The sequence below is a fragment of the Durio zibethinus genome, chromosome 26 (genome assembly GCF_047325235.1).
Source record: "Durio zibethinus cultivar Kanyao isolate XHJ-2024 chromosome 26, ASM4732523v1, whole genome shotgun sequence".
Classification (NCBI taxonomy): Eukaryota; Viridiplantae; Streptophyta; class Magnoliopsida; order Malvales; family Malvaceae; genus Durio; species Durio zibethinus.
Window position 1 is genome coordinate 6,368,915 of NC_143187.1, and position 137,359 is coordinate 6,506,273.

A 137,359-nucleotide genomic window follows, 5' to 3' on the forward strand; every position below is an offset into this window, starting at 1 on the left:
GAATCAATTTTCTTTCAAAAAGAAATTATCCTAAAAGGCTAAAACTAAAGAGGACAATGGAAAGTGCTTCAGGAAAAAAGAAAATAAAAGAAAAGGATTCTGTAACATGGATGGAAGGACAAAGAGAGACAAAAGTTCTAACTAGTGCTTACCTGCAATGCAATAGCTTGTAAGCCCATGAACCACGAAATACTCAATCTGAACTAGAGATAAAATCCAATAAGAAGCTTCCCAGAAAGAATACAAAGACATATATAAACCAATAAAAAATTTCCTTCATCTTGTCATTTCTTTGCTTTAAAGGCAGGAATGCAGCTCAGAACTGATGACTCAGGAGTAAAGAACTCAAGGGTTCTCTTTTTTTTTTTTTGGGCCTAACCATTGTTGTAGTATTAAATTATGTTCACCTCCCAAAGTCCCTCTTCTTTTGATGAAGTACTATTTCGTCTCCTAGCTTCTCTGTCTAATTCTGTGAGACTAGGACAATGTGTCACTGTTGTTTCATTTTGAAATGGAGATGCATTCAGACAGAGATAAAAGCTTTGTTAAAGTGTTTATCCCATGTGGGTCTCATGAACAGTCTATTGGTCCATAGTTTCTAGTAGTCAAAGCTTTTTTCTTGTTTAGCGAAGAGCTAACTTTGTTGGAGACTCTCTCCAATCGCTTTCTCATGAAACGGTTGAAGTAGTATTAGCATATCAAAACAGATGTGGCTGGGCAAATCCACTTGACCAAAGTCACCGAAAAGAAAAGAAAACTGCTGTACATCCAAGAAAATTCTTCTAGCTAAGCACAAAATCAGTTATCTTCAACAAAACATGGATCTTGCGGGTCCCAAATACTTTCAAGCTCCACCTTCATTTCCATCTAATGGGGTAATGAACTTAAAGATCCCGCATTTGTTTTACTCGTCTTTCTTATTTATCTGTCATAACATTTGTTTTCATCTAATTCAGGACCGACCGCTGGAGAGTAATGCAAGTCTTTATGGACAACCGCTGGAGACTAATGCAAGCATTTATGGACAAAGCAAGGACAACCCATTTGCTGACACTTTTCCTGACCCACTTTGCAAGCTTAATCTCAAGGAGACATCTGAGTTTGTCAAGTCATTTCCAATGGCGACTTCTAATAACAACACAGATAGCAGAGGGGGAGGGTTTTTGGATATTTCAATTCAGAGAAGAAGAGAAGGAGTGAACTCAGTCACAACACAAAGGAGAGTTTTGGAAGCTCCTTCTACACCAGGTAGGCCAGTTTTCAGCTTCAGTGGTGGCAATCATGCTAGGAAGAGCTTTCCTTCAAAGTGGGATGATGCAGAGAAATGGTTAATCAGCAGCTCTTGCTATGAGTCTCCTGCCCATACGCTAAAGCCACCACCTGAATCATCAAAGATGATTAAACAATGTGATAACTTTAAGCATCAAACTGAGGTATTTTCTGAGAAATCAAGGGTCACTGAGGAAAGGGTTACAAAGTTTGTCACAAGCTTTAAAGGGTCAGTTTCTTTGGAACACCATCATCCAACCCCAGGTTCTAGTGGAAACCCAGGCTCTGCAGATGTCCTTCTAAAAGGTAGGATCTAACTACATTTCAACTTTAACCAAAATTTTGGTCATTATGATAGTCTTTTTCTTTCCCTTTTTGCCTTTTTATAAGCTTAATAGTACTTTGAACTGTTCCACTGTTTGATTACTTTCCTTTTCAGATAAAAACAAAATCCAGAATGGTTTGTCAGTGCTTTGATTAGAATCAACAATTTAGGCTTCTTTTTTATCTTCTTTTTCCCTCTCCATAAAGAATAAAGAAAATGGGGTCTTGAATCTTGTGGTTTACCTTTTTCGATTTCGAGCTGAAAAACACAATTAGTCCCCATGTGCAGAACTGTTATTTAGTTTAACTCTACAACCAGACACTGCAATATTTTCTTCATCAATAAAATTCTCCCTTGTGATTACGGCAATCCATCCAATGCCGAGTGTGAAATAGTTTCTTGAAAGCTTATATTTAGTATATCACTGTTTTATACATAAATTATACTAATTGGAGAGGACTTGGTATAAATTTTGGTTAACATTGAACAACACTTTATTTTATTAATCATTAATGTAGATAAGTTCACGGATGAGGTAGAACCAATTTTACCAAATTTCGGATACTCGGAGCCCTCAAGAGAACGGTTTCTTTTCAGAAACTCATACTGTGAAACCATGAAAGATGCAGGCACTGAAGTATCCCATGAGATTAAACATAAAAATGTTGGGACTGAGATGACTCCACTAGGAAGTTCCACAACTTCTAGATGCCACACACCATTCAAGAGCTCATCACCTGCACGGCATAACACACCAGCTAACAGGTCAGGTCCATTGGCATCCGCTAATTCCAATAGTTCTAATATCACGATTGACATTTCCCAGCTGCAAGAATATCATCTAGCTAAACTGCAACTGGGGACGCATTATGACTCTATCACATCCAATTGGAGCTCAAGGGAAGAGGAGGAGGAAGAAGTATCAAAGAGCCTTAGACATTTCGAAACAGGCAGTGCATACAGGAAAAGTGTTTCCGATTCAAGAGCTGCATGGGAAGAAGAGGAAAGGACAAAATTCTGCCTGAGGTAATGAGGTAAAATATTTATTATCATTATCTCTGTTACGTAGCATATCAGTAATGACTATTATTTGTGTCACAGGTATCAGAGAGAGGAAGCAAAAATCCAAGCTTGGCTGAACCTTCAAAGTGCCAAAGCAGAAGCTCAATCAAGAAAGCTTGAGGTACTTTCTCGATCTCATGACTAGTTCCTATTCTAGCACTTGTTGTACTATAACTCATGATATTGATACTTTTAAAGTTAAATGGTTGCCTTTGAACCCAAATTTCTTTTGCTGCAATTTTGAATTTTCTCATCCACTGCAACTGGCACAGCAACTAATGATGCAATTATCTTTAACTGCTAACGAAGTCTTGTACATCAAAAGGAATAAGTGAGATGCCTTTACGGGTTAATAGTTATGATTGTAGTCATTTGGTGAGGCCTTGTTTTTACATTGGAAATTAAATATGAGTAAAGCTTATCTGTGCATTCTATGCATATTCGTCAATTGAATGTGCTATGTGGATTATCTTTGGAAGTGTTATCCAAACTTATTAATGGATTTTTTCTTCCTCGAGCCACTCGCAACTCTAAGACACTTTCATCTCTTGCTTTCTTGACTAGTCCACCTCTGTTGGAGTGTCTACCCTCAATTCAATATGCTTTTATCTGCATCCTTCTCTCTTAAATATATACGAAGAAAGCTAAAAGTACCCAAGTCCCTATTTTTATATTGCTACTGTGGTGGTTGTAACTTGTAAGCCCATGTGAAGATCAAGCATTTAGAAATCCGTGGGGAATTGGAATATTTACTTAAGCTGGGTTGTCTCCTGCTTGGAAACTTGGATTTTAGGTATTATTGAATAAAATAAGCTTCCGCCTATTTAATTAAGGTTGCACTCCTTGTTTGTCCACTTGTTGCCTCCTGCACTCCGCCAACAATCTGTAGTGCAAAAGATAATGACGGCTAAGAAGCTGATTAGTTTAAACCCTATCCAAACAGGGTGTATACAGCCAATGAAGATTATTCAGAAAAAAGAACAGGAATTACTAACATGGCCCAGTAGCCTAACACCTCATTAGTTTCAGGGTCATGCAAGCATTTGACTTGGATTTATTCTATTATGTGCGGATAATCCCTTCGTGGACTGACATTGTATTTGGTATATGATGTTCTGAACTGAACTTTTCAGGTGAAAATACAAAAGATGAGATCAAACTTAGAAGAGAAATTAATGAAAAGAATGGCAGTTGTTCATAGAAAAGCTGAGGAATGGAGAGCAGCGGCCCAGCAACAACATGCTGAGCAAATGCAAAGGGCAACTCAGCAGGCGCAGAAGAGAATGAACAATAATAACTCAAATATTTCTGGCCACAGCTCATGTGGTTGCTTCCCTTGCAATAACAGCCACGCATGAAGATTTTCGAAAGATAGATCATCTCCGATCTCCATTGTGTATCTCTCTGGACTCTAAGGAAATTCCCAAAACCTCATTCTTGCAAAGCGTTTATGCAGAAAAATCACATCAATAACAGTAGCAATATTGACAGAACTATCAAAAATGGGATCTTTCATCAAAATTTCACCATTTCTGATACAAGTGGTACATAAATTGCCTTGTTCATTGTCAATTTGTGATGCTGTGCCAATAACATGACGATTGTTGTGCCACTCATTTGCCTCTATCTTCTAATTATTTTGGTTGTGACCCATCACAAGGACCTTGTCTTTTTAATGTTTTTGTTTTTTTTATTTGACAAGCATAAGAAACTTGTCTGATAATGCGTGTGGACCAATTCTTTATCAATTGATTGTGTCAGGGATCATAACACTTTTGATGACACTTATGAGATGAAAATTTTTTTTATCAATTAAATAAATGAAAACAAAATCAAATAATCACACGAGAGAATAATTTAACGTAATTCGATCCAATCGATTTATGATTATAAAAGAAAAAAAAGATATACTAATTATAAAAAATTATAAATATACAATCAAATTAAGCATTCACAATTAATACTTATAAACTTTTTTAATTTTTTCTAATTTTATAAAATATTCTCAACTCAAACATACGTATACATTTATACACTATATTTATGTGAACTTTTTTAGTCACTTTTAACTCACTCACAAATATTTAAACATATACATCTATAAAACGTAAATCTTTAGTAGTCTTATGAAATATTTATCTTATAAAACTTATAACTCTTTTATATTTTTTTTCATACCTAATTCTATAAAAATTTTACGTATTTGTTAAAACACAAACTTGTCTATTAAAAAAAATTTTCCTCTTAAAATTTTTTTTCAAACATTTTTTTTCATCAAATAATATTTAATTAATTTCAAATAAATTTTTTATAAAATTTGAGTCATTATTATCGATAGTTTGTAAATCAATTATCCCATCAGCTCTTTTTAAGTTGTAACCCACTGATTATTGCATTCCTTGTTGACCTGAAACTCTGGAGATAGACTAGATTTTGGTTCTACTAATCTATGACAATGCCAATCTTTAAATCTAGGATTGGAGGTGACATGAATTGTTTTCATTAACACCAACCGAGTACAATTGTGAAGAATATGAACAATACCAGACAGTGAGGGCAATGGAAGAGGAATGTCCACAAAGTTTTGTCAAGTTTTTGGTTGGGGAACAACAAAAGAAATAAAGAATCCGTGTAACCAATCACCATTTCAGAAGGGAAATATCTAGATATGGTTTTGTTCATGCCGCATTTGCAACAAAAATTTTGATGAATTAATGAGAAACTGTTGATTAAAATTGCTTCCCTAAAATCAAAGAGCTCTTCCCTGTTTCATAATCTAGAGCCAATCATTAGACAGTATTCACCATATATTGACAAGTGGTCATACCCTACACCTCAAAACCTGGCTTTCGACATCCCGGGAGACAAAAGCTGCTCTTGTCACAAGACATATTTCCCCACAAATTAAATGAAAGAGAAAAATATCCCCAGATAGCAACAAGGCAACAACATCCACGTATTTTCGTTTTTCCGCATGCAAGAAGACTAGAGCTTTGATGATAAAAGTTTTGCTGTAGTAGCTTTGGTCTTGTTGCTTTCTCATTCACCAGCCCATTGTTTTTCACTCTGTTGTTGCAGCAAAATTACATTAAGCCTTTTTCTCCGGATAACCCCAACATTGTGGAGTATGCACTGCCACAGCATCTTAGGAAATGATACGGTAAATGTCTGAGTCCATTTTTGCGGATAAAAAATGTTACTTCCTTTATCCCATTTTTTTTATTAAATTTTTTTAATGTTCCAAAATTATGTTATATTCTTTTTTTAATCATTTAAAACTCTTACCTTTTTATATTTTAAAGTTTTTTTTATGATTTTTTTAACTTTTTAACATTAATAATCATGAAATTTTAATTTTATAAAAAAAGTAATTTTAATATTAAATATATTAAAATCAATTTAAAAAAAAAACTCCGTAAAAATTAATATAAATTAAACAAATTGGAATGGAGAGAATATTATTATGACAAATGAAGAAGGAAAAACATCGCAAACAACAAAAAAACACATAAAACCAAGAGCATAAAAAATTAATTTAATTTTATATATTGACCTTCAATATTTCCAATTCAGTGGGATTGATTTATTTTTTTTTCCTCAAAAAAATTTAATTTACTTCTTTTTTCTAAACACATTCCTAAGAGGTTTCAAAGCCTCAAATTCTTGGGTCTGGGCAGATCTTTGTCAACTCAACTTACGTGGACCAAACTGGACATCAGATTGAGGTAACAACATGCAGCCTAGCCCAATAAAGAGTGGGTGTTCATTATGAACGACCTGGTCCAACATCGTTTAATGGCATGGCTTGTTTTGCAAGAAGACTTTACAAGAAGCACCAACATTTTACTCCGTCTCGTTACTCGTCTTCTCTCTCTCTCTCTCATACTCTTTCACAAGTGAATCACCGTAAATCATCACTCTCAAAATCTCTTTTTCGAGTTAAATTTCTTTCCAGAAATAAACTAAATTTTGTGGGTTTTTTCTGCAGGTTTTGTTAGATCTAACATCTAATCAATCCAAACATGTTTCTCACCAGGTACCAAATCAAACCATATTTATTACTGCTAAAGTTTGATAATTTTTTTTTAATGTTTGCTGATTGGTCTGTGAAGGACTGAGTATGACCGTGGGGTGAACACATTTTCTCCGGAGGGAAGGTTGTTCCAGGTCGAATATGCTATTGAGGCCATCAAGGTAAAACATTTTTCTGTTTGTTTCCTTCTAAAATCACCCAACTCTTAGAGTTTTCTCAAGGGAAATTTTTGTTGCCATTAACATTTACATCATGTACTTTAATTCACAGCTAGCTAGGTGTTGGCCTTTTTTCTTTCAATTTTTTGGGTGTGTTTTAATGTAAAACTGGTTTTTTTTTTTTAATTGAACTGCAGCTGGGTTCAACTGCAATTGGGTTGAAGACAAAAGAAGGTGTCGTGCTGGCTGTCGAGAAGCGTATTACTTCACCACTGTTGGTCTGCACTGCACTCTTACCAGATTTAATGTTATCATATCTGCAAAATATTTCTGCTAGTTACTTGTATAATTGGCCTTTACTCTTTGTAATTGAAGAAAAAGGCTTTCTTTTTTGCTTGGCTTTATTGTGTTTTCTTTGCAAAATTGTAATATGAGAGGGTGGCTTTTTTAAGATGTGGAGTTCCTTGAAGAATAAAGGAACTGATAGCTAGCTGCTAGGGTCTTAAGGAGTCTCTTTTGACAAATAACCAAGTCTTCAGTTACATACATGTGAATGTTGGCTGATTTTCAACTCTAGAAATGAAGATCAGGGTGCGAGCAACAGAGTTTGCAGTTGCTTAGTCATCCTATACTCCCACTTTATTGTTGCTCCCATAATATGGTACGCAATATGTCAGCTCAATGTGATGTAATCCCTAAGACATGCAGATTATTCTATTCAACTAGTAGCTACCTTTTTTTTTCTTCTCAATATGCTATTCCATACTCCCTAAGATTCCTTTCCCTGCCACTTGTTTACTGTGATTAAATGCTTTTGCACTTGAAGCTACACCCTTCTTGTTAAAAGCTACCACAAATCCAGCACGTAGCATGTGTCACATATATTAGATTTTGTGGAATGGAGATTGTTGCAACGTCTTTCAGTCTTCATAGGTACTGGATTCTCTTTCAGGAACCTAGCAGTGTTGAGAAGATTATGGAAATTGATGAGCATATAGGATGTGCTATGAGTGGGTTGATTGCTGATGCTCGTACACTTGTTGAACATGCACGAGTTGAGACTCAGGTACCATAGTTGTTAGTGCCTTTACTCTTTGATAAATTGATATGTAATTTTTATGTTGATATCTTTTACATTCACACAGAACCACAGATTCTCATATGGTGAGCCAATGACAGTAGAGTCCACAACACAAGCTCTTTGTGATCTGGCCCTTCGATTTGGTGAAGGAGATGAAGAATCCATGGTACACTTGCATATCTTTTCTGACTCGTGTAATCGTGCATTAAGTTTCTTTTGCTATTTGATATAGAATTCTGCCTGTGACATTACTTTTGAAGTGATTATTAACATATGGTAATGTTTTTGTGTGCAGTCCCGACCATTTGGGGTATCTCTTCTCATTGCTGGTCATGATGAGAATGGACCTAGCTTGTAAGTATCAGATGGTTTTACATTGTGTTGGCTTTCCTATGGAAAAATCTCTTTCAACATATGAGAAAGACGAATGAATTTTTGTTGCATTACTAGCACTTTTAGGACCATCATTTCTTTTAAATCACGTCACTGTATTATCACAATTTTGATTGGTTAAAACTTAAACATGGAACTGCCATGAAGAATACCACCTATTAACAATTACTGCTACCAGAATTAAAACAGTTCCCATGATCTGGTCGGCTGGTTTCCAAATATATTCATTTGTGACATTTTATTAGAGATATAATTATAAGGTACATGCTTATGACTGCTTGCTAGTTTTAGATTGTAAAACTTTAAGAAGTTAACACCTTAACAAGCTTAGATGGGTAATTTATCTTGCACATGATATGGCTTCCATGCCCCAACCTATTAATCCAAGATTTCATTGTCACACATCAAACACTGCATTCACTTAATCAACTTTGACTTAGGTCTATCATTCTCAGTTGCTTCCAACTTCTCTTTTGCAGATACTATACTGATCCTTCTGGCACATTTTGGCAATGCAATGCAAAAGCTATAGGTTCAGGTTCTGAAGGTGCAGACAGCTCTTTGCAAGAGCAATACAACAAGGTATCTTCACTTCTGTTGTATGTTGTTTTTCTTTCTTGGGAGTGCTTAATTTGGTAACTTGATTGATTTAGGAGTCTACTTGTTATTAAGTTTTAGGATATCCATTTCTGCAATGTCTAAATAACTAAAATTAGTATGCCATGTCACAATATAAGCTTCATTGCTTTGACTCTGTTGTATGGTCATGAGTCATTTGGTGCTGATTAACATTTAACAATGAATTTTTTTCCCCCTGCAGGACCTAACTCTTCAAGAAGCTGAAACGATTGCTCTGTCCATTTTGAAACAAGTAATGGAAGAAAAGGTAAAGTTTTACATCAAATATATGCAATTTTGAGATTGAACTGTATGTATTTGTTTATTTTTACTGACAAATTCTCGGTTATTGAACAATACATTGTTACAGGTGACTCCCAACAATGTTGATATTGCCAAGGTAGCACCAACATACCATCTATACACCCCTTCAGAGGTGGAAGCTGTCATTTCTCGCCTATGAGTATGCTTTGTCATAAACAATCTTCCCATGCGACTGGCATTCCTGTCATAATGATACATGAGTTGGGGGAGAGGCTTGTATTTGTTTCTAGGGATTCAAGCTGTGAAACCTTATTTTTGGTGTGGTGCTTAACTCATCAACTCTTTAGTTGGATAATTTAATTACAACTGATCAGAAAAGAACCTTTGAATTGGATTTAATTTGCGTTCTCAAATTCTAGCGTGTGGTTGACCCATTGTTTTTTAAAGTCAGTTTACCCTCTCATTTTTGTGGAATAACAAGAATTACTTCGATCTCATTTGAAAAATCGTCACTAATATACCTTCTGATAATCTAAAATATTGTTTGGTGGTTTCATCGGTGGGTTCCGGGTGAGTTATTTCTCCTAATTAGTTATTGACAATAATCACATTTCTGTCTGTCATAACCCCCAACTCCAAAGAGGAAATCTATCGTTCACCATACTCTTGAATTTAGAACAGCAAAAACATCACCGTTATGCCTTAATACTCGTATATTAGTTACAAGAGTGAACATTGTTATAAATAAATGATCACATGGTTTTTTTATTAAGATATTAAAATTGTAAAGACTCGGTGAACAAGTCAACAAAGTTGGTGTGTTGTTCCATTGAATGGGAAAAAAAGGAAAAAAAAGAACGCATTAACATGGTGTCCATGCATCTGTATGAAAAAGAAAAGGGCACGTCTTATTCAGAATTCTTACCATGTCTACCTTTAGACTTAGTCACAGAATTCATCCATAAAACTTTTATGGAAATCTGTTAGACGGGTGACAACAGCTGGAATCTTGTCTTCTTGAGGGAGAATTGTGCACCTAAAATGCCAAGTGCCAGGGACCTATGACAAAATACCACATGTCAATTATTGGTAAATATGAGAAAGTTTGAATTAATTGGCATCCTAAACCACCCGACGGAAATGCTAATAATTATCAAATAATAGTGTAATACAGTCACCAAGGGGCCTTCAAAATATTTAAGTTGATCCAATTAAATTATCATTTCCCATAACCAGATTCCTTTTCATCTTTAAATTTATACTTCACTAAATTAAAACAGCAAATTAAGTATTAGCTTAGATGGCATGCATGTTGATCAAACTTGAGGACTTAGGCCCTATTAAAAATTCAGAAAAAAAAAAATCTACTTCCTAACTTCTGAAAGCAGAACTGCAATTAAAAATACCCCAAAGTTCCTAACCAAATAAAGCCAACATAATGGCAGCAATCAACTCACCTGCCTAAAGCCAGAACCAGGAACAAAAACAATTCCAGTAGCAGTGAGGAGACGGTGACAGTAAAATGCATCTGGTGCTGTTTTTGCTGCTTCAGCAGCTTTGATTGCCTTTTCAGGCAGGCAAATTCGGGGGAAGAGATACATTGCACCTTCTGCCTTATTGCATGTTACACCTTCCAACTTATTAAATGCATCTTCCAGTGTCTACATTAAGAATAAAAAAAGTATTATAAAAAAAATTATCACACTAAAATGAACGGGTGTAATCTTAAAACCAGTGTCTACATTAGAAATAAAAAGAGTATTATAAAAAAAAGTATCATGCTAAAATGAACGGGTGTAATCATAGAACCAGTAGAAAGGGACGTTGAATAAAAATTTCCAACAACTATTTCATTTGAGTGTCATGTAATTGATAGAATTTTTTTTGGTCATATAATTTAGATAGGCGAATTTTTGTTGGTCATATAATTTAGATAGGCGAATTTTTGTTGGTCATATAATTTAACTCTCTTACACTGGCAATCAACTGCAAGTTCCCAAAAAACCTGGTTAAGTATCATATTAGAATGTGGAATTTAGCATTCACTTTTGCTACAACTAAACATTAATGCCCCTTATTCAGATTATTAAACTAATCCAACCTAACAGAGGACTAACCTTTCCACACCTTGCTAAAGATGAGAGGAAATAAAAATAGTATAAAAAAAAGTATCATACTAAAATGAACGGGTATAATCATAGAACCAGTAGAAAGGGACGTTGAATAAAAATTTCCAACAACTATTTCATTTGAGTCTCACTTATTTGATAGAATTTTTTTTTGGTCATATAATTTAGATAGGCTCAAACTCTCTTAGACTGGCAATCAACTACAAGTTCCCAAAAAACCTGGTTAAGTATCATATTAGAACGTGGAATTTAGCATTCACTTTTGCTACAACTAAACATTAATGCCCCTTATTCAGATTACTAAACTAATCCAACCTAACAGAGGACTAACCTTTGCACGCCTTGCTAAAGATGAGAGGATTCCATCTCTTTCAGCACGGTATGATTCATAGGATTCATCTCCAACCTGCAAATTTCATATGCTTTATCATTTGCAACAAATATCACATGCCTATTTAAGGCAAGCATGACATAATTTAACCAATGTTGAGCTTGGACATGTATGTAAACATAAAATTTTACTCCATTATCCCAGAAAAGTACTGCCCTAGAGACACCAAATTGTGTACCAGATAGCTTACAAATTGTCAACCATCAAAAAACATAATAGTTGGGAGATTTAAAATCTTTCTCCAAATATGAGTTTCTTCTATAAGAACCAATGCTTACAAGCAGCTAGTCAAACCTCAAAATCCATCTGGTCCTATGCCATCTTATTTTATGTCATGCATCCAATGTTATTGAATAAATACAGAAAACTGATTTTAAATGAAAAAAGATTTAACCTTAGGTGGACTCATGACAAGGCTAGCAAGAATTTGACCAGAGATGTTAGAACACAGATTCACAGATGCCACTTTGTATATTTGCTCCCTGACATCAGCACTGAACCCAGTAACCTCCATATAACCTCCCCTTTTTCCACACTCTCCATAATACCCTGGAGACGGTAAAAGAGCGCATGGTCAAAATTCCAAAGTTTACATAAGCTCTTTCACCTGCTATAAACGCAATAATAGAACTAAGATAAAAACCAAATTTACCTTTTGAGACTGACTGAAAAGATACTAAGGATATATCCTTCTCACCATAACCCATAGACCGGGAAACCTTCTTAAAAGAGTGGAATTTCTTTTCAGGTACATAAACATTTTCCTGGTAAACCTGTAAAACCATAGGTGGTTATTAAGGTCAATGCAGGAACGAACTCACCCTTGGGGTTCATACCTGGAAAGCAAAGTCATTGCCAATGAATGGCAAAGCCAAAACATAAAAAAAAACAACCTACCTCATCTGCCAGAAGAACAAGACCTTCTTGCTTGCAGAACTCCACAATTGCCTTCTGGTTTTCCTCAGCAAGAACCTGAAATCACAATGAGAAAATAAAATCATGTAAAAATGAAATTCAAGACATTTCTTCATTTAGAATATTTTTTCGAAAGCATATTATCAATTACCTGTCCTGTTGGGTTGCCTGGATTAATTACAACCAAGGCCCTAACAGTGATGCCCTTGGACTTTGCAGTCTCCAGTTGGTTTTTAAGCTCAGAAACTTCCAAACCCCAACCTGTAGCTTCATCAAGATAGTATGGAACCTGCAAAAGCAAAAGAAAGTTGTAATCATAACAATCTGGCAATCTCAATTTCCAACCATGTTATAAGTCCTGCTATGAAAGGCAGATAAAACCTAATCCTCAATAAGCATAGGCAACTTGATTTTGGTCAATTATTTAGAGCTTGGCCAATAACCAGCAAAACATAAGTACTTCAGTGACAGGTGAAGAACCCAGATAGCTTACAAATATCTAAAATTCTAAATAATACTTTAACATATCATATGCATACCAAAGTTCCACCATGCAGAGCAATTGAAGCAGAGTATAAAGGATACTGAGGGATGGGACAGAGAATTCCATCCTTCTCAGATCTGATCAGTAATTGCATCATCATATGCACCTGAAGATAAGGAGAAATCCATTCTGTTATACATGCGTTCATGAGTAACACATCATTCATGAAATCAATGAGATTTTAGGATAGAAACCTACCGCAGGGCTGGCACCATCTGTCAAGAAAATATCATTTGGATCAGCAGGAAAACCATCACGAGCCTCAATTCCAGCAGCAATAGTATCACGTAATCCCTTGATACCCTGACATCGAAAGAAAATGAAATAACTATTAATAACATGCAAGCATGAATTGTCAAAGTTCCAAGATGTGAGCAATGATCACAACCTGGCTGTGACTGTAGGCACCAGTTGCCCTTCCAGGAATTTGATCGAGAATTTGCCAAGCCCGCTCTATGGAGTCAGCACTGCAAAAGGTCACGAGCCAATTTACATGAGGAAAAGGAATGACTGTCAAAGAAAAACTGGTAATCTGCCAAAGTAAAGATTCTATGGCTAGCAAAAAAGAACATATTATTATGTTTTGTCTTTCACTAGGCTCAATAGAAGTTGATGGAGTTTTCAGCCATCATGAACCATCAAGCATACAGAAGAAATCTAGACAGCAGGAAAATTCCCTTCAATTCTGATAGACTCGACAAAAATGGAAGGGTTTTTTAGGAAAATGCAAGTGCAAGAGTTTAGCTCATCCACCACCAGAGATCAGCTCAAGAGGTAGGATGGTGGGATTGTATGGAGATTCTAGGCTCAAGGAGGAACATAAATATGTTGCTTCTCTGGTATTCAAAGTCCAAATATTTCTAGGTGCCTATTTTATTTAGACGTGGGGGTGGGGAGATAACATGTATAAATGTGCTAATAAACATAATCACGGTTTAAATTGTGCCCAGCAAGACACAAGGGGTAATACGTATATCTTCTACTCATATCCATCATGGGCATGGGTAAGCCCATTGGAGGGCCCAGATTAAACACCCATCTCAAAACTCAAAAACTTTATTAGGTGGAAGAACAGAAATGAAACAATTATAAAATTTAATAGAAACAACCTCAAAGCTGATGGCCAGTATGAATTCTCAGTACCTGAATAAACCCTGTGTTTCGCTTTTGTCCAAAATGGATGGGTGGTCACATAATGCAAGAACCTATTGCAGAGACATCCTATTTAGAATTGCTTCATTCACATTACACAACTTTATGGTAATCAATATCACCTGGTAACAAAATACCAACCTCTCGGAAAAAGGTTATCGGCTGCTGACCCAGAGACTGAGGGTTTCCGATGTTGCAGTACAATATCTGCAAAAGATTATTAACAATTTAACATTTAATGCCAAATATAAATAAATAAATAAAACTGGTAGGGAGTCAAATGAAAGTTCACGTAATACAATTATAGCAAAACAATCAACATTAGAACAGTCATCCGCCCCCTCCCCCGCCTTAATTTCCTCTCCTCTATGGAACCTTTATCGTGCCTTTTTTAGACAAGAGGCACTCCAATAAAATTAATTACTTCATGAGAAATGAACAACATTCAACCTACAGAATTCCATAACCATCAAAGTCAGCCGGACAAAATCCACAAGTCCAACATAAAAGCCTCTTAAGTTAAGGGAGAGTTTTGTTCACGGAATCTTAAATTCCGGGAGAAAGTGTGATACCCGAGAAAGTAGGATACCCGGGGTTTTGTTTGATTTTCAGGGCATCCCGTATTCAGACTCACTCATTTGATTGGGGAGAATCTCCATTTATTAATTCATGTATATTTATCATAATCTCCTTGACAAACTAGAGGCAACCTTTCATTTTGCTTTAATAAAAAATTCCCAGACAACAAATGATACCTTTAGTAGCAAAAGAAAACAAAGTTTTAATTTTTTTAAATTAAATATACCAATTATGACATTTAACTAGGCTTAATGCCGTAATTGACTAGATAAAATCTACAAAATATTTCAATTACGGCGTTTGGAATAGATGAACGCCTTGATTGCTTTTGTTTTAGAATTTGGGAAAACTCCTCACTTACGGCATTTGTTTAACACAAACGCCTTAATTGATTTTTTTTCTCAATTACGATGTTTATTGTTAAAAACGCCTTAATTGATAGGTTTTATAATTGTTTAAAACTCTTAATTAAGGCATTTGTTTAATATGAACACCTTAATTGTTTCTGTTTAAAAATTTAGAAAAACTCCTCACCGGGTTTGTTCAGAAAAAACACCGCAATTGAATTTAAAAAAAAAAAAAAAAGGTAAAACTGAGTTCTAGACTTGCTTTTAAGAAGTGTAACATATATGTGATTTCAGGTCAAATTTGGAAATAAGACAACTTTTTTTCGGAATCCTAAAATACCACATGGAGAAGTAGGTTTTTGATTCCGGATCGTTGAGTACTATTGAAAATCTGACAATTTCCCCATAATAGTATAACCCTGAACCAAACGTGGGAAACAAATACCCACCATCAAAATTTCGGAAGAAAATTTGTGGATTCCCCCGAACCAAACATACTCTAAAGGAAGAAAAGAACATACCTCTTCAAAGGGATGAGCCTCTGGCTTAGCCTGTATCTCTTGTTGCAATTTCTGAGAGAGATATTAAGATAATATCATTAAAGAACTATTCCATAAAACAAGCATGAGAAAATAAATTTAGACAGAAATAAAACTGTTACAAATACATTAGAGATGATGCAGATTGTCATAATACCTGGGCAAGGGTGACAATCTCACCACGGACAGCATACTCGCATTCTAGGACCTGATGATAAGCACAACGTAAAATCATCATTTGACTAATGAAAGGAAGGTATACAAGAGCACCTCTAATTACATAGGCAACTCGATTAATACCCCTAGTAAATTAATAACAAAATGAAAGAAGAAACGGGAATAGGTAGAATGAATTCAAAAACCGGTCTTCACGGTCATAGATGTAGATTTTTTTAAATAACGAGATACACAAAATACACAAAGCATAAATGATAAAACGCAGATTCAAAAACATCAAATCAAACATTAAACAACAAGAAAAAAGAGAAACCCAGATTCAGAAACACTTCAAATGAAAGAAAAAAAAAAAGAAAAAACAGAGTACCTTAGGGTTAATAGTATTCACAGTAATAGGAGGAGCCATTGTTGAATAAGGAGAATAAGAGGAAGAAAGGGAATCAACTACAGGAGTAGAGGACAAGAAACGATATGAGGATTGAGAAGAGGAGAGCAGATACCGTTGAAACTGATAGTTTTGACACGAATTTTCAAGGAGATTTCTGGCTCTGCCAATTACAAATCTCCGCATCTCTGTTCTATATATACACACTACACGCGTAGAATAAAACAGAGGCGAAAAAAAAGTTAGGTTTTGAAAGTAGAGAGAGAATTTAAGCTGTCCCTTCTGAGCAATTAAAAATTTTTGGTTTTCAGGCTTTTTTTTGAAAGAATCGAAACTGACTTGACGTTACCGATGCTAGTTTACTTGCGCCCACGGTTTCAGATTTTTGCTTCTCCTGAGGCACTAAACCCTCAGTTGGCTGTTTGTTTTTCTACCTTTGTCTATAATAAATATATTAATTACTTATGCAGCTAATTTAATTTGAATTATTGTACAATCAAGAATTAATTATTTACTTTTACCATATAATTTTCACATTACCATGTGCTTCATTTCATTTGTTTTTAGATAATTACCATGTGCTTCATGGACTTGGCAGTTGGCACACAGTAAGTCAGTGACATAGCTCAGATCTAACCTGCCATGATAATTTTTTTTAATGGGCAATGGTGAGAAGATTTGTGGATTTGTATGCAAATTTTTACTTCTTGCTTGAGTTTGCAGATTACCGTTGCATCCACTTGACCAAAATAGATGAGAAATGATAGGACATAATGCAAGGTAGAATTGAATATTAACATTAGTTGCTGTATAGTGGAGCGCTGTTAAAATTAAAGAGACTTTCATTTCAAATTCCCTACTCCAAACATTACTTAAAAAAAAATGAAGGCTGGCTTTGGCTTATATCACATCATTCATGATTTTAGATTTTACTGTTTTTGGGTATGTTGGCAGATGATCTATATTTTATTGACTTTACATAAGCACAAAAGGCACGAAACTATTGTATGAACAAAAAAAAAAAAGGCAGGAAATTGTTATTCCATTTTTTTGACCTAATTCTTGCCTTTGTGAATCGGAAGAAACAATCTAAAATTTTTTGATGGAATATTGCAGAAAATCGAGAGAAATTCAGTGAAATCCAACGAAGAAGCTTGTCAACAGCTGAGCAAACATTTTTCTTTGGCGAGAATAGAATGGTCAGACAGAGCCGGCTGAATTGCCTAGCAGCCAAGCTATTATTTTTGTGAGGAAAGAATGGTCAGAGTGAAAAGTAGTGAGGCGACCTTACTGACAAGTCGAATATTACAAATAGGAAAAAGCTTTAAACATGCTTCTGGATTTGGATGGAATCAATTTGTTCCATGATGAAGGGGCTTCAGGGTTGTTTTTTCTCCTTTTAATCATCAAATTTGTGCTATTCAACAAATTCTATGACCTTTCACCCAAGTAATAAAGTTCTAGATTCTTGACAAATGGATTAGGATGTACTGGTTTGCCAGATGTATAAGAAGATAAGTATAAGTCTTATTTTAAAATGCCCTTGAAAATTACGTAAGAACACATGAATAAATAATGGACGCTAAATGATGCATTCTTTAGAATATATGTGTGTGTATATATATATATAGAGGTTTGACGAAGACATTATTTGTCCTTTACCTACGCACATGCCAAGGTGCATCCGAGAGAGGAATTCCAGTCTATCACTTTGCCATGATTAGCGAAGGTGGACTTCAATTTTATGTATCGTCCACCTCTCACCTCAGCCATAAACCGCAACCATTATTTGGGCTTTGGCTTTGCTACAGGTTTTATACAAAAAATGTTGGAGAGTTGGGCATTTAGTTTTAACAAGTTGTATCCTATTTACCAATTAAATAGCTAACAGAACTTTTGATGGATTGTTCACCTGGTATGTTGAATTCGATGGAATTTGCAGTTTTTGGGGTGCACACATTTCGTCATTCATTTTCATGTTTAATCATGAAAGTTGCTAACTCATTCAGCCATGAATCCTTATGCTAAGATGCTTTGTTCAATCTTTTTGGTTCATTTGTCATATTGATATTTAATGGTCCTCCTCAACATGTAACTTTCTTGTTTTATATTTTTTGGGTTACAAAAGATTGTTAAAGAATAGAGAGAGCGTAGCCATGGATTGTAATACATTCGAGTTATATATATATGGTTCTACAAACAAAATTTAATGTAAAAAAAAAAAAGAAGAAAAAACCATCATCTGAAATCTTGATCTTTGACCTTGCCTCAACCCTATCTTTGAGTCCATTATCAGATCATAAAGCTGGTTCATACGAGACAGTTGCATCAGGCAGCCAATCTTGACCTTGTATGAACGTTCCCACTGTGAACTTAACAGCATCAACGTCTGAGAGAGTGGGCCTGTAACCAGCCCATTTTACCCTTTTATCCACACTTGATCCAGGTCCACTGTTTTGATATTCTGCATAGAAAATTGTGCTAGGTGGGTCAACGTTGGCAACCCATTCTTTCCATCCCGCTGGGTCCAAGAATACCCCAATGTTTGACTGCATAATAACAGTAGTGGAGAATTCTTTCCAGGGCCTGCCAAGGAAAGTTGTAGCAGTAAGGTTGCCAAATGCTGTTAGTGAACATTTCTGAATAGAAATGCCGGTGTTTTGGTTAGGGTCTTTTTTTCCTTGAGCTGTGATGGTATTGAACTGGTTAGGCAAAGGTTGCCTTGGCTGGATGTTGCAGTTTTGGAAAACAACCACTGCATTCCCAAATATGAAGTCAATTGTGCCCAAAATGTCACATTCTCGGTAAAACTGACGATTGGAATGAGCATAGAGAGTGTCCTGGTAGGCATCAAATGCGCAGCGGTAGAATACTGAGCGATCCGAACCAGACCGCATAGCCACTGCTTGGTGCTTTGCTGCACCTGCTGAGTTGACGAACCCTATGTCCTTTGCAATGAATCCCTTCCCTGCCACAGCTGGCAATTCACACAAGAATTATAAGTAATTGACAAAATATGAATGCAGGAAATTATGAGGTGATTTTTCAAAATTGAATGCCAATTAAATCAAATAGAAAGTTGAGTCTTCAATTTAGTTCTGTTTTAAGACACTTTCCTACAGAGTAGGCAACATTCAACTATTCCAGCACATGATCCAACATGCAACATTTTCTCCAGAAAGAGCCATTTGACAGAAAATGGGGAGAGTGTTGTGGGCAAACCTAAACACAGTACAAAAAGCCAGCAGACATGTCGCATGCAGCTGCACTGCAGGAAATGAAGGCCTATTTTAACCAACTATACCTTTAAGCTCTTTTCATTTTGATATCTCTCTATTCCAAGTTCAAACTTTTCAAACCGGAAAAAAGAAACGAAAACTTCGTTTTAAATTGGCTTTCCAGGAATGTTTCATCAAAACTACCCTCTCTAAGGTTTTTTATTTATTTATTTTTTTGGGAATCTCCTGGAAAATTGAAATTAAGCTCTTAGAAACCTGTTTTCCATATTGGCATCAATGATATAAAACCCATTTCAAACAACATAAGACTTTTCAACACATTTAGAAATCTCCTTTTTCAAGCTTCAATATCAGTTTTACTACAAATTTTCTAGACGAACTTACAATAATAAAAGCTTTAAAATTGAGCAATCCCCATTAACATCAGACAATTGATCAGTTCAGATCACCATCCAATGGATGAGGCTTGAGGGGAGCATTGAAGGACAACTGTCCTTGGATACACCAAGACCTAATTAATTTTTAATTCTAATTTATGTAGTATGGTAGTATATCAGTTGCAGGCTTTCTAAATTGTTTGGGATGCACATGGTGGGCCAACCAACATCCAGGCTCCAGCCTTACTGATTTGTTGATTGAAAATTTCAAAAGTAAGCAGGGCAAACAACAGTAAGGTGGAAGAGCAGAATTTTATGAGAAAGCAAGTGCAACACAACAAATTCACATGGTAACACGTAATCACAATATGGTTTCTTTACCCTGTTCATATGATATGACACAGACTGCTCTCCGAGTAAGTCTAGCACATGGTTTAAGCTCCATTATGGTTTATGAAGGTTCTCCAATCTAAAGGGCAAAGACAACATAAACGGTTTGAGGGTCTATATTCTTTGTTTGGGACATCACAACTTGAGATTATTTTTTAATAATCATTACACTACAACTAGTAAAAACTAAATAGTAGCAAGATCAATGAAGATTGAAAATTACTTACCGAAAGTAGCTGTAGCAAATGTGGGAGTTCCGTCAATAAAATTCAGGCTACCGGAAATTATAGTCTTAGTTTTGCCATCACCGTAAATCATCACATTCCACTTGTTTTTATCCAGAATCACATTCTCAACATACTCTCCTTCCTTCACATATATCACGAATCTCGATTCATTCTTCTTTCCCACCAATTTCACTGCATCGTTAATCGTAAAGACATCCCCGGAATTATCTTTAGCCACAATAACATTTGGGGTAGGCTTGGAGTCCTGCAACAGCCTTCTTTCAGTGGGACTAACCCAAGCTGGAAACTCTGAACCTGCCTTTTGAAACCCAAGCAACCTCCTATGAATCGGAATATTGAAATCAGTCAACAAACCCAAGATTTTGGCAACAATAGCCAAACTGTTGCTGGCATATTCACTTGCATTTTGCATGGCAGCTTTCACTTCTTCAAGTAGTGTGGCGTTGAATTGCTTTGTAGCATTCAACTCCTCCAGGGCGTCTAAACATGTTTCTTGGTCAGTTATGGTTGTACTTAGCCAAGTCTTCAAGTCATCGATCTTGGAATCTGACAACAGTTTCTCTCCTTCTCCAACTTCCAAGGAAGTTGCTGAATCATTCAGTCGGTCCAACGCGTCCTCAAACATACTTCCACATACTTCTAAAGCAGATCTCACTTGGGTATCATTGGTTTCAGCTTTTAGCTTGTTGGGATATTGAGACAACCTGGAGAGCTCGTCGATGGCTACTCTCAAAGACAGCTTGAAGAGGAGTTCTGGGTCAGTTGTATTTGAGGATGCAATGGAAGATATGCTGGAGAAACAGGAAGTTGGGTACTGAGTCACACTGCAAACCGCTTTGAGAGAAGCGGCCGGAGTCAACTCAGTTGGGGGTACAGTGTTGGGAGACGAGATGCTTCTCTTGTGTATCAAAATCCCAGCAACTGCGCCAATGACAACTGCTAATAGCACGACAATGGAGACGATAAGGATGATGAGACGCCTTCGAGTCTTTCGCTTGAAAGCTTGTTCTTCGATCTCATTAACTTTACCATAGCCCTTGAATGACTTGATTGAATCCATATCTCTTTCTCTCAATTTCCCTTCTGAGCTTAGTTTCTTGAATCCCGCTTTGCCTGCGGGGAATTTTCTATAGGATTATTAATCTGATAGTAGAGAAAAGGTTAGAGAGGAATGGGGAAGCTTTGTGGGAATTCCCTTTTTTATATAAAGAGAGGTAAAGATAGGATCTCTCTTCGATGCTTCGTTGCTACGATATAGTTATAATCAATCGAAGAAAACAGACAGAATCATGTTTTTTCTGTTAAAAGAATTGAGGTACTTTTTTTCTTTATTTACCAATAAATCAACATCATTATTCTCATTCACCAAACATACTTGGTGCTTCTCCCATATTTACATCTTATGTTCACATTTTGATAAGATTAAAAATGCCAATAAACGATAAGGATTATAATTCCTGGCTTACATCTTATTATTAGGTGTAATGTGATTTATATAAATTAATTTAATTAATTTAATTTTAAACACAATAAAATGCACGAGTAGCCATAGCTGTAATTTTGGTTTCCATGGAACTGTCTGTCTATATTAGCAAACCCAAGCTGTAATGTGATGTATAGAATACTGATATGGTATCTCCTTACACGGTCTAGAGAAAAAAGAAAAAAAAAAAATCTTACGCGGTCCAGGATGAAACTAACCACGGTTCATCATTTTTTATTGAGAAATGCTATGACAAATCTAGCTGTCTAAATTAAATACATATACTAGTAGAATTTAAAAATCTTAGTTAAGACAGACTCGAGAACTGCATCCAGCAATGATGAAATTACTGATGGTTTTTAAGATTAGACCATGGTAAGGAGAAACATCACAATTCACCGTCTTCACAAGGGACAACATTTAGGTGGATTTTTTTTTTAATGAAATTTGTGATGCATTTATTAAAAGTGATTAAATAAAATTTTAAATTAATAGATTAAGAAATTTTATTACATAAACTAAATGTACAAAATTTAAGAGTTTTTAGTAAATTTTAATAAAATTTTTACTGTAAAGTAAATATTAATTAAATTTTTATCATAAAATATATATTTTATATATTATTAAGACGGCATTAAATTTGCTTTCTTTATTGGTAACTATCATCCCCTTACTGATTTTTTTATTAAATTCTATCCATTTACAAATTTTTAGTTTCAAAATAAATTTTATAAAATCATTTTTAATAAATAACTCACACTAAAAAACTCCTTCAAGCCACAATAGTTATCAGAGCTGCCCTGGTTATGGAATTTCTTTGGACTATTTAGCAAAAATGGCAGCATTGTTGTGGGCCCTTGGGCCACACATTACTATTAAACTTGTAGTAAAAATTTTGGACCAGTAAAGCAGCTTCTTGTTTTATTGGGTTGCTCAAAAACAAGTAAAACATGTATAGGATTTACCTAGGACCCCACTTCAGTATTTTTTTTTTCAAAGGCACTTTATTTATTAATCATAATAATTAATTGAAAACTTTATATTATTGGCCAATAATAATCATTGCTGGAATTTAAAGCAAGAATTTTTTTTTAAGATTTATGCTGAAGCGCCTAATCTGCCTAACCATAAGGGTTGAGATGCCTTCGAGAATACAAGGATAATTCTTATTTATAAAAATTATTTGTTGACAAGTTGAGTTATACTCATATATGATGTCTATAGTCACAATTTATTTGCGTAACAAAATTTTCAAGTTCAAATTTCATGATACAATTATTATAATCAACAAAAAATCATTACAATTTTTTATTTTATTTTTTGAATTACAATTAAAATTTAAACTAAAAACTTTTAATTTTGAAATTAATTTTAACACTACTAAATTAACAGTTTATTGATAAAAAATTTATTAATTTGAAAATTCATATTCACAACTTATGAGTCAAATTAAATTAAACTAACTGTAATTTAAAGTAGTATAATATAATAATAATTAAGCAAAAGAGTGTCAAACTTGATATGAACCTCATCAAATTCTACCAATGATTGCTATACTAAGTTCATCAAGTAAAGTTTTTCTTTTTTAAAAAAAAAAATCCGTCTTCAAAAGATTTATTATAAGTTTTGACTAACCTAATAAAATGCCACTAAAAAGGGCAAATAATTGATCTGTCAATATTTCTAACAAGTTTTGGCTAGCCAGCCGCATCATCACCACTTGGATCCACACAATTGGAGCATGTGAACTCTCATCATTTTGTTCGATTAATTAAACAATTTTTCTTCATCAAACTAAAATTTATTATTAGACGTTGGAGCGTTGGATGCCACTAACTTATGAAGATTGACAATTTCCTTTTTTTTTTTTTTTTAATATTGAGAAAGGATTAGTCGTCCGAAATTGGTTTTCATTTTTTCATTTTGGTCATTGTCACTTGGACAGATTCGCATTTGCTTCTTAGACTCCCTGCCATGTGCTAGCTGTGAAACATCACTACGCGTACCCGTTGATCGCGCCAACATTTTGTTTTTCGGTCTCTTTATCTATGTTTTGATTTTGTTTTCATTTTCATGATTTAATTTTACAAAAGGTATATGAAATGAGCATGACAGTGGCGAATTATTAAGAAATAGAGATGTGTCTTCGGCATGATTTACGAAATTTTATATATTGGCAGCATTTGAAATTTTCATTTGTCAAAAATATTAATTATTCAAAACCCCAGTTGATACGATTTTAATTAGTCTTAGGCAAGAAGAGAACCCGACCAATGCAAGTGCATTAGAACAAATAGTGAATCGACAAGGGGAATATTGAAAGGTATAGACATCAAGTAGAATAAGGTATATAAGGATTTTTGTCTTTAGATTTGTGGGCATCAATTCCTTTGAGAAAAATGATGGTTTGGTAGTGGAAAAAGAAATGGGATTAACATTGTCCTTCCAACTGTCCCACTCAAACAAGCTTTTGCTTTCCCTAGGTTTTATTTGGAACCCACTAAAGTGTAAAACCAGGTGCTAGCATTTGGCCCCGTTTGCTGTCAACATCCAGCAAGTATAAAGCAATAAAGCATGCATTGCAACTTAGTATCGGAAGTCTCATTTTCTCACCAAGGGCATCAAGAAAATTCTCGCTGCATTATTTGCAAGTTGACCCCAATGGTTATAGTAATCCTAGTATGTAGCAGTTTCTAGATGAAGGAAAACCATGGATTTATTCCAGGCTGACAAAATGAATGATGGCCCTATTGGTATCCAGCCCATCCACTAGCTTACTGTCAAGGCTTTAACTCATAACCCACATACCAATGCCGGATGGTTTTGAATGATTTGGATGTTTCTACTTTTAACATGGAATTTGTCATTAAATTCTGTCATCAGATGAATTTGAAGAAAACCATGGCATACGCTTATTATTACCATTATCTAGTAATAATTTAAAAGAAACATGGTGGCAAAGTAGTCTCAAATCAACAATGGAGTAGGTATCTTCATCAAAATACGTGCATCAACTTAACCCAAGAGCGAAAGGAAAGCCTGTAGCGCTTAACCAACTTCCACCAGCAATGAACCTGCCAGGAGTATACGCCTGAGCCTCACTTACACTAGTGATCACCTTGAACCCTTCCCATTTCACTCTTCCAGAAGTTCCAGCACCTGCTCCGGTGTTCTGGTACTCACCATAAAACAATGTTTTCAGGGCAAAACTCCCACTCCACTCGTGCCACCCTGCAGAGTGAATCACATCAGTGATAGATGTTTGAATTATAACAGTCCTTGAATATTCCTTCCAGGGCCTTCCAAGATATGTTGCGAAGTTGCTCCTAACAGACTGCAAATCAGAAGTGGCACCTATCCTACATTTCTGAATAACAATGCCTGTGTTTTGGTTTGGGTCAGTCCTGCCTTGGGCTGTCACCATGTTTTTCTGCCCCGAGTTGGGTCTTCGAGCATGGATGTCACAGTTTTGGAGCACAGCTGCAGCATTGCCAAAGATAAAATCAACGGTTCCTGCTATGAGGCAGTTCACATAAAATTGTCGATTGGAGTGAACATAGAGACTGTCTTGGTATGCTAGAATATCACATTGGTAGAATGCTGAGAGATCAGAGCCAACACGAAGGGCAACGGCTTGGTGCTTTGAGGGACCTGCTGTGTTTTGGAAGGTTATGTCTCGGGCAAGGAACCGTTCACCAACCACAGCTGCAACCACATGGGAGCATATATTCGGAGGATCAGGCTATACTTTAAACAGCATAAAATTTAAATACTAGAAGATTAAAAAGCAAGGTAAAAAAAAAAAAAAAAAAAACAAAGTTCCATTTGCCATATATTACCAATTAGAACCCATGTGATTCAGTGTATTTAAAATACTAATATAAATTGGCTCAACTGCCTTTGTTGGACCAATTTAATGATGCTAGCGGTTTAGTTAAAAAAAGTCACGCAAATAAATTTTGGGATACCAAATCGTATGATATTGATAATTTTACACGAAGCCTATGCTCTATGGCAAACCTATCCCCAGGCCTAACCAAAGGACGACACCAGGGACCAAATAAAAGCAAAAGAAGTGCTACCGGCTGTCTCGAGACTCTCGACTGCAGAATCATTGTACCGTATCGTCACCTAAGAATGAAACCTATTCCATCGTGCAAGCATGTGTTGGGGCCCTCCAACACAGCTTTGGAGCTGAGGTTCAAACTGCTAAAGTTATTGGATGACTTGAATTGTTTAACGAAAAGACAAAAAGCCTAAAAATTTGTGCGTTGGCTTGAATGCCGTGTGTGAATGTACGAACTTGTCACATGGATATCAAACTGTCAAAAATTAAAGGAATAGCTAAAGTCCACAAAAAGGAAAATTGAAAATTGTTATACGATTTCTGAGACAAGTAGGTGAAGCAAGAGGGAAGCCTCCAAAGTCCCGACGGTCAACTTTCATTCACTAAAATAAAAGAAGAAAAGCTTATCTAGAAAAATCAATGCACGGCTGTAAACCACCTTGGCTTCACCTGCAGAATTTTTCGGCTAGTTGCTGCTACTAACTAGCATATATAGTAGTATTTCACCCTTTTGATTCTCACATGTACTTTAATATAATGCATTTCTTCAAAATTACCAAATCTGATTGCTTACGGTTGATTTTCTGTAAATTCAGAAAGGCACCCGGCCTTTTTTTGTATAAAGATATCATAACTTGAAGATAAAAAATATAAATTAAAAATACTAAGATTTGAACCTTGTATCTGTTAGATGTTTACCAATTTATTTACATTTATCTTTGGCCATAAAAACCTTTTTTTTTTAAGGTAATGATACAAGTTAAATTGACTAGTAGCTTTCACTCGCAAGGTCAACTGTATGGACTGGTGTAGATAGGACAGTGAAACTATCACCAATCACTCACTATCTCAATATCTAGGAATTAAAGAGAAAGGATTCATTCGGAAAGTGTCTTGCTGGGGTTTATTATGATCAAGTGTTTCAGAATCATAATGGGATAGACGACAAGCACAGCTTGTAACAAAGCAATTCGGTGGATTGCCCTTTTTATTATTATATATACTTCATATATAGTATGATATCGTAATTGAACAATATTTGACCTTTAGTGAGCTGGCCATGGCCTAATTCTACTGAGGTAATGTGTGCAAAGCTAATACAAAGGAATTAACAGTATGAATCATTCTGCAGGGCTAAGCTAAGTGGGTCCATCGCGTGTATCATGGTCATGGACCCCAGAACCCATAGAATATGGGGGTAGGGATTGCATTTGGTAAAGAAATCAAATTTTCAAAATCACAGGCAAGACGCGTCTCATCAACTTTCTAAAACTTTACCAAGCTGTTCATTTTTTAACGAAAAGAAGTCTCCTGAATGTCACCAAATGATCATGTATATCTGATCCCAATGAATGATCAGTGTCCCTAGTTCTGCTTTATGTTTCATGGTATAGGTATATGGAAAAACGCAGAACAGAAAAATTTTTCAATATGTAAATTAATTATATCCCACATAGTATCAATTAAATCAGTGGATTTTCAAACTTGAGAAGATGTTTAAGTAGAATTTAACTGGAAAGAAGGAATATTAACGTAAAATAGAGGAAGTGAAATGGAGGGCTTACCAACTGTAGCAGAGTGGAAAGTTGTGCTTCCATCGGCCACATTCCTGTTCCCGGTGATGATCGTTCTAGTTCTTCCTTCTCCCGTGAACATTATGTTAGTCTTCTTCTTGGGGACTTCCACGTTTTCTCTGTAGACACCTGCTTTGATTTTAATGACATACCTTCTGCTGCTTTTCTCGGGTGCTTTGGCCACCGCTTCCGACACTGTTTTGTAGTTCCCACTACCATCTGCCGCCACAACCACGTCGTGGGTCACCGAAGACGACTGAAGCAGACGCCTGTCTCCGGCTGACAACCACTCTGGCCAGGCAACGCCATCAATTTTTTCCTCATTGAGCTTCCTGTTTGATGTCTTGCGCATCTCATTTGCAATATCAGTGTCTGTCATGTTCTTGATCATGGCTAGTGCATTGCTGCACATTTTTTCAACATACTTCTCACCAGCAATCAGGACTTTACGGACTTTCTTGTCGGCTTCATCATGAGAGAAGCCATCCAAGCAAGTTTCTTGGTTGGTCATGGCAGCACTCATCAGGGTCTTGAGGTCATCCGCATGTTGAGTCAATGATTTCTTATTAGGATACTCATGCAGATCCTCAACAGCCTGGTGAAGCTCGTCAAGGGTCTCATCTATGGTCTCCAAACAATCATGAAGAGCTGTCTTTTCACGTTCAGTGAGACCCTTTTTAGCCAACAGCTTCTTAATTTTGAAGTAGTTGTGTTCAACAGCAGTGGTTGTGATGTTAAGGGACAATTCGATAACATCTTTTTGGCTAGTAACCTTCTTGGTGGCAGCAGCAGAAGCTGAAGCAACTTCTGAAAAGCATAAATCAGGATAGAGTGTGCTGCTACAAGCAGATTTTACAATGGCATGATGGGAAGTATCTGTTTCATCAGAGTTGTTTCGTGAATTAACTCCGGCAACAATACCAATTATAGCAGCAACAATCACTAACGATGCAAAAACTGCCAAGAAAATTTTCTTGTGTTTCTTGGCGGAGGAAATGTGTTTGCCAGAATCAGAAAATTTGGTCAGGATGTCTTTAATTCGGGTCATTTTCCTTTCCTACAAGAACAAAGTCTAGAAGAAGAGAGAAAATTTTATGGACTATAAAGCAAGATTGGAAGGGTGCAGTGAAGAGAAGTGGGCTGGTTAGAGGATTTAAAAAGGTTTAAGTGCAGACAGCTAAGACATTTGACATATTCTTTTGGACTTTTCAATTAATTAATTTCATGAAATTATAAGGCCCCACGTAACTTTTGGTAAGTCTATCCTTATCTGCTTTTTACTTTTTCACTTTTTAATTTTCTTCTACTAAAATATTGTTTTTCAAAAAAATTTCACTCCTTAAGTTTGAGACACACATGTTACAACTGCCATTAATTTTGTAATGTCAAGTTCATTAATACTGCAACTTGCAAAAATTTTTTCTACCAAAAACTAGTAGGATGTCTGAAATACATTCTTAGTTCCTGGTTTGCTATTACCACTGATTTCTTTTTTCTTGCATTACATTCACATGTTTGTTTTTCTTGGATGGCCTGCTAAGGTCAAGTTCTCAGTCTACGTCTCTTTTTATTAGCATGCTCTGACAGGCAAATAGTATGCTACATTGTACACTTCATTGTTCATTGATAGAGAAATATGAATAACTCTCTTCCAATTTCCGTTACTCGGGTCAATATTCAAATCTAAAATGCTGTTTTCTTTTTTGAAGATTGAGACACTTACCATTGCATTACATGATTAACATTGTCCAAAACAATTTGACCTTTAATTAGGTTTTCTTTTATGGATATGTATGCTACCAAATTAGGGTTTATGGCAAAGTGTCGGTGCTCATATTTGTTTGAATCTTATACCTTTTAATTACTTTATAGTCTCTTCTTCTACACTCCTCTCCTCTGTTTCTAAAATTAAATCTTTTGGAATCAAGATCAAGATATGCTGTCTTTGAAAAAATCATGCATTTCATGTCATAAATCTATTTGAATAAAAATCAAAATACAAAATCATTTCTTTGGTCAAGACGGATGAATTTATTCAGTGAAATAAACCTTATATTAGTTGTAATAAGCAACCCTAATTTTCCAATGACGAGTCAAACAATAGCAGCGCAGCCATAGATTCCAGCTAGAAGAAAGAGAACTACTGCTCCAACTTGTTAAAAGGAGGTCAGAACAACGGTAACAAAGCGAACGTGGTGGCCAATCAAGTTTTCTTATCCACACCTGAGCTGGAATAGCATCTAGCAAAAAGCAACAAATTAAAAAAAAAAAAAGGGTGTTTAAATATAGAATTAGAGACTTATATTCGTTGGATTTTGTATTAATGTTTAATTTTCAATTAAATAAATCAACCCAACACCTTTAAGTAAATTTTTCTTTTTTTTTCCCCTTTTTGATGAAATTCCTTCCTTTTTTTATCTGTTTAAGATCGTGCCCCAAGTAGTAGGTAGACTAATTAGTTTAATATTTATGAATATAGATTGGGTTTTATTAGCAAAAATTAAGCATCCAATAATTTTAGGTTTTCTAATGTTATATTATTTTTAATGTTTTTTTTTTTACACTAGAAAATACGCAAAAATAATTTTTTACCTAATAAAAATAGAGACAAAGGATATTCATGAATAAATAGGAGTAATAAGTTTTCTTGCTTTAACCTTAACAAGCAATAGATATAAATTATAAAACATGGTTTCAAAAGCCCACATCAAAGCTCCAACTGTTTATTAAAATTAATTGCCATTTGTGACTTACATGTGGAAGTAATCAAAGAGAGTAATTAAAGTATCTATATCTCACCGTAATTTGACTTTGAAGCAGTGTGCTGGCTACATTAAAAAAAAAAAAGTCTATGAATATAATGTTCATCTTTTGGAGCAACATTAATTAATTATTGTGCAAGGTAAAAATTTAGTAGTGATTAATGAATCATCATAACTTGGCTCGTTCTAAAATAAATAAATTTTATCATAAATATTTCACCTGCATAAATTTAATTTCGATTGAAATTTTATGAATGTAACTTAATAATTTAAGATTCCGTGTAAGATAAGAACTCATATATAAAAGCAAACAAACAAAAGCACATTACCCTTATCTTTAATTTTCTTCCTAATGAAGCACATATTTTATCAAAAACTTTATTGTTATTAAAGCATTGGTCGCAAATAAATAAATAAATAAAAATAATGAATTGTTAACTTAATAATACTCGAGTTAATTTTAAAATTAAAAATCTCAAATTCAAAACTCAATCATAACAAAAAAAAAACCTAATATAATTTTATTCAAAAGAACGATACAAAAGATAAAAGACATGGAATCCACTCCATTCATCGGATGCTTCATGCTTGGATGCATGCGTAACCTTTTTCTTTACATGGTACAATCAAAAGAAAAATGGGAAAGTCAGTTGTCTCAACTTTACCAAAAATAAAAAATAAAAATCATCAAGACTTTTGCTTTTTCAGTTTTTGTTTAAGCATACTTTTATATGTTCCTCTCCATTTACAAACAGGAACGATCAATTAGGAGCTGTACATCACATGAATTTGGCCCTTCGCGATAACGAATGATGCCTCACATAATTTTAAAACAGCTTTTTTTTTTGTTGGGTTGATAATATTAAAGTAAATTATTTCATATTTAATAATTTTTTAATATTATGTAATTTTATATTTAAGTTCGATTTTTTTAATTAATATTAATTAATTTTAATATAAATATTTAATATGATAGTAAAATTAAATTTTTATTTTTATTATTTTTTTAATTTATTACGTAAAATTTTTTTATATTTTCATCTATACATGATAAAAAATTATTAAATAAATTATTTCATATTTAATAATTTTTTAATATTTTATAATATTATATTTATATTAAATATTTTTATTTAATATTAATTAATTTTAAATTAGATAGTTAACAAATAATAATTAGCAGCTCATATTCATATACGCCAATTAAACTTTTTCCTTCAAAAAAGTTGAATTTATGGAAATGAGGGCACCACAAAATTAATCAAACTCACGCCGCTTATTTCCTTCATCTAACTCTATTTGATTATAAAAGTCGAACAAATAAATATTGAATATCCTAGCTTCAAAATTAATCAAATGTTAACCGCAAATCACGCTTTTTTGTCGGTTCAAGTTAATCGCTAAACAAAAAATCAAACGGCTACCGGCCAGGCTCAAGCATTTTCCGACAGAAGCAATTCGACGCCGATTCTTCTATTTCTTTATATATATATATATATATATATATATATATATTTCATTTTAAGGAGTCGACTAATCATTAAAAGGTCTCCTCTTTTTCACTTTTTATTTATTCTTATAAATTTTTAGTATTAATATTCTAGTAACAAAATGGGAACAAAGCAAGGACAAAAGTAGTTGATTATTGCTAGTAAGAAATATATGTTCATTTTGAAATATTTTGAATTATTTATTTATTATTTTTATGTTTAAAATTATAAAAAATTAAAATTTGATCATTAAAATAAAATTTTGAATATTTTATTAATAACTTACACATTGATAACTTTATTTATTTATTTATTATTAACACTTTTGCAGCCAATATTTTTTACTATTATCAAAATGTTTTGCTTTCCTGTGAGTTTAGTATTTATAACTTATAAAAAAAAGTTTATATTTAATACATTATTGTATAAATTTTATATATTATCAAAGAATCAAATAATGATAATCTATTAATGAATATATATTAAATTTTAAAATAAATATATACAGATTAAAAAAAATTTATTTATTAATGAGATTTTTTCATCAAATTCATCTTATTAATAAATTATCATTTGATTTATTGTAAATATATAAATTAATTATAGTGTATAAAATTTATATACTAATTAGATATCAAATATAAACTTTATAAAAAAATATTAAGTACTTAATATATAACATATTAAAAAAAGAGTTTATAATTTTATCAAGTGATTTTGGGAATGGACCTTGAGCAGTGCAATACGAAGATGATAACGGGCTTAGAGCTCTGACAGATGTTATCGTATTGGGGCTAACAACAAATTGACAACCTGACCCATTTTTTGTTTTAAAGCTCCACTTCTATTGTAGGAAAGACACCTTCAGCTTCGGGTAACTCATCAAGACCCAAAAAAGAAACTACGTCGTTTTTCTTTTTCACAATTCAAAAGTTTTCGGTGCCCTTTTTCCGATTGCCGATACAAATTACAAAGCCAAAATTGGAAGACGGCCAAACTCTCTCTCTCTTGCTCTGTATACGCGCGGCTTTCTTGCGGTTAGGTGTCAGCACCGGAACATAGCTCCTCCGCCTCACTGTAAGTCGGTCAAAGCTTAACAACTTTTTTCTTAACCTTCTTTTTTAGTTTTTCAACCTTTCATTATTTTTTATATAATGTTATTATTATACTTAAAGCAATGTAGCTTGGAAAGAAATAACTTCAGTTGAACAATGTTTGCTTTTAGATTTTTTTTTTTAATTTTCCCATTTTATATGAAAAGGGAATTAAGAACTGTTGATCCTGTCGAAAACTTCTTAATTCTTTTTTTTTTTTGTTGCATTAGGAAAGCATTGAGTAAAGTGTAGTTTCTATCTATTGGTTTTGAAAAGCTTTACTGTCTAAGAGGACCCAAAAAGGAAGTTAATTTTAGGAGGATAAAAGTATATAAGAGTATTCAAAAGCAAAAGAAAATGGGGAAGAAGGCCAATAAAGGAAATGGTGGTTTTGATGGGGATGGTTATAACAAAAACGTATCGAGGCAGGTGACTGATGGGATTGGGAAATTTAAAAAATCTTTCAAGCATTACAAGAATTCGGATACTTAAAGCAATGTAGCTTGGAAAGAAATAACTTCAGTTGAACAATGTTTGCTTTTAGATTTTTTTTTTTTAATTTTCCCATTTTATATGAAAAGGGAATTAAGAACTGTTGATCCTGTCGAAAACTTCTTAATTCTTTTTTTTTTTTGTTGCATTAGGAAAGCATTGAGTAAAGTGTAGTTTCTATCTATTGGTTTTGAAAAGCTTTACTGTCTAAGAGGACCCAAAAAGGAAGTTAATTTTAAGAGGATAAAAGTATATAAGAGTATTCAAAAGCAAAAGAAAATGGGGAAGAAGGCCAATAAAGGAAATGGTGGTTTTGATGGGGATGGTTATAACAAAAACGTATCGAGGCAGGTGACTGATGGGATTGGGAAATTTAAAAAATCTTTCAAGCATTACAAGAATTCGGATTCACAAACACCGGTTATCAGGTATCATTACTTTGTTGATACAAGTCGGAAGAATGAAACAGTTTTATGTTGAATGCAATAATGGATTTCTTAACCCTTTAGGAAACAGGTGGAACCTGAAACTGCAAAATACTTTTCGGAGATTGCAAACCTTTTCGAAAGCCCGGCGGTTGATGTGGAGGAACGATCGGTTATATGTGGTAATGCTCTTGAAGAAGCTAGGGGGAAGGAATTAGAACTAGCAACAGATTATATCATAAGCCACACTCTTCAAACCCTACTTGAGGGCTGTGATGTGGACAATCTTTGCAGTTTCCTTCGAGGCTGTGCAAATGTCTTTCCTACTATTGCAATGGACAGGTCTGGTTCTCATGTGGCTGAGACAGCTCTTAAGTCATTAGCCAGGCATGTTCAGGGCACAGAAACCTTCACAATAATTGAAGAGACTCTGAGAATGATGTGCAAGGTATCAAATATTTGATTGTTTTTTCTCTTAAATGGAAAATGAAAACAAACTCTATCACATCTTATTGCTATGGGACTGCAGGAGGCTTTGTCTCACTGACATGCCGTTGTTTTTGTGTAATTAGCAAATACTTATAAATTTTATGAGAGATTTTTTTGGAGGAAAACTAAGATCATGTGCTAATTTTTGCTATTTGCCCTGATGTTTCTTTAATCCTTTTCAGGTGATTGCAGTCAATCCTGTTGGTTTAATGTGTAATTGCTATGGATCTCATGTTCTTCGAAATCTTCTTTGTCTTTGTAAAGGAGTACCACTGAACTCCTCAGAGTTTCATGGAGCAAAGGCATCAAAAATTCTAGCAAAGCGGTTAAATTTCAAAGCAACTCAATTGGATGGGAATGATTCCCTGCATCTTCAGCAAGGGTTTCCAAATTTATTAAAATTCCTTGTATCAGGGATCGTAAACTGTACAAGAGGAGACATTAAGACCCTACAAGTTGATCAGTATAGCAGTTTGGTTCTGCAGGCATGTCTTCGTTTGATCCTGTTATTTTATCTTATTCTCATTTCTAAACATTTTAGTGTCAGATAAGCAAAAGCAATCTGTATATATGGATTTTGTTGCCTTATGGCTTTTGGCATTCTCGACTAGCATAGTTAGACAAGTATTAAGATATTCCATCTATCGTAGGACCATGCAACCATATGTTGAGTTGTCAAAGATGATAACTAATCCCCTGAAACCTTCCATGTTCTTGAAATTCACTCATCAGTGTTAATTTCTTTATTTAAACTTCATTATTTGAAGTCTGCATCATACAGAATTCTCATTTTTGAAATAGTTTCTCTATTAGCATGTCTAGTTCTTATCATTGTGTTTGTAGACTCTATCAAACACTCTCTATAACATATGCCTTTAATTTATTTCTTTTATGGGGAGGGGGAGTGTGGTAATTTAGGGGAGGGATGGATGGGTGTTTATGACCTTTTCATGAGTTTTCAAGTTCTTAACCTTGTCCTAGTGGGCTTTTTCTCCTTTTTGAAATGAGGCTTTAACGTTATGAATCAATGTAATATTGAACTATGCTGAACTTTTTAGCACTTGTCACTTGGCATTTGGCAGACAGCTTTGAAGTTATTAGCCGGGGATGATCAAGAATTACTGCAAATAATTCCAGTTCTTCTTGGCAGCAACAAGCAAAATTTGGGGGAAGGAAATTTCATTGACATGACCAGTGCTGGTGAAACCTTAGAATCAATGAAAGAAACCGCATTTAGCCATTTAATGGAAGTAAGCAACTTATTAATAGGATTACACTTATTTATGTATTTTATTGCTTTACATGATGATATGGCTTTCTTTTTCTGCATTCTTTGCCTTGTTCTTTTCTCTATATGCATGAAGTGTTCATCCATTTGGAATTGTATCAATTTCATAAAAAGCTATTTGGAAGACATCTATGTGATTAGCTTCTGAAGGATATGAATCCGAATAACAGTGTCAAGTTAAATACATTGCTTAGTTGGCTTTAAGGAAATAAACTTAAAATTTTGCACCTAATTTCCTTAATAGCCTAGTAATCATATTATTCATGAATATCTTAATGTCATTCTTATTTCTTGTCCTGTTTCTTGTTATCAATTACTACTGAATGGATATGTCTTCTCTTGATAATCATCATGTTACAGGTCAGCTCTACTAGTTGAAACCCATCTGGACACTGTTCTGCAGGAGTGAACTTTTCCTTTTTTTATAGTTGAATCCCTTGAAAAGGGACAAAAGTGGGCTGGGAAATGAAATCTTTTCCTCATTCCCGATGTAATAATTTCACCATAAGATTCAAAACTGCTGTTGTGCATTGTCTATTCTCTAAACATTCTTGTGCATTTGCGTAACTGGATAAAAGACAACCCGTTAAAGTATAGTTGATTTGTCCACATCCTCATTTCGTTTATATGCTGCAGTTAAATCATCTACTATTTGCTTTCTGCTCTTATTTTTTTGTTTATTCTACAGTATTGCTTCATTTTCTGCAAATTGCAGGTAATTCTGGAGGTTGCACCTGAAAGCCTGTATAATGAGATGTTCACAAAGCTTTTCAAGAATTCATTGTTTGTGCTTTCATCCCATCATTGTGGAAACTTTGTTGTTCAAGCGTTAATTTCTCATGCAAGAACAAAAGATCAAGTATGTATTTTCACATTCTACTATGAATAGAAGCTTGTACTTCTTTATATGCTTTACAAAATTCTAAGCTAATGCTTATCTCCTGAAATGAGTGGATTTACTGCAATGGATACCAGTATTCCAATGGTGAAATTCCATTATCAACGTTTATTTACTCCTTATTCTTTTATCATCTTTGGCTGCTGTTGAAATCTTCAGTCTGAAAGCTATTTCTATTGCTGGATGTCCTGCTTAGTTCTACTGATCTCAGATTTGCTAAAACCTTCTCATTTTGTCTATTAGATCGAGTTAATCTGGGAAGAGCTTGGATTGAAATTTGGGGATCTTCTTGGAATGGGGAGGTCAGGAGTTATTGCTTCTCTTATTGCTTCGTGTCAAAGGCTTCAAACTCATGAATATAAGGTTTAGTAGTTCAATATCATTCCTTTATTAGCTATTTAATTAGTCTGAAACAGCTTGGCAATTACATCATACTGAAAATTTCTCTTTGATGTACATACAAACTTTGTTCTAACCATCAATGAATTTTCATTCTTTTTTTTCAGTGTTGTCAGGCACTTGCTGCCACAGTTGGTTCAAAAAATGAGACTTCAAAGTTTCTTGTCCCTAGGATACTGTTTCTTGACAGTTACTTCAGCTGTGAAGACAGGTCTAGTTGGAACTGGGCTGGTGGAGTTAAGATGCAAGTCATGGGTTCTTTGATCCTGCAGGCTATTTTTAAATTCCAAAGTGTATGTTGCCCTTCTTGAATAGCTTATGTCACTCTGATTTTTTCCAACTAGATTATTCGCATAGGATATATCATGCATTATCTGTAAGTTGTCGCCCACTTCTATTTGCGTAAACTAAACCTGAGCAAATGTCTTTGAGTGCATGTGCACTCGCATTGAACTTTTCATCATCAGTAATATTATGAGCTTCACACTTCTGATTAAGATGTGTATATAGTAATAGTTCTCATCATCACATGGAACTAGTGTGATGTCGGCTTGACTATCTAGAACAAAAGTGTTAATTGCTGGCTTTCTAACTTTACTGTGCAATATATTGCCTTTTTGGTTATAGGAGTGGATACAGCCTTATGTTTTGAGTATTACATCCATGGAAGCTGAGCATGTCCTTGAGGCAGCTAAAGATGCTGGAGGAGCGCGTGTCATTGAAGCATTTCTGGCTTCAGATGCTTCCATGAAACAGAAGCGCAGATTAGTTGTGAAGTATGTCAAGCTGCTGCTTTGGCAGTGTTATGTGTTACAGGAAGTTCTTCTCTATGTTTTGTTCATTTAGTCCATTGATAAAATGTGATACCAATGGAACTTGTCTGCACAAAAAGAATGGGCTTTGTTTTCTTATGAGAACTTTTTGGTCTGGCCTTATGCTATATGGAATAATATCCGCTACTCCTTTCCTGAGGATTCCATATCTAGCTATTATTTTGATGCATGGTTAAAACTTTATGATTCCATTGCTGCTATTTGCTTCATATTGTTTGTTTGCTGTTAATTATGAAGGTTACGTGGACATTTTGGGGAGCTTGCTATGCACCCATCTGGTTCATTTACCGTTGAAAGGTGCTTCAATGCTGGTAGCCTGTCACTAAGGGAAGCCATAGCATCTGAATTGTTAGCTGTACATACTGTACTCTCCAAGACAAAACAAGGCCCTCATCTCCTTAGGAAATTAGATATCGATAGGTGAGTAAATTGCTGTATGCTGTTTGGCAGGCTGATATTATTTCTTGTGTTACCTCACAGCTTACAATGCAACACCTTTTACTTTTGATAGGAAAAATAAGCTCAAATTTCAGTTCCTTGTATCTTGTTTTGATATGTTTACTTGGCAAATATGGTGTCTTAGGTTAGATTCATCTGTGTCACATATCAGTTGCTCACATGGTAAAATGTTATCTCATCTAAGCTACATTCTTAAAGAAATGTTGCAGTTTGTTTTATGTTTTTATCATATCTTTCCTCACCTTTGCTTTATCATGACAGATATGCTACCAAACCTGATCAGTGGAGGTTAAGACAAGCATCAAAACAATCAGCTTACAACGAATTCTATGTTGCATTTGGCACTACTGAATCCAAATCACCAACAATGAACAAATTCCTTTCTGATGCTTCTATGGACATATCAGAGCCCGAAGAATTGAACACAAGGAAAGAGATAGATGGTTCTCTCACTTCCAATTCCATGCTTGATGATACCTTGATGGAGAACAAAAAGAAAAGGAAGAAGAGAAAAAGAGATGTGGGATCTGAAGATGGAGTTGGCTCTAAGAAGGTGATTGAAAATGCGGTAAAAAATTTTCTCTCTTCTGGTACACTAGATAAGAAGCGAAGGGGAGCTTCAAAACATAAACTGAAAATTTGAAGTTATGGATACTCTGCGTTTTGCTGATATTTTACGATAGCTGAGTTTAGCTGCATCATGTTACAACCTACGACTGGAGAAAGTTATTTTGTTTGTTTTTACAATCTTCCATTCTCAGATAAATTTTGGGTGTGCCAAGTATTTTGGTTGGACCTTCCTGGAAAAGTCGGAGCACTTTGTATCCAATATTATACCAAAAATTTTGCAGATTAGCAGTGTAAATTGACAGAGTGGTAGCAAAACTGCTAATGCATTATGTGATTCAATACATGTTGCTCCTAAGCTATTGCTCTACGTTAGTAGACACTGTAACAAGAAATTCTCTAAATAGAAAAAAAAAATTTAATGTCTGAGAGATCTTGGTATCCGATTTCTTCTACTTCTTTCTCCTTCTAATGGAGGGCTGGACCTGGTGCAAAAAACATCGTATCTAAATCAACTACAAGAAAGCTGTAATTGGCAGAAAGGCATGAACCGTTGATGTGAATGGGAGAATTTACTTGTTCTGTATAGGATTTGAAGTGCTTGGAGGTATTCTTCGAACGCTTGTGTCGACCTGCTTCTGGGGAATTTTCTTGTTAGCTTGCAAATCTCCAAGAGCTTGCGAAGATGAACCCTTGGTCGGCACTGATGAAGAATGAGCCTGCGGAATGGATCGAGCTTCTGCTTGAGCTTTATCAACCGAAGTCGATAGAAGTACTGAAAGTAGAAGAGTAAGAACTGTAAGCGCTACAGTGTGTGCATTCATGGCTGTGCTGCTAACTGTTTAAGAGTTTTTGTTGCCTAATGAGTGAAAATGATTGAGACAGGATTGTTTGATTTTGGGTTACTCCCCAAACTTGCTACTACTTATAAACTTGTAAAAAATTTAATTTGGGATCTGCGCTTCAAGTGAGATCATGTGCTCTACTTTGACTGTTGCATGATGCAACTCTGACCTGCCGATTCGGTAAACAGTGGTTTATTTTCAGAAGGGTCATGTGATTAGGCACGTGAATTTTACTAATTTTTCTCGGGGAACTAAAAGTGATTGGTTTGATCTTTTTAATGTTGGATCTCTGTAGTTATTCAAGTTCAAAAAATACAGGTAACAGCTGTTCGTAGGAAATGCAAAATCTGATGAACTGATTCTAGCAGCTCTAGTTTCTCTTCTAGTCAAACTGATCAGACCTTGGTACTTGAGAGGGGTTGTAATTTCATTATATCAGATATCATTTTTTTAAGAGTGATTTATCATATGAATAAACTGAATTAAGGTTTAATTTCATAACTCGTTTTATATCCCAAAATCATGAAATTGTTTTTGTCATTGGACCCATAAAACAATTCAATTTAAATGCAAATTGAGTGTATTGTTCACTTGTCTCATAAAACAATTCCAGTTATGTTTTTCTTATTTAGTAAAAACTTGTTAGTGGCTAATGACAACCGACTATAATTTAATTGGTCTTTTGCTTAAGGATATTGTCGAGGTGGAGGATAAGATTTCTTCAAGACTCTTTTTTATAATGCTATGGCTTTGTTGACCATATGCTTTGTTCGGAAATTTCTATAAATATCTCACAGAAACAACCGCTTAAATTATTTTACTCCTATTTTTACACCTATCAGATTTGAGTATGGAAACCAAAAGCGTGCTTATACACCTTTGAAAATGGGTTGCAATTCCTTGGATTCCTTGACGTTGAATTTTGTTTCAAACCCTTCTCAGACCGTTGTTTTTGCCTTGCTCAACAAGCAGGCTGTTGGATTGAACGACCTAAATTTCAAGACTAAGATAGCAAAAACAATGGCCTAGAATTTAGGGAGCCTTTCTTTTATGTTTTTTAATTAAAAAATGTTATAATTTAATATAACAAATATTTATATTAAATTTATTGGATGTCTTATTTTAAAAATAATTTGAAGAGAAATTTTGATGCAATAATAAATTTATTGTTATTTGACATGAAGAATTTAGATTCAAATCATTAAATAATCTCATATAAAATATAAGATAAATTTGTTTATATTAGATCTAATGAGTCGAAAATTTTTTAATTTTGGACATAATGAAAGTTTTACACATCAAATGATATTTTTATATTTTAAAAATTATTATATAAATTCATTAAATTAAAATTTGAATTCACTTACTCTAAAATTAAAAAAAAAAAAAAGACAAAGCAATTTAAAAGCACGTTAATTGCTCTTGGATCTAACAATTTCCTTTTAGAATTAAGTTTCCATTCTTTTAGATTTTCCCACTTGAGTTTTAACTTAATAAGGAAGAATAATAAATATACATCTCTAATAGAGTTAATGGCAAAATAGTGAAAAGCATATATCATGAATTTGAGTTAGCAAATATGAATATTTTCAATGATCTTAAAAAATAATTTTTTTAAGAGGTGATTGAGAATTATTCTTAGACTTCTTTGGTAGTGTTATTTTCATTTTTGTTTATCTCAAAACTTGCTTTTTAAATATTAAAAACATATAAGAAAAATAAAATCATTGGCGATAAAATGAATAAAAAGTAAAAAAAAAAAAATTGGTAAACTTTAAAATATTAGTTGTATTTAAAAATAAGTCATTAATTTTTTTCGTTAAAAAAAAAGTCATAGTTTTAACATCCACGAATGTGAGTACATATTTTATCATCCTTGCTAAAAAAGAAACATATAACTGCATTACCAAATTGCCCATTGATTATTTCAGCACATTAGCGAAAAAATGCATTTAAGAAGGCTGATAATGTCTTTTCACAAAAATGAAATGCAAAATCCTCCCATCAGTCAATCGCGAACTCCGCTCGAGAGGAAAACTGGAAAAGGACGTGGCAGGATTAGGAGGAGGAGTAATAGTAGTACGCTACAGTATTACAGTATAATGCAAAGCCAATCACAAGCGTCAAAATAACCTTCTTCTCTCCAATCTCTCCGTCCCTCTCTTTCGCCTTTTCTTTTCTATTTCTAATAATTCTAATTTCAGCTTCTATTATCGTTTGTATCATAAAACAACCGCCTCGATCCCAGGTAATTATCTCCAGGAAACAACTTTCTCTTTAATTTCTTTTTTTTTTTTCGATTTTGGAATCATTTATTTGAACTTTTTGTTTGTTGATTTTCAGTATTGTAAGATTGATCTTCGATTTGAATTTATTTTCAATTGGTAGATCCTAGTTTGGACTTTGACTGTAAATTTAGTATAATTGAACATCAAAATTAATTATTGAATCAATTTCTTTGTTAATTAATTTGTAATGATTTTGGTAATTCCAATTCCTAGGTCGTACTATTTATAAGAAGAAATTTATAATTGGAACCTAAGTTAAAATTTTACGTTGTTTAAATTCGGTTATAATCTTTATTTTATTATCATGCTGTTAATTAAAGTAATTTTAAAAAATGTGTGTTGCTTTTGTTGAGTTATTCTCATTATTCTTGATTCCGAGCTGTTCGAATTCATTTACGGAGTTTTGAGGTCTTGATTTCTCAATAATTTCATTAGCTCATCATTCTTTTAATCTGCTGATTTGCCTGCTTATATGCATCTTTAGGTAGAGGGTTTTAGGCAAAGGCTTGTGGAGTCCATTGTATAGTCTTCCATCTGACTATTTGTTCTTATTTTATTCTATTTTGTGTCAGTGAATAATTGTAATTTAAAAGTTGAAGGAACAAAACAGCGGGTGGGGGTTTTATTTTGTTGTGGCCGAGACAGCTTTTGGGGTTTGAAGAATGGCAGAGAAATCATGTGTTAAGCGCCTTCAGAAAGAATATAGAGCACTTTGTAAGGTATAGTTTTCTTCTTGTATTTCCTGCAATTTCTTTTTTTGTTACTTGTGCATTTTATATGAATTGCTGAACCCTGGAAATGTTTAGCTGTTGTAGAAATCTCGTTAATGTTATCTAGTTAACCTTTCATTTCAGTTCAATTTCTGGTATTTATGTTGTCTGTGTGATTATAAGCTCTTCTTTTGATACAAGGAAAATCTTATGCCGCTAATACCTTGTGTATGAAGCTTGTTACTACAGAGCTTGCATCAATAGTAGAATGACTGAGAATTTTGTGTCATATGATATGATATAGTAGATTATTGTATGTTTATTGGTTTATTAATCTGTAATTCAGCATTATGTTTAACTTCCATTGACAAATAAAAACAATTGTACTTCTTTTCACTTCCTTCACTAATAAATTGGATATTATTAGAAAATATATTGATGCTAGAATGAAAAGTTGTTGGCATTATTGTACTTTAATTCTATTTTCTTCTCAGATAATTTTAACAGTTATTCTATGAACTTGTAGGAACCAGTTTCTCATGTTGTTGCTCGTCCATCCCCAAATGATATTCTTGATTGGCGTAAGTGTATTAAATCATTTTTGTCTCCTTTTTTTTAAGATAAGGCTCTCTAATACTCATGTAAAAACATCTTCTATAATAACCAAGGATATGCCTGCTATCCTAAGATTTTATCCTTATAAAAGCCGGAAAATGATTGTTTTCATTTGTCCAATGCTGTTGAACAGTGATTCACGAAGGTATTAACAGGATGTTGGTTAATAATGTATAGGGATGTCAGTCGAGATGCAAGTGTATAATCCTTCATGCTTGCAAAGTACTGGACTGTAAATTTGTGATTGAGCATGCAAAAGGCACCTGTTCATTTAGCAGACTTATGGAATAATTGTACAAGGAACAAGAGTTCAATCTCTATTGTGTTACTATTAAAATTTCATGATATTGCCTTGATGGAATTTGAAGTTGATCTTAAATTGGTTAATTAATTTTTTTTCTGTTGCAAGTAATGGTGAGTTTTGATATTATAATGACCAGGACATGGCAAATTATTCTTCTACTCATGCTGTTGCATGATAAAATTGGCTTGTTTCCTGGATATTATTCTTGTTTGGCTTGTAATCCAAAGTCTTCTCTAGTCTTTGCGCATTGAATGCTGCAACACTGGGTTGATTATGACTGAATTAATATGAGTTTCTTGTCTATGTCATATTACTGATGTGGTAGGTTTTATGGACATCTATTTAATTTTTCTGCTTCCTTTTTCAGATTACGTTCTGGAAGGGAGTGAAGGAACACCTTTTGCAGGTTGGTTAGTTTGCCCCATAATAGTCTGTGGTTAATTTTGTCTGGCTCATTTTAAACTCTGGAAGAAGCTATCTGATTTTGCAATCTTATTATTTATGTTTTTTCAATTTGGTTTGCTAAGGTGGGTATTACTATGGAAAGATCAAGTTCCCTCCAGAGTATCCCTACAAACCTCCTGGAATCACGTATGCATCTTTCTTACTGTTTTGACCTTGTCAAAATTTATGATAGAAAACACAAAGCTCTTTCTAACATCAAACTGCATTTTTCTTTCATGTAGCATGATCACCCCCAATGGACGTTTTATGACACAGAAGAAAATATGCTTGTCCATGAGTGATTGTAAGTTTTTTGATGAATACTTTAGAGATTCTTGTTTTATCTATATCTCTAATAACCGATTTCATTTTAACCTTGGTCATGTTCTTTTTCAGTTCATCCAGAAAGTTGGAACCCTATGTGGTCTGTATCAAGGTACAAGGGTTTTAGTTTAATTGCGAGTTTTTTTTTGTTGCACCATAATTTTCAAACACCTGTACCTCTCACAGGGTGCTGTTGACTTGTGAAACAATTGCCAAAGATTTTAGTTGCCTTTAGCCCATTGAGCTAATTTTTTTTGTTTAATCATGCAGCATACTCACAGGTCTTCTTTCTTTCATGGTGAGACTTGATGTCTTTCTTGTATCTTAATTCATTTAGACTGCAGTTTTGTTAGGTTGTGGATACTTCTTCCTTTCATTGGGAATATGCCCTTATGCCAAGCTGCTTTTTTCTTGTGCAGATGGATAATAGTCCTACTACTGGCAGTGTGAACACTACTGCTACTGAGAAGCAACGCCTGGCAAAGACATCCCTTGCTTTTAATTGTAAAAAGTAAGTCTATTGCTTCACCTGCAGTGGATTTTTTTTTTTTTTTTCATTTTTCTGTTTTTGAGAATCTAATGCTCTCCAAATTAGTTTCTCTGATTTTCTGCCACTATGATTATGCTTTCACTCATGTTAATTGTGGTCTTTTTGAAGCTAAATTTATTGGTGTTGGCTGGATTCTACATCATTATTAGCTACCAGATAAACTTTGCACGATTACACAGGATGTTAACAGTGTTAAGTTGCTTGAGTAGTTTGCTTCTAGCTAAAAGCTCAGCACATTTTCCTTTGTACCTCCCCTTTTTTCTTTTCAATATTTTTTAAACAGTGCGTGAGTTACTATCAGGAAAATATTGCCTTAGTCCGATTTATTTTCTAAACTATTCGTGGGCATTCCTTTCCAAATCGAGAATTACATCACAAGTCTTTCTATGACAGCCCAACATTCAGAAAATTGTTTCCGGAGTATGTAGATAAGTACAACAAGCAGCAGCAGCTTGTGTCAGAGAATTTATCACCAGAATCACCTCAAGATTCTAAACCTGAGATGAAAAAACTTGTTGACTCTTCAGGGGAAGATGTTAAAATAGCAGGTACCCTGAGGGATACAAGAAGAAACGGAAAACAGTCATTCCCAACGTGGATGATGCTGTTGCTAGTTTCCATCTTTGGTATTGTAATGGCATTGCCGCTGCTTCAACTTTGATAGCTGGGGCACAACATGAACAAAATTTGTAGTGGTTAGTGAGTATACAGTCTCTAGTTGAGGGAATCGTTTTCAATGCTCCTTAGGTTTGTCGTGTACTAGAAAGAATGTTTGGGGGGTTTGATTCCAAGGAGGGTCAGTTGGATCCTAACTGATGTTTCTCCTATGTTGATGTTGGTAATTTACCATTGACTTTGAAACATTACATGCATATGATGTTGATTGTATTTTAGTTGGAGCCTGTTGGTCGATTTGGTTTTATACTTTTTCTGCCTATCTCTAATGCATTCCTATGGCCAAGGTCGTACACTACTGGAAATCGAGATTCATGCACTGAAAATACATAAGATTTTGGCTTAGCTGTGGAAATTGTTTCATTGTTGGACACGAGGCCAACCAATGAACCAACTTTGCGAGCGAGGACGTATTCAAAGAAGCCATAAGCTTTTCTGAATGCTGATTTGGGCTGTATTCAGGAAATTATATAATGGTAGGGTCAGTCTTTACTCTCTTTTTCTTTTTCTTTATTCGGTCTTCTTTTTGAATCCCAAAACCACCATTTCGTTGTTGCTGTAATACGGATGAATTAACCTTTTATCCTCTCTATAGTCTGATGCTAGCACGCCATGTTGCAACACATTAAAAATTAGTGGTTAATCCAGTTTTTAATCATAGCATGGGCAATTTTTTCTGGTCACAAAGCTTAAGGTGCAATAAATCTAAAATTTAACTCGTTTCATATAATCATTATAAGAAAATTTAATTTCGTTAGTTCATATGATCAAAATTTGTAACTCGTTTTCTTTATATTCAAAGTGCAGCAGTTTTTGTGAAAAAAAAAAAAAAAGTAAAAAGTATAACACCTGCTCCCTAGTTTCGGTGCAACTTGTCTGTGTGGTTGGGCATTTCCCTCCAAAACATGGTAAAGAAGACAACCTTGGAATCCCCCCAAAAAATACGCCGCAAATTATGCATAAATTCCTCTAATCCCATGACAGAACAAAATATCCTTTTTGTTCCTCTTAGTCTTATAATAATTACTAATTGTTGTTTATAGCTCGGTAACAAATAATTGGCTACAACTAAGCTACATTTTTTTTTTTCTGTAAAGAATGGCAGCAGCTATTTTCTCCCGACTTTCAGTTTACATGTTCTCTTTTCTACATACAAAGACTTGCTCCTTGTTGTGGCCTGCTTCTTTTGCATTACAGGATTCTTAATTTTTGGCCAAATTGATGAGTGTAACTTCAAACAAGTGGCCACTCTTGGGGTCTCATGTTTTGGTTCGGTAAATAAATAAGCACTGTAACAGTCAAAGCTGCTTCAGCTGCAATCAAATGTAAATATCTCTGTCAAAACTTACCTCTATTTACGGGAAAACACTTTACCCTAGCCTTGATGAGTACGTTAAGACATAATGATTTTATTCCTTTACATTTTATCTGTTGCTTCTTTGGTTAAAAAGTTGGTTAGCTGGATACATATCTGCTGATTTTGCAGCATCACTTTTGGTATTCCTTAACAGATTAGAAAATTTTAATACAAGGGGTGAATTCACCGGGCTATCTACCCCACTGCTGTACTTTACATAGCAAGCGTATGAAAAAGCTTCTGCCATTTCAACTACCCAAAACTTTTTCAATTTCTATAAATTTCCAGTTTAGGGGTTTGATGTGGTTTTCAGTTTGGTGGTTGGCCCCTTGCTTTTGATGAAATCATTCGAGTGGTTGGAATTTAAAACACCATTGCCTTCTCTCAACTGAAGGTATACAATACAACTCTTTAATTTCATTTCATCTTCTGTCTATTCATATCACCAATTGTATTGTATTTAGTATCTTAGTTACCGTTTTGTAAACCAGCTAGCACCTGCCATAGTTTATCAAATTAAAAAGCAGGTTTGAGATGATCTAAATGAGTTTATAGTGGTTTTTTTTTTTTTCTAATTTAATAGTTTCATTTTGTTATTTCTGCTAATTTGATCTTGGCTTACTAACTGGACTTTGGAACATCTAAGAAAAAATGAGCAAATCTCCAGAACATCCAAAATATGAGACAAGTGATTATGCTTGCTATGAATTTGATCCTCAGGTGAACTTTTCACAGGTAAAATGCAAAGCCTTCTTTGTTTTTGGTTCTCTCCCATTTTCATTTTATGACTTTCTTCCAAGGATTTTATAATGTCAAAACTACCCTGATTTTGACCAAAAAAGAATATCTCATTTCTTAGTAAAGAACAAACAAAAAATTTGTGAAACAAATGTGCTATGACTTTGATGCTTCAGAATCGGAACTCCTATAAGGATTTGGATATGTTTTCTGCCAATAGAAGTTTGCATATGTATTGTGGTATATGTTAATTCATATGGTTTTGCCTTTGACCCCTTTGATCAGTTTCTAGAAGAAGCAAGACAACATGCAAGAGACATAAACTTCCGGCGGTCATCCTCATGTTCAGAGGAAGCCGGAAAGAAAAGACTGGAAGGCGAGAAAAAGAACAAGAAATCATGGAAAAATTCTCTCTTCTCATGGTGGAAAACTGACAGAAAGAGCAAACCTAGTTCGGATCCTGTCGATGTTCCTAATATTTCCAAGCCAACCAAAGGTTATTGTTCTGGTCCACTGTGTGGAACTGCCAGGGGAATCGATACACCGCGCCGGCGTCCATCATCAGGGCCAGTCTCCATCCTCTTCAACCCCAAAAGGAAAGTGGAAAATGAGGTACCTTACATGTGTCTTGACCAGCCTAACGATCCTTATCAAATCAACGCCTATGGACCTGTCTATTTGGTGACATAGTATATCAATGACAGAGGACTTGACATGGGGCTTCTGCATTACTTTAGCCAAGAAAATGTTGTCCCAACTCCCACCAGGCAAAACTGGGGAACTTTGTGACACAAACTATAAAGTAATATATTTAATGAGGTGAGTAACTAGATATATCAATAATCTGAATCTCAGTTCTGACGGATACATGGTGGGGCACTTGACAGAGGGGGCTTGTAATTAGAAGCAGCTCTTCCCAGTTAATTTGAGTGACAAGAGATCCAAGTTGTAAAAGTGATCCATGTAGTCATTGAATTTCAATTCTCATTTCTGGTTTCCCCAGTTTTCTAATCTGCTTCTCGTGTTTGTCTGTCTTAAAGTCTCAATGATGGTTATACGTTTCTGTGTTTGATAATTAAGAACTTGCAGAAAGACTACAGATGCTCCGATTACACCATCCTGCACTGCACTGCGTAAGCCAGGAATTGAAATGAATTTAATTTTACATCTGATGCCTACCAGAAATTAATTTTACTAATTCTTGATGCGGCTAGGTCTGGGATCGCTCCCATAACGCAAAGAAAGCAGTCACGCCAGAAAGTCAAGCTTTCATTTCAAGCTGCCCTTATGTGGTACTATCTATTCATAAAACTATGAAAGTAATAATACTAAAAAAAAAAAAGAAGGTTTCTTAATCCGAATACTGATTCTGTCACCACATGCCACTACATAATACCAAATAAAAAGAAAGAACAAGCTAAAAAACCAAGAAGGGTTCCCTGCTTGAGGATTCCCGAGCTATAACTCACTTTATAAACTTTACTTGTTTTGCCTTGTAGCAATTTCATAAAGCAATTACTAGGGCGAAGTGAGCTTGGTTTCTCACAGAAAGCACTATCAGTATCACTGTCACCGGGGTTCAGCTGCTTGGGAAGAGCATAATAGAGAACGCTACTCTCGAACCAATTTCATTTGTCAAACCCAGCCAGTAGCAACAATTCTCCTCAAACGGTCCCATTTTCTTGGTTAACATAAACCACAGTTACGTGTTAGGCTAACCGACGCAAATAACATCGTTTCAACTATTTTACTTGACGCTAGAGGAACCACAAGATGGAGTGAAGAACCACTTTCGAGACTCAACATGTATATGATTCTTGTTCAAATTAGAAAGGGAAATCTTTTTGTGTTGTCATAAATCAGAACAGCATCAAGAGATGTCTGTAAATGTCTACCAGAATGCGACATTAGACCCCCCCCCCCCCCTTTCTTCATTGAGTTTCTATTCTGGCTCTGAAACATTTTTCATGAAACCAAGCATTCGTTATATGCCCGTTTGTGACCTAAGCCAACAGTAGCAAATCTGAAATTTTCCCAATTACATTTTTGCATTAACTACATAGCCAAACACCCGATATCTAGGCCTGAGTTATTAATCATGTAAACCATATGCTAGTGCTCTAGACCTCTCAATTTCTTTCTTTTACCACAACTTGATTTGCAAAACATTGGGCAATGGATTTGGTCTTGAATAATGGTCAATTTAAAATACCAGAGATTCTTCAATGAGGACATTGGTTTAGACTTATCAGTGCCTAAAGAATTGTATATCCGTTAAAGGCCTAAACCCGTATATGTAGTTAATGCAAAAATGTAATTGGGAGTGAGTCACAATAATCTCAAAGTAAATGAATGCATCAACTCTAATGAAGTTTACAAACTAAACTTACTGAGTGATAGATATTCCTGCATTTTTTGAACTGTTGCAGTTCAATTCTATGCACATTTGAAAAATCTTACAGAACTAGTAACTTAATTTTAAGGCACATTAAGCAACAAAAAAGTTTGAGGGATTGGATTAATAGCTTTACAATGGATGAATCCAGATTGAAACAAATCTTCTGCTAAAGAAGAAATTGTTTTTCGATACATATTTGATATTTCGTAGGAGAAGACAGGTCCTCCAGCCTCTGTGATGCAAAGAAGCCCAAACTCTTCAAAGACATCACCCATTTCAAACATTTGTCAAAACCTTTTTCAGCAAAAGGATTACCAACATCTGCTACAAGAGACTCAATGCTTCAAAATGCCCAACTTATATTATTGAGCAAAATTTGTTGTTTCCCAGGAGAACCCACAATTCTCAAGGATGGTAAGAGTCCAATTTGATCATCTCCACTCCAACCATTACTGCTAGATAATGACAAATAGATATTCAGGAAAATCAGCTCCTAATATTCGACTGTGTACTTAAAAACCTCAAACATCAATAGAACTGCTTCCTGAACTACTAGGAGACATCCTTTTTTCTCTACTTAAAAGCCTTTTCAATGACCTCAATCTTGTAGGCATTGGAGACTTTGATTCTTCCTCCGGAAAATTCTCATTCACATTCACGGGAACATCAATCACCAACATCCCTTCTTGCCTACCACTACCAGATGCCAAGGAAGATGAAGCAGAAGCAGAAGCAGAAGCGGAAGCAGATACACCCTCGTCCAAACAGGCACCACCGCTACTAACCTGCGTGTGATTACCCCAAAACAACACATTTGTAGGAAAACTAGGAGAATCTGTCGAATACCCGGAAATCAAACCATCATTTGGAGACTGAACATGACCACCATTAACTTCATCTCCTGACATAACAGGATTTGAATTCCCAGACTCAACACCAACAACAGGATTTCTACAAAGAGGACAAGTAGAGTGTGATTGAAACCACATATCAATACAATCAACATGGAAACCATGATTGCATTTAGGAAGCATCCTAGCTTTTTCTCCTTCTACAAGCTCACACAAGCAAACCGCACATTCAAGTCCTTCTTTGAACTCTTCTTGACGAAACATTAACACAGGAAGGGAAGCAAGAATTGAAGAATCAAGACCTTTAGTTGCACGATGAGGATGAGCAGTGTCTTGTCCTGGAGCAAAGACAAATCGGCGTCGGTTGCGACGATAAGGAGGAGGAGTTGGTTCTTCAATGCGCCACCAAAACCATTTCGCATACAGATGGAGAAAAAGCACAAAAACCACCACTAAAAAGAGAACTATTATGGCTATGACCATGATCTTCCCTGTTATTGCCACTGCCGTTGAGTCATCAAACCCAGGCCTATCCATGGCTTGAAAAAGGACAACACTTTAAACTTTTCAGGAAATGAGAGTAGCTAGATGAGAATTTGAGTGAAATCCTGCAAAAAGATTTGATTTTTATATTTTAAATGAGCAAAGAAATAAGAGCTAACTACACAGAAACAGTCAAGAATTGCAGAACCAAAGTGTGATTTTGTTTCCTGGGGAAATGAGAGATACCCAGATGAGAATTGGAGTAAAATTTTGCAAAAACACTTGATCTCTATATTGTTATGTGCAAAGAAATGGGAGCTATCTCAATGAGAAAGAGTATAAAATTGCACAAATCAATTAGGATTTTGTTACCTGAGCAAATGAGGATACCCAGATGAGAAAATGTCAAAATTTCCTAAGCCAACTGGGATTTAACACATAAAGAAAGTAATCAAACAAATATAGAGAAAAGGAAGTAAATGAGGAAACCCCAGATGAGAAATGAGCTTATGTTCTGAAACCAAGATTTTTTTTTTCTTAACAATGGCAATGGAGAGAAATAAGGACGTTGGGTTATAAAGGGGGAAGGAAAATGTAGATACAAGTTAGAAGAGAATTCAAAGAAAGGATCCGAAAAAGAAAATGTCCACGTTGATGACTTTGATATTGAATGAATTAAAGGCAGAGATATTTTTTTAGACTTTGCTTTGAGATAGGTCAGGAGAGGGGGTTAAGCTGCGAGAAGTGAAGAAGATGACGCTTCTTGGGTCCAACTACACGACTCTTGTTATGGCCTTTAACATTATAGGCTGCGTATGGGACACTTGTATTCTACCATTTTTTTATTCGTTTTTTTTTTTCTATTTCTGTATCCTGTCCTTATCAAGCTTTAATCCCATTTTAAAGAAATTTCTTGCCACTAAATGACAACCCTTGTTTCAAAGTTTCCAAATCCATGTTCTTTTTGTGGTGCTGCTGAACTGAAACGGTATATTTTTCTTTCAAAATTTTGACGTTTTAAAGGTGATCAACTACTCAACTAGTTTTTGGAATAATCAAAGACGAGGCGAAATTTAACCTCAATTACTGGATTTTGACACCTCTCACTTGAAAATTTTCCATTCTCTTTTTACTTGTCAATTTACTATCATTCCTTTCAACTTTGGTACTATAGTGTCAATTCCACACGCTAAAAGGTTCCGTCCTCAAGCCAGTTTCTGGGAAACAGCCTCTAGACCATGACTTGTTCTTTTTCTTTCCTTATTTCTTTTTTAGGTAATGAAATAACTAACCTTGCTTGCTTTCATCATCTCTTCACCATCTTACCTCACATTTCTCATTATTCAAATCTAATTAATGCTTACTTAAACTACAACTATAAGCATCCCAAAATTTGCTTAAAATTTTTTTTGAGCGATTTTCAAAAAGCATCATGTATTTTTTTTATTTAAATATGATACATTCAAAATTATTTTTTGCAAATCGAACTTTGATTGATTAAAAAATAAAATTTTATTCTTATTAATTGAATTAATCTTTATAGATAGAGTATAAATATATATTTTAGATTTAAAAAATAAAGCTTTACAATTATTTTTAAAAAAATTTCATCATTTTTAGACTTTGTTTAATCATATGTTGGGATATGTTATGTCCAAAAAGAATATATATTCAATATGAAAAATTGATTGTGAAGATCCTAATTTGTTAATAACACTTTCTTTTAATGAATAAAATGTAGGAAGTATGTAGAATCATATTCAATTTTATTAGAGCAATGGAGGATATAAAAAGTGAGGAAGACCCAATCTTCGTACACCAACCATTGAATTTTACAATGGGAAGCAAAAAAAAAAAGGGGGGGGGGGGGGGGGGAATAGCTTCTGTGGTTTTAAGCAAAGAAGGTCCACAAATTTTATAGGTAAAGCTATGGTAAGCATTTTTGTCTATGAACAAAGAAATTTTGACGGCATTGATCAGTAAAAGACTATGCAAATAGTTTTTTTATTAAATTTCACACACTTAATGTAATTACTTCGTAAATATAAATTTAAATAATATTTATATATATTTTAAATTACTATTTATTTTGTAAAAAAAAATTCGCCCCAAAAAAAATAAAGAATCCTTCCCCTTTGAGATCACATTGCAACTTTCTTTTTTTTTTTTTTGTCTTAAAAAAAGGATAATGGAACATTGGTGCTCCATCACTAACAAACTTAAAACCCCAACTTGAAGTTCAAGTCTTGACTCATTACTATGACCAGGATGATCCCCGCGGGTGGCGCATAGGTACTGCACAATGCATTGCGCGGAGACGCTCTTAATGCTCAACTGATCGTGTGGCTTAAGCATTTGAATCAGTCAAATACGGCAATACTAGCTTCGTCAGCGGTTAAAGCTAAATTAGCACCAAAATTATTGCACTTTGAACCCTGAATTTTGGGAGGATTTTGGGCGATAATACAGTTTAAAATTCAAAATCGTATTTGGTTCATGAATTTTAATTTTTTTTTAGTTAATTTTTTATGAAAGGGTTACAACCGTAATTTTTTTTTAAAATCCGATTAAATGAAAATAACAAATATTGAGTTGAAGTAAATTTAAAAGTGACTGATACACGTAAATGTAAATAATAATTTTAACTAAATTATGAAAAAAAAAAAATTTTAAACTAATTGATCAGCTTCGTTGAAACTTGCTTTTGCAAGGTCATGGTATATAGGCTCATAGCCGACAAATTTTCACATGGGTTATGTAAATTAAGCAAAATCTTTTTAGTATTTTTTTTTAACACAAAGCTCAAGAGAACTAATCCTTTGATTCTTGATTATGTTGGTGCGAAAAAACCGCTGATTTGCACCCTCTTTTAAACATTGGAGTAAATGGAATCTGACTTCATTTTCTCGCGATGAAAGTGATCAAACTAAAATAGATTGAGTATTAAATAATTTATATTGCTATCAAATAAAACATTTACTTGAAAAAAATTATGACGTTTCTTATGAGGGGAAAAACATATATGGTTAATTTTTTTTTTTCCAATCATTATTGTTATTAAATTTGAGAATAGATATTGGCTTGCAGTTTCGATTCTTGATTCATCTTGTGTTGCATAATTGCATTCCCATTTTCCACCGTTTACTAATATATTATGCTATCAATGGAGTATGTTTATGTCAATTGTTTGCAACTATTTTTTGTCCCCATCACTAGAATTGTGCAATAATAACCAAAGCAATGATGTTGTCTTGGGTGATAAAATGTAAAACGAAATAAACAATTTTGACAAAATGGGACCTCAAAACGATCAAGCTCCAAAATCATTCGGTTTTTGAATTTTCATTCATTACTTACAAATCTTTTACATCACCAAACCCCAAACTACTATAATGTAAGCTTTTTGCATGCCATTTAACCGCTGTTCACATGATTTTGCCACAATTTTGGGCTTTAATCCTACATTTTACAATACTGAAAAAAAAAATTAAAGAAATAAGGATAGACAAAATGATGAACAGGGAATGATTTTTCGTCCTCATAATGGCCAATCGATGGCATCAAGTGGTAAACGTATACGTGGACGACTTGTCACCATTGATAACGATCTTTTTGGACTTTTGAGAAAGTTCATGGAAGAGCACCGGCCTAATTCTAATATTCCATAGGGATTCATTTTCCCTGAAATACTGTTTGGTATGGGTCACCCGAACATTACGGTTAAATGGTGCAGATGATTAGATCCTTGTATTCACTGCATTCGGTGATTCTGAATGATTGAAGATTATTTAAAGTTATTAGATCACTATTGTTTTGAAAAGTGAATTAATTTTTATTAAAAAAATAAAAAATTATTATAAAGAGAAAATGATAAATAAAATTAATTGAGTTTATATTATTAATTTATTATCAACATATAAATTTTATATAAATTAAATTATATCAATATATTAATGAGATGAATCATATTATATTACATTATTAATGATTGAGTGTTTTAAAATATTAAATTTTTATATAACTATTTTAAGGATTTATATGTATTAATTAATAAGATAATATCATTTAATTTGTTGATAATATATAAAAAATATATATATTGACAGTATATCAAATATAAATATAAATTAATTATATTCAATATTATTTATTTAATATATGAATTAAAAATTTATTTTTATTATATATTTTTATGTTTTCAAATTAATATTTATGTACCAAATTTAAAAATAAATTATATGCTTTCTTTTTATTTTTAATACTATGTATAATATACATTTTTTATTATGATTTTAATAGATTTAGTTTTATTTCCTAATTCAATTTTTTACATAATTTGTAATATAAAAATCAGTTTTCCATCAATAAATATGTTTATTATTTTAATAATTTAATTATAATTTATTGCGACGTGAATAAAATATTACTAATATTTTATAAATTATTATCTTTAAATAATATTAAAATTATTAATTTGTATAAGTATTATCATATGAATGATTATTTTGATATTTTTAAAGTAAATTTATATTTGATTTTTAATAGTATTAAACATAATAATTTTTAATTATTAAAAATTAATGATTAGTAATCAAATAAAATAATTTCAAATCATATGTGATAAAATTGTCCTAATAATAAAATCATCTTAATGATAGAATTATCATTATAATCTTAAAAATAATAAAAAAGATACTACCTGAAGAGAAATCAACCGCTCCACTTTACTTTACATCATATTTTAAAGGTTTGAAACCCAATATTTTAAAATCATGAACAAATTAAAGATCTTATGTTATGTGAACGTGTAATCGTTAGCTTATTAGTTTTGTTCAATTAAAAAGGTATAATAATAAAAGAGAATAAAAAAATTACTTAAATTCATTTGATAAAGATTGAAGTTCACTTTTCTTATCAAATTATATTCGAATTTCATAGGGAATACTTAAGGAATCAGATCCAACCTATTTGATCTAATCTTATTTAATCGAATATTTGACAAAATCTTGTTCAGTTTGATTTTTTTTTTTTTTTATGTGTTAGATCAGGTTTGATCTTTTCAACGCTATCATCAACAGCATGAGTATGTTTTATTTTTTAAATATACATTAATTATTAAATTAAATGCTTAATCTTATCGCAAAGAGTTCCAATAACAGGCCTCATATAATGTAAATAAAAATTATAGTAAGAATATTGTAATCTCGAAAATTACCGGATACAAAGCACAGAATCGCAGCCGATTTTTACTTATTTTTAATTGAAAAAAAAAAAGATTAAAGTTGAAAAGTCGAGTCTCTTGTCTTCTGTATATTCTGGAACCTTACAAAATAAAGGTGTGTTTCATATGAACCGTGTGCCCAACATCCCACTGACAAAGAAAAGACATGTTATAGCCCATTGAATTGGACTGGACTTGGGACGGTAGTTCATTTTAAAGTTGGGTTTTTCTTCCTACCAAATGGAGATTTTGCTGTTCTCTCACGCGTCATGTCATAAACCTTCGGCTTAGTTACAAGTGGATAAGCGTGTCCCAGACACGTCTGTTCACATAATTTAATTAAATCCACCTATCATTTCGTTAGGGCAAGCCCAGGGGCTCCCCACCCACCACGCAAGAAATCTACTCAATCCTTCTTCTTGGCCTTTTGGAGTTCGGGGCTTTAGGCAATTTTCAAGACAAAAAAAAGTATTATTAGTAATCTTAATACTTACTACTAGAACTTAATTTTACTTTAATTGTTTAACACTCCATTGAGCAATGCTGCAACTAGAAGCTCAGTAACATTTCCAGGTTTAAATATCATTTTTTTATAATTAAAATTATCAAAAATTAAATTTTAATAATTAAAATTAAAATTTTGATGTTTTATTAACAAATCACATGATATTTATTTTTATATCATTGAGACAAAAGAATTGGTGATTCAACTAGCCCGTAACTTTTTTTTTTTTTTTCAGATAAATTACCAATTGATAAACTACCCTATCTCAGCCTTGTTGTAAACAAAAGCAAATGATGAATAAAAGAATATACACAGTGGTATTGCCCTCCTGTCTAAGAAGAACCCAGCAAATTAGAATGAATCATGGTTTGCAGGTTAGGCTGGGTAACTTCGATTAAATATAGCCAAAACTCTCACAAACTGCAGATGTAAGCTCCAGAGAAAGTGGGTTTTCAATCCATTTTCCGAGTCTTTCAGCAAAAGAAAGCAAGGAAGAAATGAGAAAGTTTCGGTGAGGGGCTACATTAAGCCTGCAAAGTGGGCAAGTTGGACGAATTTTGAGCCAGGCATCAATGCAATGGACATGAAAACTATGGTGACATATCGGTAATGACCGGAGTTTTTCCCCCTTGGAGACCTTGCTAAGGCAGACCACGCAATGAACTTCACATCTCCTTCCAACGTTTCCAAACCATTGCTTCAACCATTTGTTATAAACATGGAGGCAGCTGAAGACGAGGAAAGCCATGAAAACCAAGATTATCGGGAACATCTTCGCTGATCAATAGGTTGATGTAATTTGGAAAAATCTCTTATCTCTGCACAGCTTCAAATTCAAGCAACTTCGTTTTAATGGGTTTTTTTGGAGAAGAAAAAGAGAGTTTGGAGGAATTTATTTGGTCTGTTTTGAGTCAAATTTTATGATTCTATTGCTTGGACCGGTAAGCAAGGGCTGCTGTGCCATACGTGTCTAGTGGCAAGTGGCCAAAAAGTTTAGGAAACAGGCTGGAAAGGGTGGCTGAGTAGGAAAATTGTGACCGTACTCGTTCGTGGGGTTGACAAATTAAAACTTGTATGTTATCAGCCGTAGTTTGGATGTTAATTCAAAGATCAATTCTAACTATATGACCAAAGTATAATAAATGCTAAAACTTTATACTGAAAACGTGTATAATCTGATACCTAGCTGCCCATGATTTCCTCAAGCATGAAGGCATGAAATAATTATAATGGACCACTTCTGTTTATCATGAATATATATATATATATATATATATATATGATGAGGGATTCATTTACATTAGTGTAATTTTTTTTTTTAATTTTTGGATCAAAATTTTTAAATTAAAAATATTATTTTAATTCAAATGAATAGTAAATTTAATTTTAATTTAAAAATATAAAATATAAAAATTATACTAATATAAATTGATTCTTATTATATTTATGTATCAATGTATGTGAATGGGAATGAAGGATTACAAAGATGAATAATTCATTTTAGAAACATGGAAATCAATGAAAACGTGCATAGAGTTTTGAATTTTATATTTGAAAGACATGTTAGGAAATTAAAAATACTCCTAAACTTATGTATGCCATCAAATTGTGACAATTTTGAATTTGTCCAATGGCTGAGTTTAATATGAAATAAAAATAGATTATCTAAATGTTAAGTCCAAATAAATAAGTCGATTAAAGAATACCCCTCACCTGTTAGGAGTGAAATTCTATTAGGATAAAGTCATTTTAGTTTTGTTCACGTATTAGTTAACGTGGATCGAGTTTTTTTTTTTTTTTTTTTTAAGTTAGACGAAGTGAAATTTTCTTTCATTCTTTATCAGAACTTGAAGTATATGCCAAAAAACAAATTTAAGCACATGATTTTATTCTACTGAAAAATTTCAGGATAAGTTAATGATTAACCTTATCTAATTTTTGTTCAAAAAGTAAAACTAACATTCAATCAGGATTTTTTATAGTACAAAAGAACAAGGTCATGAGGACATGATCTGGTGATTAACACGAACGTTTAGCTCAAGTTATTGATGCATGATGTTTTGCTTTAGCAGATTCGAATCTTCCATTTTTCCAAATAAAGAAAAAAAATGTCATAATGGCTGAAAACGTTGACTGTTTTTAATCTATCCATGGGCCATTCTGCCGTTTGACCCTAAACCAGGCCCTTTAACATGATTAATACGGGCTATCATAGCTGAAATAAGGGCTGAATCTGAACTCGTTATCCAAAACCCACGCCTGCAAATATCAGAATTCAAACAAGTAATCGCAGTATCTCTTCTCAACTCTGTGGCTCTCTCTGCTTCCCGTTTTTTTCTTTTCTGCATCTCAAATTTCTATAGCTCTATGAGCGACACTCACTTTCTCTTGCTCTTTACAATTATGTTATTTTGATATTATCAGCATTCTAAAAGAAGGAAAAGAACCCATCTTTTTTTTTTTGGTTATTGAAATGCTCTCGTCTCAATCGTGTTATTATGTTTTTGAGATAAGATTCTAAGTCCAGTGTTTGATTCTTTGGGCTGAATGAGCTCCCATGCCTTTACTAGGTAGACTTTTCTTTTTTGGGTTTCTCTTTGTTTCTATTGTTTTGCTTTGGTTCCAGAATTTTATTGTTTCTGAAAGCTTAAAGGAAGAAAAAATGTCAGATTTTTTTTTTTTGCCTTTGCAGTTGTCATATTTGGCTTCAATTTTTATTTGTTCAATTTGTCTTTTGGAATGCAAAAGTGGGTTATTTTATGGATTTTGTGTGGTTAGGGTGTTAAGAATTCTTCTTGTCATTATTTGTCCCTGCGTGGTTCTTTTCATCAGAACTCATTTCTGCTAATATACGAGTCCGTGTTTCATATTTGGTTTGTGATTTTTTCACTAGCTTCTACTGAAAATTAACTGTAAGCATCTTTATTGTGCTTGGCTGCCTGAACAGATATTGCCACTGCTCAACCTTCCTTACAAAGTCATCAGGTTCCAGTGAGGGTTCAAACCCTTGTTCATGGTCAAGTTTTATCAAATCCATGGAAATCCTCCCAACTCCCTAGAAGGGTAAATTTTCGTGTGGGGCACTTGGAGAGTCAAGGTGGAAAACTACAGATTAGAGCTGTTGCTACCCTTGAACCCAAGTGTTCAGTTCCAAAACAAGATGGACATAATAAGTCAGTGCCTGGTGGCGATTCAAGTCCTTCATCTGCTCAGATTGAATCTTTGAAGTCCGGAGATTCAGACGAGGAGCCGGATGAGAGAGAAAAGTTAAGACGGATGAGGATTTCTAAAGCAAACAAAGGAAACACACCATGGAACAAAGGCAGGAAGCACAGTGCGGGTAATTTTCATTAATTGACCTTGGTTCTACTAATCAGTATGTTTCTATTCTATTTGGTGCATTGTTGTTACCATGTTACCAGAACTGCATGTTTATTTTTCTCTGCAGAGACTCTTCAGCGGATAAGTGAAAGAACAAGGCTTGCAATGCAGAATCCTAAGGTGATGTCATGTAAGAATTTTTTATGTTTTCATGGGGATTGAACTTTGTATGTGTTTATGTTGGCATAGAATGAAATCAATCACATCAATAAATCTGTTTTCCAGCGCATAGGTTGATATCTAATGCATATTTGAATTGATTAGTTCATTCCTTAAATGGTCCACCCAATTCCTTTTGCCATAATAATCCCATTAGGGATGGATGATGGACTAATGGCCATTTGATTTGTTAGAAATCTTAGAAGGCCCCCTTCCGTCCTTTTGTTTTGTACATTCTATAATTGCAATCTTTCATTACAATTCATACTATGAATCTACACTTAAAAGAATTGGTATTGATATTGCATGAATCTAGAGATCCTTCTGTCCTTAAAAATATGAGATCTCCTCCACCTCCGTGGCATAAATTGGCTAGTTGCTTTAGTTTCTCATCTTTCTATAGCAGCTAATGTTTGAGTTGTCCGAAGAATTCTGATCTGTTGTTTGTTTAACCATGAGGATGTTTCTTTGTAATCACTTCATTTATTTATGTCTTATTTCTTGTAATATTTATTGATAAACCAAGTTGACATTTCATATATTTGGCAGTGACTTCTTTCCTTCATGGTTTCCTACCACAGTAATGAACCTTTTTCCATCTCTTTTGAGAATGAAGCATTTTAAATAACTTTTTATTAAAAAAAAAAGCGAGATAAATTAGTTGAAAGGGAAATTGATGACATTATTTTTCTAATACTGAGATTACCTTACAAGTTGAAAGAAAATTATTTTCTTCTTATTTAGTCACATTCAAATGGCATCCGAGGTGGGTACTTTATTTTCTTCATATTTACTCTAATGAAGATTTGGAAATGCAGGTCAAAATGAAGTTGGTTAACCATAAACATGCTCAGAGGTGGGTACTTTATTGTTAGTGTTTTAGTTTTATAATTTCTATCTTCCTTTATTAATTATAGCCACTTATAGTTATTCAGAGTTATTAGCTTCTTATTCATGTCCTAAATTAGCTTGTATTTGGGTTTTCAACTAATATATATCAAACTTTCTGAAAGGTATATATGTTTTTGTTTCTACCTCGTTGATGTATAAATTGACTCTCTTCATAATGATCCTACAGCATAGAGACAAGAGAAAAAATTGGAATTGGAGTGCGGATGGGATGGAAAAGGCGCCTTGAGAAGCTAATGGTGCAGGAAACTTGCCACTTTGAGTGGATGAACTTAATTGCTGAAGCTTCTAGAAAAGGCCATGTTGGTGAGGAAGAGCTGCAGTGGGATTCTTACAAGATACTAGATGAGCAGCTGACAAAGGAGTGGTTGGAAAGTGTCAAACAAAGGAACATGATGCCTAGACCAAAAAGTTGCAAGAGAGCACCAAAATCCCTTGAACAGAGAAGGAAAATTGCAGCATCCATTGCAGCCAAATGGGCTGATCCTGTAAGTGCTTGCATGATTTTTTTTTTTAGCTATGAAAATTATGACACTAATCATATAAAAATGATCTAACTTAGGCTACTGGTTGAGCATGAAGATGATCCAACTGAGGTTGAATTGAAGTGAGACTTCACAAATAAATAAATAAAAGGACAGAACAAGTGGAAAAATACTGATGCCATGAGAAAGAGGAAGGGGTATTAGCATATTAAGAAACCCGAATATGTTATTGGGCACCTCACTCTTGTCAGACCCAATTAAACTCTAGGTTTGAGTCCAGATCTAACTCATTTCTAGGTTTGAATTGCTCAACAGCCGAAGTACTTTTATTTATTTATTTTTCAAACTAGACACCCAAGTCTCAACCTTTTCAATATTGCTTGTCTGATTCAATATGAACCCCATTGTTTAGCTACCTTAATTCCCCTTACCACCATATAGGCATCCAAAGTTGACTGAACTGTTGTGGATTATGAGAATACCTAACAGGGGATATATTCCAACAGATGTCACTTTGTACTGATTTATTGCCAACAAGATATCCTTATAGCTTTGAACCTGAATGTGGGCTTTTCATTTCTTGTTATTTCCTGAATAGGAATACCGTAAGAGAGTTTACTTTGGCTTGGCAAAATACCATGGCATGCCAGATAGGGCTGAAAGAAAACCGAAGAGGAAACCAACAGCTGGTACACGGTCCAAGCAGAGCCCTTCAAAGAAGAAAGCTAGTGATTCGAACTATTCTTCTACTGGTGAGACTATAAGCCCAATTGAGCGGTTAGGGTTACGAAGAAGAAATAAACCACTCTATAAGGATCCTATGGCAAATTCCAAGCTCGAGATGATAAAGAACATCAGAGCACAACGAGTGGCAGAAGAATCAAAGAAAACGGAAGCTGTTGAGCGAGCAAGGTTAGCTAATTGTTCTTTGTCTTTACTTATCTTCTTGAACCATGTAAGATGAATGGTAGCCATGCAGAAAGCAAGGGGGAGTTTGAATCCTGTCCAAACCTTCATAGATATCTTCCTTAATCACTTTTATGGATCATTCTCCTGCATTTTAGGTACCAATGAGAAAAAATAGGTTGATAATTCCCTCGATAACTCTATGCTTACTTGTATAACACTGCAGACTTTTAATTGCTGAAGCTGAGAAGGCTGCGAAAGCCCTTGAGGTTGCTGCAGTAAAGAGCCCTGTTGCTCGAGCTTCCCTCATTGAAACCAGAAGGCTTATAGCAGAAGCAATTCAATCAATTGAGTCAATAGGGAGAGGGCAGGTTACATCCGATGAGAATGGTGGATATAATTCTGTTGATTCAGCTGAACCAATTACGGTTAACCAGGTTGAGAAGAAAATGCAATCTGAAAACGGTAGTTTGAGCCAAGCAGACAAGAAGGAAGTAAATGGGAACCAAATCCTTTCATTAAGTAAGAATGAGGAGTTTAATTTCCCAAACTTTATGCTTCCAAGGATAGTGAACGGTGACAGCAATGAACTTACTTCTTCGAGCTTGAATAATTATAGTTTATCAACTCTCAACTTTGAAAGTTTGATTAAGAGGTCTGATTCATCTAAGCAACTCAACCAGTTGGAAACAAATGGGATTATCAAACATGAGGAGAATCCTATACCAAACGGAACCAAAGTTCAGCTGAAAGATGATTACATGCCTTCTAAAGCAGTTGCTATAACTAAGAAATGGATCCGTGGTAGGCTTGTTGAAGTCATTGAAGAAGCTTCATAAATATCATATACAAGACACAGATCTTCATCTGTGCTTCCTGAACATACTGAGCATATTCTGCGATGTTCTATGTGCAGGAGTCCAACCTTCATTAATCGGCTTGGGCACTGCCACTGACTCCCTATTATCAGCTATTTTTAACATTTGCAATTGGCAAAATCTTTTGTTATTTTTTTGGCACTTGAATCACAGATATATGTCAGTACTTTTCTCCAAAATCTACTATTAGATTGGTTCTTCTGTTAAAAGTGTATATTACTTTCTTCACTTTTTAGCTTTTTTGAACTGCCTTCATCTAGCCACGAGTGTTGTGAACTTGATTGGGTAGCCTGTAGGCAATAGCTTTTGGCAGAGGCGCTACATTAGTCTTGGTTTGGAGTTTTCATGGCAAATTATAAAGCTTTATATATATATATATATATAATTTGAAAGACTGTTTGTTATGCAGGCTTGATTACAGTGTTGCATTCACCAGGAAGAAAAGTCATTACAACTTGTAAGAAGAGGGTGATAAGAACTTTTTCCCAATTTCACTGTGGTAGTGTTTTTACCAAAACACAAAAAATTTATTTGGTAGCCCATGGTCCTGATTCTGGTTCCAGACCATCCTAGCACTGCCCGCAGCTCGCCTATTAAGTCACTAACCCCAAGCCTTCCCTCCATTAGGCATAAACAATAAAAATTTTCTTTAAGCTCAAGCTCAAGTTTTTCCTCCTACCATTTCTGCTTCTTAATTCTCCGCATTTCAGTTGCCCTTTGTCCACGTGTGTATAGCAATTAAGCCACGTGCCATTGTAGCTACGTGGCAATCTCTCATTCTATTTCTCACGTGGGTATATTACGACGTCGTCTCTTCGTTGGAAAAATATTAAATCGGGTTGGTAGATCCAATCCACCCGAGACAATGGTGGGCTGGTGCTGAGTCATTTTCTTCCACCGACCGTTTCTGCTTCTTTCACATTGACCTTCTTCCGTCCTCACGTCTTCACTCAAAATAAAAATTCTCTCTTTTCTGTTTTTTATATCAAACCCCCCAAAAACAAACCAATCCCCATTTCCATTTTAATCAAAAAAAAAAAAAAAAAACAGATTTTCAAAATTCTGAGTTATCATCACCGACTCAACCATTCACTCACTGACTTCACTTCATCACTTGCTGACTCGCTCCTAAACCAACAATGGACCGAGATTCATCGGACGAAGACGACGATCACCAAACCTTAATCCACCAAAACGACACCAAAAACCTCCCACACCGAATCCCCATCAGCCCACGCGCTTCCACCAGCCCAAGATCCAGTTTCCACATGGAAGAGCTCGAATCTCAAATACGACAACGTGTCAAGCTCACCTTCAACAAGCGATACCTCTTCGTCATTATCCTCCCTCTCCTCATCATCACGATCTACTTCTCCACCGACATTCGCTCACTCTTCTCTTCCAACATCTCCTCCCTTAAATTCAATACGGTGGCGGATCGAATCGAGGAATCCCAACTCCAAGCTCTTTACTTGTTAAATCAACAGCAAAGTTCCCTTCTTTCTCTTTGGAATCACACTTTCGTTTACTCTAATAACAACATCACTGCCGTCCAATTTGACGACATCAAAGCCTCATTACTCAATCAGATCACCTTAAACAAACACATCCAGCAAATCCTCTTATCCCCTCACAAAACCGGAAACACCCTTCAAAACGCCACCGTTTTGGACCCCAACTTTGCCGGTTACAGTTTCGACCGTTGCAGGAAAGTTGACCAGAAATTCTCTGAAAGAAGAACAATCGAATGGAAACCCAAACCCAACAAATTCTTGTTCGCGATTTGCTTGTCCGGTCAAATGAGTAATCATTTGATTTGTTTGGAAAAACACATGTTTTTCGCGGCGATTTTGAATCGGGCATTGGTGATCCCGAGTTTGAGATTCGATTTTCAGTACAATCGAGTTCTGGATATCGAGCACATTAACGATTGTATTGGGAAAAAAGCTGTTATCCCATTCGAAGACTTTATGGAAATCAAGAAGAATCACGCTCACGTTGATAGATTCATTTGCTATTTTTCGAGCCCGCAGCCGTGTTACATGGACGAAGAGCATTTGAAGAAGTTAAAATCATTGGGAATTTCCATGGGGAAATTGGGGAATGCTTGGAAGAATGAGGATATTAAGAAGCCGAGTCAAAAAACGGTTAAAGATGTGGAAGAGAACTTTAGTTCGGATGACGATGTGATTGCAATTGGTGACATTTTTTTTGCGGATGTGGAGAGAGATTGGGTGTTACAACCGGGTGGTCCGATTTCGCATAAGTGTAAGACCTTGATCGAGCCGAGTAAGCTTATCTTGTTGACTGCTGAACGGTTTATTCAAACGTTTTTGGGGAGTAATTTTGTCGCTCTTCATTTTCGGCGACATGGATTCTTGAAGTTCTGGTATGTTATCGATTTTGTTGTGATTTCTTGCTTTCATCATTGGAACTTGTCACTTTTATTCCATAATGCTATGCTAGAGAATAAAAAGTAAAACTTTAAAATGATGACATTAGCCTTATTTTGCTTTGATTAAGTGTTGTTTGTTGTTTGTTTGAGTATCAGAATGTTAAAGTTATCTGCTTTAGTTGAGTATATGGCATGATTCAGACATTAGGATCCATAGGCTTTGATTTCAAAGTGTTGGGAATTTGCTAGAGCATGAAAGAGTGTGTCCGCAATTATTAAGAATTTCAAGTATTTGAGTCAAAGTGTTCTGCAATAATGTGGAATTGCATACATTTTAGATTCCCATCCTACAAGAAAGGGTTTATCTTAACAAATGGGTTGTGGCCATTGGCATTTTAGTTAAATGTTCTTTTGTGACATATTTGTGTCTCCTGCTTTGAGCGTGGGGTTTGTGTAAAATGCTACTTACACTACTGGCTTATTTCCCAGCAATGCTAAAAAGCCAAGCTGCTATTACCCTATTCCTCAAGCTGCGGATTGCATCACTCGAATGGTTGAAAGGTCCAACTCTCCGGTTATATACCTTTCAACAGATGCAGCAGAAAGTGAAACTGGTTTGCTGCAATCGATGGTTGTGCTGAATGGGAAGACTATACCACTGGTTAAACGGCCTCCTCGTAATTCAGCTGAAAAATGGGATGCCTTGTTATACAGACATGGCCTTCAGGATGACCCTCAGGTGAGATTTTGATACCACTTTAGTATTAGTAGGAAGAACTGTATGAGTTGATTTTGTTTTTTGAACAATCCTATATTCCATTCAGATGTTAGGATGGTCTTCATGACCAGGGTTAGTCGTCTCACTGTCTAAGTCCTCAACCCTGATGAGTGTAGGATTTTCTGGATTTCAAGTCCAACCTGTTGAGAAATAAATTGCAGGTTGACTTACCCATTTGGCTCGTCAAGTAACGAGGTTTGTTTTCCCATTGGGGTATACCCTGTTTTCTTGATCACATTTTTCTAAAAAGAACATATGTGCTAGGTCTATGTGTTAGGTATTATGAATGACTTAGTCCTTATATGTATTAGATCAATGGCTTGAATTAACTTGTTGAGTTTTTATTATTGCAAATGTCCACCTGGATTTCCCTTGTCCTCTTTCTAGCTCTAGCGGCTGATAATCAAAGCTGTGGTTGGTTATGAAAAGCACAAATTTGTCCCTATTTTTTTTTGCCCCTGATGATCAAACTAAGCTTTTGAATTTTGTAAAGTATTTGGTTTACATTATTGTTCAGTACAGGTCAAAGGGTTGTGTGATCAGGCCGCACAACTGCATTTAACCTTCCATATCATTACTATTTTGCTTAGATCAATCTAAATTTGCTCTTAACTGTTGTATTGAAGGTGGAAGCTATGCTGGATAAGACCATCTGTGCTATGGCGAGTGTGTTCATCGGAGCCCCAGGTTCAACCTTCACGGAGGACATTTTACGGCTGCGAAAGGACTGGAGAACTGCATCTTTATGTGATGAGTACTTATGCCAGGGTGAAGAGCCAAATTTTATAGCAGGTGAGGAGTGACGGAAATGGCAGGCCGTAAAATCGTTATAACTTGAATTCTCGGTTGCTCCTTGCTCCTGAGACAGTCCATTGCAGAGGATGGTTGATTTACTGTTATTGTATTATAGTGTATTATAAGAGCATTTAATTGATTACTTATTGCTTTTGCAACATTCTTATACTGAGGTCGAGTGTGTTTTATGTGATTCATTTGTAAAAATTACTATCAGTAGTTAAGTAAACAATTTGTTGGACATTCTTTGAGACTAATGATCAAGGGCATTCTCGCCCTATTCTTCTTCATAAGGAAGAGACTTGAGTCTATCGTTAACCAAACTGTAATTTAACAGCACAACCATTTTCCTTATATGAACGAAACTTCACGGAGTTAAAACAAGTGAATTTTGAATCATAGAGTCAGGCTAAATTTATTTATTTATTTTTTTTGGAATTCAGAATTTAGCTCAAATGGTTCGTTCATTTCTTTACCTGGTTCATTCAGCATTTGCAAACTCTTGTTTCCTAATTTCCCAAGCCTCTTTGTTAACAATTTTTTTTTCTTTGCCATATTTAACTTTTTGAGAAGCCAAAGCTATTCATGCTAACTACCTGGTAAAGAAAGTTCAAACAAACAAAATGACTCTGCTTGATTTATTTTTAAATGTTTAGTACTTCACTTTTTAGATATAGTTTCACCTGCGAAGCGAACCGGTCGCATAGTCCCTTACGCTATCAGTTTGAAGCGCGCCGCTTCACCTCTGTTTTCCTCTTTTTGGTTTCCGATTTTCCTATTCTAAATAATCCCTGAAACTCAAAGTCTCTTTTTTGTTTTATAAAAGTTTCATCGAATCAAACTTGTTGACTGGGTCTTTAATTCTTTTTACAAACAATACCAAGTTTTTTTTTTTTTTTCATTATAAGTCTTGAATTTTTTTGTAAAATGAGATCTTTTGTTTCTTGTTCTTAACTTTGGAATATACAGATCCCTTTGATTCCATTATTTTCCAATACCCATCTGAACAAAATACGAATCGATACCCAAAACAACACTCCCCACCATCACCATAAATTCTTCTCCTTTTTTGTTATTTTCGTTTCTTTTATATCGAAGCATATATTCTTGATAATAATACAAAGAAAAAAATTCATCATAATGAGGGCAAGATTGGTGGTGTTCCCAATTAAAGAGAAAAACTGGTGCTTTAGCAGATCCGTTGACCTGTCTGCATCAGAATCCACCGCTGCAACACTCCTTCCGCTGTTAAAGAGCTTTGGAAGAAGATTTCGTCCAATTCTAAGCCCCTCAATGCCAATGCTGAGCTTCTTGTTGATTTCATTTCCAACAAGGTATACCTCTTTGTTTTATTCTCCTTTCTTTCTTTGTTATAAATGTTAAATAAATACCCCACATTTTAATCTTTGCATTTCATGTTTACATTAACTCCAATCTGTATTTGAAATGCTGTTTTTTTTTTTTTGGTTTAATGGTTTTTATTATAGATGAATAAGTCTTGGATGGGTTTGGAAAAGGCGCCTGAGGGCAGTTTCAAAAACAAGCTACATGGGTATTACTTGAAATTCAAATATGGTTAGTATAAATTATTGCATTGTTTGGCGTTTGTTTATGCTGATCTTTTCTTTTCGGTTAATGCATGTAGGTTAGGATTGCGGCTCTTAGCTCGAGTTAAACCATCAGAGATTTTGTTGAAATCTATAACCAAGGATGTTACTAATGTTCAGATTACATACCCCTCCAGGTTCTTTTTCTTCTCCTTTTCAATTGCCAAATATTCCGTTTTATATTTCAAATATAGTTATATTTCTTAATCTTGCTAGTATTTATATTTAAATGTTCTCTATGATCTATATTTAAGTACAATTTTTTTTTCTATCCTATTTGTTATCTAGCTTTGATAACCAGTTCTGTGGTGAAGGGACAGCATTATGATGATATATAGTAAATTAGAATAGCTACCTATCATATTATTGTCATAACAGCTCATATATAGCAACATTGTGAATGGCATTTTTGTAAAACAGTCATTTACCCGTAATTTAGATGTTCGTGCATATTTTTTCTTTTACTTGTTTTCTAACATTTTTCTTTAAATAAATCTTTCTCAATATTTAATACTAGTCTTTGTAATGTTTGGGGAGTGATAAGTTTATGTTTGACTAAGTACGTTTGATTATTTGCAGTTGATTGCCTGTAATTGAGGAGACACTTGTACTTTTAGCAGTTTATCTGCTTTTTGGATAATAAAACCAATTAATTAATAGAAAAAAGAATGAACAATAGTAGGCATCCTTGTGTGATTCGTTCCTATGTTGAAATCCTGATGTATATGTCGCTTCTTCCAAGGGAAAATTAACATGGCAGGCACTTGAGAATAACAGATTTTAGTCCACTATTGTTTGAGATTTTGAATAATTGCGGGCAATTTAGCTTGATGAGCTAAAAGGACTTGTTGAATTATGTTGGTTCTGTGCATTTTGATATGCTTTTAGATTGCTGGTTTATTCCTGAAACTTCTAATATTTTTGCAGTTTAAATGCATGGCTTGTGCGGCGAAGATTACGACAGATAGCCTTTAGGTAATTGTTCTACCTCCTTTCTATTTGCTTCTTCGATATGCTAGAGAATAGAAGAAATTTGTCATGTTCAAACTGATTTACCATGATAAAAGAGTAGGGCACAATGCTTGATTGTTTTCTAGGTTTCTATATTTTTCAGAATGAACATGACAAAAGCAGAAAAGGTCCTTTAACTTGGTTTATGACATTTCTGATGCATCTCTCCTTTGTCATTAAGAATACCCTTCTGCCTGATGTGTAAGGACATAGAGAGTCTCTATACAGTTTTTAACCCCAACAATCCAATGAAAAAATGGTTTCGGAGCTTTTTTGTTGTGTTTAATTATGTTTTTATGTTTCTGTATATTTTAAGGAGTTCCCTGCTGGTAATAAATATTATTACTTAAAACAAGTGTTCTCTGATTTTCAGGGGTACTGTTATACACAGGAAATACTTTTATGGTTCGGTTTCGTTGCTTCCACTGACTACTGCATTTACTGTATGTACTTTTTTTAGTTGTCACATCATTTACCATGTAACCTGTTTTGCCTGTTGAACTTTTTTCTTCTTTTTTTTTTCTCATTCTTACTTAATCTTTTTTCTCACACAGGTTCTACCTCTGCCTAACATCCCATTCTTTTGGGTCTTGTTTCGCACTTATTCACATTGGCGGGCTCTCCAGGTGGATTCAATGTTCCCAGAGTTGGATAGTTGGGGGTGGTTAATAGGAGACAGTAGTAGAGGGATCTGTTTACGTGGCTAATATTTGAACTGAACAATTTAGCATAACCTATTGTAAAAGCTGGTTCTTTATAGTAAAATTTAATTCTGTCTACTGGATGGGTCACTTGACATATCAGCTTTAGCTGCCCAGCTGTGATAAGAATACAAAGTCCCGAGCAGACATTCAGCTTGAGTCATATGCAACCATAACCTGTTTTAAACATGATAAGATATTCACAAGGTTACTTCCTTTCTCATATGGTCCCTTGTTACTGCTTTCTCTCATCACCTATGGATATGTCTATAAAGTGCATTGATTATCTTTTGCTTTCCCCTATTCTTATGTGCATTGGCATCCATGTTGTTTCTTGCTTGAGGAGCTGGAGAAGACCTGATTCTGTATCTAGCTGAACGAGGCAAAAGGAGTTAGATGGCCAGTAAAAGTAGTTAGTTTTTAAGCAATACTAAATTTGGAGTTTTATAATTTGCCTCCCTTGATTTTTGGTGTCATTCTTGACTGTAGTCACTATTTTTGAACCCTCTACTTTATATATGTATACCAACATCGACTCACGATGCTTATGTATGTTGATGTTGCAGGGAAGTGAGAAGCTCCTTCAGCTAATCTCAGATTACTCCCAAGCTCAAAATTCAGTTGTTTTAAATGGGAAGGGCAATAAATCTGAACACAATGATTCCAAGTGTCGAGCTAAGGATTTGCCAGGTGTTAAATGGGTAAGCTCATATATGCTATTCTGAAAATGGACACACAACTCGAGTATATGATGTTAGACAAGTATTCCATGTCAACCTTTGCTTTGTTTTAACCTTAAATTGAGTGTCATAGAATTTCATTAGGCTACATTTCAATCTTGATCGGAGTGAAGAAGATTTTGTAATTGGTCATCAGTCATGTCCTCTTTTTGGATTTGGTTTTCCTCTTTCATGTTCTTATCTTCTTGTTCTGTGTTTTTTTTTGTTTTTTTCAATTTCAAATCTCAACCAGTTTTACAAAGCCACAAGAATAATAAAAATGAACAAATGTTTTTCGTTTGCAAGACCTCTTAATTAAATTTCAAACATCGAAGGTCCTACACCTAGTAATATACACTAAAATCCCAAAAAATATTAGGAGATTAAGTTCAACTTGCTACCTTGTCCTTGCACTTATGTTTACTCAATTACCTACTGAGTATGTTCCATTGAGGTTTTTCATTTACTTATGATCAGTTTTTTAGTGGTAATGATATTTATAATTAATGAATGTTTAGCAAAGTTTGATACACGTTTTGGTGATAACTTGGCTACCATGTTCTTCATCTTTATGAAGATTAAGATTGCTAAGAACTCATTGTTTTATTGGCTTGTCAATCCCATGTGACATCTAAATACAACGAACACTAACTGATGACAATCGTTTGTGGTTAGCTTGTAACTTTTCTCAATGATGCATAGCTTTACGAACAATTTCAATGATGTAGCTTTTGTGGTTGGGGGGTATCAGGTCATTTTCCGCTGTTTCATGTTGTATTTTCCATTCTCAATTAAATGAACAGGTATTGGAGCCGTCGAAGGAATCGGAGGACCTTCTTCACCGGGGATATGAAAATGGTAGTCTTAGTGAACATGCTATCTCAGATACATGCATTACTTTTAGTTTGAACAAGAATGATGTTTTAAAGTGCAGAGATTTGGTGTAATTGACATTTCCATTTTTTTTTATTGGTGTTAATATGGAATATAATAATATGATGAAAATAAATGCAATTACATTTTCTTTTTAGGAAAGTGACAAAGGGAGATTCGGCTTAACTCTTTGATTAAAGAAATACATGCACTATCATTGAACGAGCAATGCCATGCTCTCTCTCTCTTTTATTCTTTTTTTTTTTGTTGGGAGAGAAAAAATATTCAATTCGGTCTTTTTCATAAAGAAACATGTTTATCCCTGAGTATCATTTTATTTTTTGATTTACTTTACTCGAAGTAAGATATATTTGTTATATGAAATTATATTAAAATAAAATTAAATGATATTATGAATAAAATTAGATTAAATAATATAATTTTATCTTATATTTGATATGTGTCGAGATTAAGATAAATAATTTATTTATTAATTAAAATTATTTTTCTTCAAAATTTATGTAATTTAAATTATTAATGTAATTATTAAAAATATGATAAAACATGTGAGTTTAATATCATAGATTAAAAATAATTTTATCTACTTTGAAAAGATTGAATCTTCTTATATTAAAAGAATAATAATCTTCTTTATAATTTTATTTTTTTTAATTAGATATAAATCAAATATAATATAAAATGATTATCATATTATTTTATTCATCATCTTATACACTTAACATGATATAAAATTTTTTAAAATTATTGGAAAAAATACTTCCATAGAGGCACTTATAATTGTTTAACCATGGAAATAAGGGGAGGAAACCTATCCAATATCAAACTGTTTTACCATGGAAAGCACTTGTGCTAAAAGAAAGAGTCCAATTATACAATCGCTTTTGCTAACAAAAGAGTCAAACACTAAACCTGGAATTTGATTGAGTGACAAATACTAACAAAAGAGGTGTATATATGTAACCCATTGTGACAAGATATATGCTGTTTTTGCTTTCTTGAAAGCTGCCTACTATCAAAATGAAGAACTGCTTTTAACGTGAAGAGCCCATTCAATTGGAATGTAAAGAACATGAACTTAGAATGACAATTTTTACCCCCATAATAAATATATAATAATAATTCATATTAAATGAACCACTTTTTATTTTTTAATTTACAAAACGTTAACTCTTTTCTTCATTTTTTTCTACAATATAAATTTATGAGTGAAATTATAACGTTTAGTGTTATAAACCTCTTTTTTTTAGCTTGTAAGATGTTGAAAAAAATTAAATAGCATAGCTTGTAGGAAGATATAAACCTCTTTTTCCATGCAAAAACAATTTGACAACCACACTATGAAATCTTGTATCAGACCAACAAACAAATGAGGCAAGAGGATCAACCCTTCATGCTAAACAACTTGTTTCTTTTTTTTTCTTTGCATGTTAGATGCAAGAATACAACAAATAGTGCATACATATTTCCTTGAATGTATTCAACTAAAACCTGATTTGAATGGAAATCAAAACGTCAATAAATAACACAGTGAAAGACCTTACCTTTCAAATCTAATTGTATACCATATACTTTGGAGTTGCGCTAGTAACCCTTGATTACTTTGTTCACGGCATCAAGAAAATCTTTTTCAGTTGCTGTCTTCCTTCTTGATCAGATGGCATACATTCCAGCTTCTGTGCATACACTCCTTATGTCAGCACCTACAAAAGAAATCAATTAAGTCACAAAAATAATCCTACACACAAACAAATTAGTTTAACAGAATAAGAATAGAAAAGAAAATGAGTACATCACATCACAGCAAGATTCAAGAACAAAGGAATCCTAGGAAGATAAAACTCTACCTGTAGAATTAGGACAAAGTTGAGCAAGAAGCTCAAATCTAATGTCTCTATCACAATTCATAGTCCTTGTATGGATTTTGAAGATTTGAGTCCGGCTCTCCAAATCAGGAAGGCCAAACTCAACCTTACAGTCCAATCGTCCCGGGCGTAAAGTGCAGGATCCGGTGTCTCTGGCCTGGATAATGGTAGCAAAAACACATTTAAAAAACAAGCCACAATTTATGCATCATGGTTGCAGACGCATAGACCAAAAGGATCAATAAGAAAATAACAGAAAACTTCACAACTTCAAGTTCTACTACACAACAAATTCAGAAGGACCTTTTATAATGGGTTTCACAAGGTTTTATGAGCTAGAGAATATAACAAACATGCTGCAATTTATTGCAAAATGAAAAAGTAGATGCAGAGAGATAAGAGAGTGGATTAGAGGCAGCCAACTTAACCTGTTAGTTGCCATCAGAACTTTGATATTTCCATAGGCATCAAACCCGTCAAGCTGATTGACAATCTCAAGCAGTGTACGCTGCACCTCATTATCCCCACCAACACCATCATCAAAACGTGCACCCCCAATAGCATCAACTTCATCAAAGAATACAATACATGCTTTTTTTGAAGGTGCCATCTGCAAGAGGTAGCATCTTTGTTAGATAATAGGAGAGAACAAAAAAACAGTAAAAGTATAATTGCAGGAGAAAAACAATTTATATAACCTGGAATAGTTCTCGAACCATCCTAGCTCCCTCACCAACATATTTCTGAACAAGCTCACTTCCAATAACACAGATGAAGCGAGCATCCGTCCTATTTGCCACAGCCATTGCAAGAAGGGTCCTACCAGTTCCAGGAGGACCATAACATAGAACACCTTTAGGTGGATCAATCCCGAGCTTAAAAAAATTCTCAGGATGTAGCATCGGCAGCTCAACAACCTAGAAAAACAAAATCGAATGTTAGATGAATAACTAATTTGTTATTTTAACATTGCTGATCCAGCAACACAAGGGCTTGAGATTTTATATATAAACATAATCTATAACTAACAACACACTTCTCTCATCTTTTCAATCTGCTCCTTGCATCCACCGACATCATTATAGGTGACATCAGGCTTCTCCTCCACAGTCATCCTGGTTACAATAGGATCAATTTTTGGAGGCAAAGAATTTGTATCTGATATTTATTGCGATCCACCCTGCAATGGAAGAACAACATTAAACTAAAATTATGTTTGCACATGATAAATACATAAAAGCAAACATGGTGATTAAGATAGATTTCACTCTCAAAATGGAAAGAAAAGAAAACCTAAATCATAAAAAGATATTAACACATGGACTCCCAATAGTGTCTCGGCAGCAGACCAATATCCTTTAAAAGAACTTCAAGAGAAAACAAAAATATTTTTAGTGGGAAAAAAAATCGATCAAATGTATGAAACAAACAAGAATTAACTGCGAAATATTTTAATAAATAGGAAACTTACCCAACGCGCATGCCTTCTTCTATGTCAGTGGGGGAAACTTTGTCACCCAGCCCAACAACAAACTGCAGTTCGTAATGCACATGTGCATTAGATATTAGAAAGTCAGATTCCATTTATTGCGACAAAGGACCAAGTTTAGGCCATCAACAACACTCATTAAAATTAATCACTCAAGTGCATACCTTGACAATTTGCTTAACATTAATAACATATTTAGCATCATCCGTGTTCGAATTGATTATTTTTGTGCATCTTGCAATGTAGGTGATGAAAACAGTCAAAGCCCAAGAGACTTGCATCGCAAATACAAAATTTTTGTCCAAACTCCCTTTGGATGAAAGAAAGAACTAATACCTGGAGAGGTTGTTCCTCCTGCATCATTTGCTTATCTGATACAAGATCCCACTGACTTGGTGCAGCTAGCCTGGTATCTGATTCCTTGATACCTATATTAGACATTGACAGAATTAATATATACTATATGTTAATACCAATTAGAACTTACACTAGAAACAAAAAGAGGCCAACTATCACAAAATTAAACAAGAGAACTAATAAAGAAACAAATAAACGGTATTACAAAATTTAGAGGAATTGTTTTAAAAGCATATAAAAAAATCTGCAGTAGGAGGATATCAGCAGCTAAGCATCATTTCACATAACATCCCTAAAAACAAATTACAAAATTAGGGTGGTAATGTTGCTGTTATCAATTGATTTTAAAAAGCAAGCAACAAATAAAACTGCCTCCAATCCAAATTTACCATCAGATTGTGGTTTGTCCATCATAACTGTAATTATCAGTATCCACTAAACCTGGCAGTTCAATTAAGAATTTTAGGTATGATAATACCGCAAACTTTAGGGAACATAAACACGATCATGCATCCTGCTCACATTGAGTTTTACTTCAGGCATGTTAGATCACATAAAAGCATCTCATAGACATCAAATTACTTTTCCTTCTTTTTTTTTCTTCTTTTTGAGAAAAATCCATAATAAAAACATGTACCACTATCATATTTGGAATATGTGCCCAAAAAAAATCATATTTGACATATGACATATGCTATATGATATCCCAAAAAGAAAGATCAAATATGAGCAAGTATCCTATTCCTCAAAATTACATGCATAATATTTTATCCTCTCAAGGTTGATGTTTCATGTTTGAACAGCAACAGATAGATGAAAAAAAAAAAAAAAAGAATGAAAGTTGAAACATACCACAAAGGTCATTGACCTTTTTGGCCATCTCTTTGATTTATTTTTCTGCTTTCTTGATACCATTGGAATATGGACCCAAATCCTGCAAAAAAATAAATAAATGAAAGTTTAGATATGCCAACAAAAGAAAAGGAATTGTCCACATACCAAACCATCCCAGGAGCAATCCTATGATTTAAATAGTAAGTAGAAAACACAAATGCCATCGAAAACTATTTCTTTAGCTTTTTTTCAATATAGTTGGTTTCAATAAGCAGTGAAGCTCGCACCTATGAGTTGAAATTTATTTAACCCCCAAATTTGTTTTGATCTCTGTGAGTACAACAAGGTAACAACGCATTGTACAGAAACCAGAAAGTTACAGACTTTACTGAGGGAACTATAATCCAATGTTAAACCTTAGCTAAAACATGAGCAATTTCAATTATAGATCCAAAGAGTCATAAAATTATCTAAAAATGGCGACAAAATCATAAAAGCATTTAACTCAAGGCAAAAACCCATATAAATATCAACGAAACTAGACAGAGCTTGGCTTTTCTTTTTTTTTTTTTGGGGGGGGGGGGGTAGGGAAGGAGTTGTCTGGGAACATACATAAGTCTTCAATAATGCGATATCATCCTCATCTAAGGGCAGAGGATTTTTCTCAACTATCAGATCATCCTCTGCTTGAGCCACCATGTTTGGATTCTGGCCTTTGGAATTCGTTTGGTTTTTCTTGTTGGCCAAGACAAGAACAAGAGACCTTTGCAAATTTTAGTTTTTGGTTCTGATGAGAAAATTTTCTCTGCTTTGCCTTTATAGTAGGTTAGTGGGACCTACCATTTTTGGCCTTTCCTTTTTAAGGCAATATTAATTATTATGTGCTCTTTTTTAAAAAAATTCGGGAATAAATATATCCTCATTCCACGATCAGTCAAGCCATTTAATTTTTATACTTTGAATCAATAATTTTCAATATTAAATAAGAAATCAGGGTCAGGTTACATATTTTCCACTTCGTTTTTTCCCTTCCAAGGGCAATTCTAACAGCATATTTCACAGTTAGCTTTTCATCTATAGAATCGACAGCATGGTGAAGGACAAAGAAACGCTGAAAAGGGTCACATTTCTTCTTCTTGTTGTGGCTTCAACTCCAGCTTCTGATCCAAATTCTTCTATTTTATTCTTCTTAGTTTATTACCCAAGTTTTCACTGTGAAAGGTGTTCCTTTTATTTTTAGTCATCTTCCTCTTTCACCAACAAAATTGCTTATAAGAAACCAATCTGGAAAAGTGAAAAAAGGTGCTTTGAGTTCGATAATATTGATGATGCTTTAACTATGTTTCATCAAATGGTTCATTCGTTTCCCAGGCTTTCGATTGTGGAATTTGATAAGCTGTTAGGGAGTATTGTCAGAATGAAAAGCTATGCCATCGTTGTTTCCATGCGTAACCAAATGGAATTGTTGGGAATAGAACCTTCTGTTTATACTATGAACATCTTGATTAATTGTTTTTACCGTTTGCATAAAGTTGAGTTTGGGTTTTCAGTTTTGGAAAAAAATGTTTAAGTTGGGTCTTCAGCCTCATGCTGCAACATTCAACACCCGCATCAATGGCTTCTGTATTGAAAGTCAAGTGGCTCGAGCCGTGAGTTTGCTTGATAAGATAGTTCATTTCAAGACGCAACATGATCATATTATTTTTAAGTAAAATTTAAAGTAATACGAAAATTTTTTCTTAATCATTCTAAAATTTTTCAATAAATTGATATAATCTGTTTAATAAAATCTATATATTTAATTTAATTAATGATACATATTTATATATCTAAATACAAATCATATAAAAATATAAAATTATTTCATAAGATTTTATTGGTCAATATTGTTTCCGACGACTAAGTAATCTTTTTCATTTGATCTTCTAATTTTTTATAAAACTAAGCAAATTTATCACTTACTCATCTGTAAAAAAAAAGTAAAAAGAGAAGGAGTAAACCACAGTTCGGCAAGTATAAACTCACACACCTTACTAGATCAAGTATCGTTTTCATACATATCACATAAATCATTCAAAATATTCATCAAATCATAATGTCAGAACATTTTAAATATCATCTTTCTATCAAACATTTCGTAAATTCATAAATCAATATAAAAACATGTCAATTCATAAATCATTGTAAAATATACTACCATTCAAATATTGTAATCAAATCAAATCATGGATCAATAATTAAAAATCATCATATATCATCTTTATATACAAATCATTGATCAATATTTAAAATCATCATAAATTATCATTATCATTAGTTTATCATTAGCTACAGTCACTGTTATAACTCATAACATTGGCTGTATCGATAATTTTATCCTCATGATCATAATCATTGCTAACTATTATAACCTACTAGCCAGGGCCTTACGCTAACTACTATTACTCGTTAACAAGTTCGTATGATCATGTTTTTACTAACTAATATTATTCGTTAGCCAGGATCATAGAACTTGTTTTGATATCGATGATTCCATTTTTCAAGGATGTAAAAACGTAGTTATCATAAAATCGTTCTTTAAATAAAAAAAATCACTTTCTCATTTCATTCATAAGCATGATCCATCGTTTATATAAAAAAGCGCAAAATAATTGTATACTTTATCTTATTTTCATACATTGAAAATAATGAAATAAAACATTTATTCATTTAGAAACATACATATATACATGAATTCAAAAACAAATAAAGTGTGTGAGATTCTATTTACCTTCTTTTGATTCTACCACCTAGTTTTTTTCTCAAAATAATTAATGGTCTATTCAAGATCATTTCAACATAACAGTAATTAATGAACCTATTTGAACCCACTTATACCAAAACAATAAAGTTAAACAAGAATTAACTCAAGTAACTAATTTTGACAACCTACGCTACTTTCACTAAAATAAACATATCTCAAGATATACAATTCGAAATTAAAATCTTTTTAATGTGTTAGAAACTAGACTTGATAAGTTTTCTAACCATATATGGCCCATCTCATGATTCCTTGTGGATTAATTATAACAATTTTTGCAATACACGTCATATGCTGCTGTCAGACAGTCTGTATACCTTTTAATAAAAATTAAGTATTTATTCAGAAGAAACTCCAAATTCAATTCTGCTTGTTTCATTGGAAAGTCGACTTAATAAAATTTCCAAAAATATATGGTTTAATCTGTAATTCTTTGAATAAAATTTAAGACAATTTTCAAAATTCAACCCCGATGCTGCTGCCTTATAGCCTGTATATCCTTAAATAAAAATTAGACAACTCTTCATAAAAAACTCGAATTCGACTTCCGTTTGTTTCATTAGAAAGTATATTCAACATGCTTTCCAACAATATATAATAATCATAGCAATAATCTATCCATTAATATAGATTCTATTTTAATTCACTATTATAATTTATAGCATCTCATCCAAAAATAAAATTTCTCCTTTAATCTTTAAAAATTCAAATCTCCACTTTTAGCCTTTAAACTCCATTCAATAATCATCAATAAATCTTAAGAACATGAAATTAACAAAGCCCAATAATTTACCTAAATAGATCATGAAGATTAATGAAAGATTTCATAATTTTTCTTGATTTTTTTCTCAAATCTTCAACTCCAAATAATAGCAATCAATATGATTTTTTTAAAATAAAAAGAGGATATATACTCACCTTTAGGGGATTAACTTGATTGTAACCTCTGATTTTGAATCGACAACTTGATTTTTCATATTTTCTAACTTTAAGGAAGATGAGAAAGAAGAACTCTCATTTTTTTTTTCAATAGCTAAGTTTTCTTTCATATAATACTCCAGCCCCTTTTTCTTTTATCAATTAATCTCTTAATTAACTTAATGCGCTTTAGTAATAGTCTAGCCCAATTATCATTTGGGCTAGGGTATCACATTCTCCCCTCCTTATAAAAAGTTTCATCCTCAAAACTTGATTTACATCTATATCTTATTCCTTCATTTCTAAAATTACTTTTCTTGCCGTATGATTGTTTTATTAAACTTTTATAAAGATAACAATTTCATCCCAAAACTTGTTCTTTCCAATTAACCATTTGAAAAAGATATTTTCAATATGTTAAAACTCATATCATCTTAAATTTTTAAATACTCATATCCAATCACATAGTTTCTACCAAAATATTCGCTTAACATAGATTCATCATGTACACTAGATATCAAAAGTGACATTATTCTTTATTTTGAACTTGTTTCACTTTACCAAAAACTTCAAATGTCCTTACATAATACAAACTTATCTTTCTTACTTTATAATCCTCGTAATGAGTATAAATGATTGACCAGTTGAAGCTATAAATCATATCTCCAAATTTTGGTATAATTTCTTTGCTTACTTTAAACCATTGCTTAATCAACCAAAATTTATCAGCCATTTGTTCCATAAATTCAAGAAATAAAAGTTATTTTTCTTTATCTTTAACCCAATAAGTCTAAGACTTAAATCTACTTCCATACAAAACCTCAAAATGAATAATTGAATATTTATCTTATGACTATTGTTGTAAAATATTTATCTTCAAGTCATGACATAAACACTTTTTAAAAAATTGTCAATCAACGATAAAGCCTCAAAAACTAGAAAAAAACATAAAATATTCTTATCCAAAATTCGTTAGTACTTATTTATTAAAGATTTATCACTTTCTCCACTAACAATAGCATAAAAAGTTAGAACTTAAAACAACTTAGACTTCCATTGTGTACTTTGATATTTTCTTCCAATAAAATTCTAACAAATTAACTTTTATAACATTGTTTTTAACAAGAAAAGCATGTGTCCACAAAATTCCCTGTAATCTGCTTCATACCATGTGTTCATAACCATAATAACCTTGAATAACAATATCAACAAATCATTTTACCACCAAAAAGATATCACATAGTACTTTAATTTTCTTTTCTTCTCCACCAACAATATAAAATTTTATATCAATTAACCATTATAAAACATATGAAATCGATGCAATAAATCATATCCATAAATTTAGACCATATAAATTCAAATATAAAATCTCGAGTTATCAAAGTTGTCTTCAATTTTGAATATTATTCTTTCTGATTTAACAGATCAATTATCATATAACAACTGATTCTTCATAATCCCCACACACATCATAATGTCTCAAATTCTCTTTTATCAAATATATTGCTATCATCTCCAAGTCAAAGTCAAAACATGTGCATCATAATCCATTAGTAAAATTCTTTTATAGAATTTAAACAATAAAAACTCAAAATACTTGAATTTGTATAAAAAAATATAGTTATAAACAATAACCAAATGCATCACATTATTTCAGAAGTTCTTTCAAATTTTTCTAAAATTAAATACATGCTCAATATCACCAAGTACACAAAATCATCACTTGTAAGATTTCAACCAATCTTTTGCCCTTGTAAGATTTCAAACAATCATTCTTAACCAAAACATATATATTTTTCTGTAAATCGATTACTCCTTCAAAACCAATTTTCTTACTAAATCATCTAGATAACCACAATTTTAATTTTTATCCACAAATTTAATTCCTTGCTAAGTACATAGCCTAGTACCACAATAGATAATGTTCTCCATAAATATAAAATTCGAAGAAATCCAATAGTATACTTCAATTAGAAACTATGACCACAAATTAATCACTTTAGCCACTAAAAAAAAATCAGTACACCCTAAATAGGAATTTAATTATCAAACTTCAATTTGACTATACAACTTCCAACTCGTATGATCAAACCTTAAATATTTTCTCAATAAAAATGTAAAATCAAATCAAGTGAATATCTTTCTTTACGTATATTAAACTATTTACCACAATTATAACATTTCGGACTAAATCCTTCAAAATAAATTCTCAAACATTATAACACATAAATAATTACTTCAAAATTTCAACATATCGTTTCATTCCAACTCTAATATTCCATACTTTTAATTTAAAAAATGTACACTTATATTCCAATCTTAATCCACTTTATGTCACGCCCTGAGACAATGATATAACATGGTCATATTACCTTGAAGTAAACCTCAAAGTAATATGAAGTCTTTTTTCTTAATCATTTTAAATTTTTTTAATAAACTGATATAGTCTGCCTAGTAAGATTTATATCTTTAATCCAACTAATGATACATTTCTAAATATCCAAATATAAATCATATAAAATACAAAATTATTTCATAAGATTTCATTGGCCAACATTGTCTCCAACGATTAAGTAATCATTCCCATTTGATCTTTTAGCTTTCACAAAACTAAGTAAACTAATCACTTATTCATCTGTAAAGAAAAAGTAAAAGGGGAATAAGCAAACTATAACTCAGCAAGTATAGGCTCACACATCTTACTGGATCAAGGATCTTTTTCAGACATATCATATAGATCATTCAAAACATTCATCAAATCAAAATGTCAAAATATTTTAAAGATCATTGTTTTATCAAACATTTCTCAAATTCATAAATCAATGTCAAAACATGTCAATTCATAAATTATTACAAAATATTGTATCATTCAAATATCATAATCAAACCAAATCATCGATCAATCATTAAAAATCATCTTAAATCATCTTTATATACAAATCATGGATCAATATTTAAAATCATCATAAATCATCATTATCATTCGTTTATTGTTAGCTACAGTCACTGTTATAACCTGTAACATTGGTTGTATTGACAATTTCATCTTTATTATCATTGTTAACTATTATAACCTGCTAATCAGGACCTTACGCTAACTATTATTACCCGTTAGCAGGTTGTATGATCATATTTTTGCTAACAACTATTATCCGTTAGCTAGAGTAGTAGAACTAGTTCTAGTGTCGATGATTTCACTTTTCAAGGATGTAAAAACGTAGCTATCATAAAATCATTTTTTAAATAAAAAAATCACTTTCTCATTTCATTCATAAGCATGATCCATCATTTATATAAAGAAGCATAAAATAATCATATGCTTGATTCTTTTTTCATACATTGAAAATAATGAAATAAAAACATTATTCATTTAGAAATATACATATATACATAGATTCAAAAATAAGTAAAGTGTGTTAGATTCTACTTACCTCCTTTCAATTTCACCACCTAGTTTTTCTCCTAAAATAATTAATGGCCTATTCAAGATCATTTCAACATAACAGTAATTAATCAACCTATTTGAGATCACTTATACTAAAACAATAAAGTTAAACAAGAATTAACTCAAGTAACTAATTTTGGTAACCTGCGTTGCTTTCACTAAAATGACCATATCTCAATATATCTAATTTAGAATTAAAATATCTTTAATGCGTTAGAAACTAGACTCGATAAGCTTTCTAACCATATATTGCCCATATTTTGATTCCTTGTGGATTAATTATAACAATTTTTGAAATCCATGTTATATGCTGCTGTCAGATAGCCTGTATACCTTTTAATAAAAATTATATATTTATTCATAAGAAACTCCAAATTCAATTCTGCTTATTTCATTGGAAAGTAGACTCAATAAGCTTTCCAAACATATTGGTTTAATATGTAATTCCTTGTATAAAAATTAAGACAAATTTTGAAATTCAACCCTGATGCTACCGCCTTACAACCTGCATATCCTTAAGTAAAAATTAGACAATTCTTCATAGAAAACTCGGATTCAACTTCCGTTTATTTCATTAGAAAGTAGATTCAACATACTTTCCAACATTATATAATAATCATAGCAATAATCTATCCATTAATACAGATTCTATTTTAATTTACTATTGCAATTTATAGGATCTCATCCAAAAATAGAATTTTTCCTTCAATATTTAAAAATTCAAATCCCCACCTTCAGTCTTTAAACTCCATTTAATAATCAATAAATCTTAAGAACATGAAATTAAAAAAGTAAAATAATTTACCCAAATAGATCATGAAGATTAATGAAAGATTTTATAATTTTTTTTGGTTTTTCTCTCAAATCTTCAACTCCAAATAATAGCAATCAATATAATTTTTTTTAAATAAAAAGATGGCATATACTCACCTTTAGGGGATTAACTTAATTGTAGCCTTTGATTTTGAATCGCCAACTTGATTTTTTATATTCTCTAACCCTAAAAAAGATGAGAAAGAAGAACTTTTATTTTTTTTTTCGATAGCTTAGTTTTCTTTCATATAATACTTTAGCCCCTTTTTTTTTATTAATTAATCTCTTAATTAACCTAATGGGTTTTAGTAATAGTCTAGCTCAATTATCATTTGGACTGGGGTGTCACAGTTCATAAAGGGTATCAGCCCAATTTAATTACTTATAATACAATACTTAATGGTTTAAAACCAACAACATAGGTGGAGCTGTCAGGTTGCTAAGGATGATGGAAAAAAAAAGGTTTCCAACCTAATGTTATAGCATACAACATAGTCTTGACAATTTTTGTAAGGACAGGTTGCCAACTGAAGCTTTGATGTTGTTTTCTGAAATGAGAGGTAGGGGCATTCAAACTGATTTTATCACTTACAATTCCTTGATTCATGGAATGTGTAACTTAGGTCAATTGAAGGAGGTTGCAAGATTAATGGTCCAAATGGTAGCGACCAATATCACACCTAATATTGTCACTTATAATTTATTAGTTAGTGCATGTCGTAAAGAGGGAAATGTTTCTAAGGCTAAAGATACTGTTGAAATAATGAGAAGAAAAAGAGTTAAGCAAAATATTATCACATACAATTTACGCTATGTTTGGATAAATATTAATAAAGAAAAGGAAAAGAAAAGAAAGTTTTTTTTTTTTTAAGGATATATGTACCCCTTATTTGAAAAATTAAAATTAATAAAGAAAAAGAAAGGAAAGGAATTATAACAACCATTGTTTGGTTAAATAGTAAAAAAAAAAGGAAATAATTCATTATAATAATTTTTTTCAATTATAACCTTTAATTGTTTGTGATTTTAAAGTACTTCTGAATCATAATATATTTGTTATCTTGTTTAGCATCGTAATTGCTACTATATCAATGATTTTTAATCAAGTAAAATAATAAGATGTTTTACAAACATGTATTGATAGATTTGTTAGCCATTATCAAAATTTTAGCACATTATCACTTTGACGGTATATTCATATAAAAGCTATTAAATATAAAAAATTGAATCACATAAAAATATTACATATGAGTGAATTATATGTCCTTTTTGCGCCAAACAAGAAGTAATAACAGATCACCATATAGTTGTTAAACATAAATTTATTTTACTAAAATAAAAAATAAATATTTCCATCCTAAGAAAAATAAAACTAACATTTACCAATTAAATTTGTGTGGAAAGCAAACTGATATGTTTATAATCATAGCCAAGTTAATTGTGTTTCAATGAAACAGCTCTTAGAATTACCGACATCTCAAACTATAATATATTAAATATAAAAATAAAAAATTTTGTGTTAGTTTGACATCTCATAAATCTAAAAAATATGTTTATTCATATTCAATCATTCAGCAAGATCAAATCACCAAAAAATTATAAAAAATTTTTATATTGGAAGAGACATATGAAACTTACTTAGAAAAAGAGATAATTTTAAAAAATTATAAGAAAATAGTGATGTGGTTAAGTTTTTTTTTTACTAGGCTTTTGGTATTAATAAAAAGTTGGATATAATAATCTTTTACAAAAATAAAATTTTTTTAACTTTCCTTTTCTTAACTTTTCTCCTAAATTAGGATATTAAAAAAGTGAAGATTATAAGAGAAATCAAGGATTATTGAATTTTCACCTCTTTCCTTTCCTTTAAATTAAAAATTTATCGAAACAAAAATTTTTTTTTTTTGTTTCCATTATTTTCTTTTATTCTCCTTTCCTTTCCTTCCCTTCCACTCAATCCAAATATATTGTTACTGATAGAAGGATATTATTTGCAAAGGAAAATGGATGAAGCAAGAAAAGTATTTGAGGTGATGATTGATGAGGATTATGCACCTGATTCATGTAGAAATACTATCATAATCAAAGGATATTGCAAACTTAAGAGGTTAAATGAGGCAATGAAATCTCTTTCGTGCAACTATTATTTCATTTATTTGTCGTACAGTTAAAGCTTGATGCTGAAAGCTACATTGTAGTGATTAAGGGACTTTGTAAAGGAGTACTGTCAAGTGAAGCTTATGACTTGCACAGAAAAATGAAAGATGATGGTTGCTTGCCAAATAGTTGTTTTTATAGTACAATGATCCAGGGGTTTCTTGCAAACAATAATGCCTCAATGAAAATACATGTGCAATATCACTTGAATAGTCTACAATTCCCTAGTATCTGGCAAACTTATGATCATGAGCAAGTCGTCTTTGCAAAGAATTGAAAGCGATTATTGATCTTCTACCTCCTGGCTTTTCAATGGCTCAAATAACAGATAAAAGGTGAAAGTGCTCATAATTCGATTTTAACTGATCTAATCAATTTAATTTTATTAATCGATCAATCATTAAACTAATTTCGATCAATTAATAAAAATAATTTTAAAATAATTTTAATTTTTAATTAATTTAATTCAAAAATCAAATTAATTAAAATTTTAATCGAAATATAACATAATCTACATATAAAATAAAAAAAACATGAAATGAATCACTTAATTTCTTAATTTATTAAAATTTTTAATATAACACTTTAATATTTAAATCTTTATTAAATAATTTTATTTAATTTATTTAAAATATGATCAATTCAAAATTCAAAATATAATTTAACTTAGATAAACTGATTATTCGATTAATCAAAATCATTAATCAAATTAATCGAATTAAATTAAATTGATTAATTTTTGAAATTCACAAATTTAATTTGATTAACGAAAATAAAATAATACAATTTAATTAATTTAATTTTAAATTAATCAGATCAATCAAATGAACACCCCTAAGCTAAAGGTACTTAAATAACACTTTTTGCATAATTGAAGGGTCAGATTTATAATTATGCCTTGAGAAAACCAGCACCGAAAATATCTAACTCCAATACATTGAATATGATAGAACCAAACACATGTCTTGCACCAGAATCTGGATTAATTGTAAACCATATATTTAGGTGTTGCACTAAACTTTTGATATCCCTTGATGACCTTGTTCACGGCATCAAGGAAATCTTTTTCTGTCACTGTTTTTCTTCTAGCCCGAATGGCATACATTCCGGCCTCGGTGCACACGCTTCTTATATCAGCTCCTGTGAATAAAAAACCATAAATCTCAAAACCACTCCGAGTAAAAGTACAAAAACTGAAAAACTGAAAAACATAAAACAAGAAACTTCAGAAGAAGACTCTACCGGTGGAATTAGGACAAAGCCGAGCTAAAAGCTCAAATCTAATATCGCGCTCACAGTTCATTGTTCTTGTGTGAATTTTAAATATCTGTGTCCGACTCTCCAAATCAGGAAGACCAAACTCAACCTTACGATCCAATCGTCCAGGACGTAACAATGCAGGATCTAGCGTGTCTGGCCTGAAAAATGCACAAAAAAGAGGACCACAAATAACAATCATCTCCTGTTTGTATAATTAATCATGATAAAACCTTCAGTGAATATTACATTAAATCCTGGTAGGGACGGCTTGAAGAAAAAAAGATGATAGAATGCTTCCCAATAACAAAACTATATCTTAAGAGAGAGTTGAAATTATTAGTTTGCAACTTTAACCTGTTTGTTGCCATCAGGACTTTGATGTTTCCACGAGCATCAAAGCCATCAAGCTGATTCACTATTTCAAGCATCGTACGCTGAACCTCATTGTCTCCACCCACACCATCATCAAAGCGCGCACCGCCGATGGCATCAACTTCATCAAAGAACACAATGCATGCTTTCTTTGATCGTGCCATCTGCAGCAGATAATATCTTTGTTCAATAATGGCAAAATGAAAAAGGTTGTATATAATAGCATCAAGAGAAGACTTAAACAATGAAATTTAGCAGGTTATAACCTGAAACAGTTCTCGAACCATTCTAGCTCCTTCGCCAACATACTTTTGAACAAGCTCACTTCCAATAACACGAATGAAGCAAGCATCAGTTCTATTTGCAACAGCTCTGGCAAGAAGTGTCTTGCCAGTTCCAGGAGGACCATAGCAAAGAACACCCTTAGGAGGATCGATCCCAAGCTTGACAAATTTCTCTGGATGAAGCATGGGTAACTCAACGACCTAAAAGAACAAAAGTCATCCATCCATGCATGTTAGTTTATGATCCTAACTTAATATAAAAGTACAAGTACTAGGAGAAAGGTTTCAGGTTTTCTGTGTGCCTGTACATATTAACATAAGAAAGACTATACGTACTTCGCGCATCTTTTCAATCTGCTCCTTACAGCCACCAACATCATTATAAGTCACATCTGGCTTCTCCTCCACTGTCATCATGGTCACACTTGGGTCAATTTTAGGAGGCAAGGGAATCTGTATCTGATATTTGTTGCGATCAACCCTGCAAAGTAGAATAACAGTCTACTAATGAGAATTTTATACACAATGAAAGACAAGAACATATAAGGAAGTAAAAACACAGTTTGCTTCCATAAAGAAAAATAAAGGCAAAAGTCAAAAATCATGAAAGCATGGAATTTCAAATGCTACTAGTATTTTTATTAAAAAGGATATCCAATCTTATCGATCCTAAAAAATGAGGTGAACATATAGTACAATAGACTGAATAGTTATACTTGGTGGCAATGATTCTATGATTATTGCTCCTGGTTACAGTGCTTGGCACCATGATGTCTTCATGTTTGAATCCTTGTTTAAAGGAATAAAAGGTTACAAAACAGGGTAAATCAATGATGGTTCAAAAATCCATGGTTGGCATGGTCTTGGGGTGTTCTATGTGCACCCCCTAGTGGTTGCAACAAACAAATACTCCACAAATTTTATCAAAAAATTGCACATATACATCTATCTAAAAAGCTACAAAGGCTACAAAAAGAGGCAACAATAAAACTGCAGTGGAAGACAAACTATTTACAGGATATAAAACTTTAGAGCAAAGTGTAAACTGTAAAATGCACTAGTAACAAAAATTCAAGCCTGAAATCTTTTAATAACAAATAGAAACTTACCCCACACGCATGCCTTCTTCTATATCAGTGGGGGAAACTTTGTCACCCAAGCCAACAACAAACTGCAGTTAGAACCATATGCATAACAGACAAAAAAAAATCAATGTCTAGTCTTCTGACAAAGAAACTATTTAACTTGGAATTAATATGTTCAATCAGCCAGAATGGCAAACATGAGACTCAGGGCCTTAAAATACATACCTTGGCAATCTGCTTAACATTGATAACATATTTGGCATCTTCTGTGTTTGGATTAATTATCTTTGTGCATCTTGCCACCTGGATGAAAAATATAGTCAATATTCAACGACTCAAAACAAGCAACATAATACAATATTTTCTTAAAACATTTTTTAGTAAAAATCAATACCTGAAGCGGTTGCTCCTCCTGCATCATTTGCTTATCAGAGACAAGATCCCATTGGCTGGGTGCAGCTAACCCAGTGTCTGACTCCTTGATACCTATTTTGCAAAGTATACCAGCATATAAAACAGGAATACATTAAGTATAGACCGATTTTGTAACAAATTAGTGAAAATTGGCAAATGAATAGTAATTTGAAGATAGAAATTTGGATGACTAACTAAAAAATAAAAACATTGAATATAACTCAATACTTCAGTATGGCAGCCGCAGCTGCAAAACACACTCACATTAATGTGTTTGCAGCTGGCAATCAAGAAGACACAATGGGCTGAGAGATTGCAGAAACGTATTAATGCTAAAACATGTATGCAGAAAGGAAAAATTTTCCTAGTCAACATTGGCCAGATATTGTGAATTACAGAATTGAGGGACAAGCAGGTATGTTCTGCGTAGCAGCTAGCTTATGCTCGACGACCCTTTATGCAGATTTTTCACATGATAGTATAAACTAATATGCCATATGAATTGATTTGTTTTTCCCACATTTTCTTTTGTGGTAAAGGTAAATGTAATACATATTTATATCATCTTGCATCCAACATGCCGTAAAAAGCACCAACAATAAGAGTAATAATAACTCTTTATTTAGCATCCCACTTAGAACAACAAATGTTGCCAAAATAGACACCTGAATCTAATACTTAAATCTAAATAATAAAATGAAAACAAAAAAAAAAAAAAAAGAAGAGGCGAACAAATGGCTTCGAAACTAAGTAACATAATCACCGGAAAAAATGGGGAAAATATACCGCATAAGTCATTTACTTTCTTTGCCATTTCCTTAATCTCCTTTTCAACTTTCTTTATGCTCGTTGAATAAGGCCCTAACCCCTGCCAAAAAAAGAAAATAAATTTGTATCGTGGTTGCCCGAAAAACTAATAAAACTAAAAAGCAAAGTAAAAATGGAGTGTAAAGATTTTTGTTTATAAACCCTAGAAATTGGCGGTTGATATCAGGATTTAGGAGCACATCTCAAAATAACAGATAATACACAATTAAATAATCCAAAGCAATTAAGCATACCTCCATAGCTGAAATAGAATAGACATGTGAAAAAAATTTTTTAAAAAAAAAAAAGAAGAAGAAAAGGAAATCGAAGATTCATAAAAGAAAAAGGAAAAAATGCGAAAAGAGAGAAAGAAAGTTAATTACATAGGTTTTGAGAAGTGCGATATCGTCTTCGTCAAGAGGCCTGGGGTTTTTCTCGTCCTTGATCTCATCTTCTGGTTCAGGTGCCATCCTTGGATCTCTAGCTTTCTTCTACCTCTTTGCTTGACAGAAACTTGAGTTAAAATAGATTGTACAACTACTTATAGGCGTTTCTTTTTTCAAAAAAGAAAAACGATTTTTTCCTGATGGGCCTAAGGCCCACCATCTCTGAACTTGGGTTGCTACGAGCCGGGTTTGACGGAGCCCAGTTGATACTTTCAAGGTTTTGTCGAAAACCCGATCCCAGTCTGTCTCACCAGTCGGGTCTGTTAGGTTCGCTTGACTAATCAAAATAATATTAAAATATAAAATTATTCTAATATTAATACTTTAACATCATTAAATATATTTTAAAAATAAAATTAAATAAAAATAAATTTTATTAATAAAATAATAATTCTAACTGAATTGAACATGATTCAAGCTTGAAACCCAGATCTCCTCTTTCTCTTTATATGCAAAATAAATAAATATTAAAAAAATAGTTGTTAATATTTGAAATTGAAAATAAGGGACAAACTTTCAAAGCTGACGAAGAAACTGAGAGCCGAGTGAATAATAATGGGCCTTATTATTGTTAAGGGAATAAGGAACACTAAAGTTCATCATGTACAGAACAGTGAAAGAATTTAATTTGATGGGTGCCACATGGTTGGACTGTATTGCAGCATATTACAAAGTGCAGGGCAGGCTTGAAAATGAAGCTAAAGTCAGGGGGAGTATAGTAATAATAATATTACACTCGAGACGAAAGCGTTCAACACGATTACAATCCCAAGACCTCATCACCAAAACAGTGAAGCAAAGACTACTGCAGCCATTCAAGACATGTAGTCATGTGTATCATCAGGGTTGTCCGTTCGCTGAGATGCACCTTGGTCCGTCCCTATTGTTCTTTTACTCATGTTAGCTCGCTGCACTAGTCGAACCAATGCTTGAACCACCTCCGACATAGGTGGCCTGAACTCAGGCTCCGGCTGCCCCAAAGAAATAACTAAAAGGATCAGTTCAATTCTACAGCAGTGAAAATTTTGACTGCTACGCGAGTCATTAAGGAACCACCCTTGACACCAAGCTTATGCCCAATGCACTGAAGATTTAATGCAGACGAAACAAGGACACAAGTTGTATTGCACTTTTTGAGCAAGACATTACCTGGACACAAAGAGCAATCACATCTGCAAAACGAGAGAGAGATTTAACTGGGTAAAGCCCTTTAAGTGCCGGGTCAACCATCTTTGACAGAGCATCAATATCATGGAGCTGAGGTGTTGCCCATCGAACCAAAGATTGCTCTAATCTTGGCCTTGTGCTGTTAAAAACACTCACATACTAGTTAGAATTGTGGTGAAAACTAACACGATGCTAATACATTGAATGATGGAATACCAAATTCTTCATAGATGATTCCTCACCTATCAAATGGCTTACGTCCAGTGAGAAGTTCCAACATAACCACTCCAAAACTGTAAATATCACTCTTAAGAGAGTACTGACCAGACATAGTAACCTCCGGTGCACTGTATCCGGACCCCACATCATCACGATTTAATACCTGCATACCAACAGGAGACACTTGCAGTATGTAAATAAGCAATTAGTGAAACACTCAGGTACTTTGACCAAGGTCAATAGGTCAGGTAAGTGATCTTGTTACTTAAAACCCTAATATCAGTCACTTTCGGCATCCCATTAAGTGCACCAGAAAACCTAAGCAAACATTGTTCCTCATATCCAGAGCCATGAATGATATTGTTCATAGGCCATGAAACTCACAAAATTGAATTCAAGTGCATAAAATGGATTTTTGTGCATGCGAGATATTGTGAGGATGCATGGGAAGCCATTTTAAAATTTCTCTTACTGTCTCTATATTTGTGGTGAAAAAATGTTTAGATGAACTCTAGAGCTTGTAAGATTAACTTAGAACAGGATATAAACAAACAAAGTCACACATGGTCATAGTCATCCTCATCCTTTGACAAATGCCGATTAACATATGCAAGTAATTGGAATAAAGAATTTTATGAACAAAGAGACAAGACAATTCAAAATATAAATGACGTGCAACATAGTTGTGCAGAGCTAGTGGGAAACTCAATAAGTAACAACAAATTAAACTATTAGTTCATGCAATAACAGAAAATTTACCCGATCTGCACTTGGAATAAAGGTTGCCAAGCCTGAGTCTGAAAGGTGAGGGTTGAGCTCAGCATCAAGTAAGATGTTTGCTGACTTGATATTTTTATGAACAACAGACGGCGAGCAAACTTCATGCAAGTACCTGGAAAAATTCCTTTTATGAAGTCCGAGTAGCCATTTGACAAGAGATAATAACCATGGCAGGTAAGGAAGTGTAGCTTCATGGTTGACTTTTACTCCAGGAGATATAAACTAGAAAACTGAATATCCTTTAATATGTATCAGATCTCAATGAAAATTTGGAGATTCCTAATAGTCAATAGATACTCTACTAGCATCTTACAAATAGTCAATTCTCAATTATAATCAATTGGAGACCACTAGGTATGCCAATATTTTTAGCCTCATCAGACAACTATCTGACTTTGCAAGGTTCAAAAGGGTCTAGTAACATGAGTTTGGCAAAAGTTGAACAAGATACACACACTCTTCAGCAAGTTGGTAAACTATTTCAAGTAGATGATGCAAATGGTAAAACACAGCACAATAGGAAAAGAAGACTAGAGAGGAAAGTAAAAGATACCATGGGGTAGGGCGCTCAAGTGTTAGCTATTCACAGGGAAAAAAAAGGGGGGGTTGTTCTGGGGGAAGGAGAAAAGGAGATTAACTGCAACTCCTTCTATTTGCAGTGATGGTCTAAAATGAGATGATAATAATAGCTATTGTTGCCCATTATAGAATTATCAACTTACTCTAACGCACGTGCAGTCCCCAGAGCAATTTTGACACGGGAGTTCCAAATCAATGGCTTGCTGTACTCATCTGATAGATGCAGAAATTCATGTAGTGAACCATTTTTGTGGAACTCATAGACAAGCAGGTGCTGTCTGTGCTCTGAACAATAGCCAACCAGCTCCGTTACATTTGTGTGATGCAACTGGGAGATATTCGAAACTATCTCTATAAAATCATCAGACATTTCACTGGGAAGAGCTGATGAATCTATTTTCTTCACAGCGAGAACCTATGGCAGTATGAACACAAGTTACCAGCTAGGTGAGTACTGAGTAGAACATTTTTAAAAAACCTTCAGGCAAGTAAATGACAATCTATGGGCAAAAAAGTTATGGAGATCAATGACATTGGATATGTAGCATTAATTGCGATAAAGGGAGACCTCTTACTGAAAAAAAAAATCATGAACCACACTTAAAGGTCACAGCTAGAACAAGAGTGGCACATACAAGATTAAATATGCTGATGAAAAGAGTATTTCTCAGGTTAGAGCATGTAATAAAACAGAAGTTGCTAAAATAGAGATCATGCTCAGTTATTTTGACATAACTATGGATTTTATAGGACGAATATTATACCTTGCCATCATCAAATTGAGCTCGATAAACACGTCCAAAAGATCCTTCGCCAAGAAGATTTTCAACACTGAAACTGCCTGTAGCCATCTGGAGGTCTGCTATTGAATATGATGTAACATTTGTAGGAGCTGGGACAGCTTTCTTAACAACAGTAGGCTTTCTAGAAAAGTCTTCTTCATCAAATGATTTGTGACGGTCAACGGGTGGGGGTCGAAGGTTTATCGAAGCAGGTGTATCAAAGGTCAGGGTGTCAAGTGAAGAGGAAGAATGTATGGATTTCATTTCTGCAATACAATTTTAAGCATGAGAAACAAATAGTTCGATCAAGAGAACTAAACAAGTGTTCTAAGCCAAAAGATTTAGAGAAAAAAGTTAATATAGACTATGACAAAAGCAAACTAATGCTATACAATTTCTCTACAGCCCACAGCAGCAATCACAAGTTCAATATACATCTAGCAACATACAGTAGCATTTCAACATGATAAAATCAGAACATTTTGTGAACAAAATAGACTCCAAATTTATCCTCCCCCTCCCCCACTCCACACACCAAAAAAAGAAAAAAAAAAAGAACCAAAAGCCATCAGGTCTCCTATCAGCTAAGGTTTGGCTTCATTTATGATATCCCTTTATGAAAGCAGAAGGCTTAAATTCACAAATCTAGTTATGAAGACACGCCCATCAATCATGGAGTCAAGAAGAGATTCTTCACTGAAGCATTTATTCTTCTAACCTACTGAATTTTTTACATATTCAGTTCTTTGCATTTCTACTATCTTGAGCATACACTCTGCATATTTCATGCTTCAAGTGGAGTCTAAAGCAACAACACCAAGAAGATAAGTTCTGAAATGAATTTCCTAAATATTCTTGAGAGATTTAATAACTACAAGAACAAGGTTATAGCTGTTTGCAGCTATAATAAAAGACACTCACAAAATCTCTTCATCAAGAAATCCAATGCAGTAGCATTACAACTAACGTGGAGCAAACAGTAAAGATAGATTTATGTGACACTCAACTGGCCACAATGCAGAGTTGCAGATAGACTAATAGTGTTACCTTGCACTTCGTTAGAAGCAAGAGGAGCAAATGGTTGATTATCAAGCTTTTCAATATCTGAGGATGACCTCCTGGATCTTCTCTTAACCAGAAAGAACGCTACTATAGCCCCAACAATAAGGATGGATATCACTATTCCTGCTATGCCTCCACCTCCAATCCCTGATTTGCTACTCCCACCACCAGAACCACCATCTGATGGGGAACTGTTGCTACCGGATTTATGATTTCTGTTGTTTCTAGTGGCAGGAGGGGTACCAGGTGGAGGTGGGGGTGCAGGCCCTGAGCTCCATGAATTACCGTCCTTCCTGTCATGAAGATTATAAAGGTTGAATTTGAAAAGAACTTTCTTTGATACAAAATAGAAGTCACAGCACTTGATAATGAAGTCAAATGCTTACTGCAAATTTATGCTTTTCAATTGATCAGGTATCCAGCCAGTAAAACGGTTATTGGAAATGTACCTGTGAGACTTAAAAACAACTATCAGGATGGGCAGCATTACAGGGTCAATTACATTATAAGAAAACAATACAATGGTATGCATTTTTAATCTGATATACGGGTTACCCACAGATCATTAAGGGGAAGATTGGCAAGGACATCAATAGTGCCTGTAAACTGGTTGCTTTCCAAGTACCTGCAAAAGGGTAAACAATACATATAAGGAAAATCCACCATACATACTTATTCCACAAATGATATTTCCTCTAATACTTACATAGAGTTAATACTAGTAAGATTCTTAAAACTCTCAGGGAGATCACCAGTCAGAGAATTGAAAGAGAGATCCCTACAGCAAGGCATAAAGATAATTGTTAACGTCTTCGGTTAAATTAACTTAAAGACAGGCATCTATGAAAAACTATATAATCTGATCGGTGGTAGGAAGAACATCTTACAATGTGGAGAGGGAAGAAAGTGGTCCAAACATATCACTCAATTGGTTCTGCAACTGGTTATGACCAAGATTTCTGCATTTCCAGAATGGAAAGGAAAAAAAGACAAAGTGTAAGTTTCTAAATGTCTATGGTCCTTGTGTCAAGAGATGAATATTTGGAACATTACTTACAGGTATTGAAGAGAATGCATCTGATTGATGGAATAAGGGACGCTTCCAGTAAATTGATTATACGCAAGATTTCTGCATACAAATGAACATTATATTATACATACAAATCAGTAAATGTCAGAAATGAAATAGTAGGAATGGGAAAGGGAACAAATGAACATATGAAATATACAATTGCTCTAAGTTCTGTGGAATATTATATGGAATATCGCCTCCTAGATTGTTATGGCTCAGGTCCCTGCAGATTTGTTCAAATATCAGTATAAAGATAATCATATAAAAATAGAAAAAACCAACCTGCTGTTAAAGATTAGATTTCTTACAGTTCCTTCAATGATGTCAAACTTTGAAGGCTGTAGCCCATCGACCCAGAAAGTCCAAGATTTGACAGTTTACTGATGAAAAGGACAATAGAAGAATGTACTATAGTTAGCATCAGCTGATGCAGGACAAGACGTCTAAAAGGAAATCAGGGAACACAGAAGATCACATTTCAGTGACACGTTGGCCTGAGCAAGTAACGCCTTTCCAGGACTGCCCACATGGATCACCATTGTTAGCGGTCCACCCAGTTAGCTGCTGCGGTGAATTTAAACTGCTGAACATAACCCCTAGGGCAGAAGCTGCACATCAAACATTCCACCAGCAGGATGAGTAACCCAAGGAGATAATTTATAATTACAGGTCTTAAATTCTTCCACTGCTCTGTTGCAAACATTCGTGGAAAACAAGACAGCTTCCATGCACACAATGTGTGTTTAACAAATTTATTTTCCTAGTATATAGAAGTTTATCCATCCACCAAATGAGTAGTGACATAGCTTTTCCAGAAAGAATATGCTATTAATGACTAAAATGATTAGTCAGAAACAACATTTGGCCAGAAATATTGGAACCACAAGAAAACAGGGAAATCTGAAAACAAAAATGATGTCAGTTTCGAGAATCAATCTTTAAGCAGAAAACTGATATTTCTTTGCAGAACAAAGAAAAAGCTTAAGCATTGTGGCCAGACAGGAAAGACCATTTTGCAATTTAAATTAACAATTGTCTAAGCAGACAATTTTTTTTTTTTTTTGCTCCTTCTAAGCAGACACATAAAGAAGGAAAAAAAGAAAAAGAAAAGGTAATTATGTGAATCAAACCCACCCCTCAATGTTTCCCTTCCACCATTTTGGGACATAGATTTTGATAGCTGCAGGGATAAAACACCATCCCAATTGGACCATTAAAAGAAAGAGATTTTATTGGTTTCTATCACTGAAAGCCTTGATCTCAACAAAATAATTTGAAATATTAAGTTTAGGGTCTAATTTAACGCACTACATATGGAATCTACAAAGAGATCAAACCTTGTTAGTTATGATTCTAATAGGCAGATATAAAGTGCAGGATTTTTGGAGAGATATAGGTTTGGCAAGTTATAGACTCCATTCAGGTAGTACTAGCAAATGTAAGTAGCCATCTTTCCTGACATACAAGAGCTCTTCTTGGTCTTAATCATCCAGTCTTAACACAGATGCAATTGAGCTAATGCTATATCCAGTCTTGTTCTCAGGTTACCGCAGGACACCCTCCCATCTGATACTGGAATGTTATAAGCTATGAGTCCACAAGCATGGAAAAGAAATTGTATTGATACCAAAGGAGAGCAGTGGGAATAACGATTGAACTTGTTGGAGTCAGCAGCAATTCAGATAAGAGCCAGAAAGATTATAAGTTTGTCCAGAAATCCATATCCTAGCAAGTTATAAATTAAAATGACGACTGAAATACCAAACTTTCCAATCAACTTATCTTCATAATCTACCAGAACCCAACTTTGAAAAGCAAAGTCAAAACTTTATAAACAATAAACAACACGAACAAAGTTAAAAAGGCAATGCAATCGAGGAAACCCTTTTTGAGCCGCAAGCAGCTCAAAACAGATAACATGACAGAAAGCCAACCAAAAAAAGCAGCACCAAAGATCACAGATTTGGCAAGAAAAGATAAGCATATGCAAAATCTACAAATCTAACAGAATAAGGCAGAAAATCAAAGCAAAGTAACACTAACCATCTCCTTGATCTGTTGCACCATTGGCAAATCTGGGCTTAAACGACAAAATGCAGACTGTAAACAGCACCAAAACCAAACCTTTTCTCCAAGTCTTCAGCATCTCTCCCCAAACTGGTCACTTCCCAGGAACCAAAAATGGTTTTGGACTAAGACCCTTTTCTTATTCTTCCTTCCTTGTAAAAAAATTTATTATCTTTGTTTATGCTACAGATTTTATACTTATTTAGCCATAACCAAGTAAAAGCCGGTAGGCACGATTTGCCAGAGGAATCCAAAGCCACAGAAAAGTTTATATATCTGCATTGCCTATCTCTATAACATTATCATTTACATTAATATATATAGACATCACAAATTCCTATTTTTTGTAATTTGGGTTTTTGTTTTTGTTCTTTTTTATGTGACTGACACTGTTAAAAAAAGAAAAAGTAAATAGATGCTTACGCTTTTGGTAGGTGTGTCTGACTTTGCTAAATACTCGTTCTTTCCTTTAGCAGCTGTAACCTTCAAAGGCTTACACGCTTTTGGCTTTGGGGTTTATTTTATTTTTGTAATCATAATTTTAGGCTTTGGGGTTTCACAAGGCTTACCCAAAACTGCAGCTGTAACTTTCACGAGGCTTTAACATTTTCCATCACAATTATACATAGTTTTGAGGGGCTTAGAAAGTAGTTGGCCACTTGACATCAAAGATATGGTCCCATACTATATTTTATAAGAACCTGAAAAAAATATAGATAGATAGCCATAATAATTCATTGTTTTAAAGACTAAATTATTGATAAAATAATTAAATGAACATAATTACCTTTAATAACAGTAAATGATTACAGTTGAAGTGGAAAGTAAAGTGCATGATTCACATCTATACCATTTCCATCCCATTTTTCTTGTTTTTGTTTTTGACAAAGTATTTGTCGGTTCATAATTTTCAGATTGTCTCAGTTTAGTTTTGTTTTGGTAATAGATTTTTGAAGTGAGTAAATTTCGGCATGGATTCTTGAATGATTAAACTGGTTTAAGGATGACTAGAATGATGGCAAAACTGTTGACATTTTGGATTGTGTGGCAGTCACTATCAGAATCAAAGCTGTTAGCATTTTCAAATTGCACCCTTACCTTCCTTTCAATTCTTTCCTTTTTTTTTCTTTAAATGATGACAATTTTGGTGGCATTAGACCCGTAAAAGAATAATAATAATAGTGTCATATTTAGTTTTTTTTTTTTTTTTTTTATCAGGGTGGTTGAGCAAATGGGATTGAAACATATCCGGTCAAGAATTTCAGTAGTATTTTTGTATCTGGAAGGTTTGTAAGGAAGCTCATGGCCACCACAAAAGCAAAAAAAAAAAAAAAACACTTTTGTTTTTTATAAAAAAATTATAAGTATTGAAATTTATTAAATATTATTTTTAAAAATAATTATATATCAATTAATTGAATTAAGCTTGTGATTTTTTTATTTTATTTGAATAAGGCACATAAATACTAACCTCACACCACAGTACCAAAAAATTAAAAAAAAAAAAAAAAAAAACTTTGCTGGTCTCATTTTGCATTGTTTTTATCTACAAAAACTTGATGGTTGATATGGAATTGTCAAGTAACAACACAAAATAAAGTATGGGGGTTGCTACTTTCTGATTAATCTTAGTCATTTCTAGTTATTCTGTTAATGAGGTTACATTTCACTTGCCTAATTTTTAATGAATAACTATTTGATCAACCCTACAATTTGGTTGGACTTCAAACTTTTGCATTAATATCCTAATTTTGTCACATGAACTTCAATTAGGTAATTAAAGGTGGGGACTATGGGGTTTTCATTGATCTTTAACTTTTGCTTGGTAAGAAAGAAAAAGAAAAAAGGTAGATCTGATAATTAAATTTGATAATTTAAAATATAATATAATATAACATAACATAAATATAATAAAAAAATAAATGTGATACGATTTAAAATTTTATCAATAATTATATATAAATTTAATAAAATAAAAAAATATATATTTAATTTTTATATCAATATAAATTTTAACACGTAATTTTTATATAAAATACGATACGAATATATAAATTTTAATATTTTACACGATACAAAAATAAAAATAAAAAAAATTTAATCTAATAATTAAATTATAAAATAAAAAATAATTATTAAATTTAATTATTAAATTAATAAAATTTTCATTATGACTACTTTTTCATTCTTCTATTAAGCATAGCACAAAAGTCAAACATAGATCCCCTTTTTGCGTTTTTCCTTTGTAGCTTGTACCCAGAAAATTAGAGTCCATTTTTCAAAAAGCTTGGTGTTTGAATTTGTTAGATAGTAGTATACCGTACAATTTAATGCTAATTTTCAAAAAGCTTAACGCTAATTTTAATTGACAAAGAATTTGTATGTGAAAATTATTAACTGGTGCATTTGTGACGGTGATTAATATTGTATTTATATAATTAATGCTTTATTTTTTTAATTTAGTGAAAGTACTACATTAATTATAAATTTTTAAATAATATTTTAACTATTTTTAAAAACGGTCTATAAGCTTTGTTACCTTATATGTTAAGTTTGCAATTAAAAAATCTCATTCTCCATGGAGTTTTTTTTACGCTAAAAAATTTAAAATATTATCATATTTCATTTTATTTTCAAATTAATTTATTAGTAGAATAAGTGGCAATCATCATACTATGTTAGTAAATTTTTTAAATTTATCAATAGTTACATAATCTATTAGTAAAAATTTAATTTTTAATTTCAATATTCAAATTTAAAATTTAATAACCTCAAGTATTAAAAAATTTAAATTTTATGAATTGTATGTAAATTCTGATCTGTTTTGATCTTGATTTAGGGAAGCTTCCAGTCACCCTAATCTTTCATATGTTAAAAAAATGATTTTATTAAAATATTAAAAAAAAATTTGAAAATGCTGATGTGTATATTATAACTAATTAGTGAAATTGATGAAGTTTACGTGAAATATTTTATTGGAACAGATTAAATGAAAATTTGATTAACTTGTTAAATTGGAAAACTCGTTTGTGACAAAAAAAAAATGTTAAAATGTTGACTTAATGAATAATGTCTTTTTCAAAGGTTTGTTGAAAAATATGAAATGAAATGATTCCTTAAGCTTCAAAATAACAAAATTAAATGAACTAGTTTTGATGTTAAAATCAACAGACTTATAATCAAAATCTTGTAATGAAGGCAAAAGGGTTAGTTTGTTCGAATGACACCCGTAACAATAAACAATGGAAACGAATGTTGGACCAAATATAAAAAATAAAAAATAAAAAAATTCAAAGAAATTATAAATCTTGTCTGAAAAAAAAAAAAAGCTTGTCTAGAAAAAGTAGTGCGTTTTTATACCATTAGTAAAATTTTTAATTTTATAAATAAAATTTTTAATTTTTAATATATTCAAAGAATCAAAGAGATACTGTTTTTTTATTAATCTGGATTGTGAAACTTAAGATGATAAGATAACTTTTTTGTTTTAAAAAAGTATAATTAATTAGTATAAATGTTTGATAATAAAATAAAAAAAACTTTTTGACGAAATGGTAGGAGAAATGGATTTGTCAAAAAAGGACCACGCAAAGATATTGCTTTCCACGCCATGTGGCGTTTAATAATGTACAACTTTTATCTTTGAGATCATGTTTGCAAGGTTACTCCAACTCGTGTCGGTGATCGCTGGCATTTTCTTTGTCTTTTTTTTTTTTTTTTAAATCCTGGTTTTATTTTGGTCTTACCATTTTTCTGTTTTAAGCCCCGGAATTTCTTTCCCATTTCTAAATATGTTATTACATTCACAGATAATAAAATTGCCAATCGGGGCTCGAAAGTTTTTTTTTTTTCCCATGTTCTGTTTTTCTTTATTTTTAAAAGATAAGAGAATAAAGATGATGGGATTTGAATTCTCATCTCATATTTTTTTAATCACCAAATGAAGAATTTGAAGATTTTTTATTATATTCTGTTTGTTTTTTAATGCCAAATCAATAAGGTTGAATTTGGTAATTTGTACTTAAAAAAATTTTGGATTTTAAAATTAGTGTAAATTATTTAATAAAACACGTGTACACATAATATTTGTGATTATTTTTCAATTATTAAATTCTTATTAAATATATAAGATATTAAATCTTAATTAATTTGTTTATAATGTATGCATTTTATTTTCATAATTCATAAAACAAATGAAATTTAAATTCACACACTCACATCTCCAAATATACCATAGAATTTCATCGCTGTTTATTTTCACTATTTTTGTTTCTCAAAAAATCTAATAAATTATTATTTATTTGATAAAAGATACTTAAATCCAAACTTTTGAAAAAGTATATTACCTATAATTATAGCATTAATTTAAAATTATATAAAATCTATCAAAATTTTATATAAGTCTCGTCATTTTGAGTATTTAATGTATTATTGAACCAAATATTCATTGCTTCAATGGAATCAATTCTTTTAATTTTAGATAGAATTCTCTAATTTAATGTAAGGTAAAATTCATTCGTTTTTAAGTTTTGAATATAATTCAATACAAGTTTATTAGTTTAGAAAATGTACAACTTATCCCAAAATTTTTAATTTCATAAGACAATTCGGTCCTTCTATGTTAAAATTCTCATTTAAAAACTATTTTATTTTTAAAAAATAAATATCCTCAAATGTTAACATAAAGTAATATTTTATCATAATGTTTTTTATTTTTCTCAAAATATATTAAATCTATTAATAATAAAAAATTTTAGATAAATAATGAAAACAAAATTTACAATTATAAGTAGAGTAATATGTAACTATATGTATAATAAGACAAATCTATTAAGCATGTAATATTATTTTTGCATTCAACAATTAAAAAAATGAAAGAGATACTATGAAAAAGGTTGGTTGAAAAAAATAATAATCACAATTAAATATTTGTTAATTTGGTTTTAATTATTATAATACTAGTATATATTTTAAACTTAAATCTATATGTTTGTAAAAATATAGTGATGATAAACTTATTCATTTTAAAATAAAAATCATTTATAACAAGTAAAGCCATGTTAAAATGTTGTAATGTTTAAATATAAATTTTTGTTACTATATATTTAATAAATATATAAAATAAAGATAATATATATAAATATAATAAATTTTAAGGGGGTAATTCTGTAATTATTTAACATAATGGGGGGATTATCTATTTTTCAAATTAACGAATTTGTGTTAAATTAACCTCAAAACTAAAAAATCTGAATGAAATTTACCTTAATATATGTTGAAAATTTAAATGGTAATAATTAAAAAATTCCATTCCAAGAATCAATTAAACGTGAGGAAACAGGGTTGAGTTTCCTTTCTTCTATTTAAAGGTTTGAAATCCTTGGGCCGAGTCAATGCCAGCTTTACCTTTGCTGTTTCTTGAAGAGTGAGTCTGGTTTCGGGCCCCAAGTTTTGCTTCGTTCAAAGGGCAAGTCCCGAACTTTCAAACGGTTGGAAAAAGAGACCGTCTGCCAAGTTAGCCCAAAATTACACCGTGCATACGCATTGGAAGCTTCTTCAATTCTTTCCATTTCTTTTTCCCCTTTTTCCCCCTTCTTTTTCAACTCGTATATTTGCTCTTTTTATTTTCTTATTTTTTTTCTGACAAGGAACTTAAATACTCGAATGTGTGATAATGGGAGGATTAGTGCATCAAAACTGCTACTATTAAATTAGGGTACCACCTCAGTTGAAAATTTAAAGCATTTGACACAGATGAGATAAGCAGCAAGGCGCATCAGAGTCGATAATATAAGTAACCATACAAGAGCAGCAGTTGCAGATTATGACTTAATGCCACATTGTATAATGCTGTGTTCCAGCTCTGGACTACGAATAATTCAAAGAAATTCATCAAAGAAAATTTTCCACTGTGTCAGGTAGATTATTATTTTTGGAATTGACTAAATATTACAAAAATTAATGCAAATGAAAAGAAGAATGTTGAAATCTCAAGATAAAGAGTCCTGTTCTATATCAAAAAATTGCAACACATACTAGAAGATGGCAGGAGTTGTTCGCTTAAAGGACTGTTGATAATGCATTACTGACCTTGGAAGCCAAAATGAAGGGAGGGGACCGATCCCTGATTCGATTTTTAGCGACTCGTGGGCAACAAATGCTGATTTCTTTCGAGAATATACACAACAATACTTATGTGAGCAACTGCTGCTAGATTTACCTTCACTAAAATAACCGGAAATACCATGTTCACGTTTGTTGTTTAGACTGTATGAGCTGATTGGATCACATTTAAATCCAAATTCTTGAGCCTTACAACTGATTCTACATGACCTCTTAAAGTGTGTATCTCCCCAAGTCTGCAAAATTAAGTTGTTTCAGCAACCTCATTTCAAGAGATGTTCATTGCTTGTTTTTAAAGCTAAAATAAGTCAATGTCGAAGGTACCTGGCTATTTCAGCACGCCGCCTCGCCTGCTCAGCTATCAATGAAGATCTTGATTTTCTACCATTGACATCCAAGTCTGCGGTCATCAAGCCCTGTAGACTCCTCTGAGAAAGAACCCACTTGGCCGCCCTGTCTTCTTTTCCATAGTCTTTCTTGGAGGTAAATGCAGTCTGTTGCACATGGAGAGCATGAAAAGTCTCTTCAAGCAAAGATTTATACCGTAATAAGTATTAAAACAAGGAACAGGGCACTGACCTTTCTGTCAAATAAGAGATTCCAGGCTTCTCCACTCAATGCATAGCGAACTATGAACTTGATGATATCCAGGGGTATATAGAAAATTAAACTGTACAGCCATATAACACCAGCCCATCCCCATCCAATTCCGTTAATATAAGCAAAGCTAATATCTGCATAAACAGCAATTAAGGTAGCCACCTGCACAATGAGAAGGGATACACCATTAATGGTTTAAAAACTTTTCCTGATTTGCCTTTGTTTCTTAACAGACAAATTTTTTCATAGAAACTCGCCAGTTGAGCCACCACAAATGCGCACATCAAGAGAACACCAGGCCTCTCAAGGAATGACCAACTTTGACTACGAGTAACAAAGATGAGAGCCTGGCTAATGATGCTAACTTGCAAATATACTGCAGAGGAAATTTGATCGGTATTGTCGGATATAGACTTTACATTGAAGTGAGTCTGCAACAAAAAGAAGAGATTTTTAGGAAAAATAATTAGTTTCCAAAAATATCTGTAGGGAGAGAAAGAGGAAACAAGATTTGTAAATTTAAATACCTCAAAGAACTCAGTGTCCACTACAATCCAGTAAAAAAGGACAGTAACCAAAGCAAGATAGGTTCCAATGACAATGCCAGTTGCAAATATCTCATTAAGCTTCCAACTGTCAGGACCTGGAGATGGCTTTACTCGATCTTTGGAAATAGTCATAATAGTTCCTGATTAAAAATCCAAGGTAAAATTTTCAGTGCAAATACTTTATGAAGCCTTGATGTTCCTGATTAAAAATCCAAAGGAAAGGCTATCATAGATTGAAACACTACCGTCATTAAGGATTGCAATTATCAAAACCATGAAAGGTGGGAAGTCATATTCCCATATCAGAGCTAGAAGCACAAAACCAAGCTGCAAGAGTATAGTTATTTATGAAAAACATATCAGTATGTAAAACCGAAGTCATAAGTCCATGAAAGTGAATACTACAGTTGAAAGTGTGAAAGAAATTAACCTACCACAATTCTAATAGTTATGGAGACAGCATATATCTGCACATTCAAGCAAGGCACAGTGTTAGAAAATTTCAAAATAAAATATAAGAAATAATTTCAATTTAAAAACGGAAATGATAGGACAGTCATTTAAATTAAGAGTAAAAATTTATTATAGTTGGACTAAGTAGCTAATAGATCACGGGTTTGATTTTTTAAGCTTAGTTGGTCTTGCATTAATTAAATAATTAGTATATATTAATATTTAATTAATGGCACTTGACACTTGTAGTGTAAATAAAATATTATTTTATTTAAAGTTTATAAAATTTTATTTTATTTAGAGCTTTTAAGTGTTTAATTGATTAAAATCTATTGAAAACAGACAAAAAAAAAAAAAAAACAGAACAAACAATTAAGTTTGTATAAAATATACAAATAAATCTACTTAAAATAAACAATTTTAACTATTAAAAAACAGAGATAATTTATCTATTTAAAATAGATAGTTATGTTTGTAGGAGAAAAAAACACTTATCTATTTATAAAAAACTCATATAGTTTTTTGAAAAATACACAAAAACAATTTTCGAAACCCTCCTTCATTCTTCAAACTCCAGACTTCTTCTAATAAAAATTTTGTTATAGAAAACTTTTATAAAAATTCAGTGATCTTGTGATATATCGGTGAATGCTTGATGGATTGATGTCGTTAATGAAAAATGCAGCCAGTCATTGGATTTCATTATATCTTCAAAAATTTTTTGACTGCAACATTTTTACGTATCTACTAAATAAATAATACAGTGGGGTCAAATAAAACCTTAAGGAAAATAGCATTATTTTTCTCAAAATTTTAAATTTACCAAAAACAGTATTTTTAGATTTTCAGTATTTGCAACAACAGTCGGTGTTATCAATATGGAAATCTAGGTATCAACAGAACACAAATTTTTAACTTCCGAGTATTACTCCAAATTTGCGGTTTTGTGAGAACCAACCAGGCTAGGCTATGTTTGGAAAACGTGCAATATGACAAAAGCAGTTGTAGCATGTCAGCTATAATACCTCTTATCTTAAAGTCAGACAGTGATAAAGTTATGCTTGATTATTGAATATTACTTGTGATCTAGGTGAGTACACTTTCTATGGCAGTTTTTCATTGCTAAAGATATAAGCTGCTGTTTAAATGATTGATACTCTACCGTATAGTTTTTCATCCTTTGGAATATAGCTCTGCTAGTCAAGACCGCACTGACTATCACACTTAAGCCTGGCTCAGTCAAGACTATATCTGCAGCACTCCTTGCAGCATCTGTAGCATCTGCCACTGCTATTCCAATGTCTGCTTTCTTCAAAGCAGGCGCATCATTCACACCATCTCCAGTCATACCCACCACATGCTTCTTTTCTTGCAAAATCTTTACAATTTCGTACTTGTGTTCTGAAAGTTGTATAGAAATGTAGGCCAAGTCAGGGGATGAAGTCATAAAAATAGGAATGAATGAATGATGGTACGTTATAAAGCTATCTCATCCATTCCTAGGCTACTGATCTAGTCATCGCTTCATCCGCAAGTACCATAGAGAACTGACTGAAATGTTATGATTCTTCTTTTAAACGCACACTTAAATCCTTTGAGTTTATTTCTCTAAAAGTGGTGTGCTAATTGGGATAAAATAAAGATTCATATTTTTCTTGATAAATACCAGGGAATACTCCAGCAAAGCCATCTGCCTTTTCAATGAGTTCATCCACCGGAAGAGCTTCATTCTCATCCCTTTCACGACCCAACAATGACGAAGAAGGATACATGTTTGTTCCCATGCCAAGTCTTCTGCCTGTCTCCTTTGCAATTGCTAACTGATCACCTATATTAGTATGTACAAGACAGATTAGTGTATTTATGAAACATTGCTGCTTTTGGGGGTTAAAAGCATCTTGAGTTGGTCTACGAGTTCAGCCTTAGCCTGACTTAATTGAGTGAGTTTATGTAAGTGTAGCATGCTAGAACTGCACTTAGGAAAACATATCACGTTCCATTAGATGATAACATTCACGGGACTTTTTTTCTTTTCAACCCCCAAAAGATTCTACAATGAATATTTGTATGTCTTGCTCACAGAAAATAAAAGGAGAATAAATTTTTATGCCAAGATAAAAATGAATTCAACCAGCATATAGCAGCTTATAGATAGTCATGAAATACACAACTCAAGACAAATGAGAGTAATACTACTAGAACGACATAACAAGTAGGTAGTCTAGTGATGCTAGAAATTGATGATTCCAACCAAGCAAGTAATTCATATGTACCTGTTATCATTTTTACACAAACTCCAAGGTTTAAGGCCCTTCGAATGGTTTCAGCGCTATCATGTCGTGGAGGATCAAATAAAGCCAGCAACCCACAAAATGTCCAGGGACCTCCAGGGCTCTCCTTTGTTCTTTCTGGAACTTCCTGAGTAGATGATTATGAAAGTTACTGAAAATGTTAGAGAATAATTTCAATGATAAGTGGAAACTCAAACTATTTTCATATTTTTTCCATTTCAATACTGATATCTTTTGTGACAAGTAGTTTCTGAATTAAACTTTGAAACCATAACTTCAACCAGAAAGATATTATACCTGAAAAGCAACACCAAGAGACCGCAAGCCCCTTTCAGCAAATTTGTCAATGATAGCATGCACCTTTCGAGCAATTTCATCTTTCTCTGCGCAAAGACTTAGTATCTGGAAGAAGAACAAGAAATCTCGTGATCTGTTGCAACTTAATTTACCAAAACCAAACTGCCATAAGACAGCACAAACTGGTTTGTTAAAGCAAAGCTACACCAAGCTTGAGAAGAGCAAAAGAAACAAAGGGGTAAAACTTAAAAGTGAAAAAAAAAAAAATGCAATTCGAGTGATAATAAAGTAGATTCTGTAGGCTCATCAAACTTTTAGTGCAAACTCAAGCCCAAGTTCATGTAGCAAATACAAATGTAAGGGTCAAGCATTTATACGATTGATCAGTATTAATATTTCAGAAAGAAGAAACAAGGATATTTTTATTCCACGGAATTTAAAGGTGATTATGCAACAGAAATGAGCCATCTCACAAATTTATGGTTGAATTTCATTTAATTACTTTGTCCTTAGTTCTGCTTTGTTCATAGAAAAACTTTAACCTGGTTCTGACCAAAACTTAAATTAGGATTCTAGCAAAAATTAGCAACCACTCATGGAATTGTAAGTCAAGTCTCTTCAAGAAGATGTCTACCTGCTCAGGAGCTCCTTTGCTGGCACGGTACCAATTACCATCGGAGTCAATGTATGTAATGGCAGTACGTTTGTCTACTGGGTTAAATGGCAGAAAGTGAACTTCTTTGATGTTTGCACGAGCCTGAATGTACAGGTTTCTTTCATTCTCTGAACATAAACATTTAAAAGAAAAAACAGAAAAATAGAACCTTGAAATTGAACATTTTCTATATTCACCTCTTTTGGGTCTGCAAGCATGTTAACGATGGCTGCATCAATAGCATCCTGATTTTCCATTCTTGAGGCTCTTGCTGCAAGCAGAACAATCATGTCTTTATCCATATCTTTGCTAAAAACCTGCACAAAACGTGAACTTGTCTATTAGCCTTCATCTGAAAATCGAGGCATTGCAAAAACCAAGGAGTTCAGCTTTTAGAGGAAATCAAAAACTACATATCATGTGTAACTTATCAATCGATGTATCACTAAGTATCATCAGATTTCCAAAGGCTTTTGTCAAAGATGTTATTCCAATACACTCAAACATTCATTTTTTCCTCCATGTTGTGTGGATAGATCTAATGCACGGTTATGAAGTCAGCTATTGTACCTCAATAAGATTTCGATCAACAGTAAGGCGATTCAAGGTCAGTGTTCCAGTTTTGTCACTGCAGAGGACATCCATTCCTGCCATTTCTTCAATTGCAGTCATCCTTTTTGTTATGGCACCCTTAAAAAACGAACCAAACAATGTCATCCTAATTGTTTTAGTTTGTTGCTGTGCTATTTGATGAATGTTTTACCTCAATTTTTACAAGAAAATCATGTGCACTAAATACGAGGTCAGTAAACAGAAACCATGCAGTACAAATTTTGGTAGGATAGCTATTAAGGCTTGCACCTGTTGAGAGAGTCGATGAGAACCAATTGCCAGAGTAACAGATAGTACAGTTGGCATAGCTATAGGAATTCCTCCAATCAAGAGAACCAGAAGGTTGTTGATTCCATCTCTGTATGAACGGTGCTGTATAGGGAACATGACGATGATTTCAAGAATCATCCCTACAGCAATAGAGCAGATGCAGAAATTCCCAATGGAAGTGAGGACCTGAAAGAAAAAAATCACGCAAACTGTATCAGATTATACTCTCATTTATGGTTTGCATATAATTTTAACCGAACCTAGAACAATCTTTTCCTAATTTAACAAAGTTCCAAATATCTTCTCAACTATTATTGAGTTCCAACCACAGTTTGGAAAATGAATGCTAAAGCTAAGATTCTAACCTATGCCCAAGAGTTTAAAAATGCCAAGCATGCACAAGCAGATTCTGTTCCTTACTAGAACTGTGAAGTTCATCCCATCAAACTAAATTCATTAACAAAAGGCTGAAAAGCATCCTGAGGAGCGCTGGTGGATCTCTTATGGAGGAAATTTTGGTAACAATTAGAAACTGTTAAGCTGAAAATTATTGATGTCCTAAGATCACCTGCTGAAAGTGTCCAATAACTTCCGTGGAGTCGACTAAGTGTGCTGCTTTTCCAAAGAAAGAGTGAACTCCAGTAGCTATAACAATAGCCTCAATCTCGCCTTGCTTACAAGTTGAACCGGAAAATACTTCATCTCCTGTCCTCTTAGTGACTGGAAGGGATTCTCCGGTAAGGGCTGACTGCAAACAGAAATTTTTACATGATGTCTTCAGTTATTTAATTGATAGGAATAAATGCAGACAACCAAATGTGACAAATATTAAGCCTAGCAGGTTTGCATGTTATTTAATCTGTAAAAAGCACTTGCCTGATCAATTTTAAGTGGGTCTCCTTCAAGAAGGCGAGCATCTGCAGGGATGATATCCCCAAGTTTTATGCTAATTATATCTCCTGGTACTAAAATAGCTGCATCTCTCTCTTGCCACTGCCCATCTCTGAGGACCTGTATAAAAAGATTATGCAAATTGACATATTGTTGTATACGCAAAGGCATTAAAGAGATTTAGAGAAAATTATGAAATACCAGATGATAAGAGTTTCTGTGAAAGAGCAATTAGGCAATGCTCTCCAGAGGGGGGAATGATAGATTCTTGTATGATAATATAAGAGTTAATGCAGACATTAACTGTAACGTAGAAGGCACCACAAAGAAGGGGCATACCTTCGTTTTTGGAGCCAAACGGGCCATAAGTGCTGCTGCAGCATTTCCAGCATTGTTTTCCTCTATAAAACTAATTGTTGAATTGATGATCAAAAGGCAAATGATACCTACAAAGTCCTGCCAGTCAGGACCCTGGCCCTGAAAAAAAGAAACCGAAAAAGCTATCAGGATAGCCATTTAATAACAAAAGTAGGGAGGAAAAAAAGAACTTGAAATAGAAATTTAAGCTCCGAAAAGTGCTTGATAAAAGAAATAACTTACTCCACCATTAGCAAGGACAATTGCCATCACTGCTGCAGCTTCCATAACCCATGACAACGGGTTCCACATAAAGCTTAGAAACTTCAAAAACTTGTTTTCCTGGATTAGAATAAAAAGTAGCAATTACTAATTTACTCCAACTGGATAAAATGTAAACAAGCTGCTTTCTATACCAAAAAGTGGCTGTCAAAAGTAATGTGGCCCAAAAAAAGCCAAGAAACTAGTAGTTTCTACATGTTCCCTAGCAACTTTTGGATTTGGAAATGAAAAAGCTTTTGAGTGACTTTCGGGATATCAGTAACAAAAACCTAGTCCATTTATGCTTTATCAAGGCTGATTGAACATTTGGGGCAAGCAATATTCGGAAATTGAACTTTAAACCCATTTAAACCTACAGTTGGCCAGGAAAGCAATCTTTGACATGGTTCCGTAATTTCCTCTGTGCATTGTCACAGTGCTTCAAGGAAATCAAATAATCTACCTCCATATCCCATCGCCAGCTATCATATAATCATATTAAAGCTCTTTCCAATTTCTTTTCGTGAATGGTCACACTTCTAACATGACAGGATCTTAATCTAGTGACAATTTTGGTGAGCTAATAGGCGACTTGGTCTTAGTCTAGCGTTAGTTTTGGAGCTTTAGTATGGAACAAGATCTTATTCCACTGATGCTCTAGGGACTCCACTATTGATGAATAATGATGAATTAATTGGAGTTCTGGAACTATATATTTTCAAAATACTAGTGCTTACCGACTTCTCTTCAAGCTTATTTGGACCAAAAATATGCAATCTAGCTTCAACATCTTCAGATGTAAGTCCTCCTTGGGATGTCCTCAGTTGCTCAAAAACTTCCTCTAGTGGTAACCGTGCCTTTTAGAAACAGGGTATTTGAAAAATGATTTAGTAACATACAATTCCGAATTCCAAAACAGTGGAAATGTCAATTATCTGCTGTACTACAACTCACCAAATCAATCCCCTCCCGGTTGAAATTCTCGGGATCCAGCAAAGGTTTCTCAATCTCTTCACTCATGATTCAAGCTATAGAACAAGGAGCCAGGGGAGACCAAGATGTTAGTTTTGAACTTAAATCCATCAATGCTGCGTACAATCATAGATACATAGATAATAAAAAAAAAATCCACATGAAATGAATCATATCTTTGCTGAAAAGTTCGACTATATTCATGTCCTTAAATTATCAGGTAATTTCTGTTTCGGAAACAAGTTACAATACTATTCTCAGAATTAAAATAAATCAAATTTCTACTTTCATAATTCCAACATAGTCATAAAAGTTACTATCCATTCAAACTCTTTAAGTACTAAAAGAAAAACTACTTTATACTATAAGAATCTTTCAATGCCATATGCCATACCACTCGCGGTAGTATGTTAATTATGATTCGAATGGAATAACAGATCACATTACATTACAGAAACTAACAGTAGAACTATGGATCAGAGTCCTAACTAAAGAAAAAACACATAGAAAACCAAAAAGCTTTGGAATCAGTTTTGTCTAGACAACAAAGAATAGACTATGAAAGTGTGGAACTGGGATTTCAGTTGACGACTTACTTTTGTTGAAAACCAGTAGTGAAGGGGAAATGCAATAAAGCCTGCAAGTGATGAGCTTCCTTGTTTGCTTTTCCTTGAGGAGGGTACGAAGTATAGTATAAAGAAGCTAAGGTAGACAAGCGAACTGAGATGCTTAAAGAGGGACAATAACCCATGTTTGTTTCGCTGACCGGTGGTTGGCATCTCACAGACAACAGCTTCTCCTAAATCTGGCGTCACCCTTAGTTCTCTTTGGTCTTAATACAAATTGGCAAGTGTTTTCAATTCTTAGTTAGAAACCAAGAAACTTGAAACACCACCACACCCCCCCCCCCCCCCCCCCCCAAAAAAAAAAAAAAGAGACCGTTTGCTCCAACTACCTCTCAAAGCTTTCTCTTTCAATTTCCAAACCTAACGGTCACTAAGACCCAAATCCGAAGCCCAAATATATTTGGACTTTTTCCTGCTTACATGATAATTGATATAACACATGGTTTTTATTTATAATATATAAATAAATGGTCAAAATCAAATGTATTAAATTTGGACTTTATAATATAATTCATACTAACAAATAAGTTGGAGAGTCGAAAATATTATGTGTGGACAGTTGGATATTTCATACTATCTATCAAACAAATTAAGTAGAGGCAGATTTCGGAAGCGTTTGAAAAGGAGGGTGTCACCAACCCTGGTGGGATTTTTCTTCTATTTTATTGGAAGTTTTTATTTTTTGGGCTTATTGGGGTCCAATGGGTAGATGATGCGTTGGCATGTGTTGCATGGAGTAAATGACTTTTGCAATTTCAATCTTCCACAATGATTTACAGTATGATGCATTACGCAAAAATTGTCATGCTAGATCTCGGGATTCATAATGTTTTGACTTGAAATCATGTGCTGGATTTGTACTGTTAGAATCTTAAGTCATTGAAAGTTATTATCTCAACATACATTGCACATGGTCATAGATGATGAAATATAGAGAAACCAACTTCTAAAACAAGGCATTTGATAAATTAAGGACATTAATTTTCCTCGAACAAAGGTTCAACTTTCAATTTCATACCATGTATGAAAAATAATGATACCGAAGGTCCAAAGCTGTCAGGACATAAACAACAAAGCTTAACCCTGTTCTATGCGATTGTAATTGTTAAAGATGGAAGTTATGTTATCTCATGATGTAGTGCTACACTGCTACTGCTAACATAAAAAATGAAGGCTTGGAGTTCGAGTCTATTTCTATTTCCATCCATTTTATCAGACTAGAAACCTATAAAAGATGTTTTTTTTTTTAAAGCTTTAAATAGGATTTGCAAGATATATTAGGATTCAGGAGTAGCATTTTATGGTGATAGTGAAAAAGGATGCATGTTCTGCATCAGGGATTTGAGCAAAAAATATCTATGGAGATACTTAGAGATGTCTGCATTAACTAGCTCTAAACGCGATACACGGAAAGGATAAAGATTCCGTATCCAAATTTACTGGAATGATCATGCAATATCCTTTGAAAATATCAAGTAAGCTTGCATCACAGCACAGGATAGTCAACAGAGTAATGTTAAATCTAATCACTGTTGGTTTCCCCACAAAGTACCTGCTCAGAATTCTTATGATCTTTTTCTTGAAGCAAACTTAGCTGAACAATGTATGATCAAGAAATTCAGATAGTTTTCCATGGAAAACGACAAAGGATCAGCAAGCTAATGCAAAATCTTGTGATAAAATTAATAATTTAATAAGCTGTAAGAGCTGTGAGATGCCAGAATCAACAACAATATATATCCTTGCAATGAATGAATATAACAGTACTACTACTAAAGCACCAGCTAGCAGTTCAATTAGTTTCTCTGTAAGTTTTTTATTTATTTAGTCTTTAAACTTTACATCAAAAAAAGAGATGTAATCAGAGGCTGGTATATTCTCAAGAGTTGAATTGATACTAGATAGTGGATACTGATAATTATATAACATATTGCCAACAAAACAAGTAATACTGACATATTGAATCAAAAACAGTTGGTCTTTTGAGTCTTTCACCTCCAACGAAATAAAACTGGGATTCTGACAGATTGATTTCCACTTCTTTCATTCAATGGTAGGCAAAAGAAATTGCTCAAGATTTTGTTCTCTTAAGTGGGAAAAATCTGTTAGTTGTAGGCATATAGAGAAGAGACAGAGAGTTGGGAGTATGAGCCACGTTGGAGAGGAAATCCAAGTAATCCAAGACAAAACCAACGTCCTGCCTCAAATTAAGGCCATCTTACCGGGACACTGTTCCCATAAGCCAAATCCATTGCCTTGTCTTCATTAAACAGCTCTCCACTTTTCATGCTCACCTTTGCCGCTTCTCTAATCCACATTATTTAATTAATAATTATTGATCGATACTCATCATTTCCAAAATCCAACCAAGAAAGATTATTATAAATGGAGAATATAGAAAAATAAAGCTTTCTTTTGTTGATTTGAAATTTAAATTCTAACACATGTAATCTCTTCTCGTGCTTCCTTTAAATTTTCCTTAACCTTTTTTAGATTTTGGGATTCTAATTGTATATATACTTTACCCTTAACCCACACGGCCTCAAGCTCTACGTTGAGCTTCTCTTTCTAGCAAATCTAGTAAAATACTTTTCTATTAGCCATGCATGAGTTTCAATTCCCGCAATACAACTGTGGAGCAAAGGCCTCAGCAAAAAGAAAGGGGCATGGTTTCTCCACCAAGTGTGCTTCCTTGGTTAAGCAGCAACGTGGTCGACTCTACATCTTGCGCCGCTGTGTCACTATGCTCCTTTGCTGGTACATTCATGATGATGACTAGCAAGCAACACCACCACACCCTTCCTCAAATTGATCAGTCCCATCATCACCCGCAATGAGTTTCACATTCTTAGTCTTCATCAATCATGCTAATCCTGCTTGGTTCAATGGGCCGGGCTACAGTGTGGAATATTTACAATTTTCTCGCTAGTTTCCTTTTGTGTTTTTGACCTGATTGGAGTAATCCGATTGGGTTTTGAAGGGAACAGGAGAAGTTTATGGCCACACTCCTGCTTTTTCACCAAGCTGACTTGAGCATGATCTCGATGAAGTTGGTATATGTTATATCAAAAGTTGTTTGCCTGTTGCTATTATGGTTAAATGTAACTTTGTATTAAGCCTTTTAAAAGCATACCACTTTTTCTCTTTCCTTCACTTAACCCAACTCTCTTAAATCCTTTTCGATTAATTGGAGACGTGCTTTAAAGTAATAACCCTGAAGAAAGAATAAAGGAAACACTTCTTACAGTCGTAATGGTTGATCAGCTGTGTATGATAGTTTATGTTTGAACTGTCACTTCAGAAGTATACAAAACAACAGGATCTGATAATTTCATTGAAGAGTCTGTTCTATTTGCCAGCTTTTTCTGCACATGGAATTAAATTTTAATTGTTCATCCTGAAGAGATGACAGAGGTTTGGCAACTAAGCGTGAACAAGATAGTTAATGAGAGATTTTCAGATTGAAAATTATTTTTTTGCATAATTGGGGGACAATATGTATTAAATCTCACTAATTGTACTAAGATTAAGACATAGTTAATGCATCTTGTATCCTTAGAAATATATCCATCTCTAATACTTGATATGCTCGTCGGAAAAAGGCATCAAGCAACCTAAACAGTGAACAGTTTTCTTTGTTTAATCTTTCCCAGAAAAAATGTTTTATGCAAATGCAGTTGGTCAGCTTTTGGATTCTAACATTTGCTTACAAAGCTACCCCGGAATTTGATTGCTAATGTTTTTTTATTGGATCTTTTGAATATTTTTTGGTTTCATGCATCATAAATGTTCTATTGGCCCACTTATCAACCACAAAAGTGGAGCATAGCAGACAAAATTGACAATAAAAGAAGAAAAAATGAGAAATTAAAATTATAAATTCTAGAGTAGTTTTTTGAATTCAGATTGCTTTACCCGAAAAATGACTGAAGCCATAAGGAATTTGTCCACAAAATGGAAAACTATATTATAGTATTGTTTTTGTGTTTTCAATTTGCAATTTTCCATGAGAGAACATTCTTACAAATAAAAAAACTTACATCTTCTTTCATTTAACATTCTTGCAAATAAATAAAACTTACATCTTCTTCCATTTACCATAAAAGGCAAAAAGAAAGAAAAAAACAAGATATTAATCAATTATATGTCCTTTAGCAAATTGAATTCTTTATCTCATAATTTACATTCTTTCCAAATGCGCTTCGTATAAATCAGCCATATTGGAGGAGCATATATGAACAGTCCTGCTTCTTTATAATAGGGACCCTTGCACTCGTCGTATATTAGTTCAAACTTCCATGGGAATGGGAGGATCTGGAAACAACTTTCAATAGTTTCCAGTAGCAAGTTTAGCTCTCAATTCCTTTCTCAAAATTTTGCCTGATGGTGCCTTTGGAATGGCTTCAATGAAGAACACACGACTTATTCTCTTGTAAAACACCACCTGCACCATTGTACAGAACAATAGCAGCATATTCAGAAGTTGGTCAAATGGAGCAATAGCAACTTGACTGGGTTCAACTTTATCTTAGCATGAATGCGAGTAGGCCCAACCAGCTGAGCCACCTAATTTTGGTCAAAGCATGATCTCCAACTGACCCACTTTCACCACTCACCATTATGGCCTTACGGGCACCCTAGGTAGCAATAATTGAACAAATTTCTTTATGTTCTAAATTAGAAAATTTTAAATTACCTGTTTTGAAATGTATTGCTTGATTTCATCCTCACTAATTTGTGATTTGTCCGATCTCACCACAAATGCAACAGGAACTTCTCCAGCCACCTCATCCTTCATGCTGAAATTGCAGATATATATTAGTATTTAACGAAGCCAGAAGCCATTAAACCAAGAATCTAATTATGATAGTACTATAAACATGGATTAATCATTATTTCACTTACGCGACCACGGCAGCATCAACGATGTCAGGATGGGCAATGAGCATTGCTTCAAGCTCAGCAGGAGCAACCTGAAAACCTTTGTATTTGATCAATTCCTTCAATCGGTCAACGATGAAGAGTTCATCATCATCATCAATGTAACCAATGTCTCCAGTATGTAACCAGCCATCTTTGTCAATCGTCCCTTCCGTAGCCTCAGGGTCATTAAGGTATCCTGGAATATATATTTATTCATCAAAGTGGTTCATGTTTTATTTTCATGAATCAAATATCACGTGATAAATATTAAAAAATTATGGTAAGGGCATTTTCTCTTTTTGTTTTTAATAATTTACCTTTCATGATCTGATCTCCTCTAATGCAAATCTCTCCCGCCTGGTTTCGTGGTAGGGAGGAACCGGTGTCAGGATCAACAATTTTCATCTCTGCGTTCCTTACCACAGTCCCACAAGCCCCAGATTTTATTTCAAATGGTTCCTTTGCAAATCCCAAGCACATTGCTAGAACTGGTCCTGCTTCTGTCATTCCATACCCCTGTAATAACGTTTGCAATTAAAACCTGGTCCACCATTTGTCGACTCAGATCATCACATTCAATTAAAGTGTGTTTAAAGTAGGCATTATCCATGGTTGCTGAAAATTTTGTTGCTTTTAAGGGGTTAAAAAGGCCTATAAGATACCAAACTGAACGGCAATAAGACAGAGGATGCCGGCCAGCCACACCACCAGAATTAAAGTGAAAAAACAAATGATTAGTGGATCAGTAAAGTTTGTTAGATATGTTGGGCTAGAGACTTGGGTCAGTGATGATTGGCTAATTCTAATCTTGGTATATCCACTATCATATTTAGTGCAACTACAACGTCATAGCTCGACCCCACATTATTAAAATTACTAGGTGGTGTCGTCTTTGAAAACTAAGTCAATATTTTTTTATCAGTATTTTATTTTGGATTTTTCTTTTTGGAAGGAGGGGTTGGTAAAGAATTTATGAAAATAATAAACTTATGGGAGTACCATTTACTTTTGTTTATTATTGCACATTGATGAGTGACCAGAACGGCATAAATATTCTATATGATATTGATAGGAAATAAAGAATATATTACTCCTTCAGTTTTATATATTTTTTTAATATTTCAAAATTATATCTCTTTTTTTAACATTTAAATTTTTTTATTTTTTTGTATTTTGAAATTATTTTTATGATTTTTTTGCTTTTTGACATTAAAAATCATAAAATTTTAATTTTACAAAAAGAAATTAAATTTTAATATTAAATAAATTAAAATAAAAAAATTGTAAACTCTATAAAAGTTATTAGATAATAAATATTTTAGAACGGAGAGAGATTATTTATTATTCTTTTTATTATACACTTAAATGTTTGGTGTTTAAGACTTCTTTTAATATTATAACGTAAGCGAAATAAATTGTCCAAGTGGGTACTCCTTGAAAAGAAAGCTGTCTTTCCCCCTTCGGATATGCATGGTACATGTACCTAATAAAAACATTTCCCTAAAAAAAGAAAATCAATTTAAATTTCTTCTACATTTGAAAAGAATATTAAATTTTTAATTAATTAGTTATGAAAGTGTGTGTTTATAATTGGTTTGTGATTATAGTTTCTGCAAACACAAATTTTAAAACACTACTGACCACCAACGACTTTGAATAAATCATGGAGTATAAAAAATTGTTATTAAATTAAAAAAATGAATTAATTTAAAATCCAGGATTATATAGTATACATGCATAGGAGATTCATTTACCAAATGGAATTTGACCTGAAAATTGAAACCAATGAATGAAGAATTTTCGAAACTTTAGCTGGACCAAGTATAACAGAAATAAAAAGACAGATAAACTTGGCTTCCACATACCTGACCAAGTTTGGCACCAGGAAACTTGGCTCTTACGGCATCCTCAAGCTCTTTACCCAACGGTGCAGCCCCGGACTTCACCATCCTTACAGGAGACAAGTCGTATTTATCAGTTTCAGATGACTTAGCAATGGCCAAAACTATAGGTGGCACTATTGGAGCAATTGTCACTTTGTATTTTTGTATCAGCTCCAACAACAATCTAATCTCAAACTTCTGCATGATCAAAATTGCAGCCCCAACACGTAGCCCGCAAAGCATAATAGAATTCAGGGCGTAAATATGGAACATGGGCAAAGTACATAAGATCACATCTTCACTGTGGAAATACAAGTTTGGGTTTTCTCCATCGACCTGTTGTGCCACGCTTGTGACTAAACCTTTGTGTGTTAACATCACCCCCTTGGGTAGCCCCGTGGTTCCCGATGAATAGGGTAGTGCGACGACATCGTCTGGAACGATGTCGACTTCAGGGAGATCATTCTCGTCAGCTTGAGTTAACTCAGAGAAATGTAAACAGCCCTCTGGGGCTGAGTCAATGCACATGATCTTGACATCATTGTCTTGGGCAAATTCCTTTACTTTATCAACGTAGCTGGCTTGCGTGATTATGAGCCTGGCGTTGGAGGCTTTTGCTTGCTTCGATACCTCCGCAGGGGTGAAAAAAGGGTTGGCAGCTGTGGCGATGGCACCACGGAATGAAGCGCCGAGAAATGACAGGACAAACTCGGGAGTGTTTGGTAACAAAAGCATTATCACTTGACGTTGTTTGATGCCAAGCTTGTTGAGCCCTGATGCGACTCTGCGAGCTGTGAGCTCAACTTCTGCGTACGAATAAACTTTACCTGTCGTCCCATTAATCAAGCAGGGCTTGGAGGCGACGTTCGATATGTTCTGGAAACAATATGAATGTAAAGGGATGTGCTTAGGGATATAGATATCAGGAAGCTTTGATCGATAAATGATTTCTTCTTGCTGCAATTCTGCTTGGGGTGCCATTTGTGACTAGGGAAGTTGCGCTGCAAAGAGAAAAATGTGTTGAAACTTGAAAATTTTAGGCTTTGTATATTGTTTGGAGCCTGAGAGGAAATGATAGCTGGCATTGTTATTGATATAGTAAGAACACTAAAGTTGGTGAGGGGGTTGGTGAAGGTTAGAATGGGGATTTCAAGGATTGTTGGAGGTTAAAAATCGGAAATTAAGAGGGTGAAGGGAAATTTGTGGTGTTCGTTAAATGGAGAAGCAGGGCAAGGAGGAATATAGGGTTGGTGGGGGGTTGGTTTTGGTGAGGGGATTGTGATGGGGTCCATGTTCGGTTGTGAAAGATAACAAGTTGACTCAAGAGAGGTAGCCTTTTTTCAAGACGGCTCTTTACCCACCACAATACGTCAGTTGAAATTGTCCCTGCTGGACCATTGCACCTTCACCTACCACAACCCTGGTTGCTGTGAGTAGGACTCAAAGCCCACTCTCAACTCCTTAAGGCTCGAAAGCCTTTTCAAAGGTTGATATTCAACAAGCCCACCTCCAACTTGCTGATCATCATGCCAATTAAGAACTTATTAAAATCCAAATTTCGATAATGAAAAGGAAATTTTGACAGGGAAGATGAAAAAAATGTTTAATTTAATAACAAAAATTCATAATAACATATATTATTTTATAATTTAACCTTTAGAATTTTTTTTCCTTCCTTTGTATCCTTGTTTTTTTTTTTTTTTTTGAAAAATTTCCATCTTTGTTGTTAAATAAAGTGTGCTATACGCGCTTTCTAAATTTACTATCACTGTTTCTATTACTATTATTTATCGTATTAGATTAGGTAAGTGTTTCTTTTTTTTAAAAAAAAGTATATTAGATTAATGTTGAATTCACGTGTAAATTATATATGCTTAACATATATACGAATTAAAAAAAAAAATCAAAGTCAAGAAGAAAAGGAAACAGCCCAACAGGAGCTTAATTAATGGGGTGTTAGAATAGGTAGAATAGAACTCAATATTTTTTTATCATATTTCCACACGCCTTTATGCTTACCTTCCTCCGCATTAGGTTTTTTTTTTTTTTTTCCCTTAATGTTCTCAAGTTCTTAGCCCAAAATACTTGGAGCTTTTTTTTTTTTTTTAATTAAGATTGATAACTATAGTATAAATAATTAAATAAGATTTTTTTGGCCAATAATTAAGATTTTGTTTCATTGTTTTATTATTACACTCATTCTTATACTAACATTTAAGTTGTGTTTGTTAAATTATTAAAAATTAAAATTTTCAATGATTTTATTTTTTTAATGCTTTTTTTAATGAAAAATTTTCAATAAAGAAGTGATAAAAAATATTAAATAGCTATTAACTACTTAATGGATTAAGTCAGTTTTATTTTTTTTTAATATTGATTTTGTTAAGTTTATTAAACAGTACCTTATTTTTAGTTTTTTTTTTTTAATAAAAAATTTGAAACCAATTCTTTATAGAAAATTTACTAACTAGTGGATCAAATGCTTGCTATTTACTTTTGCTTGTTTATCAGGTTTAGTTGTTATTTTAACTAATTAATAATTCCTATCATTTGATTTAAAACAAATAAAAATGAATTATACTTCACATAGATAAATCACCTTAATTAAAGATAACATCAACTATTATAACTGAAAAAGAGAAAGATATTGGGCCTGAAGCTTCTTGGAATAGAATCAGTAGATAAAAGGGCATATGACCCAATACGTCTTGACCTGAGAAATGCTATTATATTCGACTAGAAAAATTACCCGGTCACATCGGGGATGTAAAATTTTTTTATTTTGATGAAATATAAATTTTTTAAATTTAATAATAAATTAAAAATTATTTTTTTAATATTTCGTTAATTTTCTATTTTAACAAAATATAATCTTTTTAAAAAAAATAAAAGCAATTGATATTGTAATTATGTCACCCAATTACAATTGAATAGATATTGGTTTCTATTTTAAATAAAGGAGATTACTTTAAAAAATTGTATAGATTAAATTTAAATCCAATAATACAAACATAATAATTTAACCTAATAATATAATATTTATCTATTATCAATATTAAGTAATTATCAAATTCAAACTTATTTGCTCACAAAATCAAAGGCCACAGCCATTTAACTTAATTTTAAAAAAAAATCAATAATTTTATTATGGTAGGAAGAGCATTACAATAATTTTGGTTAATAATAAGTGGAGGGTATTTTTTTTTTAATTATGGCTAGAAAAATATTAACTTTGATCAATTATGATATTAGGGTATTTCAATAATTATACTAAATGAGATATTATAATAATTTTAACTAATTATAAAAGAGGTATTACAATAAATTTAAACATATGCATTCAATTGTCAAGTAATTAAAAAAATATTATCATAATTTCTAATAAAATTTTGGTTGATTATGAAAGGAAGGGTACTATATTAAATTTTGACACCTGTCAAGCAATAAGCAAATAATTGAAAGGGCACAATTATCATTTTTAAATGGGTTTATTTTCATTATATAGCTATAAATTTTTAAATAAAATGACATATGTCAACTTCTTATGAATTGATTATTAAGATATTTTCGTAATTATAATAAAGGGTATTATAATTATTTTTATCAATTTTGATGGAAGAGTATTTTTGTAATTATAATAAGAAGATATTATAATAATTTTGATCAATCATGATAGTAAGTAATTTTTACGATTATAATTAGAGGGATATTATAGTAATTTTAGTCCAATACAATATGAGAGATATTTTCATAATTATGATATAGTGGTATTATAGGAATTTTATATTTATAAGAGTAATATTTTTATTATTTAAGAATAAAGACATTATGGTAATTTGATATTTATAAGAGAATTATTTTTGTCCTTTAAAAAATAGGAAGCAATACTAATATACATTCAAAAGAGGGGTATTTTTATCAATCACATAGGAGGGCATTATCGTTTTTTTGGACATATGTCAAGCAATTTAGCCAAAATTGGAAAGGTAAAATTGTCATTTAATATGGTAGGTTACTTTTGCATATAGTTCTAGATTTGCCTCGCCAATCCACTCCAAGAGAAGTAACTTCGAAGTAGTTTAGTGGCAAAAAGAAAGCAAACGGCTTGGGAGCCAAGTTTTGAAGAAAACATATTGGACAGATGACCATGTTTGTCAAAAAGAGGAACACACCTCTAAAGAAGACACAGACTATGTCTAAGAAAATCAAGTAATCTAAACCTTCAACGAAGTAGAAAGTGTCCAATGAACAAAACTTCTTATCAGTTAAGTTTGAGACCAATCTTGGAACTTCAAAATTGTATGTCATTTGACTGTTATTTTAGTCAAAAAGGGGCATGCACTGTATCTATCTATATTTGCAGCATATATTTCTAATATAACCCTCTAACGAAGTAGTTTGTGTCCAATGAATGGAACTTCTTTGTAGCCAAGTTCTAGAGAAAGCTATTGGGGAACCAAGTTATATGTAGCAGCTAGACAGATTGTCATGTCTGTGAAGAAGGAAATAGGCCGAATTTACTAAACAATAGCAATTACTGATATGGCAAAAGAATTAGCATTTGATGATCTACTCTATGTAGTTGGGAACGAGAACGAAATTTTCTTGCTTTCATGTGCCACATTTGCCGAGGAGTTGCAGCTCCAGGAGATCCTGAAAGAGTCCATGATCGCTTCTGAAAGTACCAAAAATGAATTGTCGTCGTTCTCTTCGTCCTCGCCGCCAACATCGACGCCTGAAGCAATTTCATCGCCAAGTTCCGAGCTATCTCTGGAAGAGTTAGAGAGAGGTTAATCATCCCTAAACTACTGTGATATTTGCTTTAATTAGAAACAGGATTTTTTATGTTGAAACGTCAATAATTTTCTCTAGATTGCATACAAAATATATGTACCGAGAAAGATAAAATATAACGCGAACTCTGTAACTTGTCCAGATTTTAACTTCAAAGAGCTGGAAGATGCTGCCTGTGAAGCCTTCAAGGAGCTGGAAGATGCAGTTTGTGAACCCATCAAAAAATCTGAGTGTCCTGTCTGCCACAGATTGTCCTGCACTGAATGCGCTATTCCCCGGCATTCAGGGCTTAATTGCCTTGAGCAACAGTGGATCGACTGGGATGAGTTAGGAAGAGGGCAAGCCCAGAGTTCAGGACTTATTTGCAATAAGCAACAGAGGATTAACAGGGACATGAAAGGCAGAGAGCATTCCATGGTCAAGAAACCTAGCCGAATAAGATCAACGAGACATCCCCAGTCCAAGTTCAATGGAAGAAGGATGGGAGACATCCCTCAAACCAGTTCCAGGTCAGTGTTTGTCCTAATCACCAATGTGTTTATGCCGAAGGGAAAGAAACTTGTTTAAAATATTTCAACTAATAATTTTTTTATTTGATTAACTATGTTTTGGGACAATTTAGTTTACATTTATTTAAAACAATGATCCAGAAACAAATTTCATACAAAAATGAGTTCAAGGGGCGAAGACATTCTAAATGCTGGTACTAGTAACAGCCAAGATCCTAAGGGAAAAGGCATAGCAATAGAGGATGACTGGCTGCTGGTCTCTAATAGGAAACCCAATAGCAGAGGAGGAAACCGTGCAGCCAAACGATGGGGTGATCTTGAGGATCCTAATCCTTTAAAAGGTTCAAAAGATAACAATACAAATGTTGTTCATGAGGATAATTATGATACCTTGGATGATGAAGATGACTTTGATTCCGATTCAAGTAAAAAGAGCCATGAGAGTCGCAAGAAGAGTAAATGGTTTAAGGAATTTTTTGAGAGAATGGACGCTTTTAATGTTGAGGAGATCAATGAGACCATGTGGCACTGTCCAGCATGCCAAGGTGGTCCCGGTGCCATCAAATGGTACAGAAGCATCCAGGACCTGATAGCACATGCCAAAACGATAGGAGCAAGAGGGGTGAAGCTACACCGAGAGCTTTCAGAGCTTCTAGAAATGGAGCTGAGCATTAAGGGAACTTCAATTGCTCCTGCTGAACAAATTCTTGGTAACTGGAAAGGTTTAAAAGAGGATGGAAGAGATCACCAAATAGTTTGGCCTCCCATGGTTGTTATTATGAACACAATGACAAGCGTTTTTAAGGATGGAAAGGTAAGATTATCAGACTTTATATTGGTTTTTAACTGTTGAATTAACTTGAATCTCGGTGGTCATTATTGATGCTGGTTTTTACTTCTGATTGAATTGAAAAATTAAATTCTTTCATCTAATATGGAATCTGCAACTTCTTTGTACTGAATTGGATTTCAGAATGTTGGCATGGGAAGTCGAGAGCTTCTTGAGCACTTCAGCTCGTATCCTGCTTTGAAGGCTCAACACTCCTATGGTCATCAAGGTCACCGTGGTTTGAGTGTCTTGATTTTTGAAAGCTCGGCAGTAGGTTATTTAGAGGCTGAGCGTCTGCATAAGAATTTTGTCGAGCAAGGATTGGATAGATCTGCTTGGAATTCTTGTGCAAACGAGGTCCTGCCAGGAGGAGAGCGTCAACTTTATGGTTTCATGGCAGTGAAGGAGGACCTGGATATCTTCAACCAGCAATGCCAAGGTCCTCTCTCCCTTCTGTCTCTCATCCTATTGAAGGTTTTCATTAGTTGCCCTGGATCATTCAATTGAATCCAACTAACATGCATAAGATTTACACTTGCTTTCAGTTCATCTTCTCTTCTAGTGACATGTTATTGCTATTGATCAGGTAAATCAAAGATCAAATATGAGCTGAAACCATATCAAGAGGCTGTTCTAAATGAAATCAAGAAAATGAGCCAGGATAGCCAACAGCTTATCTGGTTGAAGGACAGGCTTAAAGAAGAAAGAAAACGTGCAGAAACTTTTGAAGGATCGGTTAATAATCTGAGTAGGAACTTAAAACAGAAAATGAACGACATCCATTTATTTGAACAGAGGGTCCAATTATTGTATGAAGAAAACAAGGAAGAGGTAAAAATACTGTGACAAATTCCAGATAAAATTTTCTTTTAATTGGGACTAATGTAAGTATTAAGCATACTTTTGGTGACTGAAAGTTGAGTGGTGTTTGTCAGATGGACTCCCAGGAGAAGTTTTACAAGGATCAAATCAAAATTCTTGAAGCAAGGGTGAAAGAGCTTGAGAAGTTGCAGGAATCAGACGCAAATCCTTTGCATACACAGGAACCTCCACCTGCCCTGGCCTGCCAGCTGATGGAGGAGTACACTCCATATCAGTACTACAACAACCTCAGTATTGATGAGGACTGAATAGTGGAAAGCTCCCGCTCAAATCGAATGAAAATTGGAATGTGGACATAAACAACGGGCTTTAAGACTTTAGAGCAACTAAATATGTAGGAGCATCCCTGATGATGCCTTGTATGTTTCCAGGGTTAAATGCCTGGTTTATTTAATAGGAGCGCAAAGAGATTATTTTCAAAGAAATTTTTAGGAAAAATCAGGTTTTGAAATTAGTTTTAGAAAAATCTTCCTAGAAAGTACGATACTTTTAATTAATGTATTTATTTAATAAGAGTATTAAGAAAATTATGGTCTCAAAAGTTACTCATAACCCATTTATTATTTTACTTCTATGAAATTAGTTCGATTGTGCTTTATTTCCCACTTCTATCAAATTCATGCATTGCCGGTAAAAAGCTTGTCCTGGATAAATCCACATGCTTCTAGGCTCTAAAACAAAAAAGAATTTTGACAAAAAAAAAAAGAAAAATGAAAAGCAAAAGAGCAAGAGAATCGAAGTCAAGAGAAGTCAAAAAGTCAAGATTTATTGATTGAGAGAGAAAGTTTTTAAGGTTTACCCCTGATGAGGTAATTCAATCAGGCGAGGGATCTTCAAGGCTAAGGAACTTTGAAAGGGCATGCCACTTCCTCCATTTTGTTAAAAAGGATTAAAGAGAGAGAAGAGACAGTTAACAAAAAAGCAAGAGTCCTTGGTATATCATGGCACAAATCACACCAACTTCTGATCATGATTTTGTTGATGATTTTTACTACTTAGCACTCTTTGATCAAGATGAAGAAGAAATCTTTCCTCCATCCGATGACAAATATGCTGAAGAGTTGCAGTTTCAAGAGGCTCTCATGTCATCCACAGTATCTTCACAAATGAGTAATACTATTTCCAACCCATTCATCATCCATGCTTCATCGCCAATATTAATCCAAGCCTTCCCTCAGCCAGAGTTAAAGGAGATAAAAACAAGGGAAGCTGGTGAATCCTCCTTAAGCTTCTGTGAGATTTGTGTTGAAAGGAAAGAAAGTGATCAGATGTTCTCAACAGAAAGCTGTGTACACTCTTACTGTTCTGATTGCATTGCCGAGTATGTTTTGACAAGGGTTGGAGAAAGCATAACGATTATTACGTGCCCTGGGGTGAATTGCAGGGCCGTCTTGGAACTGGATACTTGTAGGCCTGTGCTTCCCGAGGTTGTAGTCCGTCGCTGGGAAGATGCTCTCTGCCAAGAGTTTATTAATGCATCCCAAAGATTTTACTGTCCTTTCAGGGATTGTTCAGCCCCATTACTGAATGAGGATGGAGGAGAAGTTATTAGAGAATCTGAGTGCCCATTCTGCCATAGATTGTTCTGTGCACAGTGTTATGTGCCCTGGCATCCAGGGATTGAATGTGAGGATTTCCAGAGGCTTAATGAGGATGAAAGAGGGAGAGAAGATCTCATGGTCAGGGAACTTGCCAGCGAGAAGAAATGGGCTAGGTGCCCCAAGTGCAAATACTATGTCGAAAGAACAGAAGGTTGTCCACATATGACTTGCAGGTCAGTTCATCTCCTTGTTTCTAAGATTACTCCAGTTCATCGATGATCTGGAATTATAATATCAAGGGCAGCTTTATGCATGCAGTATTATAGTCTTTTTTTGCTCTCTGATTATTTGAGCAAATCCAAAAAAAAAAAAAAAAACCCGGGAGAATGTGAATGTTCTATCTGTTCAAGCATCTTACTTTTCAGGTTTATCTAAAGGGGCAAAGTTTGAAATTTCACAGGTTGAGTTTTTTTGGAATTTGGATAGATTGACGTAGATGTTATCCTTGTTATTCTGGAATGGGTTAAATTCCCTTGAACTCATGTAGATACTGGACTCTCTAGAATTATGAAACTGAGATTTATCTTATCAACAAGACTTTCAATTTTGAGTTTTTCCAGAATACCTTGTGCAAGAGAAACTTCTTGATCCGGGAGTTGTTCAATGATTGTGATTGCAGGTGTTATTTCCAGTTTTGTTATGGTTGCGGAGAAGAGTGGACTTCTAGTCACAGTGGCTGCCAGAGGAATTAAGAGTACAACAACACCACAACAGTAAACATTATATCTTTAAGTTGGTTTTAGTCTTTGAAATAAGTTGTTAGCATCGAAATGGAAACGAAATTATGTGAACAAACTTAATTTGGTCTAGTGTTCTAGTTTGTGAAGGTCAAGAAGAACAAATGTTCTGAAGTGTGAACTACTATTTGTTCAACTTATTACTGAAAATTGCTTGCTATTGCTCTAAAAGTATGTGAAAGATGTTTGTCCATTGGAGCTAAATTGTTCTTGATTAATCAAGTTAGCACTTAACGGTTCATTTTGTGGTGGTCTTCTTTTTTTTTTTCCTCAATTCGAATGCTGAAATGCATATTAAAACAGAAGTATAAAGCCATAACAAGTGGATTACAGAAGCTATCAATGAAAAAGCACTTGAAACAGATGAGCAATTTCATTAAGGCAAGTGAAAGAATAAACCAGTAAAGTACCTTTGATAGCAATGCTCAATGAAAAAGGATCTTAAACGGCATTCCTTTGTTAATACAAAAATAAACTACTTCAAAGAAACTTCTTATATTTAGGTGGGTTCAAAAGAGGAGAATAAAAGTGAAATTAGCGAAAGAAAGTTCTGAGTTCATATCCTTGCCAATACAGTTCACTAAAGTGCAGGATTTTATTTTCTCTAATAGGCTGCCTGTTTGTATTTCCCTTGCTTTATTTGCTGATGTTGTATATAGGGGTTCTGCACCCCAGAACTCGAACTGTTGGGACCAGTTCTCATCATGATCTATTCCATTAGTGTTTGCATTTTAATGTGCACGCTTTTTTAACCCCCCCCCCCCCCCCCCCCCCCAAAAATGGGATGCTGAAATTCACTATTAATTAGTTTGGTAATGTGAAGTATTGATAAGCATTGGCTGGAGCTTTAGTCCATAATGCTTCGCTGTTATTTATTTATCTTCTAACTTTAGCTTGTGCACATTGCTGGAAAAGCAGTCCAACTTTAGCGATGAGCAATGATGTGTCCTGTCATTGTTGTTAAATTGTTGTTTTTTTCATTCCTGACAATTTATGTATTTAAGGATTATAAATGAATGAATTCTTCATTTCTTCATTTATTTTGTCATTAGATTTCTGGTTTTATACTTTGTGTTCATCATTTTCAATTTTTTTGCTTAAATTCTTGACAAGGACATTCCAACTGAGTCTCCTTTGAATTTCATTTCTCTTGTAAGAATCTGTCTTTCTTTGCACTTTCCGCCGACAAGTGACAAAGATAATGGCCAAGGAAGGAGAGTAAAGGCAAGCTTGAGCGGTATTGCACCAATAGTGACATATATAGTCACCAATGAAAAAGGGTGCAGAGAGAAAAAAATGAAAAAAAAATCACCGGTATTTTCTTCCCTTATGTCAATTAACTAATAGAAATCTTCATATATCAATATTATTGAACTAGCCAAAATAAAAATTGTGGTATAAAATACAATTGCAATAGGTACATCATAAACATGTACATCAAGGCCCATCCTAAATTCCTATAGAAGTTCAACCCATGCAAGCTTAATCGCCTTTGAGCAATTCATGGTTTGCTTATTTTGTTTCAAATTTCAATTTTATAACACTTGTATGGTGACTACATTCTCTATTTTCCTTGGTGGCAGTGTGATGATTTTAGGCCAGTAGTCATCTGGTCTATTGGTAGTGTTAGACTTTTAGTTCAATGACGATAACTGCAAGTTAGAAAAAAAAATGTGTTGATTGTAGAATAACAATGTCTTTTTCTCCATATTAAATGTAAAACACGGTAGAAACTTGTTTCATGGCAGTAGCAAGGAAAGTAGAGAATCAACTATTACAATTATTTGTTATACCTAACACCCCCACAAAACACGAAGAGAAAAAAGGTCAATCCTTTTCGTTCCAAAAATTTTGTGCATATGAGGTAAGTACCTTCCTTTGTTTTTAGTTTTTTTATGGTAAATCAATTGAAATGTTTGATCGCATATGTATTATTAAAAAGGTCATCTTCACAGGTAAGTTTCAAAAGTATTTTTAAAGCGCAGAGAAAAGTGTGACTATATGCATGTCTTTCTAGATAGAAAAGGACTTGCCCGAGTGTTTTTCCCTTCTATTCATATTTTCTTTTTTCTCATTAATGGAATCCAATTCCCTAATAGAAACCTAAAAGCACAAGTCAATAGTTCTTCTCCACTCATATTTTTTATTCTCTTGGCTACGTTTGAAAAATCAAAGTCAAGTCACTTTGCTTAGCTCTTGATAATTTGCTTAGGTCGTATTGGACATTTTCCTAGCAAGTTACGCGAAAGTTAAATCAGAAAGGACATCTTCCTACAAGTTTGCTTGAAAGCTATGCTATTTATATACCAATGGTTGTAACTAAGGCTAGTTAAATTGCAGGATAAAGAAGATTGGGGCTGTAATTAGCTTTGTGACATGGCAAAAGATTCATCTGATTTTGATTTTGCAGAAGATATTTACAGGTCAGAAGTCCTTGATGAAGGGGATTTAGAACAATTAGATGCCAAGTTTGTTGAAGAGTTACAGTTTCAAGAAGCAATATTTTCCTCAGTCAAACAAAATATGTCATCCTCAACCTCAAGGCCAATGAATATCCAAGCAACCTCATCGATGTCTAAGCCCGAGGCAAGGAAGTCTGCAACAGAAGTTGTTGAATCCTCCCTAAGGTACTGTGAGATATGCTTTGATAGAAAGGAAAGGCATCAAATGTTCACAATCTCAGGTTGCTCCCACTCATTTTGCTCCGATTGCATTAGCATGCTTGTAAAGACAAGGCTTGAGGAAAATATAACTATAATCATGTGCCCAGGGGAGAATTGCAAATACATTTTGGAGCTTGAAGCATGTAGGCCTCTGCTTCCTAAGGAGGTGATCAATCATTGGGAGGATTTACTATGTGAAGAACTACTTTGTGCAACTGGTGGAAGACTTTACTGTCCTTTCAAGGATTGTTCGGCCTTATTGCTGAATGATGACCAAGAAGTCATAGCAGAAACTGAGTGCCCTGTCTGCCATAGATTGTTCTGTGCCCAATGTCTTGTTAAATGGCATCCCGGGATCGACTGTGAGGAGTATCAGAAGCTGAGCGAGGATGAGAGAGGAAGAGAAGACCTCATGGTGAGGAACCTTGCCCAAGAGAATAAATGGCGTAGGTGTCCCAGTTGCCATATGATAGTAGAAAGAACAGAAGGCTGTCTACATATGACTTGCAGGTCAGTCTATGAATTATGCTTGCTTGCTTAGAAAGAAAGCACTGACAGAAGTTAGTGTTATTTTTGTTCAAAACTGATTTCATTTGAAATTAACAAGCCTCGATCAGGGAGTTCAGGATTGAACTAAAACTTCCCAAATTGATCCAACCCTCATCAATTCAGATATTGGTGCAATAGCAATTAATAAATTTATCTGGTTAGAAGGCTTAAGATTTCTTGTCTTTCAAGCTTATTGGATTTTGTCAAAACTTGTTGTTGCAGGTGTAAGGTCGAATTTTGTTACGCGTGTGGAGCAGAATGGGCTCATGATCATGGTGGCTGTCAGGGCAACTAAAGACCAAAGCATGAGAAGGATAACAAAAGAACGTGAAAAGCAGTTAGTGAAGTTGTTTTCAATCATTGGAAGTGGCTCTCAGCATCCAGATAGAAATGAACACAATTTGTCCTGAGAAGTTTGGTCTTGGTTTAGTATTCTAGACCAGGAAGCCGCAAGCATACAATGTAATGCATGGTAGAAAATTTGTGTCACCTTCTGAATGTCATTTGGCTTTGTTTGCTGCTATTGAGAATAATTTTAAAGAGAACTCTAAAATTGAGCATTCAAGTTACCCGATTACTTTCAACAAGTACACAGTACATTTAAACTTCTCTTCAACCGCTGACTAGGTACATCTGTTTACTAAGTATAACAAGAGAAAATTGATGGAGACAGAATTTTCAATATACATTTTTTATTTTTACTTGAGCTGTCAAGATTTGAACTCAGTTAAAATCTGTTAAAATTGAAAAGTTCAACCCTCTACAAATAGTTCACGGTATTATCCGTAAATTCTTAATATATTTTAAGACTAATCTTTAAGGCGGCAATCCATTCATAGAAACCTCTCATAGTTTAATGACTATGAAAAACCTAGAAATTTCTTTGCATGGTGGAAACTCCAACAAGGATCAAAATTCAGGACAAAGTTACTATATTTAGTCTCATTTTAAACTGAGCATAAACCCTGGTTGGGACGTTGACTGACCTACAGCCAATTCAATTTTCTTGCTGATGTCTCAGAACATAAACTAGATTTTTGTTCTAACCTGCTCATTAAAATAACAAAAAAAAATCAGGTATGTTTTTCCAAGCCCTAATCAATCCAAATCCCAGATGAATTATGTCAATCTGATGGCAACCCATTCATCGACTAATTCATTTAGATTCAATCCTTGCTGCAATTCAAGGTTTACTTCCTTAACTTGAGTTGGCTAATAGTGCTTATTCTTTTTTAAATTTCTAATTTATCACTAACTTCAATCCATACCCTTATACTTATCTAATTAAAAAGAATATTATACTCATAAGCATCTTCTTACATATTGCTTGCATTAATTACCCAAACTAGATCTATTCATAAAAGTAGTATTGAAAATTTATTTATTTCTCATCCTGCTTGACTCTTTTCCACACTTCATGTTAATTTGATAAGCTAGTATAATGAATCACAAAGCGTCCATTTCCAACTCGATCTTTTAAAGGCAATTTCATATGCTGTTAACAAAGTTTTCAAGGAAAATCTGTTATACATTTGTTATACCAACATATGCGTTTCCAGTTTTCATTGAATAACAGCTAAAGACAACATATAGAAGTGAAAAGAACTCCAAAAGAAATTAAATCTTCTATGCAGGTGGTGAACTCAGTTTTAGAACCTAGTGATTCCGTTCTCTTTAGTTAAAGCTTAGTAGAACTCCCTCTTCCAATCATTGACTTTTGATTGGCACATTATATTAACACATTGTAATACCCTTTTTTGAATGGAGTTTTTCTGCTGTTTTAAATGTGTAACTCATGTGATTGACCGTACTCGATGTTTTGCTGAACAGCAAACGAGAGAGGCTTTACTTGAATAAGGATATTCTCTCCTCAGGAAGCAACAGCTAACAATGGAGACTAAACTTTCAGCGTACATGAAGAACAATGATGACTGTTGAACACAAGTTTTGTTTATATATTTGATACATATCTTATGGAATTACGTTGATTTTTGCTTCCCCTAATCTCCCTGTCAAGCATGTCTTCAGAAGTGCAAGATCACAATTTTGCCACAAATCATGTGATAGCATCTTCAGTCTTTGTCATTCACCGTGGCTTTTAATTTCAGGGTCCAATTTTATCACCATAATTCATTCCTAGAGTTAGTCAAGGTCTGACTAATGCCATTACTAAAGTTTAACCAATGCTTGACAATGACGGGTCCATTTTAGGGGTCTAATCATTAAATGCAGTGGGTCGGAGCCCTTCAATCGGGCTGGACTGTAAGCCACTTGGTGTGATATATGATTATCGACTTAAGTTTATATTTTTGACTTCATTCCAAACCCGCTTTTGGCCCAAAAAATTAAAGGCCCTTAGATAAGATGTGAGCCTGCGACCGCTTGTCATTAAAATGGAAGAAATAATTCCCCGTCTTATAGTAATTATTTTTTATCCATGAAAAGAGTGTGTGTGTGTATATATATATATATATATATATATATATATAAGACAAAGGAAGAATGGGTGGTCGACGAGAGCAATCGCAATGCCCGGCCACACCTACGCAAAGCTATCGCTTAAAAAGCTGAAGCTAGCTAGTTTATCTCTGGTGGTCAAGAACTGTGAAAAAGACGAAAAGAAAACGTGCCTCCAAGTTCAAAGGCTAAAGAACACAACACCAACTGCGACACGTTATAAGAAGCCAATAAATTTGCAATATATGTATGGAGAGGATTTTATCAATGTGACAATGCATTGTCAGTAATGATCCTCAGACATAACTTTAACTACATATTTTTTTATATTTAAATTTATCAAAAATTAACTAAAAATCTAAAGCTGAGAAAAAAGCATTTGAACATGGACCTCCCATGATTCAAGTGTGAATTTATGCCTGTTTCACCATAGCTCCAAAAGTGCACAATTTCTTATAGGGTAAGAAACTCTCCTAATAAAGACATCAAGAAAGATACTTGAACCTTAATTTTTATGTTAATAAAGTATGTTTAAATATTAAACCCGACATTTAAGTTAGCTTTTCATTCCTTAATTATGACGTAACCGATCCACACCATCCATCTAATCAGATGTTTATGTCATCCAAGTAATTCTTCAAA

At 33.6% G+C, this 137,359-nt stretch overlaps 19 protein-coding genes and 3 pseudogenes across 40 annotated transcripts in view; 12 read left to right on the forward strand and 10 right to left on the reverse strand.

Annotated features, from left to right (window-relative positions):
• The window catches only part of LOC111274744 (uncharacterized), a 4,161-nt gene extending 3,441 nt beyond the window's left edge, over positions 1-720 (reverse strand). The window contains exon 1 of the mRNA XM_022859633.2: positions 153-720. Within this exon, the coding sequence (XP_022715368.2) occupies positions 153-252 (100 nt within the window). The 5' untranslated portion in view covers positions 253-720. The remainder of the gene's footprint in view (positions 1-152) is intronic.
• A 74-nt stretch (positions 721-794) lies between these two features.
• LOC111274188 (uncharacterized) lies at positions 795-4,439 on the forward strand. 4 transcript variants are annotated; one of them, XM_022858817.2, is made up of 5 exons: positions 795-875; positions 957-1,575; positions 2,113-2,620; positions 2,696-2,777; positions 3,790-4,439. In XM_022858817.2, exons 1-5 carry the CDS (start codon positions 819-821, stop codon positions 4,012-4,014), a joined length of 1,491 nt encoding a protein of 496 aa, XP_022714552.1. In that variant the 5' UTR covers positions 795-818; the 3' UTR covers positions 4,015-4,439. The 4 variants fall into 4 exon arrangements, 3 of the variants coding, with proteins under 3 accessions (XP_022714552.1, XP_089611487.1, XP_089611488.1); XR_016334142.1 differs by having other exon boundaries at positions 819-1,575; positions 2,113-2,628; positions 3,790-3,827; XM_089755361.1 differs by having other exon boundaries at positions 819-1,575; positions 3,790-4,159.
• A 2,007-nt stretch (positions 4,440-6,446) lies between these two features.
• Positions 6,447-9,602, forward strand: LOC111274748 (proteasome subunit alpha type-5). The gene is made up of 10 exons (XM_022859636.2): positions 6,447-6,562; positions 6,645-6,692; positions 6,769-6,850; positions 7,045-7,125; positions 7,800-7,913; positions 7,993-8,094; positions 8,224-8,282; positions 8,801-8,903; positions 9,142-9,207; positions 9,310-9,602. The coding sequence occupies exons 2-10, from the start codon at positions 6,679-6,681 to the stop codon at positions 9,400-9,402; spliced, it is 714 nt and encodes a 237-aa protein (XP_022715371.2). The 5' UTR covers positions 6,447-6,562; positions 6,645-6,678; the 3' UTR covers positions 9,403-9,602.
• Positions 9,603-9,938: 336 nt separating this feature from the next.
• Positions 9,939-16,649, reverse strand: LOC111274747 (alanine aminotransferase 2-like). Its single transcript, XM_022859635.2, has 15 exons — positions 16,344-16,649; positions 15,957-16,007; positions 15,782-15,832; positions 14,476-14,541; positions 14,326-14,387; positions 13,571-13,649; positions 13,381-13,485; positions 13,178-13,288; positions 12,790-12,927; positions 12,621-12,695; positions 12,376-12,496; positions 12,118-12,272; positions 11,664-11,738; positions 10,661-10,864; positions 9,939-10,262 (listed from the first exon to the last, which is right to left on the reverse strand). The coding sequence occupies exons 1-15, from the start codon at positions 16,545-16,547 to the stop codon at positions 10,146-10,148; spliced, it is 1,614 nt and encodes a 537-aa protein (XP_022715370.1). The 5' UTR covers positions 16,548-16,649; the 3' UTR covers positions 9,939-10,145.
• A 1,869-nt stretch (positions 16,650-18,518) lies between these two features.
• PME1 (pectin methylesterase 1) lies at positions 18,519-21,788 on the reverse strand. Its single transcript, XM_022859634.2, has 2 exons — positions 20,595-21,788; positions 18,519-19,338 (listed from the first exon to the last, which is right to left on the reverse strand). Exons 1-2 carry the CDS (start codon positions 21,673-21,675, stop codon positions 18,659-18,661), a joined length of 1,761 nt encoding a protein of 586 aa, XP_022715369.1. The 5' UTR covers positions 21,676-21,788; the 3' UTR covers positions 18,519-18,658.
• Positions 21,789-24,986: 3,198 nt separating this feature from the next.
• LOC111274750 (pectinesterase-like) lies at positions 24,987-28,865 on the reverse strand. The gene is made up of 2 exons (XM_022859638.2): positions 27,730-28,865; positions 24,987-25,803 (listed from the first exon to the last, which is right to left on the reverse strand). Exons 1-2 carry the CDS (start codon positions 28,784-28,786, stop codon positions 25,109-25,111), a joined length of 1,752 nt encoding a protein of 583 aa, XP_022715373.2. The 5' UTR covers positions 28,787-28,865; the 3' UTR covers positions 24,987-25,108.
• Positions 28,866-32,946: 4,081 nt separating this feature from the next.
• LOC111274751 (pumilio homolog 23-like) lies at positions 32,947-39,905 on the forward strand. Of its 10 annotated transcripts, none has more exons than XM_089754905.1 (11): positions 32,947-33,067; positions 33,315-34,004; positions 34,086-34,449; positions 34,673-34,979; positions 35,577-35,740; positions 36,494-36,637; positions 36,920-37,039; positions 37,183-37,368; positions 37,703-37,851; positions 38,146-38,328; positions 38,629-39,905. In XM_089754905.1, the coding sequence occupies exons 2-11, from the start codon at positions 33,856-33,858 to the stop codon at positions 39,008-39,010; spliced, it is 2,148 nt and encodes a 715-aa protein (XP_089611031.1). In that variant the 5' UTR covers positions 32,947-33,067; positions 33,315-33,855; the 3' UTR covers positions 39,011-39,905. The 10 variants fall into 10 exon arrangements, with proteins under 10 accessions (XP_089611031.1, XP_089611033.1, XP_089611032.1 ...); XM_089754907.1 differs by having other exon boundaries at positions 34,673-34,975; positions 35,573-35,740; XM_089754906.1 differs by having other exon boundaries at positions 33,320-34,004.
• Positions 39,906-41,769: 1,864 nt separating this feature from the next.
• LOC111274753 (ubiquitin-conjugating enzyme E2 34-like) lies at positions 41,770-45,907 on the forward strand. Its single transcript, XM_022859640.2, has 10 exons — positions 41,770-42,027; positions 42,640-42,786; positions 43,304-43,358; positions 44,064-44,102; positions 44,224-44,287; positions 44,383-44,444; positions 44,537-44,576; positions 44,735-44,762; positions 44,884-44,975; positions 45,408-45,907. Exons 2-10 carry the CDS (start codon positions 42,730-42,732, stop codon positions 45,673-45,675), a joined length of 705 nt encoding a protein of 234 aa, XP_022715375.1. The 5' UTR covers positions 41,770-42,027; positions 42,640-42,729; the 3' UTR covers positions 45,676-45,907.
• Positions 45,908-46,021: 114 nt separating this feature from the next.
• LOC111274754 (uncharacterized) lies at positions 46,022-48,795 on the forward strand. 3 transcript variants are annotated; one of them, XM_089754970.1, is made up of 6 exons: positions 46,022-46,165; positions 46,887-47,077; positions 47,201-47,440; positions 47,538-47,573; positions 47,693-47,781; positions 48,070-48,795. In XM_089754970.1, exons 5-6 carry the CDS (start codon positions 47,698-47,700, stop codon positions 48,472-48,474), a joined length of 489 nt encoding a protein of 162 aa, XP_089611096.1. In that variant the 5' UTR covers positions 46,022-46,165; positions 46,887-47,077; positions 47,201-47,440; positions 47,538-47,573; positions 47,693-47,697; the 3' UTR covers positions 48,475-48,795. The 3 variants fall into 3 exon arrangements, with proteins under 3 accessions (XP_089611096.1, XP_089611095.1, XP_022715378.2); XM_089754969.1 differs by lacking the exon at positions 47,538-47,573; XM_022859643.2 differs by lacking the exons at positions 46,887-47,077; positions 47,201-47,440; positions 47,538-47,573; positions 47,693-47,781.
• A 1,477-nt stretch (positions 48,796-50,272) lies between these two features.
• Positions 50,273-52,282, reverse strand: LOC111274755 (RING-H2 finger protein ATL3 pseudogene; annotated as a pseudogene). The gene is made up of 2 exons (XR_016333938.1): positions 51,889-52,282; positions 50,273-51,641 (listed from the first exon to the last, which is right to left on the reverse strand). The product of XR_016333938.1 is annotated as an RING-H2 finger protein ATL3 pseudogene (transcript).
• A 7,105-nt stretch (positions 52,283-59,387) lies between these two features.
• On the forward strand, positions 59,388-64,174 carry LOC111274189 (uncharacterized). Of its 2 annotated transcripts, none has more exons than XM_089754976.1 (7): positions 59,388-59,525; positions 60,190-60,582; positions 60,691-60,743; positions 61,601-61,638; positions 61,861-62,179; positions 62,775-63,088; positions 63,309-64,174. In XM_089754976.1, exons 2-7 carry the CDS (start codon positions 60,519-60,521, stop codon positions 63,919-63,921), a joined length of 1,401 nt encoding a protein of 466 aa, XP_089611102.1. In that variant the 5' UTR covers positions 59,388-59,525; positions 60,190-60,518; the 3' UTR covers positions 63,922-64,174. The 2 variants fall into 2 exon arrangements, with proteins under 2 accessions (XP_089611102.1, XP_089611101.1); XM_089754975.1 differs by lacking the exon at positions 59,388-59,525 and adding an exon at positions 59,535-59,812.
• Positions 64,175-64,824: 650 nt separating this feature from the next.
• Positions 64,825-68,221, forward strand: LOC111274757 (O-fucosyltransferase 36-like). The gene is made up of 3 exons (XM_022859645.2): positions 64,825-66,349; positions 66,845-67,094; positions 67,760-68,221. The coding sequence occupies exons 1-3, from the start codon at positions 65,100-65,102 to the stop codon at positions 67,934-67,936; spliced, it is 1,677 nt and encodes a 558-aa protein (XP_022715380.2). The 5' UTR covers positions 64,825-65,099; the 3' UTR covers positions 67,937-68,221.
• Positions 68,222-68,358: 137 nt separating this feature from the next.
• Positions 68,359-73,001, forward strand: LOC111274758 (uncharacterized protein C23H3.12c-like). Its single transcript, XM_089754977.1, has 8 exons — positions 68,359-69,262; positions 69,416-69,480; positions 69,574-69,672; positions 70,463-70,510; positions 70,920-70,989; positions 71,101-71,172; positions 71,814-71,948; positions 72,770-73,001. Exons 2-8 carry the CDS (start codon positions 69,416-69,418, stop codon positions 72,911-72,913), a joined length of 633 nt encoding a protein of 210 aa, XP_089611103.1. The 5' UTR covers positions 68,359-69,262; the 3' UTR covers positions 72,914-73,001.
• A 1,246-nt stretch (positions 73,002-74,247) lies between these two features.
• LOC111274759 (26S proteasome regulatory subunit 7A-like) lies at positions 74,248-78,174 on the reverse strand (annotated as a pseudogene). The gene is made up of 10 exons (XR_016334196.1): positions 78,015-78,174; positions 77,421-77,502; positions 76,547-76,639; positions 76,376-76,452; positions 76,194-76,255; positions 75,759-75,902; positions 75,421-75,639; positions 75,151-75,332; positions 74,705-74,879; positions 74,248-74,560 (listed from the first exon to the last, which is right to left on the reverse strand). The product of XR_016334196.1 is annotated as a 26S proteasome regulatory subunit 7A-like (transcript).
• A 10,150-nt stretch (positions 78,175-88,324) lies between these two features.
• Positions 88,325-92,276, reverse strand: LOC111274760 (26S proteasome regulatory subunit 7A). The gene is made up of 10 exons (XM_022859646.2): positions 92,144-92,276; positions 91,740-91,821; positions 90,934-91,025; positions 90,765-90,842; positions 90,564-90,625; positions 89,791-89,935; positions 89,437-89,655; positions 89,153-89,334; positions 88,781-88,956; positions 88,325-88,678 (listed from the first exon to the last, which is right to left on the reverse strand). Exons 1-10 carry the CDS (start codon positions 92,228-92,230, stop codon positions 88,521-88,523), a joined length of 1,281 nt encoding a protein of 426 aa, XP_022715381.1. The 5' UTR covers positions 92,231-92,276; the 3' UTR covers positions 88,325-88,520.
• A 476-nt stretch (positions 92,277-92,752) lies between these two features.
• Positions 92,753-100,226, reverse strand: LOC111274761 (protein STRUBBELIG-RECEPTOR FAMILY 6-like). Its single transcript, XM_022859647.2, has 16 exons — positions 99,911-100,226; positions 98,343-98,475; positions 98,176-98,247; positions 98,025-98,090; positions 97,853-97,924; positions 97,683-97,754; positions 97,502-97,573; positions 97,355-97,420; positions 97,182-97,244; positions 96,781-97,088; positions 95,716-95,999; positions 95,095-95,366; positions 94,352-94,484; positions 93,616-93,755; positions 93,356-93,512; positions 92,753-93,177 (listed from the first exon to the last, which is right to left on the reverse strand). The coding sequence occupies exons 1-16, from the start codon at positions 100,011-100,013 to the stop codon at positions 93,022-93,024; spliced, it is 2,169 nt and encodes a 722-aa protein (XP_022715382.1). The 5' UTR covers positions 100,014-100,226; the 3' UTR covers positions 92,753-93,021.
• A 5,572-nt stretch (positions 100,227-105,798) lies between these two features.
• Positions 105,799-114,977, reverse strand: LOC111274762 (ATPase 10, plasma membrane-type-like). 3 transcript variants are annotated; one of them, XM_022859650.2, is made up of 22 exons: positions 114,861-114,977; positions 114,247-114,320; positions 114,030-114,149; positions 113,275-113,373; positions 113,014-113,151; positions 112,660-112,794; positions 112,352-112,531; positions 111,763-111,969; positions 111,472-111,591; positions 111,099-111,218; positions 110,881-111,003; positions 110,247-110,351; positions 109,932-110,076; positions 109,325-109,486; positions 108,821-109,059; positions 107,640-107,672; positions 107,451-107,532; positions 107,185-107,345; positions 106,915-107,088; positions 106,637-106,819; positions 106,382-106,551; positions 105,799-106,293 (listed from the first exon to the last, which is right to left on the reverse strand). In XM_022859650.2, the coding sequence occupies exons 2-22, from the start codon at positions 114,310-114,312 to the stop codon at positions 106,197-106,199; spliced, it is 2,859 nt and encodes a 952-aa protein (XP_022715385.2). In that variant the 5' UTR covers positions 114,313-114,320; positions 114,861-114,977; the 3' UTR covers positions 105,799-106,196. The 3 variants fall into 3 exon arrangements, with proteins under 3 accessions (XP_022715385.2, XP_089611571.1, XP_022715384.2); XM_089755445.1 differs by having other exon boundaries at positions 112,352-112,527; positions 112,656-112,794; XM_022859649.2 differs by having other exon boundaries at positions 106,915-107,345.
• Positions 114,978-117,437: 2,460 nt separating this feature from the next.
• Positions 117,438-117,722, forward strand: LOC149511279 (small polypeptide DEVIL 19 pseudogene; annotated as a pseudogene).
• Positions 117,723-118,832: 1,110 nt separating this feature from the next.
• Positions 118,833-122,759, reverse strand: LOC111274763 (4-coumarate--CoA ligase 1-like). Its single transcript, XM_022859651.2, has 5 exons — positions 121,679-122,759; positions 120,131-120,329; positions 119,796-120,009; positions 119,587-119,689; positions 118,833-119,334 (listed from the first exon to the last, which is right to left on the reverse strand). Exons 1-5 carry the CDS (start codon positions 122,675-122,677, stop codon positions 119,218-119,220), a joined length of 1,632 nt encoding a protein of 543 aa, XP_022715386.1. The 5' UTR covers positions 122,678-122,759; the 3' UTR covers positions 118,833-119,217.
• A 3,279-nt stretch (positions 122,760-126,038) lies between these two features.
• LOC111318638 (uncharacterized) lies at positions 126,039-129,148 on the forward strand. 2 transcript variants are annotated; one of them, XM_022921510.2, is made up of 6 exons: positions 126,039-126,485; positions 126,633-126,999; positions 127,141-127,813; positions 127,973-128,267; positions 128,415-128,659; positions 128,764-129,148. In XM_022921510.2, the coding sequence occupies exons 1-6, from the start codon at positions 126,239-126,241 to the stop codon at positions 128,956-128,958; spliced, it is 2,022 nt and encodes a 673-aa protein (XP_022777245.2). In that variant the 5' UTR covers positions 126,039-126,238; the 3' UTR covers positions 128,959-129,148. The 2 variants fall into 2 exon arrangements, with proteins under 2 accessions (XP_022777245.2, XP_089611146.1); XM_089755020.1 differs by lacking the exon at positions 128,764-129,148 and having other exon boundaries at positions 127,973-128,302; positions 128,415-128,581.
• Positions 129,149-129,523: 375 nt separating this feature from the next.
• Positions 129,524-131,290, forward strand: LOC111318639 (E3 ubiquitin-protein ligase RSL1-like). The gene is made up of 2 exons (XM_022921511.2): positions 129,524-130,484; positions 130,931-131,290. Exons 1-2 carry the CDS (start codon positions 129,652-129,654, stop codon positions 131,001-131,003), a joined length of 906 nt encoding a protein of 301 aa, XP_022777246.1. The 5' UTR covers positions 129,524-129,651; the 3' UTR covers positions 131,004-131,290.
• Positions 131,291-133,123: 1,833 nt separating this feature from the next.
• Positions 133,124-134,783, forward strand: LOC111318640 (E3 ubiquitin-protein ligase RSL1-like). 2 transcript variants are annotated; one of them, XM_089755539.1, is made up of 3 exons: positions 133,124-133,731; positions 133,819-134,221; positions 134,483-134,783. In XM_089755539.1, the coding sequence occupies exons 1-3, from the start codon at positions 133,425-133,427 to the stop codon at positions 134,553-134,555; spliced, it is 783 nt and encodes a 260-aa protein (XP_089611665.1). In that variant the 5' UTR covers positions 133,124-133,424; the 3' UTR covers positions 134,556-134,783. The 2 variants fall into 2 exon arrangements, with proteins under 2 accessions (XP_089611665.1, XP_022777247.1); XM_022921512.2 differs by having other exon boundaries at positions 133,305-134,221.
• The last annotated feature ends 2,576 nt before the right edge of the window (positions 134,784-137,359 follow it).

What these genes read in the sequence shown, in the direction of transcription:
- LOC111274188 (XM_089755361.1), top strand. Translation starts at nt 819, where the DNA reads ATGGATCTTGCGGGTCCCAAATACTTTCAAGCTCCACCTTCATTTCCA. An exon ending in TGCAGATGTCCTTCTAAAAG is followed by an intron (nt 1,576 to 2,112) that starts GTAGGATCTAAC and finishes TCATTAATGTAG; the next exon opens with ATAAGTTCACGGATGAGGTA. An exon ending in CTCAATCAAGAAAGCTTGAG is followed by an intron (nt 2,778 to 3,789) that starts GTACTTTCTCGA and finishes TGAACTTTTCAG; the next exon opens with GTGAAAATACAAAAGATGAG.
- LOC111274748 (XM_022859636.2), top strand. An exon ending in GATGAGAATGGACCTAGCTT is followed by an intron (nt 8,283 to 8,800) that starts GTAAGTATCAGA and finishes TCTCTTTTGCAG; the next exon opens with ATACTATACTGATCCTTCTG. An exon ending in AACAAGTAATGGAAGAAAAG is followed by an intron (nt 9,208 to 9,309) that starts GTAAAGTTTTAC and finishes ACATTGTTACAG; the next exon opens with GTGACTCCCAACAATGTTGA.
- LOC111274747 (XM_022859635.2), bottom strand. Translation starts at nt 16,547, where the DNA reads ATGCGGAGATTTGTAATTGGCAGAGCCAGAAATCTCCTTGAAAATTCG. An exon ending in CAGATGGTGCCAGCCCTGCG is followed by an intron (nt 13,289 to 13,380) that starts GTAGGTTTCTAT and finishes CCTTATCTTCAG; the next exon opens with GTGCATATGATGATGCAATT. An exon ending in CAGGCAACCCAACAGGACAG is followed by an intron (nt 12,696 to 12,789) that starts GTAATTGATAAT and finishes TTGTGATTTCAG; the next exon opens with GTTCTTGCTGAGGAAAACCA.
- PME1 (XM_022859634.2), bottom strand. Translation starts at nt 21,675, where the DNA reads ATGGATTCAATCAAGTCATTCAAGGGCTATGGTAAAGTTAATGAGATC. An exon ending in ATTTGCTACAGCTACTTTCG is followed by an intron (nt 19,339 to 20,594) that starts GTAAGTAATTTT and finishes GTGAATTGCCAG; the next exon opens with CTGTGGCAGGGAAGGGATTC.
- LOC111274750 (XM_022859638.2), bottom strand. Translation starts at nt 28,786, where the DNA reads ATGACCCGAATTAAAGACATCCTGACCAAATTTTCTGATTCTGGCAAA. An exon ending in TTTCCACTCTGCTACAGTTG is followed by an intron (nt 25,804 to 27,729) that starts GTAAGCCCTCCA and finishes ATGTGGTTGCAG; the next exon opens with CTGTGGTTGGTGAACGGTTC.
- LOC111274751 (XM_089754905.1), top strand. Translation starts at nt 33,856, where the DNA reads ATGGGGAAGAAGGCCAATAAAGGAAATGGTGGTTTTGATGGGGATGGT. An exon ending in CTCTGAGAATGATGTGCAAG is followed by an intron (nt 34,450 to 34,672) that starts GTATCAAATATT and finishes AATCCTTTTCAG; the next exon opens with GTGATTGCAGTCAATCCTGT. An exon ending in CTATTTTTAAATTCCAAAGT is followed by an intron (nt 37,369 to 37,702) that starts GTATGTTGCCCT and finishes TTTTGGTTATAG; the next exon opens with GAGTGGATACAGCCTTATGT.
- LOC111274753 (XM_022859640.2), top strand. Translation starts at nt 42,730, where the DNA reads ATGGCAGAGAAATCATGTGTTAAGCGCCTTCAGAAAGAATATAGAGCA. An exon ending in TGAAGGAACACCTTTTGCAG is followed by an intron (nt 44,103 to 44,223) that starts GTTGGTTAGTTT and finishes TGGTTTGCTAAG; the next exon opens with GTGGGTATTACTATGGAAAG. An exon ending in CAGGTCTTCTTTCTTTCATG is followed by an intron (nt 44,763 to 44,883) that starts GTGAGACTTGAT and finishes TTTCTTGTGCAG; the next exon opens with ATGGATAATAGTCCTACTAC.
- LOC111274754 (XM_089754970.1), top strand. Translation starts at nt 47,698, where the DNA reads ATGAGCAAATCTCCAGAACATCCAAAATATGAGACAAGTGATTATGCT. An exon ending in CTCAGGTGAACTTTTCACAG is followed by an intron (nt 47,782 to 48,069) that starts GTAAAATGCAAA and finishes CCCTTTGATCAG; the next exon opens with TTTCTAGAAGAAGCAAGACA.
- LOC111274189 (XM_089754975.1), top strand. An exon ending in AACCATAAACATGCTCAGAG is followed by an intron (nt 61,639 to 61,860) that starts GTGGGTACTTTA and finishes ATGATCCTACAG; the next exon opens with CATAGAGACAAGAGAAAAAA. An exon ending in CAGCCAAATGGGCTGATCCT is followed by an intron (nt 62,180 to 62,774) that starts GTAAGTGCTTGC and finishes TTTCCTGAATAG; the next exon opens with GAATACCGTAAGAGAGTTTA.
- LOC111274757 (XM_022859645.2), top strand. Translation starts at nt 65,100, where the DNA reads ATGGACCGAGATTCATCGGACGAAGACGACGATCACCAAACCTTAATC. An exon ending in CATGGATTCTTGAAGTTCTG is followed by an intron (nt 66,350 to 66,844) that starts GTATGTTATCGA and finishes CTTATTTCCCAG; the next exon opens with CAATGCTAAAAAGCCAAGCT. An exon ending in GCCTTCAGGATGACCCTCAG is followed by an intron (nt 67,095 to 67,759) that starts GTGAGATTTTGA and finishes GTTGTATTGAAG; the next exon opens with GTGGAAGCTATGCTGGATAA.
- LOC111274758 (XM_089754977.1), top strand. Translation starts at nt 69,416, where the DNA reads ATGAATAAGTCTTGGATGGGTTTGGAAAAGGCGCCTGAGGGCAGTTTC. An exon ending in TTCAAAAACAAGCTACATGG is followed by an intron (nt 69,481 to 69,573) that starts GTATTACTTGAA and finishes TAATGCATGTAG; the next exon opens with GTTAGGATTGCGGCTCTTAG. An exon ending in CAGATTACATACCCCTCCAG is followed by an intron (nt 69,673 to 70,462) that starts GTTCTTTTTCTT and finishes ATATTTTTGCAG; the next exon opens with TTTAAATGCATGGCTTGTGC.
- LOC111274760 (XM_022859646.2), bottom strand. Translation starts at nt 92,230, where the DNA reads ATGGCACCTGAACCAGAAGATGAGATCAAGGACGAGAAAAACCCCAGG. An exon ending in GAAAGTAAATGACTTATGCG is followed by an intron (nt 91,026 to 91,739) that starts GTATATTTTCCC and finishes TTTGCAAAATAG; the next exon opens with GTATCAAGGAGTCAGACACT. An exon ending in ATGTTAAGCAGATTGCCAAG is followed by an intron (nt 90,626 to 90,764) that starts GTATGTATTTTA and finishes TTCTAACTGCAG; the next exon opens with TTTGTTGTTGGCTTGGGTGA.
- LOC111274761 (XM_022859647.2), bottom strand. Translation starts at nt 100,013, where the DNA reads ATGCTGAAGACTTGGAGAAAAGGTTTGGTTTTGGTGCTGTTTACAGTC. An exon ending in AATCTTCCCCTTAATGATCT is followed by an intron (nt 97,245 to 97,354) that starts GTGGGTAACCCG and finishes TAAGTCTCACAG; the next exon opens with GTACATTTCCAATAACCGTT. An exon ending in TTGAAAAGCATAAATTTGCA is followed by an intron (nt 97,089 to 97,181) that starts GTAAGCATTTGA and finishes TCTTCATGACAG; the next exon opens with GAAGGACGGTAATTCATGGA.
- LOC111274762 (XM_022859649.2), bottom strand. Translation starts at nt 114,312, where the DNA reads ATGAGTGAAGAGATTGAGAAACCTTTGCTGGATCCCGAGAATTTCAAC. An exon ending in ACCCACTTAAAATTGATCAG is followed by an intron (nt 112,532 to 112,659) that starts GCAAGTGCTTTT and finishes TTCTGTTTGCAG; the next exon opens with TCAGCCCTTACCGGAGAATC. An exon ending in TTATTGGACACTTTCAGCAG is followed by an intron (nt 111,970 to 112,351) that starts GTGATCTTAGGA and finishes TTTTTCTTTCAG; the next exon opens with GTCCTCACTTCCATTGGGAA.
- LOC111274763 (XM_022859651.2), bottom strand. Translation starts at nt 122,677, where the DNA reads ATGGCACCCCAAGCAGAATTGCAGCAAGAAGAAATCATTTATCGATCA. An exon ending in AGGAGATCAGATCATGAAAG is followed by an intron (nt 120,010 to 120,130) that starts GTAAATTATTAA and finishes TATATATTCCAG; the next exon opens with GATACCTTAATGACCCTGAG. An exon ending in GTTGATGCTGCCGTGGTCGC is followed by an intron (nt 119,690 to 119,795) that starts GTAAGTGAAATA and finishes CTGCAATTTCAG; the next exon opens with CATGAAGGATGAGGTGGCTG.
- LOC111318638 (XM_022921510.2), top strand. Translation starts at nt 126,239, where the DNA reads ATGGCAAAAGAATTAGCATTTGATGATCTACTCTATGTAGTTGGGAAC. An exon ending in CTTCAACCAGCAATGCCAAG is followed by an intron (nt 128,268 to 128,414) that starts GTCCTCTCTCCC and finishes GCTATTGATCAG; the next exon opens with GTAAATCAAAGATCAAATAT. An exon ending in ATGAAGAAAACAAGGAAGAG is followed by an intron (nt 128,660 to 128,763) that starts GTAAAAATACTG and finishes GGTGTTTGTCAG; the next exon opens with ATGGACTCCCAGGAGAAGTT.
- LOC111318639 (XM_022921511.2), top strand. Translation starts at nt 129,652, where the DNA reads ATGGCACAAATCACACCAACTTCTGATCATGATTTTGTTGATGATTTT. An exon ending in TGTCCACATATGACTTGCAG is followed by an intron (nt 130,485 to 130,930) that starts GTCAGTTCATCT and finishes TTGTGATTGCAG; the next exon opens with GTGTTATTTCCAGTTTTGTT.
- LOC111318640 (XM_022921512.2), top strand. Translation starts at nt 133,425, where the DNA reads ATGGCAAAAGATTCATCTGATTTTGATTTTGCAGAAGATATTTACAGG. An exon ending in TGTCTACATATGACTTGCAG is followed by an intron (nt 134,222 to 134,482) that starts GTCAGTCTATGA and finishes TTGTTGTTGCAG; the next exon opens with GTGTAAGGTCGAATTTTGTT.